We start from the raw sequence: 144,179 nt of genomic DNA, 5'->3' as shown, positions 1-144,179 counted from the left end.
AATACCACCTGTAGAAATGCCTCCAGAGGAGCCCCAAAACATCTGCCAGCTAATACCAGAGCTGGAACTTCTGCCAGAAAAAGAGAAGGAGAAGGAAAAGGAGAAGGAGGAAGAGGAAGAAGAGGAGGTAAGATCTGAGCTCTTTAAAAGCAAGCTATACAGAAAGGGTTTGTGTGTTTCCTGGCACTGTTTTGACTTGAATTTAGTAGATTCATAAGAACCAAATCTTTACTCCTTACTTGGGAAGTGATACACTTTGGAAATAGAGATTTTAAAGTTGCTGCATGACCATTTTACAAATTACATATGCATTCACCTTAGAACTAGGGGGTGCTTCATTTCTCAGGTATGGTCTGATTAAACCACCCATTATAGTTTTGATGCCTTACACAAGAAGTTTTGAACTCTTATGATTTCATCTTACTTAACTAGTTGATCCCACCTTAACTAGATATTGAAAAAAAAAAAAGTGAAGTTGTTCTTAGCCCCAATATTTAATATTTTGCGGATATTAAAACAAACTTTATTTATGTTTTTATTTACATCCAAAATAGTAAACTAGATTTTTAAAAAGTGATTTTACTGTTGGAAAAAGAATGTATCTGGACTTACGCAGTTTTCTTCTCTAATAGATCACTTATACAAAGAATTGTGAATGACTTTAGTCAAGATGGTTTTCTTAGCAATGCAAAAAAAAATGCTGTTGTTTGCAGAGAAATGTTAATTTCAGTAATACAATGAAGAAATAAATGCTGACTTAATTTTGAAGAACATAAAATTTGTCCAAACAGTGTTTTCTGTTCAGTTTGAAGTTCTTAAGACTGGAAACAAAACAGATATTGCTTGCATATGGTGATTTTTAAATTGCTGTTTTGAAACACAACTTTCATTTTTAAAGCCATATGCAACATATCTTCTATAAATAAGCACTCTTCTGTCTTAAGTGCTTCACTGGACATGGTCAGCAATAACAACTCAGCTCTCTTTTGCAGCTTTTAGCAACCTATTTTCCTTTTCACTGGTTCTATTTCCACAGTGAAATGAGAGCAGGTCTGTGTTTATTAACGTTTACAAAATAAAAGCATTGCTGATACTATGCTCAATACTAATGGTCCTAGAGTAGACTGTTTTCAGCCATCATGACTGAACAACTTTGTTTTACTACTTGTCAGCATAACATTTTGAGGTATAATCCTAGTGGCATGCAACCTTTACTAAGGTACATCAGATTATGCGTGTCTTCCTCTGTACCCCATTTCCTGCCTCTCCTAGCTGTATCCTGTGAATCAAGTTGTCTAAACCTGGCTAAATCACGTCTATCTAGATGAAAGAGCTGCAGTGATATTTAGAAATGCCTCTCTTATAACTCAGTAGATGAGATCTTCTGGTGTTTTAGTAAGTGTGTTGAGTTTTGGCTGCTTGCAGGAAGAAGATGGCACAGGCGGTGATCAGGATCAAGAGGAAAGGAGATGGAATAAGAGGACTCAACAAATGCTTCATGGGCTTCAGGTACGCATCATAATTTACTTTCTGTTAAGGTAGCTTTTGAGTGTGCCCACTGATGCTTTCAACTGGAGTTAAAAGTTTAAGTAAGAACTTTATTGTCAGAAGATGTTATAGATTTAAAATATCTGTTTTGTCTTAGGGAAGGAAAAAATGGCTTGTAATTGAATAAATTGTAATATAATTGCCACTCTTTCAAAGAATATTTGAAGCAAAACTTTTCGCTTAATTATTTTACAGACATGCTTTGTGTGCAAGTAAGATTCCCAGAAATACAAACTCTAAAATAATGGGGTTTGATTGTGTTTTTGTAATGAAACCTTCGGACCACTGACTTTGTGTTCTATAAGACTAAGGAAACATCATTGAGGTCTGGGGATAAAACTATTTTACAGGATGTTTGCTCCTGGATAGGCTGGTTTGAAAACTTCTGTGCTATGATAAGCTGAATCTGCAACAACTGTGGGAACATGTCCTTGGCTGAAGTGCTGCATTACTTTTCAGCATGTGGCCTCAGACTGCCAGTGTTCGTCTGCACAGATAATGTTCTGTAGAATGGATTCTTGCTTGCTAAAACTAAAGGGCTTTTTTCTGATAATAAATTTGAAAACCTGTAGTATATCCTTAAACTAAGTGCAAACTTGTCTCTACTTGCATGTAGAGGTCTCTCTCTGCTCTTCAGTCTGGTTTGCGGTTTTATCCCCATTTCCCCCCTTAATTGTCTTGGCAAATCTTGAGAAGGGTCAATCCAATCTCTCTAAGCTGGTTTTGTTTTCCAGATTTTCCAAAGTTGTCTTTTTTTGTCTGAAATTAGGCTCTTTCTCCTGGTAGAAACTTCTTGTCACTATTGTATATCTGAAGTTCCATTAGTTTGTTTTTTCTGGAGCTGCTGAGTTTTCAATAAAACGAGATTTAGGAATAATCTGTATTTTCTCAGAAATACATAATCAAGCAAAAGCTTTAAATTTTTGGAACACAGATGTGTTACATAGAAGACTAATGTGAATTAAGTCAGTTCTCTTGCATGTCTTCAAGAATTCTGCCAGTTTAAGGTTGTTTTAAACTGTTCAAGTGGGTTAACCCCAGTAGGCACCACATAGTCACTCCCTCCTTCCTCTCAGCAGGATGGGGGACAATATTGAAAAGTTAAAAGCAAGAAAACTCATGGGTTGATGTAAAAGCAGTGTAATAAATGGAGCATAGCTGTGCATGCTGGCAAAGCAGAATAAGGAACTCATTCACTACTTCCCATCAGCAAGCAGATGTTTAGCCATTTTCCAGGAAAGTAACACTAACTCTGAAGACATGTCCTACGCCCCCTCCCATTCCTATTATCCCCCAGCTTTTAGTGCTGAGCACATCATCATATGGCATGGAATATCCCTTGGATCAGTTGGGGTCAGCTGTTTTGTCTGGGTTCACTCCCAGCTTGTTCATTTCTCAGCCTACTCACTGGTGCGATAGCACGAGAAACAGAGATGGCCTTGGTGCTGTGCGAGCACTGCAACAGCTAAACTCAGCAACAGCTAAAACATTGGTGTGTTATCAACAGGGTTTGGATCACAAATTCAAAACATGACACCAGATGAGCTGCTAAGAAGAAAATTAATTCTGCCCCAGCTAAAACCAGTGCAACTGTCACTTAAAAAGTATTTTTAAATTGTACAGATGTTTAGTTGGTAATATTGCCTGATGTGTTCTTTTTCTGTTTCATCATGGATTTCTGAAAAGAGCTTCAGAATTCTAATTCTCTTCGGGCCATGTCTAGTTTTTCGTTTGATTCTTTCTTCCATGTGCCCAAAAAGGATCAGACTGGATAACAGAAACATTAAATCTGTAATGAGATTCAAAGTTAAGATCTGTTTAATATAAAGTAATTTGGTTTGGCCAGCCTAATATCTTTTCATCTCGTAGATATTCCAGAGCAGACGGTTCTGTTTTAAATTGAAGACGTCAGTAGTTGTTCTAGCCAGCAAACAGATGTATTTTCCTGATTTTTTTTTTCAATATTCTGGCCAAGACTTTGAAAAAAACATAAGCAACTTTTGGGTACTTAGTTTCAGACAAACAAGATTTTTAGAAATAAACAGGCTTTCACCTTTGGAAAACTATGCCTCATTAAAGAACCTTAGCTCCTGATTTTTTTTAAATAAATAATGATTATTTTTGGAGTTTCTGGAACATGTAACTAAGTTGGACAGACCTCAGGATTGATTTTTTTCATACATCCCTGGGAAACCTACTTGGTTTCATTTAGATAAGACCCATGCAGAATTTTTATGTACGTGTTATAATGTCCCCATCCAGCATTGAGTCCTTCCCAGTCTTTCACAGTGTCTTGGTTGTGACAAACAGAACCTTCCAGTTGATGTTCACGTGTGTATGTAATTTTTTAATTTGTGGTATTGATGTTTGTGTTTTTCAGAGAGCTCTTGCGAAGACTGGAGCAGAATCTATCAGTTTGCTTGAGCTGTGCAGGAATACAAATAGAAAACAAGCAGCTGCAAAATTCTACAGTTTCCTGGTACTTAAAAAACAGCAAGCTATAGAGCTGACACAGGAGGAGCCTTACAGTGACATCATCGCGACACCTGGTCCCAGATTTCACATTATTTGAATGGTTAGATACAGCAGACCTAGTGTTCGTTTCACTAGCGCGTACGTGTATTGCCCCATCTGTAGGGCCCACAAGACCAGTGCAGAAAATTTTAGATTTTATTGTCTGTATAAAGTCCTTGGTTTTCTTTTTGGGTTACTTTGGTTTTTGTATTTTAAATCTACCACTTAAAATTTTAGTGAAACTGCTGGGGTGGGTGTCGAGTTCCAGCTGCAGGAACCAGACAGCTCAAGGACCCAGGTGAAGATTGTTCTACCAGCGCAGAGCAGATGTGTGCAATATTGGTGCATGTAATGTTGAGTATCAATGAAAATGTCTTACTATAATTTGACTAGTTGATTCAATAGTGATATTTTAACCTATACAAGTAAACCTGAATGGCCAACCTATTGTCTGATTAAAAACTTTGCCAAACTTGTCCAAAATGTTCAGTCTGCTTCTCATAGTAGTGTTTTTTCCCCTTCCCTAGATCTTCGTGCATACCGTGGGTCTCTTACAGCTGCCAATATGAAAGGTAGTGCCTGATATGTCAGCTTGCTTTGTCACTGCATTTTTGCAGTCAGATTTTTGTAGCCCTTGATGCTAAGGGGAAACGGGTGTCTGTGGAAAGCACTTCCTGTGAGTGATACTATTACATACATGAAAGGACAGAACATGTGTTAAGCATTTTAGATGAAACATTCCTCTTCACTTATCACCTCATTACGGTCCACTACTGATAATGGCTAATTACTGTTAATAAGTATCGAATGAAAACTCTACTCATTTCATTTAAACCTTTTAAGATATCAAAATGCTTTAGGTTTGTTAGACCTGTATATAAACTCCAGACTTTTTAAAACAGACTTCTAGATTGTAAATTATCTGATTTTTATTAAGCAGGCATATGAAGATAAGAATAAAAGAAGTTGAGCAGATTGCCTTTGTAAAGATGCTAAATTCAGATACCACCTGTACTGAAAGGGCAACAAACTTGAATATACAGTACGAACGGGCACAGTTCCACTTAATTGTGTAGCGTATTAATGACTCTTTGGATATATTTATGGTTTTAGTATAAATTTTTCCAATAATGCACACTCCTGTGTTCGAAACATTTTATCAGTTTTGCAAGAAGTCCCATTTGATTTTATCTATCAAGAATGAAGCTTTACTGTTAGACCAGGTAGTACCAGAAATTATGTGAATATGTTGATTATGGAAACCTGTCTTAACTTTTTTTAGGGCAAAATTATTCACACTGAAGGTTCTGGTTTTAATGTTGGCACTTTTGTGATATAATTTTGGGACTGAAATTTCAGTGTATACTCAAGTGTAAAATTATGTGAATGTTTAAAAAAATCTGAGACAACATGATGACCATGTTTTAATAATCCTTGAAAAAGTTAATTGTATAAAGTTACTGCAGCTTTATTTTCAACATGATGTGCCTGTAAAACCATGATTTTTCCCCTTTGTAAAAAGAGACATTGTAGATAACTTGAATGTTTAATTATAGAAAAGGTCATTAGTTTCTTGTTACACATTTTTAGTCTGTTTTTGTTGCTTTTCAAGGTTAATATTCTTGAAAATAGTTGATGCTGTTATGTATAACTTTTCTAATAAAAGTTGTGTTATAAGCTGTTATGTATTAGCTCTGTATCTTCTTTGAACACCTTTCATTTATGTAATAGGGACCTCGTATTTACAGGTTGCTTATTTGAGTATTAGAAGTGAAAGTGTAATGATTTAGCTGTTTGAGAGATTTAAAGCTTGACTATGTAAATAGATTTCTTGCCATTAGGAAGGAAGATTTACTTTAGTGGCCGTACTGTGGTTTTGTTGAAGCGTTCTATGCTAGGAATGTCTGTGGGGAAAATTAGAGGAGACTGTCTATAAACAAATTCATCTCCATGCCAGTCCCTTCTGAATGCCAGAACATATCTAGCTTTAATTCTTTTAGCTCTGCTGTTTTCTTGCTTCTAGAATTGCCTCTTTGGATATGTCAGTGTTTTCTGCTCCTCGTAGATCCAAACACTTGGATCCAAGCGTGTAGAAGCAGTGGGTATCCTATGGAGTCACTTAGGTTACCTGCAGGGCTTATACAGAGCCCAGTGTAATGAATTCTGTTTGACACATGCTGTCTCTGGAAATTGAAGAACCAGCCTGGATCCAATAAGAGAACTTAATCTGGGCTCCACGCAGAAGTGACAGTGCTGCTTTGGAGTTTGAGCTACCTGTGGAAGCAGCTCGTTTGTTTTTGTGCTGCAAGACTTGGAGGCTGGCCTGTGCTGAGCTAGGTTGTGTGTGTGTATATGTGCGCAGCTCATCTGTGCTGGGCAACGAGGAGTTGGTTTTTCATTTCTTTGGTTAAAGCTCTCTGGAAGGAAAAAAGTACGGAATAGATTATAAACAGATCAGAGAATTGTAGAATGGCTCAGGTTGGAAGGGACCTTAAAGACCACTTAGTTCCAACCCCCTTGCCATAGGCAGGGATGCCACCCACTAGATCAGGTTGCTCAGGGACATTCAGACTAATGATAGATAACTTCTCTGGGTCTTCTTTTATATAGATAAATCTAGAACGCTTATCACCAATGTTGCTCTGTTACACTGCTGTGATCAGCACTCATGACAATTTGGTTTTACACAAATATGTACTCCTGATGACACTAAACATAATCTGGAGCAACCTATGCAAGCTCTGCTTTGTACATACAGGATCTGTTGTTAGTTTTGAACACGGCCTGTATGTAGTACTGAGAAATCTTTCTTAGAAAGCAGGCTTTGTGGTATTACACTATTAGCTATTGAATAAGGTCTAAGGAATGATGATAGACAACTTGCTCTCTGTATCTTTCATATATCTACAAGAAGTGTATTTCCCTGCCTCTGACAGATGATGAGGTGCAGAAGGGCTATCTGTTGCACAGCATTTATTTTGTTATCCTATGATTGCTGCACTTTACACAGATACTGGAGCATTTTTTTAAAATTGCATTTTATTATAGTTACTCCTCAAATAAATGTCTAAGTGACTTTGAAAGAATTAGCCATAAGCATTCCGTTTTTGCTAGTGAAGAAGCTGCCTTCCTAGCAATTTAGTGAGTAATGCAGCTACTTCTCAGAACCAATCTTGTGAGAGATTTAGACTTGACTGATACCTTTTCTTTAAGATGTTCCTTGCAGCTTTAATACTGAGGCTGGAATGTCTCCAGCTTGTTTGGCTATAGCATTATACTACACCAGTGAGGGGAAGAAACTGCTGTGAATCTGTTACTGCTCAATCATCAGCAGCAGCAGGTTTGTTCTGTCTTCAAATCTGAAGTATTTACATCACTGATTACCATCCATGCACTGCTTTCCAAATTGTTCGTCCTTGGTGGGTGAAAGGGAAAGCAGTAAATCTGAGGAAAGCATTCCTGTAAGCGGATTCAGCTGTGAAATTAATTCTCTCCCTGTGTGTCTGACTACCCTGAAGACATACTGCTCCAACTGCACCTTGGGGGAGCTCTGCTATCACTCTAGCTGGGGTGGAGGGAAGGAAGCCAGGCAGGGAATGTTATCTGTAGGGTTAAATAGCCCTTTCTTTCTGGGAAGGATATGTATAGAGGACTTCATAATTGGCAGGACATGAGGCAAGTTTTAACATCTTTTTTAAGTGCTCACTAGGTTGTCTTTTGAGTTAACATACTCCACCTGCAAATAAAGTCAAAATTCAGGAGGTTATTGTCCACTCCCTGTTGTCATCCCATTGCCACAGATGTGTCTGTGTGGCGGTACATGAAATGACCTGGGAGGGCGGGGAGAGGGAGCAGGGGTTTTGGTAAGTCTATTTGGAAACCTCTCAAGCGTTCACTCCTTGTGGTGCCTAATTCCTCAGGTTCATCTGATGTTCTTGCCTGTGCTTTTCAACAGTTCTTTTATTCAACATGGGAAAAAAATGGGTAGGTTATACACTGTGAATTTCTGTAGTGTATGTTGGAAAACTGAAGGACCAGGAAATTGATTGTCCCATCTCAAGGGGAAAAGGATCACAGAATCGTCTAGGTTGGAAGAGACCTCCAAGATCACCCAGTCCAACCTCTGACCTAACACTAACAAGTCCTACACTAAACCATATCACTAAGGGCTACATCTAAACGTCTTTTAAAGACCTCCAGGGATGGTGACTCAACCACTTCCCTGGGCAGCCCATTCCAATGCCTAACAACCCTTTCAGTAAAGTTTTTCCTAATATCCAACCTAAACCTCCCCTGGCACAACTTTAGCCCATTCCCCCTTATCCTGTCACCAGGCGCGTGGGAGAATAGACCAACCCCCACCTCGCTACAGCCTAAGGTACCTATAGAGAGCAAAAGATGGTTCTCTCCGTTTCTTACTAAACTTCGAAAGTCTAATGAAGCCACCAGAAAGGCAAGAACAGGAACTAGAGAAAAGGAAAGTTTTCCCTTGCTATTCTCACAGGAGCTGTTTTTACTTTTGTTTTAGTTCAAAACAGTTTATGCACACAGTCCAAAAAAGTCCAAAAACGCAACTAGGAGAAAATATTTGTATTAGCCAAATGCTAAAGTTAATGTGTTATAAGTGAAGTGCCAGAAACTTTCTGGGAGAACACACCCTCCAATTTCATTTGGCCCCAGCTATTTCCCAGCAGCCAGGAAGGATACAAGAAGTAGTTTGGCTGTCATGAGCTAGGTCTCTACATGTTCTTCCCCCCGCCCCATCCCCCCTTTTCTTGCTTGCCCAACTTTTGTTTTCAATAAAAATATTGAACATCATAATGTATCCTGAAACTTAGGCTGAATAATTGAGGACTATGTGGTTGACCTTTAATCATGGATGTTTATAAATGTTGTTTGACATTGATCAAGAATGCATGCAATGAGAAACACTGAATTTGCTCCTGACACTTAACATTCATCTTGAGCAGATGGGGGTTTGAAGCCAGTAGCGTTCTTTATGTAATGGACTCCTCTCTAAATTAAACTATTCTGCTTCCTTCTTGGAATGCTTTCCCCTTCCCTGTCTTGCAATGCCTAGGTACTGCTGGCAATTATTTGTACTAGTTATCTAAGTTTGGGGATGGTGGGAAACGATTCAGGGTAAAACCCACCAAATTTATTTATTTTTTCCAGCTGGATCAATTCCTACATCCTGTTCACTGGGCAGCCTTACAAAAACTTGTGCCAGCATAACACAAGAAGCACCAGGCAGGAGAATAGAGAAGGGAAGGGATGAGGACTGCTTTTTTAGATGAGTGTGCCAACTTTACATGTGTGTTGTATTAGTTTAAGAAAATTATTCATAATAATGCTGTTTGAATTCAGGAGTCCTAGCACTGGCCAAAACTGGTGTATTGGCATGTTTTTCATCAACTTGCGGACGACCATTAATATTCCGCATTTTCGAGGCAAAAGTTGAATGTTCTCCTTCAAATCAGATATTTCTATGACAGAGTTCAAGTCTGACCTGTGCCAGAGAATATGTCTGCACTAGCTTCCTATTCATTTCATAAAAGTTAATATATCCAGTCCTCATTAATTCAGAGTAAGCCAGAATTAGAGTCAACGTGCACTTTACAGGCAGTGTGGATTACACATCACAGTGGATTGCTGACTCTGAAACGAAGGGATAGGGATAGCACAAACCATTCCCTTGCTGAGCATTTTTACAGAAAAGTTCAGCTAAATCTGTTATTGTACAAATTAAACTGCTTCTCATGTTCCTTGACTAGAGGACTAATCTCCAAAACAAAAGAAATGCTGATGTTTAAGGAATGAGAAACCACAGTCAATGTTGTGAGAGAAAAAAAAAAAATAGAAGTAGCTTAGCATTTGGATACAAAAGCCAAATTCAATGCTTAGCATAGGAATGTTTCTTTGACTGGTCAAATAACCGATGAGAGATCCGGAAAATAAAATAAATACCTGATTTTGAGTTCTGTAATCGTGTGAATGCAAACTTGTAGATAGCCTTGATGAAGCTGAGGGAGGCAGCAATGAGCCAGAAAAGGCACGAGAAGATTTGTTATGGTGGCAGCTACTTAGCAACACAAGCTGCAGGTTTTCTCGATCATTTCTCAAGACTGAAATAAGTGCGGAAGACACCGGGTGCTTCCAGTGCTAAGTTTCATCTTCACATCTGTCAGAAGTGGTTCCAGTTGGTTAATTGTGGCAGTCAGCTCCCTGCGGTGTGAATTGGGGCTGGGATCTCTGTCGCCTTCGCCACCGACTCTGGAATTACACGGTGGCTATGGACAGAGCTGAAGCGGGAGCCCTGTTATTTAAAAAAAAGTTTAAGATCAGACCCAAGAACAGCAGCATACCTGCTGCATGTGAGAGGAATGTCTCGGGAATGCTTAACCCATTCCTGGTTACTCCATGCTGGAGCGACTGCCATCCCCCTGTCTCGTTTGTGTTGTCTCTTTGGCAGCAGAGATACGATCATCAGAGCTCTGCAGACGTTAGACAGTTCTTAATGATTACCGAAGAGCTTCCCTTGATGAGACGCAGCTGAGCAAGCAGCTCAACCTCTGGTGCACGACTGCGGAGGAAGTTTTGGTGCGGCTTGTCCCGGGAGCCAGCAGGCCCCGTCCTGGCTGCCAAGAGCTGTTCCCTCGCCGGGAGATGCAGATTGCTCCCAACACGCAGAGCCCGGGGGAAGGCGGCTGAGCCTGCCTCAGATGGGAGCTTTAGATCTGGCTAGATAGGTACACACATATCCCTACCCAAAGTTGTTTTGCCGTTACGGCAGGCTTTGTTGTTATGACTCATTCAGCATGGGTTCTGTCATGGAAAGGCCCTTCTGGGTCGGTGTGAGGTGCGGATCATTAACTCCTCAGGAAATACAGCAGGTACCACATCTAGCGTACATATAGATGAGCTGTAGGAATCTGAAGCCCTGGGGCTAGTCTGAAAGTGAGAGGACTGCGGGTTTTCATCACGAATTCAGCAGGAGGAAGGCCAGGGCCTGCAGTGTGGCTGCTTCTGTAGCCACAACACCTACCTGAACGTTATTCCCAGGGCCTGGGACAAGGATGTGACAAAGCTCCCCCTCTGTTCAAAAGACTCACAGGTGCAAACATGAATGTGTATTGTCTCTGTGTTCTTTCCTCAAAGCCTCCCTCTGTTGCTGTGGTCCCTGAGGCCCAGTTTTTCAGCTGTAACAGCAAGTTTCCTGCTTAATGTTAGGTCCAAGACTTTTTCTCTCAAAGGACCAGGTTTCTGGAACCAAGGCTCCATGTGCTCCCTCCCAGGAAAATCATTCTGCACTGGAAAGCAAAGCACACCTTTACCTCACGAGCAAATAAGGCTTCATCAGTGGAAAACCCCAATCAAAACATATTTACCATACTAGAAAGAAAAAGGAGGCAACTCTTTAGATCCTGGTGATTACATGCTCCTACCTACTACACATGGCGCTTCCATTTTTGTATTAATGTCTGGTTTTAGTTAACAACTAAACAACATTTTTTTAGTTTTTATTTTTAACCTAACACTTTTTCCTTATGGCAAGAAGGGTTTGGTTACGATATGCTTGGACACATGGCAGTGCGGTATGTGTCATTGCCATCTGTGAAGGAAATGGGCACATGGTATCGATGTCTGGCTGGATGAAGGAGACAATACTGTTACAGAAGTATATCACAGCTGTTAGATTCCTGTAGTGCAATGACCGGCTCACACACCATTTCTGAGTACACAGGGAAAAAGCTTGGCCTGGGTCTTCTTCTGCCAAAATGGAAGATGGCCTCAAGTTTGGTACTTACCAGTGAGCTGCTAAGAGCTCCCTTACAGCCGTGGACCAGTAGTTTGCCTGCTCCATAAGAACTGACATTTTTCTTGGTAAGCACTATGCAAGGACATGTGGAAATACTCCTCTGTGAACTGCACTTGGCAATTCACCAGGAACACAAAATGCCCACTTGTATTCCTCTCCCACAGAAGCATTTCCCAGCCTGTCCTGCTGGAAAGCCAGGTCATGGCTAACCAGGGGGAAGCTCATGTGAAGAACGCCATGAAGGTGATAAAGTTGTGTACCCTGCCATTTCACTGCTATGTCTCGTCAGCTCAAGCACCTCGCAGCTGCAGAGGGAAGCCAATACTCTCTTCCCCTTCACCTGCCAGAGGCAGAAGTGAGGAATGAGGTGCAAAGAGTGCTGTCTCACCGGGAGCCTCACAGGGAGGCTGGGGTCCTTGCACCCAGGTCAGTGGTGCTCAGTCAGGTCTTTGTCACTTGGTTAAGACTTAGAATGAAGCACCAGGACAAGGCCTGTGGAGAAGGGGGAAAAAAAAAATAAAAAAAAAATCTTTATGCTTTGTAGTAGGAACGTGAAAACAACACAACTTCCAAGCAGGATGCCAGTCAATTTCATCTGCACATCACACAGATGTCCTCCAGCTATTACAGTGAACAGGTATTAAGTCAGCACCAGGTTTTATATGCAAAGAGGTAGCTTAAAATGTCACAGTGAATTTGGTACTGATATTTAAAACAAAAAATAGGGTTTTAAGGTCATTGGACCATCCTGTCACAAAAAAAAATGACTATTGTTTGAAAACTTCAGCTTCCAATTAATGCTGTCCAAAATCATTCTGCTCTAAACAGGGTAGAGAAATCCAATTTAACCAAAAAGTACAGGTAGCAATGAGGCGTTACGTTTATGAAGTTTGCTTGCATAACTAATCGGCTCATAATTTGACAAGTCACCAGTACAATACATAGTCGGCATGTTGAAAATGCCCTCCTATAAGGAGCTTCTAGGTCTCAGTTAAATGTAGCAGAAGTAGCTAGTATTTAAACGAACCCCTTGCAAACTACAATTCCTATGGTGTTGTTTTTTTTTTGTTGTTTGTTTTTTTTGTTTTGCTTTGTTTTTTCCCAATCAGCTAAATTAGATGGTTTTTTTTTTCAGGCTTATGGTTTCGAAGCACAATATAGTCTGGCAGGTATGAGCGCTTGATGAAAGCCAAGCAATGGTGGGCAAAAGGCCAAGAAATGAAGATTTAAAGGAGTTAATTTCCTGCTGACTGAAGGTTGTGGATGAGGTCACGTATTTATCTTCCATCACAACTCTGTATTTCCTCCTGGAAGGAGAAGGGAACTTGTCTTCATGGCATTTCTGTGCTGCTGTTTTAATTTCAGAGGACCCCATTGTAAAAGAAGAACCAAGAGTCTAAGTGATCCATGGAAGGATCTTAACTTCTTGAAATATTTAAGGTAGTGTGAAACAGAGACTGTCCATAGAAAAAAGTGATCAGCTACCTGCTGTCAGCCCAAATATCAGCCCCCATTGCCACTGAGACACCTAACCTATTCCTTCTGTGCCTGGATTGGTCTCGCAGATCAGAAACCTTCCTCAGAAATTTTCTTTCTCAGAAATCACATTCCTAAATATTCTTTTCATGAGTCTGCAACTGTAGTCATTTGGCGCTCAGTTATTTTTCTCCAGCACTGGCAATTTGTTGTTTCTCTCAAATGTTCATCTGGCTCTGTTTTGTTTAATCGTGGTGTCTCCCAAAGGTCTGCGCTAATGAGTTTCTGCATTCATACCATATGCTTTCTTTGCCATGGAGAAGTTTAGCTGTATGGAAAACAGATTTTGAGACTCTTTCTATTCCCTTCGCCCTCTCCCCTCAAATCTGAGCGGTCTTCTAGGCAGAAAAGGCTTTGTGGGCCCATTCATCCTGCTGGTTAGAACCAGACCACATCTTAAGAGTGCTCCCACATAGCTTAGATACATGGCGGGGTTTTGAAAGGAATTGCCCGCTTCCTTCTTGACTCGGATTTAGGTTAACCAGCTTGTTTTGGAGCCTTCGTTTGAAATCCCAAAGGCCAAGGTCATCCGCATACTCCAAAAGTGTTTGAGCAGCCACTGGTGATGAAAGCAACCAGCTTGTTCCTGAAGGAGCTGTGGTTCTCAGGGTGGCATTTACAGCCAGGTGGGCCAGAGAAGGACTGCTCCTGAGCAAGGGGAGGTGTCAGGGGGGGTCAGGAGGTGGCTGAAGGTCGGCGCTGGGGCAGAACCTCCCAGGAAAGGCCAAAAAGCTGCCCTGGAGATAATCACAGCTAGCAAAGGGAGTCACCCAGACTCTTCAACTGCTAAAACAACCAATAAAAGCTAAATAACCTAGACAGAGAATTTAAAATCTCATTTAAAATTCTCCAGTTAGGAAACCGCCCAGCAGGGAATGTTCTTTACAAGAAAATCCTTGGAGGACTGTTTTTCCCACCCTTTCTGGCAGTCGCTCTCTCTCCACTACCATAAATTCCCGTCCCAGGGCACTTCTGGCACAGATCTGCTATCAACAGCAATGCTCAGCTTAGCAAAGCATCACAAATTCAGTTCCAATAGCACAGAAGAGTTCCCTCCTGCATTTTCCCCATATAAATCACTTTATTTCTAGTTTTCTCCTGTAGATGCAGTGGAAGCAGCATACAAATGACGTCCCACTTTTTCAGAATCTGCTCAGATTGTCCATCAAGTTGAAAGCGTACACGGGTGGTGCTTGCTTACCTGGGTGCATGCAGGGCCTGTTCCCTGATACAAGAAACCACCCAGTGGCTGGAGCTCCAGGACATATGGGAGAAGCTGGTGGGTGCCAAGGTCCTAAGAGAAGCGTCAGGAAGGAAGAGGGCTCACTGCAAGGCAGCTGCTGTGGGAGACCTCCCATGCAGGGAGCAGTTCATGCTGTCGGTGCATCAAGTGTGGGATGCACCTGAAGGGTGGAGGCAAGGGCGGTGTTCCTGACACACACCGGGGTTTGGCAGAATTGTACAGAGGAGTTCATATAGGTAGGCATTGGGAGCAAGTGGCAAAAAAGGGTTGTTCAGGAGAATTTTGGGGAGGAACAACAGGTTACCTATAGCCAAGGAGCTTCATAGGTTCTTCCTTTCCCTTTCCCTTTCCCTTTCCCTTTCCCTTTCCCTTTCCCTTTCCCTTTCCCTTTCCCTTTCCCTTTCCCTTTCCCTTTCCCTTTCCCTTTCCCTTTTTCCTGCTTTTTTTTTTTTTTTTTTTTTAAATTCTCTTTTCTCCTTTTTGTTTCCTTTATGGCACCAGGCTAACAACTTCCCCTATATCCTTCAGAAAGAAATGATTTTCTTTTCCTGGAAGCTGTCATTTCCCGACCTGTTACTGGAGGCTGGGGCAGGTCTGACAGGCTTTGTCACTACCCCAGGGCGGCCAGCCTGCCTAGCAGTGGTGCCAGTTACAGTCCACCACAGGGTTCTGCTGCATATCCACCTTTGTATCCCTTTGTGATGCTGAGACGGGAATCTCAGACTACTCTTGGTGGCAAGAGTCCCATCTAAGCATGTTCTGCCCTCTGCTCTACAAGCCTACTGCCAAGTAAGAAGAACATTAACACCAGTGGCTGACATTTTGGTCTGAGACATTAACCAACTTTCAGGCAGCGGTATCAAGTCCTAAATAACTATCGAGGTGTTGCCAGAAGAGCAGAAGACAAGACTGTGATTATGTATCCAAGACGCCAGCTCCACTCTGTCTGCTGACGTTACCGCTGCTACATTATTTTCCAGCGTTTGAGTGTTTGCCCAGATGTCTGTCATATGCATTTCTTTTTTTTTTTCAGTTACAAGGGATTTTCTAATTGTTTAGTTTTATTTTCTTTTGTCTGGTGTTACAGACACTTCCCAGGGTTCAGGATGCTTTAATGTAAATATTGAGCTTACCTGTAGGATGTCTCCTGATAAACCTGACTGTCAGTTATACAAGCTCAGATTTTTCACCAGCTGGCCAGACTTCTTCGAGCAGCCCAAAGAATGTTGCATTAGTGTATGGGAAGAGGCTTAATCTACTTTTATATCCATTTTCAATAAAACACAATTTTCTCCAAAAGATCTGCCTAAAACCTTTGTCTCCCAGCTTGAAATATATTTCTGAAAGTAATAAAATTTTCCATTACACCAGCAAAGTAGATATTAAATTTTATTTCTGTGAGTATCAGAACTTCCTATCCCTCGAGGGATATCTTCTGTGTATCATTGCAAACCTGATAAATGAAGTACAATGAATCCAACTGATGTCCCACCTTCACAGCAGGGTTATTATAAAGTGGGGAAAAATGTTCCTACAGCACAATGCTCCTGCAGAAAAAAAAAAAAAAGTCTCATTGCATTCTTAGGAAATTCAGAAAGTTCTTGCGAAAATTAGGACAAGGTATTTTACTCCTCTCCGTGCCTGTAACTGTAAGATGAGCTTGCCATATACTTCACTCATTTAGAGGAAACACCCTTGTGATGGATGACACAACTCTGTAAAAAAATAACAGACTGGTGATAAATTCATCATGCAGCTCTTACCTATTGTCTTCCTAATACCCCATCTCCATGGGAGTTTCTCATTTCAGATCTCCTAGCCTCCTCGGCTGTTGCTCTGTCTTCCTCTATTTCTTTTTATTTTTTATTTTGTATTTTATTTTTTATTTTTTATTTTCCTTTATTAAACTCAGACCATGGAACAAATGGAGAAGTGCGATGTCTTGTCACATGAAACAGAAATGCGTTGAAATGCCAGCCGCACTGAAGGGAGAGGAAATTTCCCTTTGGATCTCAGTGAAGCCAGTGCTTCACCCTGGGCTTTGACACCGCGGAGCTGGGCTCCCCAGGGGACACCCTGGGGGCCGTGTCCCCTGGGAGCTGGCTGCGTGCCACTGCTCTCTCTCACTCACCTCTGGTGCTGGAAGGAGCAGAAATGGTGGTGTGGCTGCCCACTCGCTCGGGGTTTCACGCGCTCCTTATTCCTCCCTGTGCCAGAGAAGGCTTGGTAATTTAACCCTGATATCCATCCAAGACAGCATCCAATGTTCCTCTTGAAAGGAAGTTTATAGACACAGTAGTTCGCAACAAGACCAGCAAGTGACACTGTGAGAAAATAAAAAGCTGTTTTGTCCGGATTAAGGGAACTGATGGACGCTTCTTATGCTGAGAAAATGCAGCTAGCATTCAGACATTATCACTACACAGCCACGTGCCAATTTGGTCAGCTAACTCACGTGCTGCCCTTTTGTCTTAGCTGGCAAGGGCTGGGGGAGTCCAAACCAGGGCCTCCTCCTGACCCATGACCCATGCCATGACTGCTCCTGGAAGCAGGAGCACGTAGAGGTTCCTCCTTCCCCTGAAACGGAACAAGAAACACAAATGATTGGAGCAACTGCAACAGCAGTCCAGAGAGGGAAGACAGATTCTTTATTTTTGGTAGATTGAACAAGATAGGTGGGAGACATGGGCAAAGATCTTGCTGAAAGGAAGGTGTGGGGAGCTGGGGGTCGGCCTCTTCTCACGGGTAACCGGTGATAGGACCAGAGGGAATGGCCTCAAGTTGTGTCGGGGGAGGTTCAGGTTGGACACGAGGAGACATTTCTTCTCAGAAAGAGCAGTCAGGCATTGGGACGGGTTGCCCAGGGAGGTGGTGGAGTCACCGTCCCTGGGGGTGTTCAAGGAAAGGTTGGACGTGGTGCTTAGGGACATGGTTTAGTGGGTGGCATTGGTGGTAGGGGGTGGTTGGACCAGATAATCTTGGAGGGCTTCTCCAACCCTAATGACTCTGTGATTCTATGGTTGAGGGGCGAGATTAGCTGCCAGGTGAGCATCACAGCTCAGTACTGACCACCAGTGTGTTACCGTGTTTCCTTAAGGGCTCTCTGCTATGTTGCTGTCCTCTTCTAGCTGTCTGCCAGCTGTTTCCATGCCCAGTTACAAGGTTCTCAGTCATTCTCCTCTCAAGATATTTGACGTGGTGAAGGAGGCAAGGAGGGCACCTACCAGAAGCCTGTCCTCGAATCCCGCACTCCAGATGTCTTCTGATCAGCCCTGGCTGTGCTTGGAAGCAGGGTATGGGGCCGAATGGGCTGGGGTTGGGTCTCCTGCTCTTAAATACCCTGCTTCCTTCTTGAAAGCCATCCCGCTCCCATCCTCCTGCTCAAGCTCCAGCCCACCCATCAGACCCTGCCTCCCAGCACCAAGCCGGGGCTGGTTCAGCACTCCCATCTGATGGAAACGTTTCGTTATTCCTGAAATGATTTGCTGAGCTTGGAAGTGGGGTGCTTAGCGCAGACAGATGCACGGCAGATAGCAGAGACCAAGCCAAGGAGTTTGGGGATGCCTCACACCTACTGAGAGGGAGCCAGGAAAAAGCTACCCCTTTCCCTCTAAAATGTCCGCAGGTAACAGGGACAGGCAGCCTGAATTGCGATAGTAGCTGGGAACGTTTTAAAATCCATTTGCGGGTCACATCTCGCAGGCAGGCAGCCTGCCGTCAGCTCTGGTCTTGCCATTTCATTTCCACTCGCTCTCATTCATGTGGATCCCGGAGCGCCTTGGGCTGTGATCTGCTCGGTTCTATTTTTGGCCGTCTCCTTGCTGAAAGAAGGTGATTTCGCACTTGTGGTTGTTTTCCAATTATCACTTGTTGAGACATACCCCCTGGCCGTATCACAAAGAGAATCAGGCAGCGAGTACGTATTTACAAGCCTTTATTCGGAGGCACAGGGATGCCTTATTGATCTGAGCTCTGAATCGAAGCCGCGGGGACTCTCTGGAATCACATTTTTCGTGGCTGAGTCGATCCAGCCTCCTCCTCTCTTATGGGAGACACGGGAGGTTAAGGATCGCCCAGTTTACTGGGTGTGTGACCAGAGGAAGGAAGGTCCATTGTATAAGACTTAAAATAAGCATCTCCTAGCAGACGCTGCAAAGATCCCATTGTATTTGACATTAAACAGGCTTTTTTCCAGTTGCCACTCACGCGCTGCACACCGAGCTGCGGCCCAGCTGCTTCCTTCTTTGCAAAAGCTTAATCTTTTGGGTGTATAATATTAGTTTGTAAAGCACTTTATCAGGAAAGCACAGATTTACAACGGGATGAGTGGGTGAGCTAGCAGAGCTGTGGCCTTTCTGTTTGCTCTGTCCCACTCACAAGATGCACGGGATTACCTCTGAGCTCTTTCAGCAGCGTAAGTTTGAAAACTGGGGAAAAGCGTGACGATAAATGAAATACTCCCGTTAGCAGAGAGCAGATGGACTTGTTCTGCATCAAAAGTTAGCTCAAATATTGACAGTATAACACGCCGAACACAGGAAAACAAAAGCCTGCCGCGCCAGCTTCTGGCAAACCAAGCCACGGGGGGAGCAAATCCAGCTCCCTTCCTGCCACCCCTTGTCCCAGCACGGTCCCAGTGCGGATCCCACCAGTTCCCAGCGCGTCCCAGCACCACCAGCAAGGCCCTGCAGTGAGCAGCCCTGCTGCTGGTGGAGGATCCCTTCTGCGTGGCCGTGCAGGATCAGCATGGGTAAACGCTCAGACACCAGCGTTTTTCGAGCTCCCAGCAGTGGCAAAATTCCCAGTGCGAGCTGCTGAGAGGAGAGGATCTGTTTTGCTGACGCCGTAGACGTTTCATGGCTCATAACCTTTGCCTTTTCTTGGCAGCCACCCTGTCCTTTGCACCAGTGTGGTCAGCAGCTGTCTTTTCTCCTTGAAACCTGAGCAAATTTGACATTTTTTTTTTCTGCAGTTTCTATTACTTTGGTGAGCAATTTATCCCAGGCTCTGGGATCTCTAGTATTTCTACCAGCTGTTTTCCTCTCCCAGCTGTTTACACCCATTTGAGGGAATGATTCCATTAGAGCAGCTTCAGGCTCCTTGCAGTCAATGACCCAGTTTCTTTTACAAGTTGTTGAGTTGCAGTTCGTTTTCTTGCTTGTAGTTTTGGAGACTGAAAGTGAGCTGCAGCAACATTCTGGTAATTTCTGGTGCTTTCTTACCCATCTTTTCCTTTACAGACAGCCTACTTTTTCTAGGCAGCCAAGACACTCGTTATCCCCCTTCTTTGTATGCATTGTTTAAATAAGAAAATAAAATTTGTGAACAATCTCACCGTGCTTTTAATCTGCAGATTCGCATATTCAGACTATGGTGACTTGTTTTGTCTCCGGTTCATCCAAGCAAGAAGACCAGACGTAAATATAATACCAGTAGGGCAAGGGAAATGGAAAAAGAACAGCATCTTTCTGGCAGTGCCAGGAGGCACACGGCAAGTGTAGGAGCTCTCTGTTTAAGATGTGGGGACAATAAGAACAGAGGTCCTGGACTGTGCAGCCTTGCTTTGCGCCACTGTGTTCGGTACTGGAGATTTCTGTGAACAACAGCTAATGTAAAGCTTGCTGGGAAAGATATAAAAGGGATGATCACACTGCAAAAAGCATGGGCAACTTGTTGAAAAGTTCAGTAATAGCACCAGATAGCCAGAATGGAAAATGCCCTAAAAATGTATGATTACTCTCCACACCAGAGGCTTGCAGCTGAAATTTCGGTACACTAAATGGGCTATTTCCTTATCAAAAATGACAGAAGGCAAAGCAGACTGTAAGGTACTGTAGAAGTATGAACTATGACCACTATTTTAAGCCACCCTACTGAATAGTCTGATACCTGGAAATCCATCTACCAGTAAGAACAGTTATTTTGTCCATGCCTAAATCATATTTCTGAACATTTTCAATCTGTAAGTAGTTAAGTTAGAAATAATTACATGATTCAACAGTGTGTTTCTGGAAAAAATAAGCAGTATGAGAAAACAGGTCTTTTTTTTTTTTTTTTTTCCCCTTCAGCTTTGTTTTCCATGCTCCCTTCTGTGCTGCTTTCACTCTCCAAGTATTATGTGAGGGATTCACACTAATCTGAGGGAAGAACCAAGAGGCCTGCAAATACCTTATTTTAAATTACATGTGCACTTGGGTTTCTGACCCGTGGTGCAGTCTGACAGAATAAATGGCTGTGGTGGATTTCACTTAAATGGATTTTATTGAAAACAATAAGCAAGGGAGTATACACTCTTCAGGCAGCAAGGGTTAACCTGCTACAATTCGGCTAATTTAATTAAAAATGGAACAACGCAGTGATTACATCAGGCTTCCAATTAGGGCTAAATCAATAAACCAATGGATTCAAACCATGGCATTGCTACATTAATGCAGCAGGTAATCAGACTGGAGCAGGAGGCTGGCAATGCGAGAAATCGCGTGGTGCTAGCCCTGTTTCAAGCTCTCTGGAGACAAGAGACAAAACTCAAGGAAACGCCAGCTTCCTTCCCATCTAGGGCTGCAGGCTGCAGTCTAACCAGCGCACGAAATCATTTAGCCAGTGAAGAATCATTTTGGTTTGAGGCCCATGCCAAGGAGACGTGGTAATCCCATCCTGTTTCATTTTAAGGAAATGCAATTTAGGAGGTTCTCAGCGGTTCCTCTTCATGCTTGGCTGCTGCTAGCAGTTACGGGTTAACTGCTCTCTCCGAGCAGCACAACGGCTAGAAACTTCTCGGAAAAGAATCAAGACTCCTTCCATGAGCTGGAGAAGAAGGGATACGAAGAGGAGCCTGCCTCCCCCGGACCAACAGCTCTTTCCACTCCCCGGGCACTTGTTCCCACCAGCAGAAGGCCAAGCGGTGCTCGTCCAACCCGCCTGCCCTGCGGGGAGGCTGCCCCAGCGCAGAGGTAAACAGATCCTGCACTAATTGCTCCACTTGGGTAGCTCTGCAATGGAAAAGTTACTTTGAGATTAAAGACGCTTTGCTTTTGAGTACATCCACAACTCAACATAAATTACTCGGAATTTGTTATGCCAGAATAAAACGTCCACCAGAGCGCTCCTGGCAGACAGAAAGCCCCTTGTGCGGATGGCGCGGCGCATCCTCCCTCCAGACCTTTTGGACCAAGTGCCACTGCTCCCTACCCGCTAATCAGCCAACTAAGCGAAAAGAATTCGGGAGAGATTGGAATAATTATTCTGTGTTGTTGCTTGTTTTACTTAAAGTCCCTTTAACTCCAAGCTGTCTTGTTTCTCAGAAGAGAGACCACAGCCTCCTCGGTGTGGCTGCGGCTTTCTTGCTGCACTGCCTTTATCCAGGCAATTTCGGGGGAGCATACCCTGCAAAACTAAATGCTGTGCTATTTTCCAAACACTCCTTTCAAGACAAAGTAGTACAAGGAAAACTGAGCTTTTATCTGTGGAAATTCAGATCAGGCTTCATCAGTGAAGTTTTGAGAACCAGATTTTTAAAGATGCTTTGATGCTTGAAGATACTGGCAGATGAATTGCAAGACATTTCCTACCCATTTATGGGTGATTTGTGAATTTTTTGAGTTTCTAACTCTCACTTAGATCAGTGCCTTAGGAAATCAGGTTTAATGCTTAATGAGTGGGTGCTATGAACAAGTGAAAAATTGTTCTATGGATTTCCCAATGCTCAAAAAATATTTCTGTTACTACACAGCTAGCTGCAAAGTGGCCAGGTGGGTATCTTTTCCTATGTTTATCCATTCTGATGTATTGTTTCAGTCTAGAGGGTGACCATCAGACAAATGTGGTCCTTAGGAATTCATTAGGACACTACGATAAGCACAGGATGCATTTTTTTTTTTTCCTCACACGGAAAAGATATTTCTGCCTTTATTTCCTTGTGCGTAATGCAGGGTAGGGAATCGGGGCCCTCCTTTGCTGCGGCCCATCATCCCCATCACACGGCGTGACAGGGGAGAGGGACAGACCTCTCCTGGTCGAGGTGGCCCCACACCTGATGCAGCACCACAGGTAATCAGTACAATCCCTGTCTCACTGCAGGGAAGCTCCGTGTGGTCACCAGGCCATGCAGAACACTCGGAATGGCCAAATGATTTATTCCAGCTGAAATATTTTTTACCGTGTAATGACTGGGAGCTAAGACCGCAGAGCATAAACGCATCCTATCTGGCAGAGCAGGCGGGGTTGTGCCACCACCCGGTAACTCCTGAGGGCTGGGCAGGCAGCGATCTCCCTGCCCTGGACTTCTACGGGACAAGTGAAAAATACGCAGGCAGACTGGTGTGCTTTACTGGATTCAACATATTTTTAATGAATTAAAAAAAAAAAATCCATGGTAAATTCATTAAGACTTTTCCATGGGGCCTCTAACCAATGTCCCACAGCCGGGATTTAAAGGTCCTGAGACAAGACGTAGAAATTTTCCCCTTGGATGAGGCCCAGAGAACGTACTGGTAAGATAAATGCATACTTCTCTCCGCATCTCCTTTCCCTCTCTGTAAAACATTTAGGCTTAGATCTTCCCTGGAGATAAATTGGCATAGTTTCACTCGTTGCAGTAGAGCTGCAATGATTTACAGAGGGCGTATGCATTTTAAATCATGTCAGTTATGGCAGAGACAGAGGGAATACTGCAAACCATGCTCCCTTCTGGACCATCCCTTTCCCTCCAGCTCCCGGTCCCCACCTGAACGTCCTCCCCGTCCTCATGTGAAAACCAGGCTCCTCTTACATTTTCCCATCCATCCACCGGCCCATCAGTCCTGGCTTGGGGACATGAAGTCCCCCGGGGAGCCGAGCTGCAACCCCACATTTGGGAAGCAGCTCGGTGCTTCAGACCAAGGCTCCCTGCAGGGCTTTGGGGTTTGCATGTAGCAGGCCTCTGAAGTAATTAATACAGAGGGCTGTATGCTGATTCTGCAGAGCCCATTAATCACTTTTGCGGAGACAGAGGGACTATTTGCACAGAGTTCTTGGAGATTATCGCCCTGGCTCCGGGATTTGTCATGCTGCATTACAAATGGCGTTTTAGTGAGCTCCTCAGGTCCCAGGGGGCCGTAACCTGTCTGAGGCAAAGTCAAATGCTGTTGAGCAGCAGAGGTTTCTCAAGAAGGAGCTTATCTGTTCCAGATTGCTTGATTATATAAATAGAACCTAGATATGAGATATAAATGCAATTAATTCCTCAAGGGTTACATTTGATAATGGCACTGAAATTAATCTTCCGTGGCCGAAGTAACGCTGGGCGTTTCATGGAGTTTAAGTAAAAGCCTGTAGAGATAGCCACTCTCCCACCAAAAACACTGAAGTATTTTCCCTTTTAAAAGCATATGTTTTTATTGTATTATTAGCCTTTTAACCTATTGATAGTTCTTAATTTAAGATGTTTTAACGGGGATTAATTTATTAGTGATTGTCCTGTACAAGCAGCAGGCTGAGCCAGGGTTCCCAGCTTCCAGATCCACTCTCCCAGTCCTAATTTGGCAGAAGGATGAACCAAGTTTGTGTTTTACAGGGTCCTTTACCATGCCTGAGTCCTGCAACGTGAGTTAGGTGCCCAGCACCCCTGGGAGCTCGTCCAAGGTAACATAACAGGTCATCTCCTGGGGTCACTGGGAAACTCCCAGGTGATCCTAAGAAATCTAAGATTCTAAGATTTCTAATAAAAAAGTGCTGATCACAAAGCTGATTCTGCAAAAGTTTACAGCTAGACAGATAAGGATAGTCATAAAGCCAAGGGCATAAGTGAACAGTAAATGTTTTCAGGCTACACATTTTTCAGCTGCTTGCTTTGCTCCCAGCTCCCCCACAGAAATTCCACCGTCTCAAGCTTTAACTTAAACTTAGCAACTAGATAAACTTAATTAAACTTAGGAACTGTTACAGTTATCAATTAATTTTTAGGTTAGATCTTATTTGCAGGGCCCAGTCTACCTGTACATGTAAATGCACCCAGTGCTCCCCCCCCCGACTTTCATCTCCACCTGGTAAGTGCCAGCTCTGCCCGGCCCACAGCCCGTTACACCCCATATGTCCATGCAGAAGACCTACGCACATAAATGCCACGGATTTCTCTCTGGCTTCCAGGCAGGAGAGAACCTGGTAGGGGAAGGAGGAGGGAGAGGGGAAGAGGGGAAAAGAGATGCAAAGGCCGGGGGGATCCAGCTTTGATATAGCGATGCTGGTGCAGGGGTCCAGGCAAAGAGGAGCAGTGTTCGTGTCTCTCAAAAATACCAAACAAGTGGTGGTCACCACTATGGAATTGAGTAGGATATTAAGAGAAATGTGACCAGGCGCTGGGACACATAATCTTGGCCCAAGCACAGCAAAAATGCTGAGAAATCCTTCCTGGAGGGAAATGTGGTGGTGTGTGTAACAGAAAAAAGAAAAGAAAAGAAAAGAAAAGAAAAGAAAAGAAAAGAAAAGAAAAGAAAAGAAAAGAAAAGAAAAGAAAAGAAAAGAAAAGAAAAGAGAAGAGAAGAGAAGAGAAGAGAAGAGAAGAGAAGAAAAGAAAAGAAAAGAAAAGAAAAGAAAAGAAAAGAAAAGAAAAGAAAAGAAAAAAGAAAAGAAAAGAAAAAGAAAAAAGGTGAAAGTAGGGCACTAGTCTTCTTTAGTACAGAAGTACCAGGTGTGTTTGTGGTGGAGGTAGGTTTGCATACAGCAGAAGGGTGGCTGAGAAAGCCTTAATCAAGTCGTGAATGTAGTTTTAAAAAGCAGACATGAAAGAAAAGTTTTGTTATTAAAAAGTTTGGAGATTATGTACTTTGAGCAATCCTACCACCTGCAGCTTGAGTCAGCTAGCTACTTCAGAGACTTTGGAAGGCACAAGTGAACAGATGGTATGTTTTTGACACCATCAGGTAGTGGGCAGTGAATATTAGTAAACTGGCAAGTATCCACTAAAAATTATTCCAAAGCAGATAATTAAATAAGTTATAAATAACAAAAAGAAATCTCAACAGTTGAAAAGGAAGGAATGAGGGGAGGAAAAAGGATTTTTTTCAGATGAATTTTACAGCCTCATTTCTTACCTTTTTTTCTAGCCCATTACACACAGAGACCAATTAAAAATCTAATAAATTAAACATCCCTCAGATATTCTACATAACTGAAACTAATTATCTACCATTTTGATATGGTCAAGCATATGTAATAACAATGTTCTAGCTCACATTAGCATTAAGAGCATAAATACAGACATGAAATCAAGTTCTCCAAGTATCACAAAGAGGTGATTTTTATGAACGTCGTATCCCCATCTTAGTTTTACTGTCTTCAGTGCAGAAGCTTGGCTGGCCTGCCTGGGTTCTCGTAGCACCCTGGTCACCGATTTTGGATTACTTGTGCAAGTTTCTCCCTGGCTCAAGCTTGACACTGATGGTATTGTTCTTGTTTAGGACAGCACAGCTACAGATCCGACTTCTTTTCTGCATGATGCAAAAGGAAATACAATTCTGCAAGCATTCTACTGATGATGCAGAAACTTTACGTCATTAAGTTATCAACGGTTAATTTATAAAAAGTATCCCAAGTAAACAAAAAGCTCTAATTCTGAAAACTGCATTGTGGATAAGTGGGATAGGAATACAGTCACAAGACCTGGGGGAAGAATTCTGTTCAAACTATCATTTAAATAATAATTTTAGGATAGAGGGGTACAGGTGGTAAGTGTGCAGCTGAGTTTTATCAAAGATTTATCAATTGTTGGATGAAGACTGGTCTCTTACAATAGTGTTAGTCAGTTGGCTTGTGTATGCTAGTGTTCACAACCTCTGCAGAGCCTGGGAGCTCAGGGAAATGTTTACACCATCATTGCACAGGTGAGGAGCCAAGACACGTCCAGAGGCAATGCACATCCAGGGGCATACAGCTCAGGCACCCGGGTGGCTCGTGGCAAGCGAAGGAATGAATGCAGAGCTCCTGTCCTGAGCCTCTTCTCACCAGACTCTTCTTGTCTATGCTCTCACGCAGAGGATATCCAGCAGAAAGCAGACGTGCTGGTCTTTGGGTGGGCTTGAAAAAGATTAAACTTGTCATGTTAGGTGCTGCTGTTTGGTGGCAAGAAGAGGAAGATGCTCTGCCTTCAACCTGGAAAAGAGATGAAAGAGGGGAAAAATCACAGAGCTCTGTGCAGTCATGAGTAGCATGGGAAGGATGACTAAGGAATGCCTGTGTAATGTTTCATCCATTACAGAGGCTAACTAGTAAGTAGCACACTCAAAGCAGACAAAAGAAGGTATTTTTAACAAAATATGCTCAAGTTGTGCAGCTCCTTACCACGGAAAATAATAGAGGTTAAACCCTGACATGGTCTCAAGGAAAGACTGGACAAATCAGTGAAACAGAAAGTTTTTGTGTGCTGTTAAAAACAACATTTTTTTTTCTGGGTCAGGAATTCCCTAACAAATTGTCAGAAATTTGGAAACTAATCTGGGGAAGTACCAAGAAACATTTTATCTGTTTTCATCCCATTCCCGGGGAACAGCTTTTGGCCACTATTGGAGGCGTGATGCTGGGCTCAACAGATTTTTGGACTGTCCCCGAGCAGGCATGCCTGTATTCCTAGGAGCTGCCGGAGAGGTCAGAGGTGGAACGAGGGAGCCAGGAAATCTAGAAAACTGCTCTATTCTTTACTTTTTCTGCAAAACCTGCCTGTCAAAACAGGTGCCAATTCACACAGTGAAATATATCCCCAGCATTTCTCCATGACATCCCAAAAGAGAAACCAGCCCAAAGAGTCAGACCAGTAGCATCTTTGGTCCCCACGGGTCGAACATGGCCAAAAGATCATTCTGCATCAGCGAGAAGTCAGGACTGCAACGAAAATCTTCAAAGTCCCCCGTGGAGTTTCTGGAAGATCAGACTTTAAGAATACGTACCATGCTCTGGGCCATGATTTCCACGGCCAGAGAAGCCTGTATCTCGCTGCGAGTACCCTCGGGAGCAGTTAACTGCATCGCTTCACCCCATCAGTGGTGGCACGGACAAGGTTGCTCCTGGACGTCGTATCTGCCTGCCGGGCGGCCAGCCACACGCAGCGTCAGGCTAGCTCTACAGAAGAAGGATTTGGCTGCAAACCTGCCGGTGCTGCAAAGTGTAACACTGAAAAACCATAAAGCCGAGGCGCCTTTGGCACGGGGAGAGGCTTGTTCTGCTGGAAATCCAAGGCCACGAATGCAGGATCGGCGGCAGGGCCGGTCACTCCAGCTCCCTGTTTTAAGGATGCAGGAACTGGGTCAGAAAAGGCAATGCCTTTCTCCTGAGGGAATCAGGAAGATTTTTTTATTTTCATTTACTTACGGTTTATCATTTTGTTCCCTACTCTCAACTACAGCTAAGCCATTTCTGGTTCACTTTTCCCTCCCGACCAATCCTCTCCTCAGCTTAACGCCCGGAAAGCTTCATATATACATTTTCCTCTCTTCCTCGGTTTCTTTGAAATCCCAGTGCCTAATTCACCGTCTCTCCTCCTCCTCCCACAGCCTGGCTCTGGGTTGTTTGTGCCTGGGCCCTCGTTAGCTGCCTCGTTGTTCCCCCGCTCGTGCACTCAGCTGCAGACGGAGCAAGCAGGCAGCGCAGTCCCCTGAGAGCCCAGCCTCTCTCCTTAACAAGCTGAAGCAACTTTTTGAGAAATGTCAGCCTCCCCGGGCAGGCGGCTGAGTTCTCCGAGATAAATCTGGGACTCGGAGTGCACAGACACAGTAATTACCCGAAATGCATCCGTTAGTCCCCCCTCAGCCATCAGGTGCCGTCTCCCTGCTGCTGCCGCCGACGCTCTGGGTGCAAAAACCTTGCTTTCTGTCATCCTCCCTCCCTCCGCTGCAATCTTTCTCCCCGAAATTGTAAATGATAACACCTGTGGGGCTCTTATTTGTTCGTTCCCCGTATCTCTGGCTGCTCCCTGGGTGAGGCATTACGCCCACGCGGAGGCATGAAATACGCTGCAGCGCGCCGGGGAACTTCTGCACGAAAGGCGCAGGGAGCGTAAGCGATGGCGGAGCTCTGACATTGCTCATCTCGCCTCCGGCAGGACACGTTCGGGAAGCTACGGGAGCACACTAAAGATGATCAAGAAGTCATTCGCGCTGTATCAGCGTAGCCGAAAACAGATGAGCGGGACTGCTCTGGACATCCTATTTTCCTTTCGGCGCGTGTTTATTCTTCGAGTCATGCTATATTCATATTTACTTTAATGATTCATAAACAGCCCAGGTTCCAGAAGCTTCTAATTAACTCATCTATTTAGTGCTGTTAACAGATGCTCAGGGAGTGATTTATTGTACAATACCAACGTATAAATCCAGCCAATTGAATTGGCAGGCAGGCTGGGTAAATATCTTGGGCTGCTGGTGGATGAGGCTCCGTCCTAAATGCAGTATTAATGCTCTGCGGGCTGCGGCTGAAGCATTATTTTCTTCTTCTATTGCTGTGCACACGGAGCTGCGCTCTGCAACGCTGGTTATTTCTCTCTTTTAGAAGAAAAGATTTAGTGAGGTTCTGCAGAGGATGGGGGGTACGTATTTATCTTGTCTAAGAAGAAATCGATAGCCCCGAAGAAGTTTTCGCTCAAGCTCCTTTTCATTTACCTCTAGCTTTCTGTAGGCTCGAAAACAAAAGCAGTCTGTCCAACATGCTGCGGCAAAACAATCCTAATCTTTATCAGAAAAGTCACGCTGGGGACCCTGTCTGCAGGGGAGATGTGGCCAGACCTCCAGACCATTTAAATAACTAGGGGAATGGGACCGGCCACCGTGGGTGTGGGCAGAGCAGGGAGCTGAGGTGCATACACCGACAGCCAGATGTGAGCAGCCCAACAGATCCTTCCACAGGGGTGTTGTACGCTGCACCTAGGGCCAGTCCCAGTGCTTTGCATGGCTAAATCAGTAGGGGATCCTGGCACCGCTTCCAGCCTGGACCAGCCCCAGCCCCACCAGACCACGCAGCCGCACCAGTTCGGGCTGCGAACACCCAGTACGGGCCGGTCCCTGCCAGCAGGGCTGCCTTACAGACTGCTTGGAGCACTCCTGATTTAAGAATATAAATACATCCCTTCAGTTTTGGCCTGGTACACTTGTTTTACTTGGAAATTATTATTTTTTTTCAATTTTCAAAATGGTAACAACACACGGTCTGATTGCCTCTGCTCGTTGCCTGGGCAGGAGCTCTCCCCCAGAACTGGAAGGCGCGTTATTTACCTTGCTGGTCGGGAGCTGCTGCTATGCTGCAGACGAATTTTTACAGCTTTTCTCCTAAGAGCTCACTCCCTTTTCATCCCATTTCTTCCCAATGGCATCATGACTCAGTCTGTGTTAACAAAATACTAAGGAAACAGAGATAAATATTTGTTTAAACTTCTTAAGGTAGGAGTCATTTGAGGACTGTTAAAATATTCTTTTCGCAGTAATTATGTTAATCTTTTTTTTTCTGTCTGCCTCGTCTTCACAAAGGTGAATTTAAGTTTTGTGGCCCAACTGCACTGAAATGGACTGTTGTAAATGATAAGGGTTTATTTTTCTGCCTTTTTTTTAAAAAAAATAAAATTTATAGCAAAGCCATTGTTTTTTAATATACTTTTTACTCAGAAGGAGATTTTAAAGATGAGCCACCTCTGATGTCTACTTCAAACTTTACTCAAAGCAGCGCTTTCTGGAGCTGGGTTTGGGGAGGGGGGAAGAAATACAAACAACTCTCAGGGGGGAACACGAAGCAAACTACATTAGCGTGGCACTGTGCCCAAATAAATGAGGAAGGGAATAGACAGCTTGCAAAAGGTGATACACATTAAATAAATATGCTGCACTAAGGAATTTCTAGGAATTATTAGATTTCTCTTCAGCACTCGCTATTAGCAATCAGTGGAGGAACAATACCATGATGAGTGTGACTGTTTTAATTAAAGCTTTCATCTCAAGTACATTAACCTTCCTTGCTGTTTTGATCTCTGGCAGCCAGTTCCCAAGGTGCACGTACTCTCTCATACGGAAAAATAAAAGGGGCAAAGCAGTCCTAATGGGAACGCGCTGTGCTGTAAGCAGAGCACACTGATAAACCTCTCTTGCATGGCCTTGAGGGAAATCTGCAGACTCTAGGGACTGACCTTGCAGTTTCCACTAAGACCAGCCAACTCCCATCACTCGGGCTGGTTTCTTAAACTCCACGAAGTAACTGCCCTTCTATTCTGAAAAGCCAATAGAAGGCATCGTATGCTACAGCTGTGTACAGACCCTATATATGTAGGAATCTGTGCAGATAATGCACAGGTGAGAAATATTTTGCAAGCATATGATGCACACGTTGAGGGATTGTTTACAAACGTGCCTTAAACTCATATAGGGGAAGAAACTTTTCATTGTAAGAATTACATTTCTGTTAAGCAGAAATGCATGGAGAAAAGTTTAACGACTGATAAGGGATGGCTGGCAACAACATAGCATTGTACCCGTGCCACAGTATGTATTATACAGCTGATCCCTGCACTATGTCATCTCAGTTACTCACTTCTGCCTCCTAACGTTACCAGACATGCAAGGTACAGGAAACAGCTACTCAGGTAAGTCAGATACTCAGAACATTCTTGGCAGTTCCCTCCTCCAACGCAGTTCTGTTCTGGTCGTAACCTTCCAGAACAGTGAAACAAGGGCAACAGCACACGAGACCCATCAGGGCCAGCTGGCTGTCTTCGGGCTCCTCCACAGCCACGCTATGCTGTGATGGCTCTAGTTATAAGTCAGTGCTTTGTTTCAGCATTTTAAATTTGCATTCTTCCCATTTAAAAAGGTAGGATAAACTAGATGCTATTATAATATGTCAGGTATACCAATGCAATCACATGCACTCCAGGATCCCCTCAATAAAGATGATGAACAGACATACCAGTTCACATGGAGTAATTCATGCCTGAAGTGACTTGTTAAGGTCACCTAGTCATTTTGCAAAAGTGTTAGCTTTTGTAAAAGCAGATCTGCATTCAAACAATACTGATAAATAAAGAAAGGTTGGACTTGGTGCTTAGGGACATGGTTTAGTGGGTGACGTTGGTAGTAGGGTGATGGTTGGACCAGATGATCTTGAAGGTCGTTTCCAACCCTAATGATTCTACGAAAATACTACGCTCTTCTAGGTCCATTTCACATTCTGTAACTGAACAACTGCCAAAACTAGTTTTAGTAAGAATAGCAACTTCGATTTAGAAAGAAGTCTAGTATCCTACCAAAAACCCAGATGAAGTCAAAGAAATATTTCTAAAAATTGTTAATGATCATGTGAATGCTCCAGCAGGAATCATGAAGCTGGAGAGAACAATGAAACTCAAGGCTTCCTAAATATCTTGCTGCACACCCGATTTCTAAACAACAGAATAAATTATTAGGACAATAACCTCAACATGTTTAAAATGCAATAATAAGCAGTACCATCTCATAAAAATAAAGTTTTAATGTTAACAACTTAATTGCAATTATTACAGATTAATCTCGCTTTTTGCAAAGTTCAAACAATGCTCTAGTCCTGTGCTGTTGCACAAACATGGACCTATTCCTCCTCATTCTTCTGCACTGATTGCACAGCTTTTGTTTTAACCCTATTTCGCTTTCTTCTTCTTTTCTTCTTTTCAGCTGAAGGCTCCTTGCTCTCCTGTGTTTTCTTCTTCTTTTTCAGACAGCTGAGAGGATTGGGGCCACCTGCCCTTTTACGTTTTCTTCTCTTTTCACCTTCTTGCTTTGCTAGTCCTTCTTTTTCTTTAAGTTGCACAATGCTTTGCTTTTGGTGCTCTGGAACAAGCTGACTTGTCTGCAACGTTTGAACAAATGCCAAAGACTTAGGAGAAGGTTTGTCTAGCACCATAGTGTTCTGAATAATAAAGAGGAGAGGAACGCCAGCCTTCTTTTTCACTTTGTTTGCTAAATCCTGGTCCTGTAAAATTAAATACTTTAGTCAATATTTTGGGATTAAACAAAATTTGCAATTCAAATGCACCTACTTTTAATACAAAACTATAAAGATAAATTACATTACAAAAAAGATAAGAAACCTAATCTAGTAGATATAACTGGCAGAGTCTTTCAGAGCAATTTAAATTTATTTTTTTTGCCTTCTGATTAGCTGTACTTCTGACGGAAAATTTATTGTTTCCTTTTTTCTTGGATGTGTAAGCACATATGGATTTTTGAGAAAAAGTCCCTGTTTATTGGTATTTAGTCCATGATTTTACAAAGAACTGACATAGTTCATTCTATACCAAGTCATTTAAAACTCTCTGTATCTTACATAGGGATAAAGAATTTTACTGTAAACCATTTAATATCTTGCATAAGTGTTACATCTACAGTCCCAATACCAGATCTAAGAAAAAAAAAAAACAAAAAAAACTTGCCTTTCTTAAAAAATCCTTAAAATTGCAGTTATATGGTGTTTTAACACAATATCATTTCACTTTTCAGACTACTGTGCACAGCAGTTCAGGGTTGTGGATACACATACAAGCAATAGGCAAACTGACATTCAGCTTTTTTCTTACATATCTGTAGGTAGTCAGTGCATTTTCTCCACTTCCTGCTAAAGTAAGTAATATGCTTCCCTGGGTAAAGCAAACAAGTTGTTCAAGTAATATCAAGTAATACAGAATATTCTCTATTTCATAATTAGCAATTACATTTAAGAGTGAAGAAGGCTTTACAAGATTAATTTCCACAAGCTATTTAAAAATCTCATAATCGAGGTTTCCGTAGATTTCATTATCCTTAGGTATCAAAGGACGACTTCAATTGAAATGGTGTTACATTTCCCATGAGCATTTACCTGGGTAGCAACAAAGAAGTGATGAGGGTTGCCTTCTTCAACCATGGAAAGTAAACAGGCCGAGCCGCTCACAGGATCCTTACGGTGAGAACAGTTTTGAACTTCACATCTTTGGGCAATTAATTTTGCTCCATACAGCGGTTTCCCCAATGATTCCAATTCTTTCAGAACACATCTAAAAAACAAAAGCAACGATGATTTCTAAACAAGGAAATAACTTTTTTTTTTTTTTTTACATTAAAAGGTTGACATTACGAATTGTTGCATGTGAGTTAATATGGCATGAGCAATGCCCACTTATTCGGGCTCTGTGATCTGTAAATGGCACCCAGTAATCTGAAAGGATTAACCACCCCACATGCTTCAGTGACACTTCCTTGGTTCCAAAGTTCACCAGTTACAACACTAAGTTACATTAAATGGATTTTAAGATATTTTGTATCAAAGACAATGCTAAATCCTAACATTTATACACCTGAACTACTACGTAACAAATAACATTATTTGAATCAGCACAAATTGATTAAACATTACATGCAAGTTAAACTCTGCATTGGTATCCATCACCTCGCTTCAAACTTGCATCAGAATCCAACTGATTCACGCAAAAGAAGATAAAAGATTCTCCACATAATTAAAAATCTAGAAGCTTACGGCGTCACAGCATTCCAATAAGACAATAAAATGCAAAGCTGAAGTCCTCCTCTTGGCTCTGCTTAGAGCTAACGTGGGCACAGGACAGCGTAGTAGTCTATAAGGATGCTAGCTTGGATCCTACCTGCATGAAATTCAGAAACGAGCAGGGGATGAAACCTAACCTACCTAACTTACTTTGGCTACTGAGTCTTACTATTACATGCGGAAAGAGGTAGGAATGTATGTACGGCTTTGAAATACAGCTTTAAGAATGCGGTACCATGGCAATTCATCACAAGCGGGCATACCAAAATACTCTTCAAATCTTTTATTTATTTCACAGTTATCTGAGAAATAACTCCAAGATATTAAATAAAAGCATTCTTCTCTCCTGAGAAGAAATTTTAGCTACTGGGGAAAAGTATGGAGATTTCAGACTGTTCTTTTTGTAAAGAATCCCCAAGTGAGCAAGAACATTTCCTTAGGGAAGCCCTGGTTATGCAACAGATGTGCTTCCTCACCTACTACAGTGTGCTTACAGAAGAAAATTAGTCTGTTCAGCTGTCCTAAGTAAGAACAGGTCAAAAATACCCATATATATTGCTTAAAGAAGGATGAAGTGATATTTAAACAATTGGAATTTTCAAATTTTCAAATTCCAATTTGAAGTTTCAAAGTGATTTGCAAACCTTTAAAAGCTAGAGGTGTGACTTGATACTTTCAACTGCTTAGAAGCATGGGGCAGTTCTAAATGTGCTACAGGGTGAAAGAGTGGTTAATTTTTTATCCAAGGGTATACAACTTACTGATATTTGCAGTACGTGCCTCTGTGATGGGCAGTGGGCTATTCCATCCACAGGTGATGGTGACTTTATAACATACAATACTCAAAGTCAAATAAAAACAATGGCAACTTCAAGGCAACTTGGGTATTTATTTTACAGGCTCTGCTTCCACATCTCTGTCAAGCACACCCTTTAGAGCAGCCACTCTGAGGAACGGGCTGCCCAGGGAGGTGGTGGAGTCACCATCCCTGGGGGTGTTCAAGGAAAGGTTGGACGTGGTGCTTAGGGACATGGGACATAGGGACCCGACACAACGGGTTACCCCCTGCCCTCCCCTCCCTTTCGCATATTTATCATCTGGGGAAAAGAAACACCTGCTTCTAAAGGAAGCTCCCTTCCCTCCACACCCTAACTGACCGCACCCCTCCACCCCCATCCCCACCGCCCTCCCAAAATGGCGCCGGTGCCTGAGGAGGAGCCGAGCGCGGGCGGGCACCTCCCACCCCGCGCATGCGCCGCGGTCCCCGGGCGTACGGACCGTGTGGTGCAGAGCTGCGTGGGGCCGCCCAGGTAGCCGGGCAGCTGCTCCCGGATCTGGATCTTGTTCTGGAGCGCGGCGTGGCAGAAGGTGCCGTCCAGCAGCACCTGGAAGGGCTCGCGGAACTGGAAGTTGTGCTTGTAGAAGCCCATGTTCTTCTTGGCGTGCTTCTGCCGCCGCAGCTTCATGGCGCCGCCGGCGGAAGCCGCGCTGAGCCCGCCCCGCTTCCCCCGCCCCGCCGGGTGCCGCCCGCCTCCGTGTCCGTTGTTACCGGTTCTCCTTCTCCCTTGTCACGGTCACAGAATGGCCGAGGTTGGAGGGGACCTGCGGAGATCATTGAGTCCAGCCTGCTTGCCGAGCAGGGTCACCTAGAGCACATCGCTCAGGATGGCATCCAGGCGGGGTTTGGGTATCTCCAGAGAAGGAGAGTCCACAACCTCTCAGTGCAACCTGTTCCCGTGCTCTGTCACCCTCACAATAAAAAGTGCCACCTTTTATTGAGACAGAATCTCTTGTGCCTCAGTTTGTGCCCATAGCCTGTCACTGGGCACAACTGAAAAGAGACCGGCTCCATCCTCTCGACACCCTCCCCTCAGATATTTATACGCATTGATGAGGTCTCCCCTCAGTCTTCTCTTTTGCAGGATAAACAGGCCCAGCTCTTTCAGCGTCACTTTTTTGCTCCCATGTGTTCCTCCACATCTGGGAATATCCTGTGCCGGGTGCGTAGCTGAGGAGAGCCAGCTGGGTGTCCTGCCCCTGGTACGGGATGGCTGTATGAGGCGAGCAAGTAGCTTCAGGCACATAGCTACCTCTTCACGCAGATTACCTGTAAATTAGTTTGTTATTCTGTGTTTTGGGATGCTGTTCTAGCATCTACCATTTGTTAAGAGCGGAAATACACATTTTTTTTTTTATCTAAATCAGTATAATGGTTAAATCATAATTACAGTCCCAGAGAATTCAGCGTCAGTGTGGTTCAGTCATGCATCGGCGTACTTTTATGCAGGATTATTCAATTCCTACTTATAGTGTTTGGCTGTAGTAGATATGTTTATCTATATCAAGTTCTACGTGCACAAAATTCAAGTTGAAAAGCATGTATTCTGCATTTTAATACTTTTTTTTTTTTTCACGACACATAAACAATGTCATTTCACTGTAGCATGGGGAAACAGCTGTCATTCAGAAAGCTAGATGGCACAAACCTCTCCCTGTTCATCTGAAAACCTGAGCGCACTAGACATTTGGCAGTTAACAAACTGAACTTAATGCCAGTATTTTAGGCATGCAAAGAGGATGTGATATCTTAACACCATCGAAATGATAATTAGAGACATCTGGCTCTGTGCAGGTACAACAGGAGACATCTTAATGCCAGGGACAACTGTATTACAAACAAGATACTGCAGGTACCTGCCAATTTGCTCATTGTAATCAGTCAGTCTGCTCTAAGGTCATTTAGGCAAATACCGAGCTGTCATACTGTGTTGTTGTTGTTCCTGTGTTAACAAATAGGTGTTGGGAACGTCTGCTTCCAAAAAAGTTACTTACTGTTAAAAGAAGCAGAAAAGCAATGCAATTAGTTACTGTTCTAGAAATTAAAATGTTTAAATGGGGAAAAAATTTAAAGTGCTTGCAAGATGAAAAGTGCAAAGAACAGGTTATTGAAAGTATTTTCCATGGGATATGACTGTGCTGTTGGCAGTACTTTGCTGTTAAGTCCTTTCCAGCAGTATTCAGGGAGCAGCTCCATGTGTTCATGAGTGTCATGGGCATACATGGTTACTTGCCCTGTTCTGTGAGCTAAGTGATGTGCTGAATTTGTTGTTCTTTATTACATTTCATTCGTGTTGCTGACCTATTCTCATACTGGTGTGGTATCCCAGTTCCTCTAATTTCTTAGTTTCATTATATAAAAAAATCAGACAAAACCACTCAGCAAGACTCCAAAGCAAAACCTTAGCAGATGAACTCTATTTTTCTTGAAGTAATCTCCTCCTCCTCCTCCTTCTTCCACAAAATTAACTGCCAAAGACAGGCAGTTATTCCTCATTAAGAACACTTTGCCAGCACATCACACACTAGAGGTGTCGGCTAGAATACAGAACTGCAATGATAACAGCTGCTAATACACAATGAGATAAAAAGGAAAAGCAAGTAAATGAGAGCTTGAACTAGTCATAATTTTGAACTAAATGCAAAGGGAGATAAAATCCGGAGTTGGCTGTTAAATACCAATGCAGTGAGATATTTCCCACAGCTCAATTGGTAAATAGTATCATCACAGACAAGTTGTAATGCAATTGGTATGGTAAAATATGTTCAGAAGGATGGCAGGCAAACCAACAGCACAGATTTCTCCTTCATTGTGTGGAAGATAGCATTAACTGCGTGATAGACTACTTGCAATACCATTCAGTGAATTGTATTTCACTTCAGTGCAATTATTCTAAAATTTCCTTTTTGATACATTTTAGATGTTAAAAGTAGTGTCTGTAAGAACACTGTACCAGTTGAGTACTACATTTTTTTCTTCGACATCTTGATAGTATTTTATGTATAATAAAATTATATGTATAATAAAACTATATGTATAATAAAACTATATGTATAATAAAATTCACCATTTTCCTTTTACATTCACTTACTTTATTATTCCTGTGAGGCTTCTATAGAGTGGATGTTTTAACAAGAAACTTAAGGATCTCTTGGGAACTGCTGAATCCTGTGGTCACCAGGACCTGGGGATTGTTTCTTCCTGGCTGCTGTAGTAGAGCCATGTACATTTTGTAGGAGACGACCAGGTGCTGGACAAGTATATACACTTGCATACACACCAAGGGGACACTGACACAGCCAGCCATACATACAACACTACCAGAAATCGTATATAACATAAGTACAGACAGCAAAGTCCTGTTCTCCCTGTCTGGCTGCTCAGGACTGGAATTCCCAATTCACACCGCATTGCAGATCCCTCACACAGTGGCACAGTCCCCCAGCCCATCCTATATCCTTACCTAGGAGAGTGAGTTTATACAGAAGAAACAGTTAAGAAAGGGTTTTAATAAGAAGACCCTTCCTCCTCCCCCTTTTCCCACACTTCCTCCTGGATCCACCCCAATCCTTCCTTTCCCTGCCTTTTGGCCATTTCTGTGAACACCCCACTGTAAATTTTACATCATCTCACAAGCCCCTGCTGATACCTCATAAAACGTTTTGCACAGTCCCATATGCCCCCTCAAATACTTTTTAATTCTTGAGATAATGATGTTTTCCCCTTTTTATCAATGACAAAGGCTGATGCTCTTCAATGTGGCTTTTTTGGGGTGTTCCTTTACTGGCCATCAGTTTGTCCTTAAAGAGTGCTGTTCTTCACTCTTGTCTTTGTTACCACCTGCTCAGTTGGTAATTTCTGTGCATCTCTGTGTGTGTAACATGCCACTTAAATTGTTATTTGTTATTTCTTTTGTACTGAATTGTCCTTAACCACATTGTTTAGTGAACCAAATGCTCACATTCATATTCCACATACTCTTACAGAGGCTGTCTGTAGCACAACAAAACTTGTCATAAAGCTTAGAGGAAGATACCTCTTTGAAATTACTTGCTATTGTAGTTGTATAGTTGAGAAGTTCCATCAAATATCTGTCTGCACCACTATAAGACTAAGAGATTTATTTGTTTATTTATTTACTTACTTACTTACATATTTATTTTAAAGTGAGCATTTTATGGAAGAACTGGCATTAACAGTGGACTGCCTTCCAGGAGTATCATTGTGGAAAAGAAGGTGAAGAGAGTGGAAAGTGCTGAAGCACTTTGTAGCCTTTGTAAGCTTTGTTAACTCACAGGAACTGTTTTTGAAAGACAGAAAACAGAATTTGAAGTGTGGAACTTCTTTGTCTGAAACGCGGGTCCCTGACTGCTGCCAGAATACTTGCAATAATATTAATACCCTATGGGTAAGTATTTATGAAAATAAGTATTTATGAATATACAGCATTTATGAAAATGAGCTGTCACACTAGAGAAGGAGACATTTATATCGAAAGCGTGAGCAGAGCTTCATACTGAACTTCCCAAACCTGAGCAAGGATAAGTCGTCCTTCAGAGGAAATTGGGCTTCTCTGCTTGCACACAAAAAGACTTGCACCAGAAGAGCATTAGCTCTTTGCAGAGAGGACCGTCTCTTGGCATAGAGTTCAGCTCTTGTTTTGAGATACGAGGTAAGGCAAGAGTAGAATTAAGTAACAGAAAATTGCTGTGACGTGTGGATTACTTGAAGCTATAGCTGTTCTTTAGCTGTTCTTTATCAAAAAAGCTTTGATGTAGGCCTAATAACAAAGATTTGCCTTAATAGCTGGCACTTGGCAAATGCTTGTAGCTTGGCAAGAAAAAAGATCTCAACTCCTGATTCTCCCAAACGTGTCCTGTGTCAGACCTTTTTAATCTGAATGTGTTGCCTTTGGGCACATGTTGTGCTCTGTGGTTATCTGCAATAAGTCCTAGCACCAGACATACTTAAATATGAAAAATGAACTGATTTACAAAAATGAAAGGGGTAGGGTTTTCCTTTACAACATTTGGAATCAAAACTATCATAAATAAACACACGACAGTAAAGCCTGGTTGGAATATGTCTGAAAATACTTTCCTAGGGGTATTTTAGATTTTTTTCTGAGGTATAAATAGGCCACAGAAGAAGATTCAGCAGCATTTAATATACTAAATTATTATTTGTCAGAATGTTTATTATTCATTGCTGGCCGCTCCTTTCATCACCTTGGGGCTGGTTTTGAGCTTTTGAATTTTACCCTTCATCATGTACATTCATCTTTTACAGTACCTATTTTTCTATTATCTCTTGGGAATGCAGCATCTGGATTTATAATAAACATGGCTGTGACAATCCCTGCGTTTTCTTTATGGATTGGTATGAACTCAGCAGATGAGAATTTTCCATGTGATAAAGCTTTCAGAACCCTTCTGGTCCTACTGTTACTGTACTCCTCAATTGGAAATTACTTCTGGCTTAAATACCCTAACTACCCATCACAGTACATCCCACATTAACGATCTTGTAAATTGTATGTCATAAAAAGGACACATTTAATGTGGAGGTTAGGATATTCAGTTTCACTACATACTGGTGGCTTCCATGAGTAAGAAAAAGAGTACAGCGGACATCTATGTGGGCTTTTAAGTGGCTGCTTATAGCAAATATGTGGAGAATGCTCTGGAGAACAACGATTTCACAGGAAACTTTAGCTTTCCTACTGGAGCAGAAAGAAATTAGAGGACTGAAAATAATCAGTGGAATTCTTGACAGTTTCTCAAATGTCATCCCAACCTTTTTATCTCTCTCTCTCTCTCTCTTTTTGACCGTGAGCTAAATTTCTATGGGTGCTAAACAAAATGGGTTACATCAGCTAACTAAATCTTTTATCTTTCAGAATAGATACACTAATACACATCACTTAGGTTATGCAGCATTTTTGGTTGACGGAGCTTGTTAAGATGTACATGTACGTACAAACAGAAGTTTTCATGCTCCTACAAGTACACACAGGGGCATCCACTGAGAGCAGCCTTTCCTCCTGCAGTGTTCATCAAGACGTGCACTCGTTAGTTGCCATTCTGCTCCATGCATGACATTGCAGCACCACTCCCTCTGCACTTGCAGAGCTTGTAGATGAACTTGAGCTAAAGTTTGATATCAAAGTGCCATAATTTAGAAAAACAGGAAGTCTGTGGAGCACACAAGACTGGCATTTAACACTGTGTGGCAGCTGATGTGAAAGGTAGATGGAGGGGAAGAACGTCTTTATGCTGCTTTACGTTTTGTCTCCTGTTGTGCCTATGAAAGTACCCATTGTTTCATTTTGAGCAGAGCATCCCTCTCCCTCTTTCAGTTTTTGTGATAGAAAACAAATATATCTGGTCCACTTTAGTTCTTTTGGACGACTGCACCGTTGTACTTTGGAGACTGGAGGAAGTTGGAAGACATAAAACATTTAATATTTTTTATATGCTTACTTCCATTTGTTTCCTGATTTCCTGTTCTTCTTGAAGTTTGTTATCTTCTGCATGTGATAGCATGCGTGTCATCAACAATCAGAAGGTACATTAGTTGATTACAAAGATAAGGCTAAACAAATTGACATCAAAAGTAAAATTACGTGGTTAATTTCTTTAATTTCTTGCTTGAGATGAGAAAATAATTTTATGGCCAACATTCTGATTTGTCTGAGAGAACTCAATTCTGCTGCATGAGATATTGAACATATCTTTTCACCCTTTCATTGATTTCAGGTAGAAATAGAAACAGAGAAATGGAATCTTTAAATGTGGAGATAAATGATACATATTATTCATACTTAAATAATCTTCTAACTTGAACCTTCTACTACACTAAGAGTTTGTATCTGCTTAGAAACTTCCAATAATTTTGTGCAAATAACTATTTTCTTTGCTTTGCAGGCCCAAAATTATCAGTTAAAATGTCTTAGTCTTTTTCATCAGCTAGATTTTCAATTAGGTAATTTTATTGTTAGTTTCTGTGTCATTTTTTGTTTCTGTTAGTTGTATGGTAAAGGTTTTGAGGCGCTATAGTGATGGTCCGTTAGTAATAATACAAAGTAGCTATAAACACCTTGAATGTGAAAAGAGTGGATAAGAATAGAAGGTAACTGAAAAGAGTTATTGGAAAACAGTTATTGAAAAAAAGCAGAGAAAAAGTTGAGCAGTGAAAAAAAGTGTTCCAAAAGAAGAGCTCATATTTTTAAAATGTTTCCTTCATGGGCAGAAATATCTTATTATGCTACTGCCCAGAATAGCTGCTCCATTATTATTTTTATTTAACTGTAATGCTTTTACATTTATTCAAAAAAAGGCTAAAAGGTTATCTGTTTAAGAGCATGGCTGAAACCACGTATGACCTCTGAAACCTCCATTCTTCTTGAAAAGAAATTGAATTTTCAAAGCTCACATTCTGGCCCTGGAGTTCCTTTATTGCATTTGATGTTTGTCTCCAGGGGTTTCCATGTGGCTGTAGCTCCCACCTTCACCATTGTTCTATCACTGCTGAACCTTATTACTTTCCATTTCTTATTTCAAATAAAAAATCCAATAAAACCAATTTCTTCACTTTGTTTCTCTCGGAGAAACTTAGAAAAAAAGTATGGAATGGATTTCAGTATTGGCACCAATAATATCTAAAATCACAATCAGCCCCATGACAAGTCCTAGTATTTAGAAATATTATTCTTTGGGACAAAATGCCCATGCAGTTATATACCGTGACGTTAAATTTTCACATTGAGCTCCTCTGTGGGCAGCAGTAAGCGCTGGATGAATACCTGACCCTTCAGAAGATTATTATTTATCAGTGGAACAGGCCGTTGTAGATGCTGCAGACGTAAGTATGCAAAGGGCCTGACTTCGGTGAAGGGATTTATATCTGAACAAAGGGGGTGGAGAGCGCTACCTGATTTATCAGCGAGAGCCTTTGTCACCCTGGAGTTGGTGTGCCAGGGAACATTTCCTTAGAACGGAAATGCTGAGGTCGGCAGAACACAAGTGGCTGAAAACCGTGAATTACGGAGGGTTTATACACGGCTCAGCTTCCAGGAGCCGTGGGTGTTTGAAACTGCCTGCACGTGGCGCTCCGTGCTTCTGAGCACAGCTGCGGTTAATGGACGGGCAGTGCGTGCGCTTGGCAAAGCCGCGACCACTGGAGAGCCCAGGCCACCGCCCTGTCTTCTTCTGACCCCTTTTGTCTGTAAATAAAGGAAGAAACGTGCCTGCCCCGTTTCAGTCACAGCTCCTGAAACTCGATTCAGAAGTCTTCTTGCTGCTGTCCGTCCATTTTCTCCCAACCCGTGGCAGAGGGGAGCAAGAGGCTGGGTGGGTATCCTACGGGATATGAGAGTGGTGTGTGACTGAGAGGGTAGTATCAAAAGGCAGGCTGTGAATACAAAAGGGATTTCAAAAGGAACGAAGAGACCGTGCCGTTTAGCACGGGCAGAGTTACGCAGATTAAGCCGTGCCCTTGTACATAGCCATTAAGGAAGGGCAGCCTTACGTTCGCTGCAGCGCTCCCAGATACAAACCCCGCTCCACAAAGGGAAGATGTTAGGTGCTGACTTCTCTTTCAGGCGATGTATGCGCGACCTAAGGCAGAGTCGGTGTTACATGTAACGGCACATTGAAAAGGGGCAGCAGTCTGCGCGGATGTGCCAGGTGCCTGCATTCCACCGCGCTTAAAAGAAGAGGCCCGAATACCTCATCTCCTCCAGATAACTGAACTGGAAACTTCTGTGGGGGTACAAGACATTACCAGGCAATTTTAACTCGGTGTTAGGAGAATCTGTTGCCACCGAGCTGTGGAGATTACTTTAATGCACACAGTTTCTGTTTGTAGATAATTAATGTTGTTTTAGGCAATTGGAGCTATTAATGCCGCTTTGTATTTGGGGTGCTGTTGTGTCTCAATGCAAGTACAGACTGCTATCTGCGTATCCTAAGTGATTCTTTTGTATTCCTGTACACTTTGTGATAATGAAATTAAGGCATTCATTATGCTCAGAAATATTTGGAATTGCTGAGGGTAGGGAGGAAAAAAACAACACAGAATTCAGACACAACTCATTAACCAACTGGTAACAAGTCATTGCAGGTTAGCCGATCTCTGGTAACTATTCATGTGGATGGTCTTAGCCTGCAGCATGTACAAAAGTAATTCAAGTTGCTTTAGCCCTTAAGGTAAAGTCAGTCTGACGATTTGGAAGGGATTACATCTTTGAAGCCTTAATCAGATAATTTCCATTTAGCAGCGCTCCTTCTGCTCGTTGCACTGATACGGTGCAGCGAGGCCGTGGAGGGAGATGACACATCTGACTTATATCAAGGGTCTTACTTAGGCAGGAGTGAGGAATAAAAGGGCTTTGTTTGGTTCCATCTGCCTTCTGACTTAAGACTATCATTTAAAAACGACTAATGGAGTTTGGGCACCGCTTGAGTTTTCTAAACTATTTTGTGATGGAAGTCTTATGTTTGTGGTTTTCCTGAGTAGCTTGGGCGATGCTACTCATTTTTTTTTTCAGTTTGACATCCTTTTTATGTCCTCTTTTTCAAAAAATGAGTATTTTAAATGGTGAAATTTTCTATGACCTCTTGCCTCCAGTGACGTGATGAGTTCTATATAGTAGGAAGTTGATATTTTTGTTTCATTTTTCATGTTAATCATAATTAACCAAATTGACTGAACTGTTCTGGCAGTGCACTAAATAATGAGAGCCCTGTGCAAGTCCATGGAATACGGCTATTTTATGTGCCCACAGCAACGGCTTTGAACATGCTGATGTTCTGTGCTGTAGATACTATTTTTTTTAATTATGTGGACTTTTTGTTTAAAAACTGATAGGCATGAATAATGAGTCACATTTATGTTATACAAGGGGTTTTCATTTCCTTTTCAGATCCCTAGGAATTTGCCGGTGGTAAAGCACTGTGTGTTTACCGATATACCGATAAAAAGCATTTGCGTGTTTTTTCTTTGTAAATACCTTTCACCAACATCTTTGAAGTAGCCCACAGATCTCCAGGAGTCCAAAGGCTGGAGCTGAGAACCACTACATTACCGTAATATTGTTTCTTAATCTTAGTTTTCTTTAATTAAAGCTATTTGATCATATTTGTAAATTAAATCTGGATATGCATGCATATATAACAGCACCGTGAAGTATTAATATTGAATCAAGCGACTTTGTTCTCTAGAAAAACTTCAAAAGGCAATGCCAGTGGGTGTGCAACAGTCATGGAAAGCTGCTAAGGGTAGGACTCCAATTTGCAACACCTACACGATGGTTGAGCTCATTGGCCACGGAACACCACTGTGAAACTCCGTGTTGGTATTGCATCAGCCCTTGTGAGAAGGATTTTTTTTTCAGAACAGCACCCTAATCCTGCTGCACTTGCACACTTCAGTCTCTTTGGGGCACATTTGACCTCCTTGATGCTGCAAATTCTAAACTTCACGCTCAAACTCCACTTAATGGATATCCCCCAATGGGAAGTCTGAAGTGGGTTTCATCTCACCAGTCTTCAGCCATCTATTGTGAGGTGTTCATGGCTAAGCCAGGCATCTACATCTGTTGTTATAGTCAATACAGATCTTGTCAGTGATATCGGTGGCATTTAAGTTTTGATTTCCCCGATGGGTATGTTTATTAGACAAGATTCTTTGCTTGAATCTGTTCTAGCCCTCATGCAGGCAGCTGGTAGGGAGCATTCTCTGTGATGCTAAGTCCATTTTATTGGAACAGACAAGTGCTGGGCCTGTCTGCCGGAAAATACAGATAATTTTGGTATTGGCGTTGGTATGTTCCCCTTCCCCAGTTAGAAGTTAGTGTCAATCACACTATTGAAATGGTTCACGGTGGGTTTTTATGAGGTTACGTACTTGGCAGAGCATCTGGAGAGCGTTGGGGTGCTTGGTACACCTACCTTTCTCAGACAATTTAATTTTTCAACTGAATGCGGGGCTTGGAGTAGTTAAAAGGGGGGGGGGGGGAGGGGAAGCAAATCGAAAGCAGCATTTGACTTCTAATGTATCACTTAAACCCCCTCTTGAGACTAACGTGAGACATTGATATTCCAGGGCTTTGTATCTAATGTCATGTTTTTGTATCCTGCCTCAGAACATGGGTTGTTATTCAGCCTCAAGATAGCTATTCAAGTACCTTCACAGTACTCTACTGCTTTTAAAGCTAAAATCCTACACTACCAAACCCCTTTTCTCCTGGAGGTGCTTCCCCCCCGTACCAAGCGAGCTCGTTAGCTGCACACTTTCCCCCTCAGCGCAGCCCCTGCCCAGCCAGGACCACAGGGATGCCTCCACGCCGCCCCTAGCCCCCGAGCTGCCCACGGGGGTGCGCTGCGAGCCCCCCGGGTGCCCACAGAGGATCCCCGGAGCCTGGCGGGTGCCCAGAGCCGAGGGGCGGCACCGCCCCCCCCCCCCGCATCAGCCCCCCGCCGCCCGGGGGACACAAAATGGCGGCGGGGCAACCCTGAAGCCCGGCGCCCTCCCACACCGCGCATGCGCGCCCCGCTCCCCCGCCCCAGAGGTGTTTCCGCCCGGAGCCTTTTCGCGGCGCACCGCCGCGGCTTAAAGCCCCGCTTCCGGCGTTTCGCTTTTCTCTTTCCGGCCGGGGCTGGGCGAAGATGGCGGCACGCAAGGAAGGCTCCGGCGCGGCCGGCGGCGGCTTCGGCGCCGCCAAGGGCAAAGGCAAGGCCGCCGCTGCCGGGGACGCGGCCGTGAAGCAAGTGCAGATCGACGGGCTGGTGAGTGCCCGCTCCGGGGGCCCTGGGGGCAGCGGCGGCGGCAGCTTCGCGGGCCGGGCTCGTTCCTGGAGGGCAGCGGCGCCTTCACGGCTGTCACCTTTTGCCTTTCTCCCTTCCCCTCCTCTGCGCCAGAGCCCTCGTTTTGTGCTTCCTCCTTTCGTACCCAGCGCTGCGGGAAGGTGTGGGAGGTGGTGAGCATGTGGGGGGTTTCTTCACCCGTTGTGCCTTTAATCTTCTTTGTCAGGCTGGCCATAGCTTACCGTGTTTTGTTAGTACGACGTAAAATGTCAGAGTGAAGTTATTCTGGTGAAACTGCTTAGTAGAGTTGACCACACCGGTCTTAAGCAGAAATGTCTGCTAAAGTTGGTTCTCAGTTTTGCTGCTGGCACTCTGTGTCGGTTCCTATCTCTGCAGTTGGCAGTACTCTGAAATATCACGGAGTGGGGAGAAAAAATAATTACTGGAACATTTAAGAGCATAAATGTTTGTTTCTTCGTTATTTTTGCCAGATGTCACTGGGGCGGTGTGTAGGCGAAGCACAAATGAGGGTTGGTATAACAGTAATGAGAGCAGCGCATCATTTTGGGGCAAGCATTGAAAAGCCTGCTGGGCATTAATTAGGGATAGACCCCCTTGTTATCCCAGAGTTACAGTTTAATAAGCGTTTGGGAAGATGAATAATAATTTATTTCTCTGTACAGGTCCTTATGATTGAAAGATGCCATTTGAAGTAATGGCTGAAAGTATTTCTGCAGTACAGTGTCCAGTTTTTTACAGCATTGGTGCACGTGGCTTATCCAAAGAGGTAGCCAGTACTGACCAGCTGTTATGTTTAGTCCTAAAATCAGCAACTGACAGTGGGCTGCTGCTGTTCTTAGCAGGCTAGGACCAGACGGACTTCAGTGTGTGTGTGTAGCTTTTTGATAACACGTCTGAGGGAACATTAGAGGGGAAAAAAAAGCAGAACACAGGTTGGCACCTTTAATTCCATTTCTGTGAGTGTATAAACTTTTTAAAAATCAATTTTGGGTTTAATAATAACTGTTAAAGTTGACTTCTTTTGACTCTATCTCAACTAAAGAGAACAGATGTTTCAAAACTGTTCTCTCTCACGTGTGTAATCTGCTTCGTGAACTACTATTTGCTCAAATGAGCTGTGAGTGGCCCTGGTGGTCAACTTCTGACTGTCCAGCACATGTTCATGAACGCTTTTTGCTTTCTTTTTTAATCTTGTCCTCGTTTGTTACTCAGATACACTGTGGTGGTGTCTCCTGTCTAGAGGTGAAGGTGGCTTACTGGGAGCACTGGAAAGCTTTCACCCTTACACCTGCAGATGATCTCAATGGATCTTACACAGAGCTCTCGGGATGGTAACAGTGAGATTCACAACCTGCTGTGATGCCTGGGGTGAAGGGAAGCATAAATTTGCTTGCCTTGTAACTGAAGTGGCTCCCTTTGCAAGTCCTCAGATTGTTCTACTCAAATTCTGCTAAAACTTTGCTAGCCTCCTACTGATTTAAATGTCTCAACTGTACTCTCACAAACTAATGGAGCTAAATTAGCCTTGACCAGAGTAATTACGTGCCAAAACTGGGGATGAATTGGTGGGAGTCAGGCAGTCAGCGATCTATTTCCCTCCGCTGGTGCCGCATCTCCTGGCAATGACACCAGTAATGCTATCAGATGGAGCTGCTTTGAAAGCAAAGGCACACCACGCAGGTTGGTTTGGATTTGCTAATATAAAATGGAAGACACTTCAGTCTCTTGTATGTGTGAGAATACAAAAGTACTTTCAGAAAGTAGGATTTCAGGGGAACAGTGAAGTAAAAGAAAAGAGTATTAGTACTGGAGAAGTTCTAAATGTCAGCGTGTTACCTTAAAACATAATACATAAAAAACATAATACATAATCACACAGCAAAACCACTTTTCTGGCTTCCTCTTAAATTAGGCGCAAGTAGAGCATTTTGTCGTTAACTTCTTTCTCATTTTAATCTGATTATTTCCTTATTCTATTATGCAGTGGTGCCATTTGGATTTAGATCAAGTGCAATTTTGTTCCAGGTAGTGCAAGAGTAAATTAAAAACCACTGTCACGGCGGAAGTAAAAGCTAACAATGAAATTCTGACTTTTAAGATGGGCTAAGTCCATGTAACTTTAAAAAATGTTAGCACTTTATTAGCGTGCTCCACAAAATAATAGTGCAAAAGTTTAGGAAGATTCAGGTAGGTGTCACGTTATAGACACTTGATAACTTGAATGAAGCACCTGAGTGCTTTTTTTATAAAGTGCTTCTGAAATGAAATGTGAACGTAATTTTCCAGCCTTCACAACTTGACAGGAAGGAGAAGAGCATAAGTCTGTACTCTTTTTTGCTAGTAGAGCTGAGAACTCAATTGTCAAATGATACTTACATATGACTAGCTACTCTCCTGCAAGATGAGTTCTAAAGTATTTTATTCTGTTTTATTACCTTGAGCAGACTTGGTTTAGTTTTTCTTTGTGACAGAGTTAAGGTCACCTCATTATCACCTTTTGCCACTTGAGAACGGGATGTTAAACGGAACTCAGACCTGTGAAGACTAAAAATTGCCTAGATTTATGATTAGCTCTGGCACTTGTGCAGTCACCTGCCTGGTGGTTGCTCAGGCAGCCACTTCTAGCTGTCCAGCTGCTTTCACAGCTGGTTGTAACCCCCTTTAACGGCAGGGGCATTGCTTAGAGATGGAAAGAGGTGCGGTTGTGACCAGACACCTAGGATGTCTCGCCCCTTGTAGATAATTCAGTGTTGTCTCTGCTCGCCAGTTCATGGAAAGCAGGGATTATAACGTGCTTTTTCTAAGCTTCGTGCGTGGAGGAGGAAGGGAAGCACAGACCTGGGGAGTGCATGAGGGAGGGAGGGAGGGATGCGTGGAAGAAAAGGACAAAGGCTTTCTTCCCAATTGCTTGTGTTCAACAGATTGTCCACCCCTTTTTTCCCTGCTGGATGGGGAAGCAGAAACAAATCCAACTGATGTGTTGTGTAGCTTAATACATTTGCTGGAGGCCTCTGAATTTTTGTGTAGATAATGGCATCCAGGTACATGAGCACCATATTTGAGCTTGAACCCTTGAGTATTTCTGACAGAATTTATGGGTGTAGTGTAGAGAAGGTTGTGACTCACCTTGGGAACTTGTATTTCTCCCATGCTTATAAGCTTGCTAGCTTTTCAGTTCCATGGGTGGATGGCTCTTTGTAGCAAAGACCTCAGGTGTCACTCATGATTTGACCCCAGAGGTGTAGTCATTATTACATGCTATCTGAAATAAATGTAAAGCAATGCCATAATTTGCTTTTTTTTTCCCTGAAGAGGTGTTGTTGGACTTCTGTTTATTGCAGTCGTTAAAATTCTTTGAGGGTACTGATCTGAGTTTTTGGAGTTCAGCTGCTGTAATTAATCTGATTTGGCTCACTGACCTGATATTCTTGGTTTCCATGAGGTGCAGTAAACTTCAAGCTGTAAGCTGATGAATTTTGGAATATTGGTAATACTGATTCCTTTACTGAAAGAGGTTTTGGGACTAGCTGAATAGAGCTGGCAGTTTTATGATTACTCACCTGTGCAATTAAGTGACCTGCATAAGAGATGTGTGGATGTGGTGCTTAGGTGTGTGGTTTAGTGGTGGACTTGTAGTGTTATGTGATGGTTGGACTTGATGGTCCTGAAGGTCATTTCCAACCTAAATGATTCTGATTTTTTCCAAATCTTCACGTTTGTTTCCTTAATGCTAACAAACGTCATCTTTCCTCTTCTTCCTTTGTTAAGTCCTGTGCTCATTTGGGATCTGACTTTTTGGTAAATTATCTCCGTGGCGCAATTCTGTTCGTGTTCAGTGTTAGGGCCATACCATGAAACACTCCTGTGTTGTGCAGGGTTTCAGGCGTATAAGAACACTTACGGGATGTTGGTTTCTTTGGAATGCTGTTACTGTCTTCAGGTGAAAATTTGAAATGAGAGAGGTTGACAAGGAAATGCTGTGTTACTGTTGTGCCCGCTGGGTTAATGATCAAGGTAGTACTTTGGTTTTTCTTGATATTTAAATAAGAGCCATCATAACAAATATTGTGAAGAACTGCATTTGCTGGATTCGTTATCTCTTAAACTCCACGTCTTTCTCGGAATGAGTGTTTTGCTCTTGTGGTTTTTATTTGGGGTCTTTTACATGTGCACTAGAATATAGCCTTTAACTGTGCAAGTGCCAGCTGTTTGCTCTGTAGGGTCTTTGCATCCTTTATCTCACACAGCAAAGTGAGTAAATGAGGCGAAGAGGACAAACTCTGGCACTAAAACAACTGCACTGTGACCGTGAGAGCAACTGGAGCAAGTCTGTTTGTCGTTACAAAGCCCTGTGTTCCACTTGGGCACATCACTGCGGTGGAGGGAGGGCATATCACTGCAGGGGAACCTCGTTTCAAGTTTGTGGTAACTCTTCAGCATTTGCTTTTGCAATATTCCTGTTTTTTGTTTTGTTTTCAACAAAGTTGTCATATGCATGTTAATATTATTCAGGCTCAGCATAACATTGCTTTCCTGCTGGTAGCAGGCTGTTGGGTGACCCTGTGTTTCTTCGTTTGCGTGCTGGTTTCCCATTGCTTCATAGCCTCATCTTGTGAACTTGCACTCTTGGGTAAGCTTACACAAAATGAAACTTTCAGGCATTCCGTGAAAAAAGCTTACAGATTGTCCAGTTTTTAAATTTTTCATGAAGTGCCGTAGCTTTAATAAGAGATCCCGAACTTCCACCGAGGTTTGGAGACTTTTCTAGAATGCTTTTTTTAGTGAAACTTCTAATCCTGTTCAACTAAGATTGCACCAAGGGCCTCCTCTGTGCATTTTTGCACATCTCACAATTCCAGTGGTAGTGTCAGGCAAGGTGTAAAGCTGTAAAAACAGGGACGAGCTGCTGTGTCACTTGGAGACGTGAGATCAGGTAGGATGAATAACATTTTTGCTAGATAAGCACGAAAGCTGATGTCATGTAGAAATCGAACTAATATTAAACAACGTAGTTGCTCTGTGGTGGGCTGTGGGCCATGTCTGACCACTAGTATGGGGATAATGGGCACGTGGAAGCCGCCTTCTGCAAAAATAACAGTTGTGGGTTGGGCAATGGGCATCTTCCAGTAAGGCAAGTGTCCTGGCTGCCAGACCAGCTAAGTGCTTTTTATTTATCACGTTTACCTTCAGAGTGGTCACACAGAAATATGTTGTTATTGGGAAGCTGTTTCATTTTTTGCGTATCCTGCGTTATGCGAGGATATTCCAGGAATAAACAAAATGAAAAACAGCAGAGATCGTTTTTGCAGAAAAACAGCTTCTCAACCAACTAAATCCTTAAACACCAATATATGACTTTTAAATCTATTTCTAACTTCTATTGAATGTACATATTCATTCAAAAACTATTCTGAAATACTTTCGGAGGATATTGTTGACTGGACAATAAGGCTTTCTCGTTTATTGCTCTTGTGTAGCAATGTAATTACAACCATAACACCACGATAATGCATTAAAATGCTAGTTGCTCTTATTACTTCATTAAAGGGAATGATATTTCCTTTTTTATTAAACCATTGTGTAGGAGTCATTTTCACATTTATGGCCATTGTACATAAATTTTACATGTTGTAGGAAGTAGTAAAACTTATATAGACTTCTCGAAACTACTGTAGGATTCTGTTCCTTTATCTTCATAGCTGTTAATGCGGAAAACCTTAATACTAGTAACAAATCGCTAGTCTGGAGTTAGTGAGTATTGCCAGAGCTTTCGGCAGAAGCCTTTGTGGATAGCAGCAGGTGAGGCATGCCTGAATCTTTAGGCCATCAAACTCGGAGATGAAGTGTAGAGGCACTAGTAATACTCCAGATGATGTTCCTGTGTCAGGTAATACTCCATCTACTTAGTTCTCTGAGTATGTATTGAGGCACTTTTTTAAAATTTGCATAGAACTCAAGCTAAACCTTAAGATACCCTTGTCTAGTTAAATAAAATACAAACACACATTGGCCAAAACATAACTTCTAACCATTGTCTAGACATACTTGTAGGCTTTGTATTTGCACTAGTGTGGCTATAGTGTAGATGCAAGATTTGAGTGATTTACTCCAGGATTGTTACTTTAAGCTTCATTACATTATCCCTGATTTGGTGATGTAGTGTGCTTAATGGTTAGTATTGTCTGTGGTATGAAGAGCTTTGTTTGTTGTTTTTATCTTCTAATCTACATAAAAGCTTGCGAGTCTGCCGTAAAGAAAATAAAACTAAAATTATTGAGCTCTTTTTCCATAGTTACTTTACTCGCAGTCATGGTATTTAAGCTGCTTGTACATTGTTTTCTTATTAGCAGCCATTTTTGTCCAGAAAGTATATGATAAACAGGATCACGTTCCCAGCTGCTGATAAGGAAGGCCTAGATAGCTTCTGGGGTAAGGGCCTCTTGAAGATGATTTGTCTGATCACGGTAACTGAAAACACAAGATCACGTATTCACTGGAAATTAGTTTTTGAGACTTATCTTCAAGCACTTTTTAAATGAGAGCTTTTGAGATGCTCAGAAGGAAAGCAAGACACTTCCATAGCATTTGAGTATGTTTCATTTAAAATTGATAATAAATGAAGCCAGTATTGAATTGCCTTAAAAATCTTTGACGTTTTCTTAAGTTTTGAAGACTGTGCTTTTCCAGTTTCCCTTCTGGTTTCTTCCTTTCTCCTTATCCTACTTAAAGACTTTGTAAAAATGCCCAGGCTGTGTGCTCTGCTTGCTGCTCTCTGTACAGCTCCTTGACGTTGCACAGCTATAGAATGGAATTTTAGGACCACGTGTCCTTCAGGCTGCATTTCCTTTTCTATGTCCTTCCAAAGATGTCCAAATGGTATTTTAAATTGAAGCTTGGTCTCTTGGATTTTCCCTTGACCTGTTTACCTTAAAATGTAGATCAGATAGAGACAGAGTTAATGTGTGAACTGAACGCTAGCTGGATGTCTTCCTGGAAACATGAATGGTGGAGAACATGCAGACATTTGGTATTGCTTGGGTGATTTTACATATCTCCATATTATATATACACATACTTTGTATTTTTGTAATATTTAGGTGTGATGAATTGCATGAATATAGCCCAGAGGGGAACTGCTGACATATAAGCAGTGCTTCCATTCAGAAGGGAAAGTACTGATGTGTGCTACCAAGTTAGAAAGAACCTCATTGGAATATACCTTCAATTTTTTCAGGCTTAGTGGAAGTGCCAGTGAAATTTGGAGGCTTATTTCCTCACCCTTTTGTTCTCCAGCTGGCTGAGTTTGTTGGTGACACTTCGGTAGCACTCCGTGGAAAACATTCCACAGTGTCTGACCTGTTGGCCTTAAGAGCCAATATGCTGGGTTTACACGGCAAGGTAGCAGAGGGCGGCAGGGGTGGGCTCTGTGATTGGAGCCCAGCAGCTGCCCCATGTCAGAGCAGAGCCAGCTGCAACAGGACCTGCTGCTGGCCAGAGCCAAGACAGTAAGTGATGTTGTTTGTGCCTCTGGGACAGCAGATTGAAGTAAGGGAAAAAACTGCTGTGGCTGCACAGCTGGGAGAGCAAGGAGTGAGAAGCAGCCCTGCAGCCCCCAAGGTGAGTGCAGCAGGAGGGCAGGAGGTGCTGCAGGCACGCAGCAGCAGTTCCCCTGCGGCCTGTGGAGAGGCCCCTGGTGGAGCAGGCTGTCCCCCTGCAGCCCACGGGTCCCACACGGAGCAGATCTCCACGCTGCAGCCCGTGGAGGAGCCCCCGGTGGAGCAGGTGGATGTGGCCTGGAGGAGGCTGCGGCCTGTGGAGAGCCCCCGCAGGAGCAGGCCCCGGGCCGGAGCTGCAGCCCGTGGAGAGGAGCCCCCGCAGGAGCAGGGGGTCTGGGGGGAGCTGCCGCCCGTGGGGGACCCGTGCTGGAGCAGTTTGCTCCTGGGGGATGGACCCCGTGGGACGGAGCCGTGTGGGAGCAGATGTTGAAGAGCTGCTGCCTGTGGGCAGCCCCCCAGGCTCAGTTCGGGCAGGACGGCATCCCGTGGGAGGGACCCCACGGGGAGCAGGGGCAGAGAGGGACTGTGAGGGAGCGGAGGAGACGAAGTGTCAGGGACTGACCGCAGCCCCCATTCCCTTGCACCACTGAGGGGGAGGTAGAAGATGATGAATGGGGGGCAAGGGGGAAGGTGTTTTTAGTCTGCTTTTAATTTTCCCTGCTCTAGTCTGTTATTAATTGGCAATAAATCAAATTAATCTCCCTTACGCTGAGTCTGTTTCAGCCATGATGGTAATTGGTGAGTGATCTCCTGTCCCAGCCCATGAGTTTTTTGTTGTATTTTCTCGCTGTCCTTCTGAGGAGGGGGAGTGAGAGAGCGGCTGCGTGGTGCTTGGCTGCCTACCAGTGTGAAACCACAATAGCTAGCTTTGTCTGTTACCACAGTAACAGCCGTATAAATCAAAGTGGTAGAGAGTTGAATGAAGTGTGCCAAGAGTATTATCTGTGTTCTTTATTCCCCTTTTTATGTTGGCACGTTTCTATTTAAAACAAACAATCTTTTTTTGTTGTTGTTGTTTAGCTAACCTAGTGTTCCTCCAGTCCTTGGTCTGAGTGGTTTCTTCTAGCGTGGAAGAGACTCTTTTTCTATTTATTCTAAACTGTTGCTCTTGCTGTCAATTTCACTCCTAAATATCGACTTTATCCTCTTTGAGATTTCTTAATTAAAAATGGCTAAAGCACCTACATTGAGGTGGTTTGAGGATTAAAATTTCAGTGTCTCTTCTCAATGGCTAACAGGTATACTTGCTAACAAAGCACAAACTTTAAATGATTTGTAAGAACGCATTGGAGCACTCAGCATCTCCTAAATGTCATGGTAAGTATACTCTAGTGAGGCATTTAGAACTAAAACATCTGGTATCACTTCATGCTGTGAAACTGGTGTGCTGACAAAAGGAGTTAATCTAAACGTGGAGGTGGTTTAAATGTGTTGAGCAGTGCTAGGCTTCAGACTTGAAGGGGAAAATATAATTTCAAAACAGCCTTTTTTTTTCCTGCGTACAAGGAGAAATAATATGTTGCCCTCTGTGCTACTGTCATTTACAGTCAAACTCCTTGTTATTTGCTGCTCCTGCTATGTGCATATCAGTCTCCTCTCTTGCCTTGTACTTGTGTATGCATAGCTCTTGAAAACAGTGTAATGTGCTCTTTTGGTACCTAGTGGGCTGTTTTAATATTAAGGAGAATATTGCCACCAAATATCTTTCAAATAATTCACTGTGTTTTAATGATGGGAATGTTACAGCAGAAAACATCAGAAACAAAAGAGCTAGTAAGCGTTACCTTTGTGTCTTATTTTAGGTGTTAGTTTTGACTGAGACGCCTAAGACTGGAGAGGAGACAGTAGCTGGGTTTGTTGCTGAGGCAGTACGTTGCCCTCTTGCACACTGAAATATTGTTAAACATGTTCCTTTGGTTTTCATTTTATTGTCATAAAATTAGATCTTTGCAGTTGTCATGCAGTGTCGTATAGTTCAGGGTAACGTCTAAGATCCAGCAGGCCATTGGCAGCAGATAGAGATGCTGAAAGGCCTTTTGTGGTATGTATAAAATGAACGCCTTTTATGCCTTATTATGTAATAGGATTCTTTCTTCTACACTTTAAACAAATCTTACAGACTTTCTGAGAGATCTTGGAAGGAGAGGAAAAAGTCATTTTGTTTTTCTGGTCTTTGAAAAAAGATAATGTATTTTCAGTTTATTGTTGCTGGCTTCTTTCCTATTAATCTTTCTTTGCCACAGATGTTTTTTAGATATGATTCCTGTGCATATTATTTTTCCTTGTTTACATGCATGCTCAAAATGTATTCTCAATGATGGCACAGTTTGAGCATGCTGTTTTTTTAAATCTTCAGGAAGTGTTAAGATTACAGATGTCATATCTGCTTTAACAACAGTGCTTAGCAGTTCAATTGTTACTGCGTGTTACATGGTATCGTTTTAATGGAAAGTAAATATATTTATGTGTAATTGGAAAACTTCATGCTTGTGTAGTTGTCTTGTTAGTATCTTGTAGGATTATTCAATAATCCAAAATCAAGAATGCAAAACAAAAACAATAGAAGTTATTTAACCTTGATAATGTCTTGTGTAACATGCATGCACAAGATTATTTAGGAATAAGCGTAGGAAAACTCTCGAATTACTTGTGTGTGTGTGTGTATGCTTGTTTCAGATAAGCATTTTATTCATTTTTATGGCTAAATCTAATTTTAAAGTTAATAAAGAAAGACTTGTTGTTCACTGGAGATTGAAGATGCACCTGAATTTTGCCATGTATATGCAACAATAGGCTAATTTTGTTATAAATTTTTGGTCCTTTACTGGAAAAGGAGGGTTGGGATGCTGCTTTGAGCAGATAAAGCTTGTCAATTTCTGCTCTTGTTCTGCTTAAACATTATAGCCTGCTTTGCTGTCTGCTGTCTTTCCTGTTCCAGGGAGCCCTGTATCTGTGTGGTATGTAATAGACACGTATGTATATATTTTTTTGTGTTAAGCACGTGCCTGTTTGGTGTTCAGGATCTTTGTTGGAGGTATAAGTTGCTTTTTGTCAATGTTCTTTATATGTGCAGATCTGAGGACAATAAGCAACCTCCTTTGTTAACATAGGGCTGAGTTCTGAGCACTTAGCACTCAATTATTTTTTTGTTACATTATTGATGCTGAAAATCAGCAGTCTTAAAGCTTTTAAAATTATTTTAAGGTGGCATACAGAGTGTTTACTTCAGCTATCATATCACAGTTTGGGGATAATACAAAAGGCCATACTACCTTATCCGTATTTTCTCCTGGTGAGAAAATGAGAATGGTGCTTAATCTCACTGCTAATATTAATAATATTAGCTATTATTAGAAATGAGCTCCTTCGGAAGTGGTTTTCACACATCCTTATTCAGACAGAGGTACAAAAGCAAGTCTCTCTGAATGATGGGGAAGCTGAAGGTTACCAACAATAGCTCACTCTTGGTGGCTTTTTTCTTCCTGCACTTCTGTGTTTTAAGTCCACAGGAAAGCTGAGACCCAGTCCAGTCTCTGTTCTCAGGATTGTGCTACCTGTTACTAGGACAAACTTTTTCTATCTCAGTCCTTTAGTACATAACCAAGCATTTGCCCAAAAGGGTAAGTGCTTGGATTTGGAAAATATGTCGCACAAAAGGTTATAAATGATTAAATTGTCATACAAGTCATGTCCAGTAGGGATTTTACTGGCTACTTGAAAGCATCTGTTGAATGCACGTGGAGGTCATGTGTTTTAAGACACTACCAAACAGTACGTGTATTCCAGTTGTGTTGAGCCCGTTATGAAGGACTTTGTAAAGGATCATTTGGTGGTGAAAACCAGCATGCTCGCCCCCAGTCAAGCTCTGCCCTATTCCACTAGTTCTTGAAGGCCAAATAGATAAGGGTGACTTTCTCGCAGTTTCTCTTCAGCTTCAAAATCATAATAGTTTTGCACAGTTTGATTGAAAATACTGATTAATAAAATTGGCTGCTGCTGCTTGTGGCTGTCATCTTTAAATCTTGTAATGGGAAACTGCTGGAAGTTGATGCTCAAGAGTAAACCTGCTTGCAAATGCACTGCTAGTTCAATAAACACTCTAATAATTCAACAATGGCAGTTTACTAATACACAGAATATATATGTATTGCTTGTATGGTGAAATATAAGCGTAAGGCTCTGGTGTATCCAGCAGAAAGCCTTGAAACTGTGCCTGCCTTTACTATTTCTGTGTGTGCTCTACAGGAGCGTGTTCATCAACTCTCACCCTAAAAATGAGGGTTGTGTATTGAATTCATTAAAAATAATGAGTCTAAACTGTGGTGGCAGTTTAGAAAAGTTACCTAAAATGCTAAATTTTCAGCTTTCGAAAGATTAGAGTCCTGCGAATCTTGTGAAATGGGAGAAATAATGCACTAAGTAGTGCTGGTGAAGCGCTCTGTCCCACTTGTAACTAGTAGGATTTGGGCCGTTTATCTTATTACAGCCCTCTCGCTGCCTCCTAACAGCGTGGTAATAACATCTAATGCCCTGCTGCTCGCACGATTGAAATCCTGGGGCTGTGTTAGAGAAATGTTTCTACAAGAAAGTTATTCTGCAGTGCCCATGGCCCCGGTGGTTTCCATGGAAATGAGGCTGGATCCATGTACTGTGAAATTTGTTATGAAACTTTGCATTGCAGAGAAATGCCTTACACTAGCGTGTGAACAGGGCGGTGGAGAGTTTGAGTGCACAGATGTAATGGTGCATTTTTACTGATGCTGAGGCAATAATTAAAGTATACTAATGGGCTGTGCATAACCACGGGGATGGTCGTTAAGCCGCACCATTGTGCAGTCAAAAAAGATAAATGAAAATGTGGCAGGACAAAAAAGTCAGGAAGAGGCAGGTCTATTAATTAAAAGATGCCTTGATTTACATTTGGTATTTTTGTTTCTATTATAGTAGATAATACTATACCATTATTTTCTCCACTGTCTAATGACTGTCTCATTTGGTGTGTTGCAGTTTAACTTCCTCCCCTTGCAGGAACAAGCAGCTCACTTGAACGTAAGTGAATGACTTAAACAGCTCTTTCGTGGTGCCTACAAGACATTAGCTGATTAACTCAAGTTCCTGAGAGAGCTGAAAAAAGCCACATCATATGACAAACCGACAAGCTTCTACCCAGTGATCTCCCCTTCTCATGTTGTATTTGTACAGAAGCAGACTTCGTGTCTGTACTATTTCAGTTCTTCAAGCCAAATTCCACCTACCTGTTTATGTCAGTAGCAATTTTTTTCATTTTACATTTTAGATATTTACCAGATTTACTTCTAGATGCTAACTAATGTTTTGTTTCATGTTATACGTCTGGTTTTGAATAGAATCGCTTATTTTTATAATTTGAAGCAGCTTTTTTTATAGGCTTTTTAGTCTTAAGTCCCTACAGTTCCTGAAGAGTGAGTAACTGAATGAGAAGCTAATGTGTGAGCAGCAGGTGGGTGTGCTGCCAGTAAGTGGGTGTCAGTTCACCTGGCAGTGCCTGCAGTGAGCCCGACTTGCTCTGTGTGAATGGCCACCACCTTCGGGAGGCTGGAGGTGGGAAGGTGCAGGCAGGCTGTACTTGCTGTAGAGGAAGACCTGGTTTTGTCGGGGTGGGTTTCCCCTCTTGCTTGCAGGGAAATTCCCGAGCTGCTGTACTGCAGCAGTTTGGAATTAGTTCCTGCTAAATGGCGAAATAAAACAACTAGAAGAGGGGATGCTTATTAAGTGTTTTATTTGGGGCATTGCCTGGCAGTAGTTGAACCTTGTGGTCTTCAGTGAATGTGTGTGCTGGTTTTACCCAGCTGGGCAGCTGAACTCCACCACAGCTGCCCTCTCACTGCCCCTCCTCAGACAAAGAAGAGGAGAAGAAAGTATGCTGGAAAGAAAAAAAGTCTCATGGGTTGAGATAAGGATAATTTATTTAAATGGAAAAGGAAGAGGGAGAAAACAAGCAAAGGGTCATGTGGAAACACAGAAAAAAATAATTCTCTACTTCCTATCAACGAGTGATGTTTGTCCCTGAAGCAGGGCCTTAATACACACAGCAGTTGTTTGGGAGGACAGACGGTTTCATAACGAGAGCCTCCTCTCTCTTTCCCGGTTCCCACCTTCTATTGCTGAGTGTGACACCACATGGCATGGAATATCCCTTCGGTTGGGTTAGGTCAGCTGCCCTGGCGATGTCCCCTCCCCACCTCTTGCCCACCCCCAGCCTGCTGGCTCTGGGGGGGCTGGAGGGAGTCCTGATGCGGTGCCAGCACTGCTCAGCAGCAGACACAACCCTGGTGTGATACCAGTGCTGTTCTAGCTGCAAGTGCAGAGCACAGCACCGAGCACCGTAGGGGCTGCTGCTGGGAAAGTTAACGTCCCAGCCAGACCTGGTGCAATGTGTTGCTGTGAGGTATTTAATCTGTGGCTGTGGCGGTTTTACTCGGGTGGGCGGCTGAGCTCCACCACAGCTGCTCTCTCACTCCCCCTCCTCAAAGAGGAATGGGGACAAAATACGATGAAAAAGGCTCAAGGGTTGAGATAAGGACGAGATCGCACAGTAATTATTGTGATGGGCAAAACAGACTCAGCATAGGGAGATAGTAAGATTTATTGCCTATTACTAACAAGCTAGAGAAGTGAGAAACAAAGGAAAGAAACCAAAAGCACCTTCCCCCCATCCACCCTCTTCCACCTCCTCCCCCCCAAGCAGCATGGGGACATGGGGGTTATGGTCAGTCTATAGCGCTGCTTCTCCACTGATCCTTCTTGGTCACTCTCGTCCCCTGTGCTGTGGGGTCCCTCCCACGGGATGCAGTCCTTGCCGAACTGATCCAGCGTGGGCTTTCCACAGGCAGCAGCTCTTCAAGAACTGCTCCAGATATGGCTCCGTCCCATGGGGTCCATCCCTCAGGAGCAAACTGCTCCAACCTGGATCCCCCACAGGCAGCAGCTCCTGCCAGGTCACCTGCTGCTGCGTGGTCTCCTCTCCACAGGCTGCAGGTCTGGCCCGGAATCTGCTCCGGCAGGGGTCTTCCACAGGCCGCAGCCTCCGTCGGTGCAGGTCCACCTGCTCCACCGTGGTGTCCTCCACGGGCTGCAGAGCGGAACCCTGCTCCACCGCGGTACTCCGTGGGCTGCAGGGGGACAGCCTGCTTCACCATGGTCCTCACCACAGGCCGCAGGGGACTTCTGCTCCGGCACCTGGAGCACCTCTCCCCCTCCTTCTTCACTGACCTTGGCGCCTGCAAGGCTGTTCCTCACTCGTCTCACTCTCCCAGCTGCTGTGTGGCGCAGCGTTTTTTTTTCCCTGTCTTAAATGTGCTCTCACAGAGGCTCAAAACAACATCACTTACTGGCTTGGCTCTGGTCAGCAGTGGGGCCCTTACCAAACATGGGGCAGCTTCTAGATCCTTCTCACAGAAACCACCCCTATGGCCCCCTGCTACCAAAACCTTGCCACGTAAACCCACTACAGTGGCACAAACTCCTTACAGCATGTACAGAAAGTGAAGAAAAAAACAAAAACAAACACAGAATGCCTACTTTTTCTAGAGTGAGCTTCAGGGTAAATAAGATACAATTTTCCATCTATGCCCCAAGAAGTTCACATAACCAGTTAATGCAGAGGAAGGAGTGATAATGTCCTTGAACTGCCACTGCCTCTGAGTTGTGCTTTGATTCAGCCACTTACTGAGAAAGGGGCAAGGTATGTTTTTCTCACTTAATGCTGTGTATGGATGTAATCGCCTTTTCTGTCCTGTTGAGGGAGAAATAAAAGAAAAACAAACAAGTGAAAACAAACCCCACAGCAAACAAACCCACAGGAAAGTGTTGTTAGATGCTTTAAGCACTATATGAGGCAGGAGATGATAAGGAAAGTCATCTAGATTCCTCGCGTGCTCTATAATTCCCCGGTGCTATGGTTCATAAATGAAGCAGAAGTGACTCAAAATAACTGATGTCAAATCAATAATCCATTATGATTGAGGTAGTTTTCTTCGGCCCAATGTGTGGATTATTCCGAAGGTGTACTCCTTTTTGAAGACTACTGATGCCCTTCTGTAGTTAAATCTTCTGAGATCTTGAGGTTTATAAACTAAGCAGGTGATGTGGTACCAACTGATGTAATAATGCGCCCAGGGAATAAAAAGTTTCGGATGCTCTTCATACATTTCCTAGTACCCAGGAGTATTCAAACAGTACAGGAACATTTAAGGTATTTTTTCAAAACCTACAGTTCAAGATCCAGTATTTTTCCATCCGGTTTCCCATCAGATGACTTGGCGCTGAGGACCTGTGTGAGGCAAAACCTACAGAGTTCTGTGATTCATAATTTTAGTATGAAAACACACGCGGTATCCCCTGCTTGAGGGCCACCTCTGATCAACGCGCATTGTTCGTAGCAGCGGAATTCAGGCTCAGCTCCAGGAAACTTCCAGTCTCACATCAAAAAGGAGATTTTGATATTTGCACCTGACTGCGATGGTTTGAAATGGCACGCATGGCTTTGCTCTGCCTCCTGTGGAATTACTGGTTTCAAGCACCAAGTTTCTGTCAAGTTCAGAAATGAGGCTTTAACATCTGGTATTTATTAGCTGCTGAGTGACAGAAAATGCAAGCTTACGATTCCAAGAATTGCATTTTCAAAGGCTTTGTAAATGTTGGTATTAAGGCTTTAGTCAGTTAAGATAAGGGTAAAATGTGGTCTTTTTGAGTCCTTCGATCCAAAGGACAGCTATTATGCTTCACTGTACAGAACAGCAAGGGTTGATCTCATTATATCTGAACTTGTTGCTGAACAGCAATTCAGAAATAATTTTGTTTTAAAGCTGCCTTGGTTTTCAGGTCTGCTAAGTCTTGTCCTTTTGGTCTTAGATTTTGTACAGTCTATTCACATAATTTTTATTTTATTTTTTGCTTCTTCTGAGTTAAAATTGTGGTCTAACTGTTGTAGGAGCTTTTTATTCCAACATTAAGATGGCAGAGTAGGTGGTTTCCAATGTTTCATGTTGGAAATGCTGAAAAAATCTGCACTACAGAATAAGATAATTAAAAAAATTAATCAAAAACTCTACAAATGGTCTAGAATATGCACTTAAGTGAATTCAAGGTTTGATTGTCAATACAAATTAACATATTTTTCAACATTATTGTGTGGAAAATTTAGTTTCATCTCACGTTGAGTTCACCTGATGGCAGTACTTTGTAGTAGCAATCTCATGTTGCGAAGATTCATGTACAGCAACTAAAAGGTCAGGACATCAACCTGTTGAGCCGTGCTTTTGACATGGTGTGTCCATGCCTTCTAGGAAAAGTTTATGTGGACTGCACAAATTAAGTTAGTTTTTGGTGTATGCACGTAAAGATCCGTCACCTTAACCATCCAGGAGGGTAGTATGTGTGTTAGACATGTATTTTTTTTTTTTAACTCTTAGCCATTGCAGTGGTATCCTTAATTTCTTCAGAATTTTTCTCCTGGCAGGAAAGTTGTGAGAGTTTGTTACTGTCTTATCAAGCAGTGCTACAGCCAGGAGACTAATCAGCTCAAGGCAAGTTTCAGCTTGGTCACCTTCCAGAACTTGTACTTTTTAAGTGTAGGATAAGCACTCACATAACATAGCCTGGGTAAAAGCCTCATGGAGCTCTTCAAAACTGATAATGCTGCTCGTGTTTCACTGTATCTTCCTCTAGTTTTCTCTTTATACCCACCCCCTGAACCCTCCAGGTCTTTGTTAAAGACAATGCCATTCCATGCTTACCTGAGGATTTTCAAAACTGCTTAATTAAACTTCATTTCTGAGTAGCTAATTGGTTTCAGCAAAACCCGGATTGTGGATTTGCTTTTGGTGTGGCGTGTACAGAAAAAGCAGGCAGGGCCACGAAGCTAGGGGTACGTACAGCTTGGTATGTCTCCATTTGGACATTATTTAACACATCAATTAACTCTTTTCCAGAGGTGTTATAAATTCATATAACAGGTGTTAGGTAGGTGTCTAAATTTTAGCCTCACAGCATCACAAACATCTTTGAGTTTAGGACAGTTGAAACTCAACTGCATGAGTTGTTAGTTTTGTTAGTTCAGACCTATCCATTTACAAAAATACCTTGATATTTTTGCTCTCTTGAATTTTTCCAGACTAGGAGTTTAAGTCAAATTGCCATTCCTGTTTTGTACTGTTTAAGTGTAAAGGTCTGTGGTTTGAGGTTTAAGAATTACCATGGGGAAGGCTGCAGGACTGTGATAGAATGCATTCACAGTAACTCAGCCACTATTAGCAATAAAACCTTGCACGGCTTTTTTTGCCAGGCTAAATGCTGATTGCAGTTTCCCTAGTGTTAAATGTTGAGAGGATGGACATGTTGTGGGACCGTCTGTACTTGATGACCCCCTCAGTTATGGCTGATTTGAAAACAGCTAAGTAATAAATTGTTATTTACACTCTCTTGCCATCCCCTTCCCAGATACTCGCAACTGGTGCTAGTGGTTGTGCTGATAAAGCTTTCTTGGGTGGGAAACACTGTTAAGCACTCAAGAAGGTTTAAATACTTGATTTAAGAATGTAAATCAGCTTGTTTCATCATGTGTCCAGAAGCTCTATTTTGTTTGATTTCATAAAATGGTGCTTAGGGACGTGGTTTAGTGGGTGACATTGGTAGTAGGATAATGGTTGGACCAGATGATCTTGGAGGTCTTTTCCAACCCTAATGATTCTATGATCACCAAGTCCAACTGTTAATCTAGCACTGCCAGGTCTACCACTAAACCACGTCCTTCAGCACCGCATCCACATGTCTTTTGAAGATCTCCAAGGATGGTAACTCAGCTAATTCCCTGGGCAGCCTGTTCCAGTGCCTCACAACCCTTTCAGTGAAGAAATTTTTCCTAATATCCAGCCTAACCCTCCCCTGGTGCAACTCGAGGCCATTTCCTGTAGTCCTATCTCTTGTTGTGTATTTGTAAGGCAAAGCACAGCAAAGGTATTGGGAATCTGACAGTTGCCACATCGAATCCATGTATCGACATTCAGCACTTTGATTTGGTGTTTTCTCTTTTTGGAGAAATACAAAGATGGGCATCTTAGCATATTTGTCATTACAACTGAAGGTTCCTAGGATCTCCACAAGAGTTTAAGATGTTTTGGTTGACAGTTTGTGTTATAGTAATTTCTGCACTAAGATACAAACTTCTGAAATTAACAGCTGTGTTATCGGATTATATCCAAAGTCAAAATTTGGCATCATACAGCTAAAATATGCGTCTTTAAGTGTTTTAATAGTTTCAGATTTTTTTTTTCTGTTGTATGACTTCATTTTTAATGGTTGAGCAGTGCTTTGAAGATTAGAAGCGCTGCTGAATTGCAAGCATGTTTCTCTTTGGTTAATTAAGGATTAATGACTTAAAATCTGTCAAGTTGGCTGCTCCAAGTGATTGAGTTGCTTTGGTATTTTTGAAGACTAACTTTATAAGGCAGGGAGGACTTTGGAATATTATTTAGTAGTTATTTGTATAACCTCTTCTAAAGAGCCAGTGTGTGCCTAAATATTTCTTACATGCTAATCACATTTGCTAAGTTGTGCACGTGATTGACTTGTATGTTCAGAGGTATCAGTTGAATTTTTTAAAATATATGTATTTTCATAATAAGTCAAATTAATTGATATGTTTTTTACGTGAGTACTTCGCCGTTCCTGGTTGGCCCTGCACGTACTGTAGCTGTGATGCAAAGACAGTAAGAGATGTGGCTTGGTTGCCGTTCGTTTCATGTGGCCGTGGCAAAGCAGTGGTGGGTCTAAGGGTATTTAAAACAGATTGTACAAAGAGGCAGCATGTCTTACTGGATGAATATATATAAATAGTATTTGGAAGGTGAATCAGCATTGGATGAGTGATGGCTGATACTGGTGTTCACTTGGATTTCTTTGGGATATTTGTGTCATTTGGAAGAACTGATTTGTAGTTCAGTGTGTTGTATTACTTAGTGCACTTCTTTTCAGACTAGTCAAACCATTCTGTTTCTGTTCTGATGCTTTATAAGCATAACATCTTTTTGGGAAATATCTAGGTACGAGTTAGCATTCTTTGAGGTTGACTCAGTTTGAGGCATTTGTTTGTGCATTCAGATCGTGGCATTGCTGCTTGTACAGTGATCAGCTCTGGGTTAGCAAACTTTGCGTTTGGAGGGCTGTTCTTAGGACTGAAACATTTCAGTGCATGTTTCCACATCGGTCATATGGTAGTATTTTAATGGCAGGTTTTTCAATCCAAGTTTAAGAGCATGCTCTACTAAAGGCTTGTGTGTTATGTGCTAACTGAAACTCTCCAGAACAAAGAGCAAAATGAAAACAAGGATGATGTGTCATCGGGTGCATTTCTCAGACTTCACGATCATTTATCGTTTCATAAATGATTTCAGTAGCTAATGTATTTTCCAGGCCAGCCATAAACCGTAACTTCTGCAGCTTGTTAACGGGTGTGAAATCCAGAGAAGTGAGCTCATGAGCTACTTTTTTGCTACCTTTCGTAGACTCCTTTAGAAAACAACCCTGTAAGTGAGCCTAATTTGGGGTCTGTATCTGCCTGGATGAGCCTAAATTGGGGTCTGTATCTCTGCTGTGGTCTTCAGGTTGAAGATGGAAAACTGCTGACTTAGGTAACAGCTTTATTGTGTATGGGAGCACTTGGCTAGCGTTTGAATGCCTGGTTTTATCTTCCTGAAAAATCATTGATACTCGGTGACAGCCCACGCGCTTTTAATTTGCTGCTGCTTTCTGTGAGCAATTATTATCAGAAATGCTGTGATAAAATTGACATCATGTAATGCTTCTGGAGCAGAATCAGTGGGAAAACAGGAATTATAGTAATGGGGCCAGTCAATGCGCATAGAAAACTCGAGAACGAATGAAGAGAAAATCAGTGGAAAACATGAAGCTTACAGGGTTATAAGGATATTGAAAATAGTTATTCAGTAAATAGAGAGCATCATGCTATGTTGTAATTAATTAATAGTCTAGTTATGGATTATATTTTGTTATGGATTCCTTGACTGTGGAAGACCGAGCTTGTGGCAAATATAAGGTATCTGGTTAGCTAAGGTTTCTTAGCTAATCTATGCTAAATACAAGTTGAGTATTTTTTATATGTCAGCTCAGTGATACAAGGCATTTGGTAGGTTGAGATAATTTAGCTCTTGTTTGCTGCTCTTTTTTCCAGCGTTTTTAAATTCTATTTCACTTCCAATTTTGCCCCAAGAAGGAAATCTATTTGTAAAGGATTTTTTCTAATCACTTTTGATCTTCCATTTAACCCATACCGTGGTGCTCTAAGTTCATTAAGGGTGTTTTTAAAATTGTGATCTAGTTATGCTAAACAACTAAGTAAAAAGCTAGAGAAAAATATATAGGGACAAATATATATTCCTGGTAAGTAAATATGAGCTCTCCCCATAGGTAAATACCACTATTTGCATGAAATCTGTTCTCAAATTGATTGAGCTGAAGCCCATTATATGAGGGGGTTTACCAATGGACATTATAGCAGTAGTATAACAACAATGTGGTCATCAGACATTTTCTGGTGTGTTTTGCTTGGATGGATTAGGATATAGTGAAATAAAATCCACTTGTGCTGGACCAAGTATAAGTTTATGTTTTTCAAGTCTGTTTTTTGTGGTTAGTGTATCTTATCTTGTTCTAGTTCTTGTTAAACAAAATTTTACTCGTGTAAAGCATTTCTAGCAAATGACTATTTTGGAGTGATGATTGTTCATACTGTTCCAATTTACAGTATCGTCTCCTGGGAATCATTCATCATAGAGTTCAAATTTAGGGAAGGAAGTGAGAAATACATTATTAAAAATATAAGTAATTTGTGTTCCTATTTTCTTTTATCATTCATTATTAAATATCCTGTAAAATGCACAGTTTACCAAATACAAATTACTTGAGCATCTGAAGTAAAATTGTAATAAGATGTAATTTGAAAACTTGCGTTTTCTGCCTTTCAAAAATTTCCTACCAGTTTCTACATAATTAATATCAAGGTGTTTTGATGGTGTTTCTTGTGCCGTGTTTCCCTCAGGAGGGAGCTTATTGCCCCTGCAAGCAGCTTTTAACAGATACAGCAAGAAAGTAAAGTTCAACCCCCCCAAAAATCAATATTTCATTTTAGAAGGTGTTTCAGAAAATTGGTTTAGAACTGCATTTTGACTGTTCATTTAATGGTCTTTTAAATTCCTCTGTAATTTTAGAATGGCTGTTCTTTAACCTGTATTGAAGTTGCTGCTATTTTAGCCAGTAGCTTACTTGGTGTGCAGCTCCAATTTACGCAACACTTAAGACTTTCTATTTGGAATTTAAAAATTGTTGGTGGAAAAAATGGTTACGTATGATGATTTTCTTGTCTTTGTGTTTTTAGGTTGTGTTAAAGATCATTAAACATTACCAGGAAGAAGGACAGGGGAACGAAGTGGTCCAGGGAGTGCTGCTGGGTCTTGTGGTGGATGACAGACTTGAAATCACAAATTGCTTCCCTTTTCCTCAGCATACAGAAGATGATGCAGACTTTGATGAAGGTAATGGTTACAGTTTTGCAAAACTTGAGGTAAAAAAAAATTCACGTGTGCAAAATAACAATTTCTTTTTCTTCAGCAACTAGAAGCTTGTATGTGATCAGTGTTTTTGTCTGACTTGAGGTATACATTTCAAATCCCATCCTACGTGTCCAGCTGCAGTATAAGGAAATTGATAGTGCTACTGTATTATATATACACACACAAATTTTAGGGTAAGACTGTCACACAGGAAATCACATTAGTTTCCAGTATAGAATTTATACAGGCTTTACATCTTTTCATGGAAATATCTGCGTGTTTGTGTTTATACACACATACATGCATGTATGAATGTAGATTTCCTGCCTATGGATTTATTTGTATGTATTAAGTACTCACTGAAAGCCTGGAGAGCAGGGTTTGGTAAGTTTAAGAAACACTGGTTAAAATCTGTGTGAATTTTGCTTCTCCAAGTGACCTAGAAGTAACATCAGTGGTTTACATCTGGCTCAGTGTTTCCCTGCTGGCCCAGCAATGTTTTCTTATTGTCAAAGTACGTTGATATAGTTGACTTGACAGAGAATGATATAAAATTTATAAAGTAAATTTCAGAGGCTTAAAATTCTAATCTTTGTGTGTGCATATCTAATGATACTATGTAGAAATGCTTCTTTGTTAGAGCTTAGTTTGACTTCAAGAGTAACTAAAGTGGCAATATAATCAAAAGTAGTTGTGGTTGGAAGCTTGATTCTATCTAATTTTGGTAATTCAGTTTGAGCAAGATTACTTAAAGTATAAACTGCTTTTTCTTGCTTGTAATAAGATTAGATATTATTAAATTAATATCTTATTTCAAAAGAATCTGAGACTCTACCTTTAAAACAGAGATTGTTTTAAAACCTGCAGCTTGGTAAGGTTTGTTAGCTGTATATTGCTTTTGTTGTGAGATTGTACAACTCACAACTTCAAGAATAACAAAACAAGGAAATATTAATTGTTCTAGAGTAATACGTTGCGAGACTCAGAACTATATTAAAGCCTAAAAGATGTTTTAAAGATTATTTCTCTCTTCTCCAAGCCTTTGAAGAGCTATAGTAAGCTAAATTTTTAATTGCAGACTGTGCTTCAGTTTTTTTCCTGAAGAAAAAAAAAAGGCTGAATTGTTTCCGTGTAGCTGATAGATGAGCAAGGAGTGAAATAATTAGTTTCTGAGATGGATTAATCTCACTGTAAGATGACTGCCATACTGGAAACTGCCTGTGATCTTGCCTGCAAGGTTCAGCTGTTCCTGCTTGGGAAAAAAAGAAAGTGACTCTCATTACGAGTCTTTCTCTTCTCAACAAGTATGACTTGATGATCTTGGAGGTCTTTTCCAACCTAAGTGATTCTATGATCATGTAAGTAGGCAATGATCGTGGCATAAAGTAAAGTGCAAAAGGCAGTGCTTGTGGAGCTTCCCTCACCTGGATGCCTTCGCTTGGCAGACTTCTGTTCCCATGCTACAGGCACAGGGAAGAAAAGCAGACTCGAGCCAGCATAGGAAATGCAGCTATCACAGTAATGCTGATACATGTGTCTGACAGCAGTAGGGAATTTGCAGCCACATCCGTGGGACTTGCCTGTGCTGAACCCTATAAGGGTACAGAGAAGTTCTCTGCCTACTTGGTAAAATACTTAAACAGACCTTACCATTCACACATCACTGTTGTTCAATCTGCATTCCCTTTACTTAGGGCCTGTTCAGCCCTTTGGCCCATGTAGTAGAGGCTGGGGAAGATGAAAACCAAAAGAAAATGGCTCTTGAGGTAACCAGTTGAGCATTTGGTTCCTTTTTAGCCTCAACATAGTTGTCTTCTGTCTTGCCAATGTGGAAAAACAGCGATGTTTTGTAAATATGCCTTGTTTGTTTTCCCTGAAGTTATGTTTTCTTATTCAAGCATCCTGCCAGATCAAAAGATTATTTTTTTCAGGTGCAAATTTCCTAGCAGGAAAATCTCTTGTTATCTGCCAGAACCTTGAAATTCAGGATGTTCAAATCCAAACCAAACAAGCACCTCCCTCCCCTCAAGACTTGTAAGTTAAATCAGTGCCGCGACAGGCTTTATATGTCTGCACAAATTTAGGGCCAGAGATACCAAGGGAAAGAAGAAGAATCCTTGCACTTTAGTGCCCCATCACACAGGAAGGTGCTCAACTTTTTATTCTCTTCAGTCTGAATAATGTTATATTGCCCTTCCCTCTTGCTTAGCATATCTTTTGAATTTTCTCTTTTCCTTTATTTAAGATACTGGAATAGAAACAATCCTATTGAGAGTATGTTTCTGGGCCTGAGAAACACATATCTTGGCAGTCTTCAGCCGTACTTGATCTTGTATTAATGCAGGGACTGTAGCATAGGTTGAAGGGCCGTGTTACCCTAGCTGACCTCCTGCAGGAGGAGCAATGAGGGTGCAGGTATGTGTTGGCAAACTCCTAGTCTTCAGTGGTGAGAACTGAATTAATGCACCAAAATTTTTCTTCTGTGTCATTCTGCAGGAGCTCTAGGAATGTGTCACCTGAAAAATACTCGTTTACCTTTTGGTCTTGAGATGATTGTTAGAAAACCTAATATAAAGCACATTTATGAGGATGCTAAGAAAATGCCCTTAACTTAAACTTGAAGGAGGTACTTAAATATATAATATTTAAGAGTCAGTTAGAAGAAGATGGCTGTTACTAACAACAGTTAGAAATCTATTTCTTCAAATATGTTTTTCAAAAATGGTGCCATTTTGTCTTTTATGGCTAATACCTGAGCTGATACTAAGTTTTGATTATTTGCCTCAACAAATTTCCTTCAAAAATGAAATTTTGGATTTAAAAAAACAACAAAACAACCACTTTTGGTGTAAGAAGATTCTGCAGAGCAGCTTGGTCTGATTCTGGAAACTGCAGAAAACAGGAGAGGGTTTTTTTTTTTTGGCTTTATTTCTTATTATAAATATGGAATGGTTGTCTAACACTTATGAATCCACAGGTATTTCTCATTGTAGAAAGTTTCACTTGTAGTGTCATCTTCCTGAGATACTTTTTTACAAAGTATAATTTTTTTTTGCTAGATTTTTCTGTCAGGGAAGTCTTAAACACTTACAATGGCCTGCTGTAGCATAATATTTTTCGGTGAGAATTTCAGCCCAACAACCTGTGTTAGAAAGCTGTATGTGAAGTTCAGTTGATGATGTGTGAACTAATGGAGGAAAATTGCAGAACTGGTCTACGTTGTTGAGTCCTCAGCAAAATATGCTTCAGCACAAGGTTTTTCATATTTTGGGGCTGTACTCTAGACTCCTGTTCAGCCATTTACTTACAAGTAAGTTTTTCCTGATTCCTAACGTGCTTAAATGCTCACAGGTATTGAAATGATTTCTCAAAACAGAGATCTCTTAGGCTTGAAAAGATACATACAGTTTGTGTGATTTCCCCCTCGCTGATTCAACTGTTTAGAGAAACATCAGATTTCTGCTCTAATTTTTGGTGAAAGCACTTCAGTGAAATGATGCAGTACCCAAGCACGTCTTTGTGATTCTTTAGTTTTCTGAGAACTACTTTCACTTTAGGGCACTTGAAAGCTTTTGTCTGAGTGAAGTTCTGCTTTTCTTTCAGTTAAGGTCTACACAAAAGGTGTAATGCATGAGAGATTTATTTCTTAGGAAGAAAATACATACTGTTCTTGACTACAAATTGTGTCTCTAAGGGGCATGTTATGTTCAGTCAGTGTTATTAACTCTTGCTTTTCATGCAAGGAGTATAAATTTTCTTTGAACAGGAAGAAGAGCTACTTAATGAGTAGCATTGAACAAGAAAATGATGTAGCATACATCTTGTAATTCACTATAAATTTTTAGACATTATTTTGATAAGGTAGTTTGAAACAGATTTTATTTCAACCTGATACATTTTACTACCTTAATTTATCTTAACTTTTAAAGGAAGTGCTATGGTAATTGTGCCAGTAGCAACTTCAAGACAGTTGTATAATTATAAATCAAAAAAAGTTCTAGAAGGTTATAAATTCATCTCATTTTATAACTATACAAGGTTTTCATCATAGTCCTTGTGAAATGCCATAGATGAAAAGGTAATGCCTTCTCCACTCCCATGATTACATCCTTACCTGAGAAGGCTAATTTTGTTTGTCAGTTTTCGTAGTAGAAGTATGTAAAGATTCTAATACTTGTATTTATCTAGTCTGTGCTGTAGGTTGTATTTAGTTGTATCATCACTCTGTAACAACTAAAAATAATATAGTGAGTGTTTTGTGGAAATGTTGCACTATTTCCTTTTTATGGCTTTTATTTAGCCTCAAATGAATACAGTTGCATATAGAGAAACGTGTATCTCCCATACAGAGTTTTTTTCAGGGTTTTTAATCAGACAATGGTATCAGCAGTTTATACTGCTGAGCCTTATCTCCAGTGTTGCCAGCGCAGTGACCTGCAATAACGTGATCCTTGTGGAAGCAGAGGACTTTACATAGCTAAAAGAAACACGGCTTTAGAAAAGCTAATTTAAGATAAAATGATGGACTGAATGGGTGCTTCTGAATTGTTGCCTACTATGGTGAGACTGAAGTAAGTGTTCTCTGTATTAAGGTCCTTCCTGCCTTGTTGCAGGACTTGTGCTTGATGTTTTATTTCTTGAAGTTAAGCCTGTGGTTTGATACTATAGGGACTTCAAGATGAAAGCTGTGAGAGTTCTTACACTTTCCAGAGTACTCTGTCAGTGTGCAGATATGGTGGTGTTCGGTGGACTGGCACAGGTTTTTAAAAACTGTCTTAACAAAAAAAAGGCTACCATTTTCTAAGGTTGTATTTTTTACTAAGTTAATAGTGTAGCTCCACAAACAGTTTTGTGGGTACAATTGGAGAGGTAGTATGAACCGCTAAGCTGCTTGAAACCTCCATATTGTCAAGCCAGAATCTCCCAAACAGTACGTATATACCTATAGGGACCTGATGGGTGATGTGAAGGATGATTTCTTTTGCAACTAATGCTGTAAAACTCATGTCATTAAGTCATAGCCAGCTAGCTGTGTTGATCCTTTCTGTAAAGGCTTCAGTCAAGGCTAGATTTTGTCAGTTTTATTTGTGAAAACAACTTCTGGTTATTCCCATTTTAAATCTAATAGTATTACTCAAAGAAAATATCGTTGTGGACTGACTTTTTGTCTTGTGTCTGTCCTTATTGGCAGGACCGAACTTGAACATGCCATAGCTGTTCAAGATAGGCAGGTATAACTTATCAGACAAAATTTCTGCAACTAGGTATAACAGTTGGCCAAAATAGAAAGGGTCATTCATATTTTTCCTTTTATTATAAGAAAAGAGAACGATTATAAAAAACAGAAATCTATGACTGAACATATGAAATTTAAATGTTATTTTACTAGGGTCAGGACAGATGACCCCAAAGCTCCTAAATCACAACATTTGTTCTGGTTCTGTTTGTCTGTTTACCTCAATTCTTCAGCCATGTTTTTCTGTAAGTACCAATAGTATTTTGTGAAGAAAGCTACACCAGGTAAACATTGAATTTTCAGTTGCTAAGTGCTGGCAAGGGCACATCAGGTTTGCGCGTGCATTTATGAACGTTCAGTTTGTGCTCTATGTAAAAAGGGTATTGAACTGCAAGTTAGAATCTTTTTTCTTTATTATTTGGATGTTCAGAACCATGAAGTGGTTTGTGGGCTTGGTGAGGATTAGTGAGGAGCTGAGGCGGTTATGACAGAAGGTGGAGGGGCCGCTTGACGGACGAGGGGCCGGTGTTGCTGCGCGCTCCCTGCCTGAGGGGAGCCGCCGCCAGGGGGCGCTGCGAGCCCGCCTCGTGTCGGGGCCGCGGCCGAAGGGGCTGCAGCGGGGCGGCCGCCCCTTCACTTCCCTTCTCTTCCCTTCCCTTCCCCTCCTTTCTCTCCCTCTTCCTTCCCCTCCTTTCCCTTCCCCCCCCTTCCCTTCCTTTCCCTTTCTCGTGCGCCCCCGCGGAGGTGCCCGCAGAGGAGAGCAGCGGCCCCGCGGGGCCTCCGCCGCCTTCTCCGCTGCTGGGGCTGTGTCCCCTGAGACGGGGCCGTTCTTGGGCTTGCTCCCCGAAACGCTGTGTTTGTCGCCCTTCTGGGGCTGCAAATTGATTTTTTAAAACTGTTTTATACTTCAGCAGCACATAAATCCTTCTGTTCAACATCTAACTTTGTATCAAAACACAGAAATCATTTCGCTCTTTAAAGCGACAGATGTTAAAATTATATTTCAATCCGCTTCCATTAAGATCTCCCTGCAAAAGGAGGCAGTGCAATTTTGCCTTTAAACACAGACGTGCCGTGCTATCCTTTATCTGATTTTACACAAACGTACTGCGTGACACTTTTTCTTGAGTGAGTTTAAACATGCAAACCTTACGGCTGCCGACGTCCTGACAGCTTCAGTCAGTTTGTTTGATTTCTGCAAGCCACATACGCGGTGGATATTACTACCACCCCTAAAAAACTTCTAGCTGCTTGTAGTTACGCTGAAACTTACTGAAAATTATGCTTTCGAATGCTCATTTGGTAGTCCTAAAAAGGAGGTTAGAGAAGCATCTCTTTTAAGCGAATAATTTGTTAGTAGCTTGCTGCAGGCAGCTGTCTTTTAGCAGCACTAAAATGAGCTGGAAGATTTGTATCCACCTAAATTCTGCGTTCAAGTATTTCTCTACATGCAAGTTTTGAACTTGAAGTCAAAAGATTTTTCTTCATGCTTTGTTTACTCTTAACTGTGTTCTTTATTTATAGTCACGATATACAATTGTTTAGTTTGCTAGACGGATATTTCATATAGCTTCAACACTTGCAGGAATACAGTAATTTTGATGTAGTCAGCAATATGAAAGCCCAATTTCTCTTTCTTATTCTCTTCAATTTAGGTAAAATACTGCAAATGACTTATTCTGAATTTGATTTTTCTTGCTAATGCAATAGGCTCAACTCTGACTAAAGAAATCAAATTGTACAGAAGAGGATAAGCAAATAGGAAAAGTATATTTAGATTTTTAATATTTTTTTTTAATTTCAGGTATTAGTTTATGAATTTTATGTTAGTCATATGAAAATATTCAGCCTTATGCTCCTTGTTTGTTAGGAGAGAAAAAACATACAGGTTATTTTCCCTGAGTATTCAGAAGGTTTTTTCAACTCCTTTTTGGTGAGTTACAAAGAGTGTGAAGGTTATTTGATTTTTACAAATTCATTTGATGTATTAGTTGTTCAGTTTTGGGTATATACAAACTTAATATGAAAACATCATATATTCTTCCACACCTCATATCACCCAGATACAAATGACCTCATGTTTATATTTTATCATTAATTTGTTGAAATACTGTGGTAAAGAATACCTACTGTGTTAGTTTCTACTGAAACCAGAGTCCCGGCTAATTCTTGTAGCTGCTTTAGTACAGATCCATTTATGAAACAATATTACTCCGAACATATGGCAAAGGTGAAACTTACTAGTTTTTTTTTTTTTTTCTTACCAAGCATTTGAATTTTGCTGTACCATGAAAAAGAAGTCTGGCTATAGCCATTTGTTTTTTAGGAGAAGATTTTTTTCAGGCAGTTGCTAGAACGTATAGACATCCTGGTAGCCCGGCTTGTATTCAACTATCAAACAGGGGTAGGCGCCTTCCTGGGTGCCGAAAAGTTAGGAAAGCAGCAGTTTTAGGCTACCTGTGTGTTTGGTGGAAACAGAGCTTCATCTGGAAGGACACCCAGACTATGTGAAGACAGCGGTGTCCGTTGTGGTAAAACTTTCTGCTTCATCTGTGATTATGAATCTTTGGTCTTAGACAACGCGCTCCAGGAGTGGAAATTTCCATTCAGTTTGACTGCCTGGATTGCGCTATATCTACTTTGTGCACAGTTTGTTTTGGTCTCCAGCAGGTCCTTTCTTAAGAGATTGATTTTTTTCACGGTCCCTGTGTTCCCATGTGCCTTTGGCTGGTTATTTTGACTCTCAGCTCATTTGTTCTTTTGGTAACACTTCTCCCAGTGTGTCTGGACCAAAAGGAAGAGAATGATCTTTTAACACCTTCTTGCCTCTTTCCATTCCCCCCTCCCCTTTCCTTTTCTGCTAATGCAAGTATTTAGCCGTTTCCTTCCCCAAAGAATGCTGTAATAAACCTGAGGGAGCTGAAGAAAAGCACAGCAAATGGCACAAACCCCACGTGCCAGGTTCTTATTCCAAGAGTCAAAATAAAGGAAATGCAGGTAGTTCTATTGAGCAACCATTCAAAGCAAGAAATCTTGGTTAAAAAATAATGAAAATGGGTTGAAATAATTATTAGTAGTAAATATAAAACAAAAGATCTTTTTTTTTTTTTTTTTTAAGGTATCTTCACTATCAGATGCATTTTCTGTTTTGTGGCCAGGCACTAGTGCTGGTGTTCTTAAGTTACTACCTGAAATAGATGCTTTCTCCTGAAAACAAGAGTGTTGTTTGGGACATAATTTGCATAATACAAAAAATTGGAAAAGCACATTGAACAGCGAATTTCTTGCAAAAATTGCATGAAACTCTTTTTTTTTTTATGATCTGACAGTTGCTTCTTGCAACAGCTTAAACTGGCAGCGGTCCCTCCAGGCAGGTAGGAGTGCACGCAGCGGTGCTTCCCTCTCCTGCTCTCAGGGGCTGGCGGGTGATGGTGGGTGGCTGTGCTTGAACCCCGCGGGTGCTGAGAGGTTGCCAAATGGTGAGGCTAGGAACAGCACTCAGGTGTGAACAGAAACAATGTGAATCCCTCCAGTTCGGGGGCTGTTAGAATAGTAGCTTTTTATATGAATTTCATTATTCTGTAACTTTTTTTTCCCTGAGGAATGTACTTTTTATCTTGCATTGCAACAGAATTATCATAATTTTTTAAAGATCAGCAAGGATGTTTTAGTGAGCAGGAAATGGCATCAGAAGAGTTGTTCTTTCTTGGTTAATAATGTTTTATGGATTTTCCACAACTGCATAATCTAGAAAAATTAAGTAGTGTTATTCTTTTCTAGAAAAAAAAACAACAATCATATGTTGTCAAGGTATAAACTGCATTAAACCCAAGTCATGCCTTTTTTTTTTTGTGTATAGTGTTAGTATTTATTTTATTAATAGACTAAGACGTGTTACTGGCCCAAGGTTCAGTACCAAATCTTGAATTGAATCCTTGAGCAATAGACTTGGTTGAAATCTGTCTTCCTAACAGGAAACCTGCTGACGCACTGGACTTGAAAAGAAATCGATTCAAAGATTACTAAACGTAAATGATTTTCTAGAGAAATATCAGCCTTTGATAGAAAGGAGAAAAATCCTCAGAGCATAGATCTATATTTTATCATTATTTGTGATTAATAAATTCTATTAAATCCAGTGGTGCAATCAAAAATATGTGGAGGAAACTGGAAGAGCTCAAATGAGCAAATCTTTTTGCTGTAGTCTGGTGAGTCAATATGCAGAGTCTTTATAATGGCAAAATTAGGGACGTAAAAACTTTAAAAATTGTACTGAGAATGACCTGGGGGTGCATAGCTGCAGATGTAATAGTTAATGTTAAATGTATATAACTTCTCATCAGCTGTACGTACAAAATTATCCTTATTGGAGATAAGATTGTTCCTGCCCATCAAACATAAAGACATTTGCTTTATTTTGGTTTGTGGTGTATTGGTTGAGAAGTTTCTATAGTATGCAGCTTGTCTTTTGTTTCACTGTTTGCTGAATACACAGTTTGATTTCTTTTATTGGATTACATGCCTGAGTTCAGCATAAATTCATGCAGTAGAAAAATCCACATTAAAATAGATTGTTTACTCTTCAGTAAAATACTCGTACGTTTTTGTAGGTCTGGTATGATATCCTCAATGCAGATATTTATAGCCGACATGCAGCATTGTGGAGCTTTATTCAATAATAGAAATGGAAAGATTTCTTAAAACTTTTTTTTAGGGAAAAAAAAGGCATGTTCTTTGTGTGATATATTTAGGTCATAAGGGACATCTGCTAAGGATAATTTTTTAACACTTGCTAACAATCCTAATATAATATGGCCTATTCATCAGTCATATTGTTCCTGACTTGGCTGGTGTGGATTTTAGTGATTCCCGATGTGCATTCAGACTCTCTTAATTGCTAGTTTCTTGCTGTTCTATCTTATTGTTTTGGAGGACAATGCATAAACGGGCGCAGAATAATCAAAATGGTTTCCCTGGCCATATTAGGCACCTAACAGAGAGATATTTACTCTGTGTGTGTGTGTGTGTTTGGTTTGCAAGTGGAAGTCTTACAGAAACAAAGTAAATCTTAATGTGGAAATAAAGCCACAGATTTGAATGCTCTCTTCTTTCAGTCTGTGTGTGTATATATATAAATAAGTAACTCCTGATATATCTTGGAGCTTTTATAGCCTGCGTTTATGCAGGAGAGAAATTAGAGGGGTAAGGTAGGGAAACAGAACAGACACTGAACTTCGGGACTTTAGGGTTCTTGATAACCTGTTATATTGTGCCAATTCAGTGCCTTTGATTTAGAAGGGAAAGCTGGTTCGGAGATCTTTGTGCTGTAACTGAGATCTAATCTTACATTTGCATGAAGCCAGAATTGCACTCAGCTGCAAGGCATTTGACTTCTGAAGAGGTGCATGTAATATTCCTCCAACTTGCACGCGCAAGACAAATAGTGAGATGGGCAACGCAAAGCTGAGTTGTTTGGGGGGGAGGTTATGGAAGGCTTCTGTGTTTTAGGTTTTAATATCAGCGAAACAGGAGAAGTGACCAGCTGAAAGACTGGCAAAATTCCTGAAAGGTACTTGCAATTTGAATTCCCCGTGTAAATGGAAATAGATCTTCCCACCATGTTTTTTCATGCAGAAATCTTGATTTTTAGTGGTTTACATTGCTCTGTACTTTGGATTTATCTACTGATAAATTAATGTCTGATGCTTTAGGATAATCATTCTAATCATTGAGTGTTTTATCTTAATCCAGTTTTTGTAACTCTCAACTGTTTGTGATAGTGCAGGAACAAAAGTAGAAATCAGGGCTTTTACAGCAAGCTGGGGGAAGCTTTCTTTACAGCTTGCTTCAGGTGTTGAATCTCTTTTTAAGTCTTATCCCTCTGATTTTGGGAGGAAACAAAAGGACTTCATTTGCTGGATTTGTCACACTCATTTTTAATCGGTTGTCTTAGCCAAGCACAACAGGTCATCTTTTAAAATCCCACATAGCTGCAAAACATGAAAGTACTTTTTTATAGTTCCTTAGGTGATTTTTAGTTCTGCTTTAACAAGACATGTTTAATAAAATTGGTTTGGGCTATTAAAGTAGTAACAGCGATCGGGAATAAATCAGCTTGTGACTGTTCAGTCACTTGCTGAGTATACTTGAAAGACCATGGTGTAGGCAAATGTTGATTTTATTCCGAGTCGAAATCTGTAGCTACATAGCTTAATTAAATAATTTTACCAGACTTGATAGTTATTCTCTGTATGAAATAGTTTAAAATTTGATTCATCTATGCGCTGTTGATTAAAAACAGTTTGATAAAAGCTTCGTGTAAACTGCTTTAGTTAAAGTACGCTTTATGCTTAAGCCGTGCGTTTCACAGAGCTGCTGATTTTCTGTGGCTGCAGTCGGGGAGAAAGGAGTGAGGGAAGACGGTTTGAAAAGGAAATTGAAGACGCTGTTGTAAGAATGCAGTTTGGACACTGGGTGCCACTCCTGGTACACACAGAGGCTCGAAAGCCTTCCTCGTACAGTGAAACAACGAGCGCTCTTAAAAATGGAGGTCTTTTTTGCTCATAAAATTCTGAAGGTCTCCGTCCTCTGAGCCAAGTGGTTCATCTGGTTGGAAAAACATATTCTTCAGTCCTACGAGGAGTAACTAAAGCTTACAAGGGCAAGGCTTTTTTAATTTCTTCTGTCATCATGCTGGGGATGATTTTCTGGACTTGATGTCTTGCTATCTAGTTACATAGCTTCCATCATGTGCAAGAAAGACAAGATTACAGCACCAAGCGTTCAGGAACAGGGGAACTAGACCAAATACAACAATTCTCAGAAATAGGAAGAGTAATTTGGAAGTGAAGTAGGAACGAAACGCCTCCCTCAAATTTTATCATCTTTGTGTTATTTTTTTCATAGGCTTATTGCTGTTAAAAGAGTACAGTGTTAAAAACAATCACGAGGTGGTACGCTGCTGGTGGAAAACTGCATTGAAGGAGACCGTTAAGGATGGGTTAGGGGTTGATCAGCCTTACAGAACCTAGAATTGGGCATATAAAGATCGTTTTCAGTAAGCACCAAGTGCTAAAGGTAAGGGGAGTGCTGAGGAGTGGGAGCGAGGAGAAGCGTGCAGATGTAAACTGGAAGAAGGTTACAGCTCCCGTCCTGAAAGCTGTGGAGCTCAAGCTGGGAAGTGCAGCGTGATTAATGCCTTAGTGTGCTCGTGCCCGGAGGCATCTGCTGGCTCCGGGTGTCCTGAGCGTTGTACAAACACATACGTGCTCAAACTGTTTAGAAATGACACGGGAGTGGAGGTGGCCAGGTCTCCTGGTGGAATACTGGCCTGTCTGTAACTGGCTTGTTCGGAAACAGAAATTTCAGTAGTATTGACAGGTAAATGGGGGGTTTAGAAGGCTAAATGGCACAGCATTTTAAAAAATGTTAGACTTCTAAACCCGATTTCCATGCTAAAATTTTACCCGCTGTCTTGTTTGAAAAGGAATAGAAATAGTGGGTCAGAAATTAAAATGTGCGTGGAAGGGGGGGGGGAGGAAAGCAAGACACTACTTGAAATAATGAATTGCAGGGTGAGGGATGAGGGAGTTCTTTGTAAAATTTTACTTTGATACAATTATGCAGAATTAAAAGCAAAAAGTCCCTCCATCCTCAAATGTAGAAATTTGATCTTTTGGTTTCGCTTTTCAAAATGACATTTGAAAACGGGCTCGTGTTACTTAGTGCTTCAGTCTGTGCTGTTTGAACCTTCCAAGCCACTTTTCTTGTAATGACGTTCCAAATGAAAAGTTAATCAATGTATTTGGATGCATAAAGCACAGAGCTAAAAATGAATAAATTTCAGATTGTCCCATTTCTTTTGTGTGCTTGCTGTCAGAGGTTATACGCCTCCTGTTAAAAACCTTAAAAAAAAAAAAAAGTTAGAAAAAATACCAAGTGTTTTAAATGAAACTTACAAGTTAAGTCTCACAGTTCCCATTATTTTTTTGGGACTTCCCAGGACAAGCACAGTGGCTCGTCAAAAACTATGGCAAACGTGAGTCATTTGGTACGTCTTTTGGAATTAGCTTAATGTAGATAGTGAATAATACAAAACCACATCGGTTTCTGTCATTTTGCCAACTGTGGCAAAAAGCCTGACTTTTAAAATAAGTCTTTTTTTGAGACCTTCTTATCAAAAGACACCAGATACATAATCAGAGCCAGAAATGAAGGAATTGGCAGCAAACCTCGTGTTGACACCTGGAAATCTACTAAATGGACCAACTGAAATTAGGAATACGGTGGGTGATAAGTTGGAGCCACCTGGGTTTTACGGCCTACTTGATGCTTTGCTCACAACTTTATTTGGAGTTGTCCATTTATATTGTCAATGTTCCTTGTTGATGCTGTGATTTCGATTTTAATCTCACACAAAAGGAAGAAGGATCAGAAAAAGCGAGACACTACTCAGGTCAGAAATTGGTGTGGAAAGATGCTAGTTCAATGTGCCCACCTCAGAACAAAGGCACCTGTTGGGCGAAACTTGGGATCGGAAAGTGGAGCGGCAGATGACTTTCAGACGGGCCACATCTGCATCGTGCCACGAAGAGCATCCTAACAAGCCCTCAGAGCTCGCGTGGGCTGCGAGCAGACGGGAGTTCGCATCTCCTGGGTGGTTGTGCTGCCACCTGTGTGGAGGGCTTAGCCTGGCCAGCCGTAGCGGTGTTTCTGTGTTGGCATGCTGCAGGGTGCATTCCTTAGGGGCTGGGGTGACCAACAAGTGTCGCTGCAGGGCTTCAGCTCGAGGCAGCCGTTGTGCAGCTCCCCGTCATGCCAAGGGTCCTGGTCCAGCTTTTGGTTCCCAGGTCTGCGCTCCCTGTGATGCAGGCATGATCCTTGTGCTTTCCCTTTGTTTATTTGTATGTCTAACATGAAGGAAAGGATCCTTAAATCCATTTGGTAACAAATTCATAAAAACCGATCCGGTTTCCCAACTTGAATATGGGAAATACCTGTCTTTATCCTTTCTCTTAAAATGTTTTTTTTTTTGATGTAGTTTTAGGGAGGTAAAATAAAACCTTCACTATGCACTAAACACCTAGATGGCTGTAACTTTCTGAGGCTTTGCTGACTGGCAGAGCTCTGAGAACCACCTTGTCTGATAGCATCTGTGTGTTTGGTAATGGGTACTGAAGCATATTATTCAGACTCAAACTCAGCAAGAAAAGTAGCATTGTTAATCAGGTACTCAGCACTGTTACTGCTAATGCTGTTACTGCTAAAAAAAAAAAAAAGGCTAAGAGGATGATAGCTGATGTTTAATGCTAAGGATGACGATAATTCTCAACTGGGATTTGGTTCGTTTCTCTTGGGTCTTTAGGATCTTTGCAGCAGACAGTGAAAGGACACTTGATTGGCTCCAGTAAGGAAAAGGTTTCTACAAAAGGAAAAAAAATAAGTTTTTGCATGTCCAAGATGGCAACAAAAAAAAAGCAGTGGGTTTAATTTTTGTCAAGGGAGGGGTAGGGGAGTCACCAGGAGGAATGCTGTACGGATGGTGCAACACGACGGCGGGGTTGAAGGAGGTGGGTAGGGGTGAGTTAGCCAAACCCTCACCAGAAATAACAGTTAGTGGTACCAAAATGGGACGAAACAGGTATCAAACGACTTGTAGCTCTGTCCCTATGGTTTCGCTATTCTATTCGATTTATCCTGAAATTGACAGATCTTAAATTACTTTCAAACTACTCAAATCTATGCATTTTAACATCTGTAACGTGATCAGCTTGTGTGGTAATCTTTTCCATACCCTCCCACCCCCGTGTGCTCCTCTTCCTTTGTACAGCAAGTGATGGGAATGTAGCTCGATTTCACTGAAAATATTTGGTGTCGTGAAATGGAAAACTGTACTTAGTGTGAAAGTTTCTCAAGCTATATTTCAAGTTATCTCTGAATAATACAAAGAAATAATGCTTCACTTTTTATTTGGCGTTTTACTCAATTGTACGTATTGCAGGGTTTTCCCTTTTGACACAGAGGAATGCAGTTGATGCAGACATGGTAAATAGAGTATAATGTCCTAATGACTTCGAGATACAGTACATGAGAAAATAATGGGTCATTTGGGGAGGATTATTTTAGAGTGAGTGGGGGAAATATGGTAAATTCTCCCCCCCTTACTAAAAAAAAAAAAAAAAGATTCTGTATTGTTTTTCTGTTGCCTGTTTGCATAGAAAAGTTAAATCTTTATGTATTTTTCCTGTAAAATATTTCTTCATTATCATGTTTAGTAATTTGAATGTAAAACTCAAGTTCATTAAATATATGCAACTGTTTCACTAATCCATGTTTTTTCTTTCAGAGCAAGTTTAGTTTTGAGGCTAATTTTTAAATTATTTTGAGTGTCTTTTTTTGCATTCAATGCTGCAGTCCCAGCATTTTCAGCTTATATACGTGCAGTGTGTACCTACATCCAGCTTGTTTATTTCCTTTCTCCTTTCTTTAGAAATTCATGTCTTTACTATAGTTTGACTTGCTTGCAAGGCTTCAGCAAATCTCTTTCAACACGTGTCCCCGGAAGGCGCTGGGCTGGCTCGGATGGCCCTAGATCCTCTTGCCTACGCTTCGCAAGTGCTGCAGGCGGCGCGGGCGGCAGATCCCAGGTAAACCTGGGGAGGTCCACGACCGACTGTGGGACCTGCACCTAGCTGCGCATTTGAGAGGCTTCCGAGTACCTTGTGCAATGCCTGTGCTTCTCTCTGAGTGCTTAAACATGACACAGTGCTTAACGCTATGTACATAAATAAATTGAGCAAATAAAAATTGGCCGCTGTTTGCTTTCATCTTCGTGTCAAAGCCAAGTATGAATATACACCCCCGTCCTCTTTTACTGTCCTAAGTCAGCTACATAAGAGGCACAGACTTGTGCTGTATTCAAAGCCTTTCTGCCATGCGTGTATTTAGCTATGGAAACCAGCTGATTAAAAGATTTGTTTCTTGTAAACCTGGACAGGTTATCTACTGGATAGTGGTAGTATCAGCACACTTTTGTATAAGCTGTTAGTAGGAAGCATGCTGCCAAATTTTGGGCTTTCGACTCAGGTAGACTTTTTCTTTCTTTCCTTTCCTAGTAAAGTCTTGCAGGTCTTTGGCTCAGATAAAAGCCCTTCCCCATTTCTTGAAAACGACAGGAAACCGTTAAGTGAATGAAATATCTTGCACTCTCGTGAAGGGTAATGATCATATGATAAAACACAATCATCTTTCCTGGTTTTGTCAAGAAACAGCTAAAATATTTAAAGAATTGTAGGCATGGTTGAATAACTGAAGCTTTCATTAAATTTATTTACTCATGTTAATTGTATTTTGTCTATAAATCAATTCAAAGCCTTCCAAATTAACAAACGGTCATTTTTGTTAGGTAGGAATAGAATTAATGTATTGTGACATGAGCAACATAATAGATCAGGTGTTTTTAAATACTTCAGCAGTCCTTTAATTAAAAATGTATTAAATACTCAGAACTGCAGTTGGTATTTTTCTTGCAGAATACTTTTCTTCTGCAGTAAGGGCTTCTGTAAATGTATATGCGTGTTCCTTTTTGTTTCTGCATGGCAGAAAGGTGTATAGCGCACTGAACATCTATAAAACGCTGTTGCTGTTGGCTCCGTGGAAAGGGAAAAATATTCAAAAGAGATTTGGAAGAAGAGAATGGAAATGGACTTCTGCTTCAGGCCTGGGGAATGGCAAAGCGTTTCTGAGCTGTTGGAAGAAAAAAAAAAAAGTCTTTGTTTATACAACTAAATCAGAAGTCAAAGCTCTAGTGCATGCAGAACTAAAGTGTATTTAGCTGGTGTCGTGGAACTTTGATCATCACCATGGTTTGTTTTGCACTTCCTTGGTAGTGCCCAATCGGGCTGTCTTTGAGTCGGCTTCCTTGTCATCGTGTCATCCACACATGCAGGCTCCGAAACTGTGGCTCTTCCATCATATCTGGAACCTTACAAAATGCTGCATTTTCTTTAACTTCCTGAAGTGAGTTGCTTTTTCTTCTGTCTTTTCTACAGAATACCACTTTGTGCTAAATTCATTTTTACTGGCACCTCTTTCCTGAAGTCTCTCCCATCTCCCATCCGAATGATGGCACGAGGGTAATAGCTGATTAACGACTATTTTCTGCTCTCTCCTTGATCTTTCTCTTTCCTTCCCCCTGCTTGTCCTCTTTAACGCAGAACAGATCTGCCCTCGCTTGCACTGCTGCTCTTTTTTTTCCCTGCACTTCCTCCTTTGAAACCGTTTTCTCTGTCTGATACTCTGACCTGTTGGCCAGGCTGATAAAAGCTCCCTTTGCTGCACTGTCCCTTTGGCCGCCTCTGCTGGATCCGTATCACTGGTGAATCTCGACTGCGAGTTTTCCAGTGTTTATCTTCTTGCCTGCTCCTACCTTCAGATCGTTTCATTAATTTAGAAGGAAGTCTTCATCGAACATATTATTTAAAAAGCATTACGATGAACGAAGTGCAAGTGTTAAAACTGGTTCTAGACCCAACGTGCAGCTCGAAAGGTACGCAATTAAAAGCTAAACTTACAAAGATGGCCAGTGATCCTTGTGCTCCCCCTACGCTACAGCTTTTATGCGAGCTGGATGGTACCTGGCAGCATCTCCCTTACATGCAGCTGACAGAAGTTTCATGGGTCTCCTCGCCTTGCAGCCGAAAACCTGATGTCTGTGTGCGGCTTGCAGGCTGCGTGTTTGGGCATTCAACCCGAAGCTGCAGATCTCTTGAACCAAATGCCCTCTTTTATGCAGCAAAGGGTAGGTAGCCGAACCACAAAAGTGCACTGTGTCTAAGATGTCTGCTGCGGGGCACCTCGCCAGCCGGTGTAGTAGAGAGTTTAAATGGTTGTAAAGCTGCCAACACGAGGTATAAGGTGGGATAAGAGAATGATTTGTACCTAGAGTGTGAGATTAATACCCTGCACTTGCATAGCACCTTTCATTTGAGGATCTTGGCACGCTTTATGATCAGTTAATTGCCTCATAACCTCTCTGTGAGGTAAACTATCACTAGTTTACAGTCAAAGAAAACTGATGCATAGAAGAATTGAAGTAACTTCTTTGGGATGCCTGGGTAGTTGGGGGAGAAACGTGTGAAGTTTTTCTCTCGCTAATTCTGGAATGCCGAACATCACAGCGTTTAATTTCCCTAAACAAAAGGCAATAACTTACCCTCGCTTTCTTATTCCTCCAGCGCTTCGGCTGTGTGGGCTCCTTTTCTGTGCTTTTTTCCCCTCTGTGCTCCTTTGAACTGTGGTCTTCCAGGTGGCAACTAAGGGAGCTGCTGGAAAGGGAAACCAAGCGCGCTTTTAGCCCTGAGTTACAAGCACTGCAGCTCACTAAAAAAGTCTTTCTGAGACCCTGAAGAGCGGAGCTTTGCCATGAAACGACTTTGAATCTTTTTGCTTTCTTCCCGTTCTCAGCATACAGGTGGCTCAGAGCCTCCCTGTTTGTTTCCCCTTGTTCTTGCCACTTTGAGAGACGACAAAACAGAAAACAGCAGTGCCTGATTTACCCTGCTCCTTCGCCAGGCTGCGGGCGAGGGTCTGGCGGCTGATGCTGAGGCAGGGCTTTGTCTCTGCTAGACCTTACAGGCATCAAGTCGTGGCAGCGCAATTCATATGAACGCAGCTCTCCGTGCTCCAAAGAAAACAACTTTTGCAGTTAGTTTATTCCTAATTGGCCTTTTCCACCTTAGGAATAAAACAATCGGAGCTATCTTTTTAATTGTTTTAGCCACACTTGTATAAAATTCCTCTTCTTTACTGGTTATAAAGACGGGAGTAAGGAGAAGTTACTACGTGCCAGGAAATAATATATGGGGTATTTAGTTGAAGAGGTGTTGGAATATGAAAATTAAATTTGTCTTGTAGGGAAACTGTGCTACAGGCTTCATCCTTTGTAATACGTACGGAGTGCTATCTTTAGAAACGTGACTGAGTATAGTAATGCTTAAGATAGAAGAGCGCCTAAAAATGTTTGGAGCGGTGACAGTTTTTATTTTGGTTCGAAGCACACGTGGATAAAAACTGAGCACTCGCCCCGCTCCCCCCGTGGAACGTGATTTCCTTATTCCGTGTACCAGTTCTTGTTAGTAGTGATTTTCTTCTATTTTTAAGACACGGAGTGAGAGGTGGTGAAAGAAAGCTGGTATGAGCCATGCGCTCAATAAGCAAAACACATATTTTTGACCTTGGCATTGGAGACGAAAAAACAGGACTTTCCCTTAAGATACTGTGGACTTGACAAGACTGATAATTGGTTTTAATCATTCATTTCAGATGCTGTTGCCTCACAAGAGAGAACATTTCTTTTTTGACTACTTAATAAGTAGTAAAGCAGCTCATGTTGCAAGGCAGAATCAGAAGGTCAAGTATTCAATATGGACAAAGTTTTTTTGTGTGACTTATTTGTATTTTTATCCCAAACCTACTGTTTAATTGTTCTGCTTTTCTCATCTGCATCTTGGTTAAGTTATACAGTAACTCCTCCTTGAAATAAGAGCAACTGGAGCTGAACATAATTTAACTATTTTTAGAGATCTTTTCAAAAAGAAAAAATGAGATTTACAGAGCTTGTCTCTGTTACTAGAGACAATTTTAGGAGCTTTTTAGGTGGTACAAGGATGGCTATTGTGATTGGGAAGGTAATACATTGTTTTTGGGGAGTAAACAAAAGCTTTAGAGTTCAAAAAATTAGCTGAGTGGTTTTGTGCTAGATGCATCTGCTGACAAAATTTTTGAAAATGATGCTTTGATACCTGTGATGTACTGCAAACACGTAATATTAACCTCCTCATTCCAGCTTATCGTCCTACCTCCAAGAAGGCTAATTAGGGTCGCATTAGGTGTGTTACACATTTTAGAGGTTTGTACGGGTACGTGTTCAAATTTGCATGAGTGATAACTGAGCAGAATTAATCCCTTGTCTTGTAATTATACCTGCAGACCTTTTGATCATAGCTGTTTTCTTCTAGTGCTTAATAGTGGTATTTCTGCATTCAGGATGTAATTAAAGAGCAAGCGTTATTGGAGTGCCTGTTGGTGTGAAGTTATGGTCTTCATCTGAAGAATAACACCTTTGTTTGTTTGCTTTCTTCTGTGTAGTACAAAATATATGGTATTGTGGGACTTTTATTCATTTATGTGCTCCTTCTGCTTGGGGTTTTTCTCCCCTGTTCATGCATTTTTCACTGCTAAAGTGGTACTGATGCATCACCCATTTTCAGTGCTCAGTTAATTTGTCACACAGAAGATAACTGACTCTACTGGCCATAAAATTTGTTTTATTGCCAATACATTTAAACACTTCTGATTAACTTTTATTGGGGTCATTTTATTAAATTTGATGCCTGTGAGTATCATGCTGAGTTAAAGATTGCTACTTCAGATGCCACAAATTTTATTAAATTGTTATCTGAGAGCATGGTGGTTCTTTGTTCCTGGCCTGGACATCGAGTTTATTTGGAATCTGACAAAAGAATATGCTGTTTCCTACTTTTAAATTGGTATCATGCTAAGTAGTAGGACCTCCCAAATGCTTTACACAATTATTTTCAAAAGATACAGGAAAAAAAAAAATAAATGAAGAGCTCACTTGAAAGCTTGGAGGGCTCATTTGAAAAACAGTTTTATTCGCTTTGCCCCTTTTATGAAAGTGTTTACAAAATAATAATGCCCATTAAAACGTAGCTTTTTGTAGGTAGTTTTACTGTTTTTTGCAGAGAAAATCCATCTGACCTAGTTGAAATGCACGTTTGCTGTTTCTCTTCGCAGTGGGCTGGAAATGAAGTTTTCTGTAGTTAATGATTCAGCCCTGGAGGAGCGTGTGCGTGTGGGGGGTGGCTTTTTTCAAACACCGAACCGGCTACTTCTAGTGCAAGTTAATTAGATTTTACCCCTAAGAAGAGTAAAATAGTAGTATGCTCACAGTGGCTCGATATCGATTTGAAGATTATACGCTATTAATTTAGACTTTAAAAATGCATCAATACATTTTCATTCTTTAAGAAGCATCTCTGCTAGAAATAGATGTGCGTATTTTTATCGATAACAATTCATTTTGATGCCAGGTAATGGAAGTTATATCACGAAGACTTTAAAGTATGTAGGAATTAATTGGTACCGTAGCATTCAATGGGTATTACGAAGCCCGTCCTGCTGAGGAATGGATGTGTTCCAAGCTGTTGGAACAGGCCAGATAGGATATTAATTTGAAATAGTAAATGGGCTACTAGGCAGTGTTTACCTACAGTTTATAGAAGGAAAAAGAATGTCGTCAGCTGGCTTTTGGAGAAAATCTTAAGTGGATTAGCCCAGGTACCTAGCAGGAAATAGAAAGACAAAGGAGGACTGGCAGAACATACCAAGAAGCAGCACTTGAGGAAATGCAGATGATGGTTTACTGCTTCTATGTTTACTCAGTCAGAGTTGCCCAAGAAAGTAGACAGGCAAAGCTGAAGCAGCAGGGACAATGGAAAGAAATATAGGAATTTAATTGGCAAAGAGAGATCACAGCAATGAGTAGAGGAGAATTTATACGTGGAGAAATAATGTGTTTACTGTGGTGCGAGCTGTAATTTGGGGTTACTGGGAGGGAAATGATTACGGGAAGTGGAATTTATCAGGCAAAGTATTAGGCTTTTGGAGCATGGTCCTTCTGAGCATAGTCTCTCTCTTTGTAAAGATAAAGGCTAAAAATAGGTAAGTTGATTTCCTAGATTGTAAAAAATTGAGGGATTTAATTTGGTGCATAAAAACAACGTTTGAGAAATTTGATGAACTGCATGGGAAGTGATTATTTTACCTCCGCGAGGGACCCTGTGGGCCCTCAAGTTTTTGACGCTGAGGTAAATGTGTAATTCTTTAAAATAACTCCTGCTGCTAACCTAAGTAAAGAGAGAACTTTCGTATAGAAACCTAATACACGTGTTCCTTTAGTCATGCCAACAGCACAGCCGTGATGTTTCATAGAGGCTTGTCTGCGGCTCCCAGTAACACAATTGCCGACCATCTGAGAGCAATGAACGCGTTTCACCATAAACCTGCAATAATCTGCTCTTCGGGAGAGAAGAGGGTAGTAATCCTTTGCCTTGTGTCACCTAATCTGATTTTTAATTCTTCAGTTACATAAACACTACAAAATCAAAATGTGGGCATCTGCTCTGGAACATTTGGTGACTTCTTTTTTTAATAACTTATTTCTATTTTTGGCGTGCATCTTCTGTTAAAGATTTTTTTCAGGTTTTCATAGACTAATCTCCCTTCACATTAAACCATATCTTTCTTTTCGTGTATTACTTTTATAAAAGGGAAGATAATAGCTGTGAAACGCCTCATTTCTTGAGCATTAAGTAGTTTTTCACGTGAAGAACTACATTCCCCCCTCCGTTCTTTCAGAGGAACATGCTTTGCATGATTTTTTTAATTAAAAACATTTTATCATTGTGTGATCCATCATAGAAGACAGTGTGCTTGTACCTTAGGTGTGTTTATCATGAAATACAAAGGGTTTTGTACTCCGTATAGATGGTAGTGAAGGTGACTTGTCTATGTACTAGGAAAGATGTTTGCCTCTACTCAAGAAAACCAGATTATTTTCTTGAGCAAGAGAGCTGTTTATACAAAATATTGTCACTTCAGGATACATACGAATTTAATGATTAGATGAATCTGTCTGAGGTGCCATCAGATGGTGGTATGTGTTTTTGGCACACCATACTTAGTAGTAGTCTGATGCCTCGGGCCAGATTTTTATTTTAAACAGATAATTTATCTGGAGACTGGGCATGTAAATACTGCTGCCCTTCCCCCAAATCAACTTGATTTTTAGAAATTTTGTCTGAGATGTTTAACTATGTCACTGTAAAACCCACTGGAGAATGAGACCCGAACACAGGAGGGGACAGCATTGAGTTTTGGTCTGCCCGCTGTTTTTGGTAGGAATATTTGACTTGATATGAAAGTTTACAAGTAAGAAGAAAACAAATTGCTGTATATTACTATACCTGGATGGCCTTCAAGGAAGTTGGAAAAAGAAAGAAAAACAGCTGACCAGCTAATAGGTTGTATAATTTGTTATTGGAAAAAAATGAGGCTTAATAGCTGTTAGAAGACAGTAGGCAATCTTACAAGCGGCTAAAGGATAATGGTTTGTAAGTCAATCCAAAATAAATAAAGCTGGTGGTTCTTACTGTGTGAAACTGAAGGGGGACAAAGTGAAATCTTAAATTTTTTAACGTGTTGTTTTTCTAGGTGCAGTTAATTAATGACTCCTAAGTTTGTTTATTTTTTATATAATTTATGTAATTACGACTAATGGGAGGGGAAAAAAAGGATTTTAAGTTATTTTATATAAAATTTCACAAAAGATGAATTAAGTCTGGTAACAGCACTGGTCCTTGCAGTGAGCAGATTGAAGTAGTTTTTTGGGGGGCAGGGAGGGGGGGAGAGGAGTGGGCTTTGGGTGCTTCTTTTTAGAATATGGCCCATGCAGTTTTGGAAACTTTACCAGCCTCATATAATTAAGGGACGGGACACTGACAAATTGATTTGACCCTCATCTAGTCACACTAAACATTTATGCTGTGAACTGAAGGATTCCTACATAACATAGGCTGCTTTGTGAGTTCTTTAAATTTACATTAAAGTAATGTGTAGGTTTCCTGGTACCTGTAGTCTTTTGGACATGTGGTAGTTACAGCTGCCATGGAAGTGATGAGCAATTGCAGATAAAGGGAGAAGTTTCCAAAAGAGTAGAAAGGATGGGGTAGTAGCTTGTGAATGTTCTTCCACAATATATTAGAGGCCAAATTTAATCTGTGGAGACAGATCTTCCTAGGCTTGCCCCTCACGTATGAGAGGGTAGCTCAGAGTAGTTCATTGGGTGGCAGGGAAGGTCTCAGCTCTAACTTGGTCCCACACTGAGAACGTGAGCATCTGATCTGACCCTAATAAAGGCATAACGCTGAATGCAATCGAGCAACAAATAGTAAAAATAAATATTTAATGCAGTGCATAACTAGCCAGTTCAATGTTCGCAGCATTGCTGAAGGAAGCGATCGTTTTTCATTCCAAACTTGTAAGGCATTGCACCTTCACAGAAACTTGCAGGCGACGAGAAGGTGAGGTGAGATATCCCTGTATTTCGCTAGACGCAGGAATTATTTCTCAAAGTATAACAAACTTTCAGTGTAACACTTGTGTTAAAATAAGGTACTAGCTTTTAACCACGTTCTTCCTGTGTTTTAGCTGACACAGTTTGATCATTTTGCAAAAGACCTGGTGAGATCCTTCTTCAAGCACCTTTTAAACTGTAACTACACTTACTGTTCTGGTGAAATGCAGGAGACTGTATCTGTGATTAGGCTTTTCATTACACACTGAAACATACTTTATGTATCAATAAAGGCAGATGTATTCCAAGGTGAGGGGTTTTCATGCAAAGTAGAGCTTGCTTGGATTGCAAAGAAAAGCAGTAGGGCAGATCAGATTGAGGAGGAAGGCCAACTGGGAAGAAAAAGAAAATATGCTTGCTAATTTTTATCAGCTATGCTATTTTGTGAGGGGATTGAGAGGCTTTGAGAAAAGGAGAAAAACTAATTCAGCCTGTTGGTATAAGGCCTGAGCTGGTGAAGTAGTGTTTGTTCAGTGGGAAGATGCTTGAAGATGTCATATCTCTAGGAAGGCACGGAGCGTTAACCAGTGCTCTGGGAAATCTCATGCTGTTACGATCGTATCTGAAACCATCAAACTCAATTTGGCTACTTGATCCTGCATTTGCTGCAAAATTATATATATGCTTCGATCCTTTTAATTTTTTTGCTATTTTACCAGTCTCCCAAGGATAGAAATCTGTAATAACACAAGAAATGCAATTCAGCTGCAGTTTAAGTAGTCATCTTTGTGATTCATCTTGTCTATGTCGGCTTCTGCAGAAGGGGAGGATGTTTTCTTTGATTCCTGTCCTGACTTATTTCATGCAGTTCTTGATTGGTCATAGGGTGAAATACAATGTGCACCATTATTTTCTCTGCCCGATTTGATCCTACTTGGCCTGCCGACAGCACCACAAAACTGTGTTTGGGGGGGAGTGGTTGGATGCACTGGGGGATCAGGAGAAGAGGCAGAATGGCTTAAAGGAAGGTACGTCAATGTTTTGAAGCCCTGAAATTCTCCTTAGCTGCCTAAGTTTTCAGAGCAACTATTTCCTCTTAATTTATATAAAAACACCCAAATCAGAAATGCTACTTCCAAGCTGTAGACCTGGAGAACTAACAAAGTCTTTTAGTGCATGGGTTTCTATTTCAAGTGGTATTGGAGCTGTCCTTTTTCATTAGAGCGCTTTCTGTATTAATACACACTACCCCCGGAATACCTGTTTTAGTTGACAAAGCAATTGCTTACTCTTTACACAGAAGACTTTTCTTTTTATAGAAAAGATTTATTCCTTCAGAATTCTGACACTCCTTTTTAATAATTCGCCGCATAAATCCTGTATCCGTATGTAGGGCACTGAATACAGAATTGTCTTTACATTTTAAACTGTAGTGAATTACAGTTTTAAGTTAACGTCACAGGGCTTTTGTTTTGAGTTTTAGAATCCTTTTTTCAATTTCTCATGTGCAAAACAAATTAAGGCTGTATGTATATATTATCTGATTAATTCTGTAAGTTTTGGATTACTTTAAATAATTATGCTATTTTTTTTGTTGCGACTTCCCCAAATTGGTTATAGTTCTTGTTAAGCTTCATATTACCAGACAAGCAGGTCACTTTATTGCGCTGCCATTTCTGAAGCAAATGACCGTTGTTACAGGGAGACTTTTGTAGGTAATGTTTAATTTCGATGTGTTCTTACAGCAGTCTCTCGGCTGTTAGATTTTGTAATTCAAGCATCTGTCATTCAGAGCTCACTCCCTGGCAAAGCAAATCTTAGGTAACAGAGGCGTTTATATTGCGGCCTGGAAGCAGTGGTGTATTGATTAAGTTGGATGGTTTGGAGAATGGTAAATTAACCGTAACATGTAATTTACCCCTTCTTTGTTATTTTAGTAGGACAAGGGGTTTTGTCTGATGTATACCAAAAAAATAAAATCGGGTTGTTTCTGGTTCCAGTGCTTCTTATTCTGGAAGGAGTGATTTGTTGTCTGCAGGTGAACTTCCGCAGGACGTGCAATCTAATCTCCCAGCCGAGGGTGGGAACCCCGCCGTTCCTCTGCGCACTTGGCTGCCTGCTCCTGCCTCCTCCCTTGCGTAGGATCGAGCGATTGCGTGACCACAGACTGACTCAGATGAGTTTGTTGATCCGCTGGAGAAGGAATCCAACAAGTTGATGCAGCTCATGTAGCTGGAGGAAGAGGCGGAATGAGTAGGGACCACCCATTTCAGCAGTAGTTGGTGGTAAATAGGATTGAGCGTAACGTGCAACAATATCAGTTTTGTTCCTGGCTTATTTATTTGTTGTCTGTTAACACAGTGGGGAGTTTATCATAAAATGATTGAGAGATCTGAACGTTACTGGGGTGACTTGTTTTTCTCTTAGCTAAATATCTAGATAATGCATTAACCACTATTGTTCAGAAATAAGCTTGAGCAAAATATCATATCACAGCCAGAGACACATCTGTCAGACCATGCAGAAAACCTGAGCAGTTGTTATGTTTGTCGTTAAGGAGAGAACTAAATTTGAACTCGCTGACAGGTTAGCCAAGTATGGATCTTTAAATGATACTTACCATGAGATTCCTCCAAACTGCTCTACATGGACAAGGCGCTGTAAGCAGATAATGATTTATAGACCCTAGCGTACCAATTTCATAGGGGTGCCTTTGTCAGAATAACATTTTTCTCATTTGTACTGTTTTTTTAACAGCTGATCTTAGTTACAAAAAGCTTTTGCATCACTCTTGTCTTCAAAGTGTTTCAAAGATACATTGCAAGGTAGACTATTTGCAACAGTTATTTGGAACAGAAGTTGAATCTTGCTTTTCTTTTTTTTTAAAACCAAATAAACTCAAGCTGCCCTCCTCCTGCCCCCCGGCTTGCTTTGTCAGAGGTGGTCCCTTTCTTTATCCATTCTTCTCCTGGAACCTTTCAGCACATTTCTGCAGGGTGTCAAGGAGCAGGACACGAGCCTAATATCAACACCTAATAATTTGGTGTGCTTGGTATCACAGCTCTATTTCTGCATGATAGATTCTTGGTATCGTGCGTGATTTATGTCATGACACTACTGGCTTATCCACATATCTTCCATGGCCAGTTCTTAATCTCTGTTTTCCCTAGTTGATCACGTTACATTCATCTGTTCCTTGTTTTTGTCTCCTGTCTTGCATTAAGTACATGTAAAATTTCTCGATTAGTATAATGCAGGCTGTTATGCAAAGGTAAGTAGGAGAGGAGGGCCTTGTATGGAGAGAGCTCACTGCAACAATTTGTGTTAACGTGTGGTCTGTTCAGTGGAAAAGTTTTGGTGTTCCTGTGATGGCATTAAACATTTTAATCACGTTCATTTCTACTATGAAACTTTTATCCAGGAAAAATAAGTTTGGGTCTGGATACTGTTTCTTCATCGTCTAAGTTGGACTAACAAAATGCCCACTAGAGTATTTATTCTTCTGATTTTTGTCCCAGGCTTGATGTTAGAATTGTTTAGTGACCAAGCTCTGTTTCCACTGTCAGTAATGTTCCTACCATTTATAACACTGTGTAAAATCCAGTCTCTCTTTCATCAGTACTAATGGAAGTGAATGATAGTATGAGGTGATGGAAACATTTTATTTCCTAAACACTTCTCAGTTTGCCGTTGATTTCGGTTACTCCGGAGGACTGATCTTTCACAGCTGTTGCAAAATGTAAGTGGTTTTTTTCCCTGCTGTGCAGATATCTGCCTTTTTCTAAACTCTCCGTGGCACAAAAGGGTCTTTTTAAAATGTCACAAATACAAAGCAATTTATGTTGGCATTAAATGTAAACATTTTGCTGTGGTTGTTTATGGAAGAAATTGAAAGTTTAGGAGTGAATGGGTAAAAAAAGATAAATATTGAGCAACCTTCTTATAGAAACAAGAATGCGAGTTACACATAGTTTATTTCTTAGGAAATATCTTACATTCAGTTTTATCAGATACTGTTTGAAAATCCTTGGGGCTTTGGTTTTATATAATTACAGTAGTGCCTTTTATTGTGTACTCCTGCTTTTTGAAAGTAAATTTTGTCAAATGTAGTGGCGTATGGAAGAACTATCTGTTGAATGCTTGCTTGTGGTCTAAGGCTAGTGAAAAGCAGAGAAAACGACATTTGCACCTAGATAAAATTACATATATAAATAAATATAAATACGCTTAGATAGCCGCATACGAGTAAAAACTGGCTAAAACTGCCTGTGATATCAAGTGTTGGGGTAGGTTTTAAGTGAGAACTTTACTTGTAGGAATTATTTTCCGCTGAGGGTTAGCGCTGGACATTAATGCATACATATGGAAGCACAATGTTGATTCAGATGGAAGAGGAAATATCAATTTAGATTGAGGAATGTGTTCCTTATAATCCTCCCTGTTCTCAGTTATTCTTATAGAGCTTTGCATAGAGCTTGTAGCTATGGTGCGGGAATACTAACTTCAGTAGCAGATGTGAGCCTGAAGCTTATTACATGTTTCACCAGATGTTTCATTTATCTTTAGGGCAACCTTCTGGTTTGTTTTTTATAACAAACACTGTGAGAAATCAAAATTCTGAATGTATTTTAAACATGTTATGGGCATTGGAGATAAAGGAACCCTTTTATAACCTACAGAAGCATTATGATGTTTCATATTTAATATATTTTTCTTTTAAACCATATTTCAATAAGGTACTTTATAAGTTCATGTATTGATCCAATTTTCTTTACACTAAGCTTGCTTGTAAAGAAAATGTAGTCGTAAACTGAGCGGGTTTTGTTTGTGAATGCTTATTGTCTACTTTTATATTTCTATATTAATAGCTCGTTCTAATATTTCAAATATTTGTTGTTAAAATTTGTCTACAGTTTAAAATCTTCAGGTTGAAGAAAGCTCAGCGTTTTCAGTAATAACTTTGAATTTCAAGAAGAGGCACCATAGAGAAGGGCGATTCAGTTGGTGGTTGTGGAGGGAAACTTGTCTTTGGGACATTTCTGTGTCTTTGCACAATGGCCACAGTCTCAGTGCAGAATAAGAGGTCAGAAATTCAGCTTCAGTGTTCCTGTGCCTGCTCACGTACTTAAACCACGTGCCATCCTTGCCCTGAGTTACAAGGTTGTCCTAAAGCTGCCGTCTGTTTGGTGTCTCTTAATGAAACACTTGAACCGCAAGGCAGGAGTAGTAGGGTAGAACAAAAGCAAATTTTGGAAAGTCTTACTGGTGAAAATTGTAGGGGACAGCGAGCCTATAAAAATCAAGCACATTTAGGAGCTTTGCTCATCAGGCACTTTCTCTGCCTTCTCTCTTTACTTTCATCGCTGTTTTAGATCCCTGTAAAAGAAATATCCCACTTACAAACTTAATGAAAAAGCAGAATGAATTATTAGTCAACTTCAACTGAAAAGTAAGTAGGAACCAAGTAAATAATCTGAATTTCTGAATATTATACATGATCTGGAGAAAAATAGTAATAAAATGTTGTCAGTTTGCAAAATCAAACATAAGTGTAATTCTTCTCTTGAAATGCACCACTGGAAAACAGCAGATCGTTTTTGCTCTCGTCCTTGAAATGAGAAGTACAAGACAGTCATTTCTATAACACTTTGGATCAAGAGTTTGTGAACTCCAGTGTAACGTGGAGCAGATCTTAACAAAGACTGCTCCATGCCTGTGATCCCTTGTTTGTGGGTCCCTCGTTTGTGACCGTGCAAATGTCTCTCTCCTTTGGGACTTAATTACAAAACCTCTCCGTAACCACTGCAATTGCTCACCTAGAAAAGTAATATTGGGAGAGTAATTAATGTATTTATAGCTGTCTTTTAAAACAACAGCTGGCAATCGGAGGCAGTGCGGTGCGATCAGCAGTTGATCCCAACATAGAATTTGGATGTCTGCTGGAAAAGCTTCTTGGTGTATATTGAAATCTGGGGTGGTTCCTCTGTTCCTCCTCACGCTTCCAAAGTAACCCCTAGGGACGTGAGCCAGGAGGATAGACTTCTGTTGCTGTGTGAACGTGTGGAGCTAAGGAGAACCGAAGTGAACAGACTTGGCTTGGCTCCTGGTTTAAAAGATGGTGGTGGAACAGGTAAATGTTTGGTTTGAAAATCTCACTGAAGGGTTGTCCATGGAGGAAACGAAACCATTTACTGTTGCTGAGAGACTCACAGAAGCCTGAATTTGTGAAGCTGCTGTGGATTCAGCTCTCCCACACCTGAGTTTCTGATGTTTTTCTGTCAGTTGGCTGAGTGTTTCTAACCCGCAAGGCCCTGGTGGCATCTTCACGTGGGGCCTTCTCATCCACCCGCCGAAAGGGTGGGATGTGGTTTCCCCGACCCCTCCACCCTACATGTGAAAGCTCAAGGAGGATTATTTGTCAGAAGAGTGTCTTAGACTCTTAAACCAAACAGTAACTGGAAAATATGACTTATCAGGCAGGAAAAAAAATCCCTCTTCCTCATGCCAGCGACCGGTGTGATGTAGACGGTGTTTTATGGCGAGTGACTCTGTGTCTCTGTGTATGCACCAGTGCTCTCAACAAGCAGAGCTGTGGCTCACTGTCTTCCTACAGAAAGAAGGACTCTTTTTGGCAGTCCCCTTGGGTATATTCTTATGATAAAATACGGAGGAGGTGTTAGAAACACAAATTGCAGTTTTTGAGTAGGTGTTTGGAGACTGAGAGCGATATAAACATCGCCTTCCTCTGAGGCAAAGAAAACTTCTGATGAAGTTTGCATATTTCCTGCTAGCACTGGGTATTATGATTGTGATACATAAAAATAAACCAAATCGGGAATTTTAAAATAATTATTTCAATTAAACAGAAGTTGAGCTTATTTTTACTGAGTTATCACCTTTCCAGATCCTTCAGTTAGCACTGTTCCCCTCATAAAACTTCTTTATTCTGAGCTGCTTTCTGATATGTGTATATATCTGTGACTCATGTAAATGTTCATTTTTCAGTGAATTACTTCAGAATATAGCTTTCTTTGTAATATTTTGCAGAGAAAGGGTATTCAGCAGTTTAGATTTTAGACTGACTATAATATTTTTCAAGGGGATTTACTGACTTTGCTGTTGATGGCTGCAACAGTCTTCCTCAAGTTTCTTGATTTAAATGCAATTTTAGCCAGTGGAGCTCACAGTCAGTGTATTGAGATGCTTTTTAATTTGTTATAGCATATTTCTTTCTGCCGTTTTTCCCTGTCTGTTGAACAAAATGAATTCTCTAGGCCTTTCTTTTCAAGTTCACTTGGCATTGCAGTTCACTGTTATTCAGTCCTTGGCTTTGTTTCCCTTCTGTCCTCTGACAGTTCTGTATTTTTGTGTTTGCCTACCATATTGAACTGCAGTTGCAAATCTAAGCACAGTTTGTGAAAAAAATATTTTTAGACTGTCTTAGCCATGTTAATTTTTTGAAACCATTTCTGTTGCATTTTTGACATTCATTGAGAGTGAATAAAATAAATATAGTATGTGGCTGTTAACCAAAGATTTTGTACCTATTGTAACAAGTGTCTTGTTTGCATTTGAAAAAGTATTTAGGCTGAATCCTTTGAGAATTATATAGTGCTCTGCATAATTGCTTTTAACGTTTTCAATAACTAACAAAAAGATGAATGCAGAATGAAAATAACTGCTTTTGAAACAGAAAAAGTCTCCTTTGATGAAATTTCACACTACGGTTGTTTGTTTCTAAAAGCCTGTATTTTACTCAAACACAACTTGGATCACCATAATTTTTCTCTAGTGCGTAGCAGAACTTTTGTGAACTTGGTCCCTTTTAAAAACATCAAACAATGATATTTTGTGACTTGGATTAGTGTTTGGTGTTTTTCATGTTTTCCTTCTCCCTCTTAACAAGGTTCTAACTTACTAAGCCATCTTTCCAGTCACAGATCCACTGAACAGCTGGGGTTGGAAGGGATGTCCAGAGGTCTTTGGTCCCATCGCCCTGCTCAAAATATGGTCAGCTAGGGCAGGCTGCTCAGGGTTTTGTCCACTCAGGTTTTGATTATCTGTGAGAATGGAGATTCCACATCTTCTTGGAGCAGTCTGTTCCACAATTCACTCATCCTAACAATAGGAAGAGTGACTTTTGTTTAAGTTGAATTTCCTGTGCCCTTTACCGCTGATCCTAATGGTGGGCACCACTGAGAAGTCTTTTTTTTTCCCCTTCTTTATCTCCTCACCCCTTTCCTGCTTAAGTACTTAGACTGATAAGATCCCCCTGGGACTTTTCCAGGCCGAACAGTCCCAGCTCTCTCAGCCTTTCCTCCAGTCCATTAATCATCTTCATGCCCTTTTGTTGGACTCTCTCCAATATGTCCATCTCTCTCTTGCACTGAGGAGCCCAGCACTAGGCACAGCACTCCAGGGGTGGCCTCACCAAGCTGAGCAGAGGGGAAGGATCACCTCTCTTGCCCTGCTTGTGATGCCCGATGCAGCCTAGGAGACTGTTGGCCGTCTTTGCTGCAGGGGCACGCTGCTGGCCCAGGTCCCACAGGGACTTTTCTGCAGAGCTGCTGTCTAGCTGGTCAACCCCAACACGTGTTGGTGCCTGGGATTATTCCTCCCCACGTGCACGTCTGGTGCTGCTTGTTACAGCCCCTCTGCCTTTTACCTTGGGTCTGTTTGGGCTGTATTAATCTTGATGAACTTTTAAAAAATCCAGGTATTCTCTAGTTATGAAGGCATTTTGGCAGCCTGTGAAAGCAGAGGAACCACCAGGTGATGCAGTGATTCATTTTTTCCTCTAACTGGGGTGTTGCGCTCTTTGGCTGCTGTCAGAGTAAATGGTGAATGCTGTCTCAAGAGCTTAAAGTCTTCAGAGGAGAAGCACAAATGGAAGGTATTGATTTGTCCAGTGTCTGTCAGCTGAGCAAGTAATGGAACAGCAGCCTCTTGCCTCCAGCTCCAAAGTTTCACCATGCTTTCTTTTACTCATTAGAGAACTGATAGTTGTGGATCCATCCTTGTACTTCCCAACTTGTTTCCCATGTACAAAACCTACTTCAAGTTTATAACTTCCTCCTTGGCACAGAGTACGTCTTCTGCCTGTTTAAACAGGGTGTGAGTTTAGTTCTTGGCTACTTTAAAAGAACAAGCCACACTTAGATATAAAAGTTGCAAGTGTTATGTTGCTGAAATATTAGCTTTGGCTTGCAGAATTGTGCTGTATGATGTTACATACCCTAGAAAGGGGAGAAATTCACCCTAGCTTTGTCTTACAGCTCAGTCTAAAAGCCAAGAGCTTTATTTTCTAAATTTAAGATTCTTAAGCTTTTGAGGGTCTGAGTTTTGTTTAAATTATTTGGTAATCTTTGCATTTGATTGTAGTGTGTGATCTCAAGTTGTCAGATGCCAAAGGCTGCTTGTGAGAAGACGTGACTGTCTCTCACCTCAAATATCTAGGCACTCCTGTTTTTATTGTTCCTCTTGCTGTGCTATGGAAAAGGCTTTTTGAAGCTTGTCTGCGTTGTCTGTAACATCGTGAATTCATTGTTTGAGGACACACTGAAGAATTTGCACTAAAAATAGGGTATTACTGGTGGTAGCCTGGGCTTTAGGACTAAGGAAGGCCAATATTAGTGCCTCTCAGTAGGTACCTTGCAGTGTTAAAGCTTCTCAATACAGCAATACCATGCAGTGACGTGGAGTTTTCTTGTAGTATTGAGTTGCCTTGGTCTAAATGTCCTAGCTGTCCGTTTATGATCCGAGCAATGCTGTGAAATTGTAAGTTTTTCTGTTTTTGTTCTTGTTTGCTTTTGGTAGAGACAAACATTGTAATGCTGCAAATGATCACTTGCAGTGGGGTCTCTGTCTTGTTTGTTACTGGACAGTGCCCTTTTTATTACTTACTGTTGAACTTAAGTGTAGTAGTAATAGACATATTCTTACGGTTTACTTCAAGGTATAAGGTATTTGCTGAATTACTTGCTTTACAACACCATTTTTCCGCACTTACAAAAATATGACCATGTGCATTAACATTTGCTATGGTATTCATCTTGTTTCTTGGTTTAATGTTTGTCAAAACAGTATTTTGGTATATTTGCTCTCTCCTTCCTTCCTTCATCATCTCTTGTGTGTGTCCACGTGTATATGCACACACAAGTGAAAACAAGGAAGCAGTAAGTGATAAGAAATCTGATTTCCTTGGGAAGAAAACTTGACCTGTAACAGTTAACAACTCGGATTGTCCAAGACAAGATTGGAAGTCTGGTACAGAAATAGTTCAGGGATTTGGAGAGTGTTAATGCATCGACACAGTTGGGCTGGATCTGTCGTGGCTGGTTGAAATATCATTTAGTTATACCAGGTTTTACTTTCTCCACATCTGTGTGGAAAGCCTCTGAAGACTCAACAATGCTTATTTAAGTACTTCAGTGATTTTTGCATGTTAAAACGAGGACTGGCTCTTCCTTTTTTTTTTTCCCTCCCAAGTGTGGCATTCTAAAATGTGTTTCTCTGCCCCAATTAAGGAGAGAGCATTCTCGTCGAAAGGCAGCAGGGGCTGGAAAAAATTGGTTTCCACGGTTCTCGTGTCGTAATGGTGTAGTTCTCCAGTGCTGCCAAGCCTTTCAAAACTTTACCTGCTGGCTTTCCTTGGCATCCACGTTGTAAGTAGAAATCTGTACTGTTATGCCTCAAAGCTTACACTTTAAAAATGTTAAGTAACTTAATGACGATTCACTAATTAAATGTTGCACGATGTTGTGGCAGCAGTGATGTAAGGAAACAGTACAGTGACGTAGCAGTGGTGTTCTCCTTGAACATCCCTGCGTCGGAATTGGCATAAGGTCAAGGTTTCACCTAATGAAGCAGAAAACATTTCTTCAGTTGATCAGCTCCAAAATTCTGTAACACGTTGTTTTTCTTTATCCCATCAGTGCTAAACAATGATGTTAGAAGTGTGTTAAAAATAAATAAATGTGGATGCCATCATTCTGTATGACAGCTTTCTGGTAAGAATATCCTATTTTCTCATCACCGTAGGCTCTTGCTTCCTGCTAGCATCCATGGTCACTAAATGGCATTTTGCATCTCCAGTTCACTGCTGATGCTTTTGCCCATCATGTCAACATTTGCGTAATATTATTTGGCTTTGGGAATTGGAGGAGGTTGGTTTCCACAGGCAGGAAGGGATTGCCTCTATTGGAGCTTGATTTCACCTGCTGTTCCTTGGTGCAGCCAGCAGCTTCCAAAATGATTGTGCCATGGCCATTGGCAGGCAGGACTTGATTAAAAAAAAAAGAAAAAGCACAGGTTTTCATGAGATGTGAAAGTGTCTTCTTGTCCAGCTGCAATTATGTAGAAGACTTCCAGGCAAATTCCTTCATAATTTTGGGACCACTGTCCACTACCTACTTGTCCTCCAAAGTATTTTATTTTTTAGCCTCCCTAGATGTTAATCAGGGTCTTCCACTGTTCAGCCCACCTACAAACAGTTCCCTTGGTAGTGTTTCACAAACTAAAATCTTATCTTAAGAGAATTGCAAAGAGCTCATGATAACCAACATGCTACAATAAAGTACCAACGTAATGTATATTCCCTGCGAATATTTTATTTTATATATTTAAAAAAAAAAGGCAATTATTTCTTATTCTCAGTTCTGTCTCTCATTAGGCATCAGCTAAGTACGGATCCACAGCCTCCACATGTGCAATGCAAGTCTTTCATTTCATCTGTAGAAATAGTTAGCTGGAGGGGTTGGTTAGTTATCCTTTCAGAAACCTACATGTTAAGATATTTTTGTGTTAGCATTATGATAGTAAAAGTCAGCATTTTTTTCCCCTTTGATTTAAAGAGTTGTCCAGCGATAATAAGTGATGTAGGTGAATGTATCCATCTCCTGGGTAGTTGTTGGGTCTGTAGTCTGAGAGCTGAACCAGCCCCTCTCAGACCTTTCTGTGTACAAAGTAAATAATAATAAAGGTTCTTATTGTGGCAGGAATGGCAGGCAAGAGGACTTGATTCATTTTTATCTGAAAGTCACTGCTTGACAAAGTGAGGGGCTGACCACACGTCTCATAGTGGAGAGGTGGTTGTGCATCTTTTTTGGATTCAGGACGACTTGTACCTTCTGTAGATGGTAGTTGTGTTGTGTGTGGTTTGAGGGCTTGGCTGGTAGATCCAAACTAAGGTACCCTTGGCTGGTGCTTTTGTGGCTCTTAATCATCTGAATGGGGTGTCTTGGTCTTTCTATGCATGGTGGACAGCTGAATGGCTACATGCTGTATGGGATGTGTTACCAGGGTGTCAGGTGTTTTAAGAGGTATGTTGGAATGTCCTTGTGACTCTGTTCATCGAGGTATTGTACAGGGCTCCTACCTATTGATTTAAAAGAAAGAAACACTGTATTATCAGCAAGTAACAGCAAGTGGACCATATAAAACTAGGAGGCTTTGTAAAACTATTGTGAATTTTGCCGGGAATTTGTGTGGGGACCCTCCATCCCTCCTGATAGGAGCAGTACCTGGTTATTATTTCTGGTCTTCTGGCACGTGGTGGGATCCTGCTCTGTGCGAATGGGCCCCAGTGGAAGATGCTCTAAGCCTGAGGCTGAAGACGTGCTTGTCTCTTTTTTTTTTTTCCTCCCAAATGCACTTAACACATTTGAAAGCTAGATACTTGTGTAATTTTGATTCAAAAGGCATGCTTAAGGGGGTATCAACCACATTCTTCCTATGCTTTGCCAAAAATTAGAACTTTTCTTGACTGATTCTGCTGCCAAATGTTTCAACAGTGTTATCCCTGCATTATGGGCTGATGGAGGTCACAGAAAACAAATAGCTTGTGTAATTTCCAACTGAAGAAATAGTCTGTAGCAATGTTTTTCTTTTTAATAAATCCTGTTTTACGGTAAGAACGACCCATGAAAATTGTTGTGTGAGTGGGGTGTCTGCCCAGTGCCTGGACCACATTTTGTGAGCTTGAAACGTGAGAACAGTGCAAGAGATTCTTCAAAACTAGATGTGCGGATGCTTAATACCCAGCCGGCCGAAAACCCCTTGCTTCACTGTATCGGGTAAGATGAGATGGGTGATCTGGCTGTTGAAGATGCCCCTATTTCCCGCATCCCCCAGCTTTTTGCAATGCGAGCACATAATGGTACAATTTTCACAAAGTAGCAAGTTTTACAAAAACAGAAAATCTTTCTGTTTTTCAAGGGGAGGTGGGGAGGTTTAAAAGGCTGAAAACCTCTCATGTGAAGTCACCTTCAATTTTCTTCACTTACTGAGAAGGTACTAACGAAATGAGACAGTCCTTCTTGTGATGTATACTGCATGACACCACAGATTTTTAAAATGCAGCGGATTGCTGAGTAGTTTCCATTACACTGTCTGTCCTGATTTTGCTTTCAAACTGTCAAATGTGAAAATCTGTGTTAAATTAAAAAAAAAAAAAAGTTAAAGTTATCGTGTAATTCATTAGTCTTAAAACATTTCATTTTTTTTCCCAGATAATTTAATAAGATCTTAGAACAGTTTTGTGATAGAAAATTTCATAAAAATACATTGGATTGTATCCGTTAATCTTTTTGGTATTTGGAAAAGGGGTTAGATTCTCACCACACTTTCTTGTTTTATTGTGTGCGTAATTGCTTTGTAACTTGTAGCACTGAGGTAGGTATGTTGATAATATTTTGTAAAGAGCGAGCTCTTTTGACTGTTAACGTAGCCTTGCGTGAGTAAACAAGCAAAAATCAATGGCCAGTAGAGAAACTAAAGAAGTTTCTTTGGAATTTGGCCTCTCAACCACGCTGTTCTTAAAATTTATTTTGTAAAGGAGGTGCTCAGTCAAATAAGTTACTGTACCAAACAGTTGAGCTTGGGTTTTGACCATACTGGCTCCCTTTCGTGCCTTTAATCTTACTTTGAATTTTAGCACCTAGAATCATATTCACTAGACTGAAATTGTATAAGTAAAGGCTTCAAGGTGCTGAAGTTGATGGGAATGCTTTCCTAATAGAAAACATTTGATGCTTTCCCTAGGAATTTGATTTTTATTAGGAAATCAGATTGCATCTTCTTGCTCTTTTACAAGGAAAGCAACAATTAGGTTGGCCAGATGGCAGTTTTTAGTAGTATAATTTACTGCTATTGTGACAATGTAGTGCTGATTGAAACTTTTTTTTATTGATTTCAATATTGGACTAGATGCATCTCCAGCCAACAGCCAAAAATAGTAGTGTAGTAAGCCAAATGGAAATTTTAGATACCAAAAATGTTTACCTGCCTTATAGGAGGAGATTGAGGATTAAGTGATGAGTGTTTGTACAGTATGTGAAGATGTAGCTCTCTATATAAATGTCAAGAAAACTACTCCAGATATATGGTGGAAAACATTCACAATGTGTTCCATTTGTCTCATGACAATTCCTTCTTAAAGATCATTGTTAACAAAGTAGTGACGTTTGTATTGCTTGACTTCAACTTTAACTTCAAAATGTTAGTTTAGAATGGATTTCTGCATTAAAAAATGTTTTTTAGAAGACTCAAGTGTTTTAGTATTTCTGGAAGTTATTCTTATGCTTTTATCCTTTGGAATACTGTTGCAAACTTCAAAAGACAATTTTGGAAGTCATCTTGATGGTCCTGCCCATCTCTTCTAGGCTCTTCTTGAGGTTCAGGTGTGTTTGTTTAGAAACAGCACAGGTTTCCTTTACCTTGAGTTGTGTAGGGAGTTGTGCAGTCAGTAAGATTTAGTTAGCTTTTCCAACGGCTTATCTGAGCATTCACTTACGTTTTAATAAAATTACACGATAGCTTGATTGGTTTGATTGCCTCCTTACTCGGTGGTTATGCGCTTAGAGTGAAGCCCCGAGCTCGCTGTCAGTGAGCACTGGGCGAGTGCCAGCACATGTGCAGGAAGTGGTGTGCTTCCATTTGCTGCTTTACGTTGTCCTGTCACGCACATCCCCATGTTCCCCATTCCCTTGTTTTACTCCTTTCCTCTGGAAACTTGTCCGTATCCTTCTTCATTCCCACCACTGGCAGCTGCCCCTTCCTGCCTTGCTTCCTCTGGTAGGAAGCGCAACCTTGTGCTGGGCCACGTCTCGGAGCAGCCTCTGTCGAGCACCGAGCTAGTGGTTGGGCGATCACTGCCTCTCTTGGTGTGGTCCCGAGCTCCAGGACAGCCGCCCCTGCACGTGCAGTTACTGCCAAGCCTCCCATCATCAATTCTGGTGGAGAGTGTGTGTGGGCAACTGCTGTCTGCATCGGTAATAAACAGCGGTCCAGAAGCAGGTGCTTACATCGGGGGGACTGTCTCCCCTTAGAAGCACTCCAGACACGTTTTATTTTCATGCTCCTGTTCCTTGTTGCCATTCACCTACAGGTTAAGATACCTCCTTTAGCTGTCATACACTTTTTCTGCACAGCTCTCATTTGACATCGCTCAGTGCTGTGGTAAAACTAAGGTTGAATTGTGATCGGCATTAAAAATGAATGAGCTTGCTGAGCCTGCACAATTAATAGTTAATTTAGTTTTCCCTCTTTTGTTCCTCTCCCTTTCTTTCTCGTAAAATGAAGGTCTTCGGGCTTAAAAAGTGTTGAGAAACTAGCAAATGATCATGTACTCATAGAAGACAGCTGGGATTGCTCTTCATACAGCAGCAGCGTCAATGTCATAAATGGAGGTGATTGCTCCAGATTTGTTTCAATTTATCCCATAGTCTCTATTAAAATAGAAGAAAAAAAGAAACTAAAACATTTGTGCTTTTCCAAGGGCATGCAGTTTTTTCACCAGAATTCCTAACTTATTAAAATGTAACAATTCCTTAAGAAAAATTTAATTCACTTTGGACAAATTTATTCTGCCCTTCTTTCTTTAATCCCTGAATGTAGCAAATGAAGTGGAGTTGAATCAAGTCTTTTGACTCACTTTTGTTTTTGTGGTCTTGTGATTGACTATGACTCTTGGACTTTTGCCTATTTTCAGGTGATTTTTTTCCCATCCAGCTATTCACAGGCCCTGGTCTGCTTAGCTTCCAAGTCTAGAGGAGATCAGGTGCTTTCAGCCTGCTATAGCAAAAATGCATAAAATAGAGTACTGTTTTGTAACCGACTTGATATTTCAGAGGAGGAAATGAATATTATAGAGGAAGGCAATATTTACTTTTAATTTTTTTTTCTCCCTGAATAGGTGAATTGTTGAGTTACTAAGCTTGTGCATTTGTCTTGGGAGAAAGTTGGGGGTTGGATATAGATAAAAATCTGCAAATACATGCATACATGTGTGTTGTAGTCTTAAGCTTAAGAAATATGTTTCAGTGGTATCTAAAGGCTTTTTCAGGTGAAATATTGCCATCGCTGGAATTAACCGTTTTCTTGTTTTCTTATTTCTCTTTGCCAACCCCTCCTATTTTTTATTTTTTCACCAGAATAAGTTGGCTGTTGTGATGCTTATATTCGTATTTTCACAATTTGAGTTGCTATCGATAGAGGCAGTCCATGTGATTCTTAGTTTTTTAGACAATTAATTGAGATTGTATGTGTGGAGGGAAATGAATTAATCTGTTGTCTCCATAATTCTCTGCGCTTAATTAAATTAAATAAATCAATTTTCCTTCTTTTCAAATGCATACGCTAGTTCCTTGAACTAGCATCTGCTAACTTGTTTTAGTCATTGAAGATACTGTCTGAAGCATACATGTGGTTTGGCAGAGCTTAATATGCATAGAAAAAACAGAATTTTTTGTGCTGCTAAAAAGTACCATGGAGTGTATAGCACTTGTTTAGAATGCTCGCTACCACATGGTAGCACTTCAAAAGAGACAAATTATTGCCTGAAAAATACTCGCCATGTTAGAAGCGGTGCTACAAAAGGGATATTTTGGCTGGTTGTCAGTATAGCTTGACCAGAATAACCAAAATTGGCCATGCCCGTGTTGGTTAAATTCAGAGAAGTGTTGGTGCAGAAGCTGGTTACTGTGTCTTTTGAGAGACTTCAGTGTATCTGTCTTTTGAGTGCCCAAGGTTCTGCGAGGAAATAGTATTCATCCTCAGGTAGTCAGGGCAGTCTTTGAGGGGGCCCTTGGGGGTGAAAGGTGTGGGAAAGGTCTCAAAATTGTTCTTGAAATCACTTGAAATCACTTGACGTGCCCTCGTGAAGACACATGTAACTTTTGCTGCTTGAATTTCTAGCTGAAGCACCAATTTGCTGAATATGAGTCAAGACAGACACCAAAAGTGTGAAATCCAGCCTGGAAGTTATGGTAACAGTAGAGGTTTTTAGTTTCTTTCGTAATGCCACGGGTGTTCAGTGGGTGCTGCAGAGAGCTGGATGAGCAGCAATGCCAAAGCAGTCCGCAGCCCATGGTACTGGTACGAAGTTCTCTTCTGGGGAGACATCTTGGTTGCCACCTTTCAAACCAGACTTCTTAAGATGTAACAACTTAAAATAGGTTTTGGAAATTGAGGTCCTACACGTCTAAGGTGCCGTCAGATGCATTGGTCAGATCTGCACATCTAGTTTTTACCAGTAGTCTGAAGATGGGCAGCTGGAAATGCATCTCGTTGATAGTAACAATACCTATTTCAGAACTGAATTTTGGCAACCTGTACATCGCTATGTGACTTCCTAAGATATGGATTTTAATAATTCGTTTATAAAGACATTAAAATAATACAATTTTAGAGTGTTGAATAAACTTGCATCATGTGTCAGGCTGCTACAAGAACGCTTGTTTTGGAAGAGTTTTAGAAATAAGCTGTTACTTCAAGCAGGATGTGAATTTGCCAATTGTTTGTGAACTCCAATGCCTTAATTTGTTTGTATTTTAAAATCACCACATCGACTGTTTTTTTTTTTCAGTATCTCAGTTGATTTGGCCTATTCTGAACTTAGGTTTTCAGACAGTGAAATTATTGACTGAGGATGTTTTAAGGTGTTTAAGCAATATGGCTGAGTTGTCCCCAGTGTTAAATGGGTCACCACATCACTGATGAACACATCAGTGTTCAGTTCTTGGCCTCGTCTCTGTTCTATTATATAAATTTGGGTATGTTATTTTCTTATTGTTAACATAGGGGATATACCTCTTCTGTGTTAAAACCTAGGTAGTTTCTAATGTTGCCAGAATTTTTTGGAAAAGGAGAAAGTGTTGATGTTATTTTAATATTTTCTTTAATCTTGTACAACAGGTTTGTTAAAACTTAGTATAAATCAGGGAAAAAAAATACCCACTAAACTACTTCAATAGTCTCTTCTGTTTCTGTGTTCAGTTAAGGGATTTCGTTAGTACAAATTCACACAAGTAGCAGTCAGATTCAAGTAAAGCACCTATTCTGTACAGTTTTGTGCTTTCTTTTCCAGCTGTAGATAAATTATAATAATGCTTACTAGCTGCATTGATTTTTCTCCTTCCCTTCTGCCTACCTGTTAAATTTGTTTGCAAATATGCAAAAAAAAAAGAAGGCAATTTTAGAGGAAGAATACTTTTTTGTTATCATTAAAAAAAAACAAAACAAAACAAAACAATTCTGTTGAAAAAAACCCACCCTTGCAGGTGCTCAGGAGATGAACGTGGGGTCCTGTATTACGGTATTCCTGTTCTCAATGTGGGAAGCACAGAAAAGTGCAAACGTGCCTGATAGCTTGCCTCATCAGAACAGATAGTTTCCTTAAAATACAGGTTTCACTGTTTAAACGAAAACAGTCTTCTAGTCTGATTGACTATTCCCCAGCCCTTTTCCGTGCTCACGTAAGTTCTGGGTGTTCTCAGTCTTGGCGGCACCTTTGCAGCGTGGCTAAGGAAGGAGGAGCGTACCCACGTTTCCAAATCCTGGGCTTTGAACCAGTGAACTCCTTGGTGAAGTGCCTGACTTTCTCCAGTTCTAGCAGAATGGGGACCACATAGGAAAAAAGCTCTTGCCTAAGCTGGGCTTAACTTGTAGGTAGAAAGATGATGTTTTGTAGATTGGGCAAAAAATGTAAAGAAAAGGTGGCGATGATAACAACAAAAGCAACTTGGGGGCTGTTACCCATTTGTGCAAGTTGGCAGCTTGTTGGAGCTATCTAGCAGCTAATACGTGTTATAAAATATATATGTTTGGTTAAAAGAGTTTCCATTTCTCTCTGGTGGGGACTGCATCATGTTTTAATTTCTGCAGTTGTTTTCCCAAGGCAGAGATGTTAGCTATTGATGCTTTATTGGTTCTTTGAGATTTTTCCGCTATTGCCTTCATTATCATCTAACTGCTAACAGTCTTCGGAGGAGAAATTGCTGACTTGAATCTGGATGGTTTTCAGCGAGTCCTTTTTCTTCTACGTGATATCTCAAACTTGTGTTCAGTCACACGCTGCTGGTTATACTGCGTTTAGAAAAGAAGTTGCCCTGGAAGTTAATTACAGGTTACCTCTCAGTGAATGCTTTTAAGAGTATGATATGCCTCATTCAGGTTTTTAAAGTTTTGGATGTTTTCTTAGGGTGTTCCCTGTCTTCAGCATCTCCTTAAGATCTCTTAAGGGAGAAATTATCTGAATGGGTCGACCATATGATTTCACAGGAATCTGTAGGTAAAATATCTTTTTTCCATCACCGTGTGGCTACCTGTACTTAGTGTCCTCAATTGCAAGAGAATCTCCACTGCCAGGAGCAGTATAACTCAGCTGTCTAAAAATCCACACTTAATTTAATTCTCAAAAAAGGTTTTCTCTCTCCCAACTGCTTTTGAAAATCCATACCTATTTTTTTTTTCCTTTTCATGATTTCATCTAGCTGGAAAGCATTTAACCATAATTTCATGTCTTAGCATGTCCTAGCAAGTAATGTCAAAAGCAAGTCTTACTTGCTTTTTACACAGATGAAACTTTAAAAAACATTTTTTAACCAAAGAAGCCTATTCTATCTGAATTTTCCACATTTATTAAATATATCATGCTTTTTCTATTCAAAGTCATGGTTCCTGCAGTAATCTTATAGTTCTGGGCAAAGTTTGTGTTTAATAAGTTTTATTTTTAAAAGGGAGAGACTTAATACCCCCACCCCTGATGCACACGCAAAAGAGGAAACAATAAAACGTAAATTTAAGGACTGGGATGCTCTGACAAGCTGGATCTTGGTTTTGCTTTTGTGAGAAAAGTGGGAAATGTCTTGAGGTACTACCTGCTGAAGCAGCACAGGCTGCTGAGTAAGGAGGATTCGTGGAAGTGGCTAGTATTTCTGGAAGCTGTGCGATGAAAGGGGGATTAAAATGTATTTTATTTCAGTCTGGCAAGGGGGAAGGTTTTCATACTGACATCAGAATAGCTGTTTTCATCAGTTCAGACTACTTAGCTGTCTGTCCAGAGGAGTGTAGTGGCATCCTTACATCTGCCTTGGTTTGGTGACAGCCAAGAGGTGCAGGCCTTTTCCCTGCATGCAGCACGCGGGGTTTCAGACTGTAGCCTGGATGGGTTTGTGTGTTAGTTTGGGATGCTAGATTATCGTTGGTGTCCTGGGTGAAACACAAATTGTAAGTCATGTATGCTAAAAGATTATGAAATAGAATGCAAGCACCAACATATGCTGATGGAAAAAGTCTGGAAGTGATCATGTAAATGTATGTAGATTACTTTAAAAATACAATTAACAAGATATGGAGATGTGAAAGGGCTAGCAGGCTGCAGAATTTAGTTTGTATTTTCTATGATAGTTTGGAAAATGTTTGTCCATTCTTGAAAAATCTCTTTATATCTTTAAAGAATATAATTGTTTTTTCTGCTGGTTATGATATGAAGTGGGGTCTGAACACTTAGCACGTTCTGTCCTCTAATTAAGTTGTTGCTCTCTTTTATAATGAATATCATATTTTCATCTGTGCAAGGAGAAGCCATGGGAAAAAAATAACAAAAATAAATGCACGGGATCGAGTTGGTTTTATATTTGTGAATTTGCAGCAGGATTGTGTAGTATTGCATCTGATTTCGTAGGAGTTGGCTGTGAGCATGGGCACACTGAAATCTGCTCCCTTATGTATAGTCAGCAGGCACAGTGTCTGTCTGAAAGGTCTGGTAAGTGATAAGGTGTGTGGATCTGCTTGTTAGGATCATCTTAAGCGTTGCTTCGTAGAATGCTCTTCCATCAAGGCAATCTGTTTTAACGAGGCATGTGATAGAAACAGAATTTTATTCATCGGTACAATAAAATATTACAGCTATTGGTGTAAAAATCAACAAATTTTCTCTACTGTTTAAAATGTGTATGGTTTGTATACTGTGTGTGTGTATAAAAAGAAGAAACAGTGTTAAGAACTTAAGAACAAATGGAATCAAAACTCTCTGACAACTATAGCTGGTGCCCCAAACTACAATACTGAAAATGTAGTTCTCAGTTATGGTGAAGACTCAAGTGAGTTCTCTCTTATTTCTTATATACATTAAACAATTTTCCTTTTGATTCTAAAAATTATCTAATTCCTGACAGTATTATAACTTAACTCATGTTTTTTTTTTTTTTTTTTTTTTTTTACAAAATGGTAGATTGCTACTGCTTAGTGAAACCCAGTATCTGAATTTTTTTTATGAATGAGCAAGGTAATAGACACTGTAAATGACACGTAACAGTTTGTTGATCATGTTAGCAATTAAGTCCAGCTGAAAAAAGAAAAAGTCTGCTTACTTAGGCTAGTCTTACTCTCTGAGGAAGCTCTGGATTCTCCTGCAGATAGTCCAGTAGTGAATAAACAAACTTCTATGCAGTTGCAACAATGAAAAAGAAAAAAATACGGTTCAGTCATTTAATATTAAACTCTCTCTAGAAATAGTACGGGTTGTGTAAGTTTACTTTTCAAACATGCTTTCTGTTTAATCTAGTTCAATACCAGATGGAAATGATGCGAAGCCTTCGCCACGTAAACATTGATCATCTTCACGTCGGCTGGTACCAGTCCACGTACTATGGCTCTTTTGTCACCCGTGCCCTCCTGGACTCCCAGTTCAGTTACCAGCACGCAATTGAGGAGTCTGTAGTTCTCATTTACGGTTAGTATGAGGTTTCCTTTATTATTCTTTTCCCCTCTTAATATTATTACTACTATTTTTGTATTCTGTCTTTTGCCTGTAAGAGTAGCCTGGCAGGCCTTTTCAAGTAAATACCAACCCTGTGTCTACGGCAGCCTCAGCAGCAGCTAAGTCTAGACAGGGTTTCCTTCTTTCTGTTTATTTTTCTTGCTATCAGAGCCCTGATGTGTACGTTTTGGAATGCTGGAGTAGCTGCTTCATTTTTATTCCTTCATCTCCCCTCCCTCGTCGGAGGGGCTGGTGGAACTCGACCAGATGTCTAACAAACCCCGATTGCTAGCGTGTCTGGCTCTGTACGTGACTGACCAATCATGACACGAATTGCCAAGTTTTTTTATACCTCTGACAGAAGCATACAAAACCTGGACTGTTTCTTAGCACAAAGATTTTTTTCTTTTCTGCCTATTTAATGGTGTTTCCTCAAGCTCTCCAGACCAGATGTTCTGTGCTGTATCAGAACCGTAGGCAATTTAACAGCTTTATAGCCTTCCCCCTCCCCAAACACTCACAGTTTGCCATATCTGGCAGACTTGCATATAGTTTCCAGCTGAGAAGTAAATGTAACGTCCTGAGTATCTGTCAGAAAAAATACTAATGAATACGATCAATCTTATGAGCTGCCCCAAAATTGTTTCAGTATGTTAACAATTGGATTACAGTAAAGAACAAGTTGTTAAAGTATACTTATATTGGCTGGAAACATTGCATCATCAGACCTTGATGAATTTTCCACTTGTTTCAGTCTATTTTGGTTTTCATTTTATCACCGATTGCTAAAAGTTTTACTGTGTTAAGTTTCAGACAACATGAATGTTAACACAGCTTTTATTCTAATGTTGGCATGCTTCAGCCATTATCATGCAGCAAGTGTTAAGCTTCTTTGTCCTAGGAATGTAACAGTTTGTTTAGAAAATTTCCCCCTAAGTTCCGTATAGTGTGTCAAGGCAAAATTAATCGTTTTATATACCGGTTACATTGTTGTGCGTGAAGCACCGGGGCAACTTGATCTGAATCGGCTTATTGCAAATCTAAAATATTTTTTTTATAAAATGTTGCTTAACGAATATTTTGATTTACTGCATAATAATAACTAGAGGGAAAAATATTTATTTAAATGAGGTAGCTCTTTCATGAGTTATGTAGATAGTTCACATGAAGGAAAAAGAAAATGTGAATTAGACCATTAATGGGGGAATAATGTCACGAGTAGAATGGGTCTATATCCCTCTGTGTTCACCAAGTTATGTTTATTAATTAGCCTCATTTTATATAGTTCAGCTGTATTTTACATTTCAGTACAATACACTTACTTTGGCTATGGTCTCCATTGTGTTGTCTGAATTTTAAAATAAGATTTAGATTTTTTTGCCTCCTGTTTGTCATTCATATACTGAAATAAAAAGCAGTCTGGGGTTTATAATAATCTTCCTCCATTTTTGATTACAGATCCTATTAAGACTGCCCAAGGGTCTTTGTCACTAAAGGCGTATAGGCTGACTCCCAAGCTGATGGAAGTTTGCAAGGAAAAAGACTTCTCTCCAGAAGCGTAAGTAATTGAAAAGAATGTTTTCTCATAGTTTTACCTGGATTATTTGGTAGGCAGGAAGGTACGTGGGGTGATAAAATACTGTATTTTAAAAATCTCGTGTAATAGCGTGTGCTGGGGAAACCGGATAGATTATGTGTAGTGATACAGTGTGCCAAGAAGGAACAAGGTCTATCTTTGGGCGTTTAAATAAAGGCAGAAGTGGGGGAACTTGGACTGATTTTGGAGATGGCCAGTGGGCCAGCTGTAAGGAACACGGTGAAGGTAGCTGTGTATGGGAACAGAGTCAAAAAAATATTGGGGAGGGGGGAAGAATAAGGGAAATAAAGTAGCTAGTCTGTCTTTGAGCTCTTTTTTTCCAGAACGAAAATTGAACAGGTATTCCAGAATAGCTGGTCTTCTATATTTATTCCAAATTAACTCCCCCACGTGGACACAATCTTCTGGAATAAAAGTAGGATAATTATTCTGTTTCAAAAGAGTAGTTGCTTGTAGTAGAGGTAGCACTGAGTTGCCTTCTTTTTCCCCAAACAGCTTGGTGTTCAACAGCAAAAGCCCAAGCACTTGTTAAACTGTATTTGTTGAGGAGAAACTAAATCATTTCATTGTTCTATGTCTAAAGATAACATTTGCATAATGAACAAACAAATCTGGTGCTTAGTCAAGAAAAAAAGGGGGCAAATGTTTTTGTTTCAAAATTCCCTATGCATACACGGAAGTTAAGGATATATTTGCTTAGAAACTTATATATCATGCCTTTATTTCCAGATTGTATGGAAGGTTGTCAGTATCTACTTTATTGTAAAAGAATCAAAATATTTTATGTGTATTTAAAAAAAAAATACTCTGCAAAGTTATGTTTTAATATCCATCATAGAATTTAATTGTTCCAAAACATACTATTCTGTCAATCTGATTTTGATCAGTAAAATTCTTAATTATTTAGGTATTGGGGAGAATGTTTTACATCGTAGTAGTTACAACTTTAAAGCTATTTCAGTGTCATGTGGTAACTAACTGTTCACTTCTGTTTAAGAAACCCTGATGGTAGGGAAATCAAAAAAGCATTTTGGAAGGGGCAGAGTTAATCCTGTCAGTGCAGTCTTTTGCTGGAGGCTTTTTCATGTAAGTAATGTATTAGCGAGCAAAGCAGCTGCTTGACTTCTGAGAATTTTTGCTAGAGCAGCTTTTCCTAGTCTTTGTAAACGTGAGGTTTTGCCATGCAAATCTTCTCTTACCAAAAGACTAGACTCTTGCTTGATTATGGAACCCTGAAAATTGGGAGTTTTAACAAAATTGCCTATTTAATGTAGCTGGAGCAACAGTTCAACAAAATGAGCAAGGCAGTTACTGGTTATTTTAATAAATATTTTTAACTTGTTTCACAGCTTGAAAAAAGCAAATATTGCTTATGAAAACATGTTTGAAGAAGTGCCCATTGTAATTAAGAATTCATACCTGATCAATGTGATGTTGTGGGAACTGGAAAAGAAATCCGCAGTAGCCGATAGACATGAATTGCTCAGTCTGGCTAGCAGGTAAGTACTTGTTACAATAATGGATGTATTTTTATTCGCTTTCCCAAACCACAGTTTAACACCTTGGGTGAAATCCCAGTCTCATTACAGTCCATGGAAGCTTTGCATTGACTTTAATGGGGTTAAGACTTTACCCTTCGTATGTTTTTGCTGAAGGAAAAGCTGCGTGGTAAAACTATAGCATTAAATTCAAGGACTAAAATCAGTCTGCAATCTGTATTTACCTGTACTGCTTGAATTGTGTATTTCTCTCAGTAGTATATATTTCTTCACTTCAAGAAAATACCAGCATTCAGAAAATTAAGGCAAATAAATCTGTTAAATATTCTTTAATTTATGAAGTATTTCTTAGGTAATCCTGTATATGATTTTAATAAAAAAAAATATCACATTTGTCCTACTTTAGTTTGCAGGATGCACTTAAAAAAAATCATCTGTCTGAAAAACTGGCAAACATGCTCAGATTGATTTTTATGACGACCAGCATTCATAGTGTCAGAAATTAAGGGTTTTTAGAATGGTCTTCTTATAACTTTATCTAAGAATAACCCTGTTCCTGTAACACTTTGTTCTGAAAGTCTATTTGTGGTAACAAGGTAGGCGTGGCCTCTAGCAGTACGATCAGAAATTTGGTGGTACTTAAATCTTACGTGATGCAGTATTGTTAATTTGGTTATTATTGGGCTGATAAAAATAACGCGATGCACAAAATGATGCAGTATCTTGTTGCATAGAAACTGGGTTTATTCACTAGTATGTTTTCGGAGCATAACACTTTTTACCTTGAGATATTATCTGTCAAGGTTCTGATCTCCTCTCTTGACTCTGCCAACCAGATTAGCTGAACACGAGCAACCTCACCACGTGAGGCTGTTGTTAATGGTTTGGTATCACTAGCAGCCTATATACTGCTAACTCAGGCAGCAGCCTTCCGCTCTCTTTCCTTTTCCAGAGCTTACGTGCACGTGTTGAGGTGTCTGATTCTCAGAGAACTTGGGCAAGAGAACAGATCTAAGGTTGAACTCTGCCTGGGAATTTACTAATGTCACAAAGGATATTTAATTAAAAATTCTGTTCAGTACAGTTATTGTGTCTTTGCACCTTGGAATTAATTGATTGGAAAAGTATTTTTGCTGAGATATCCAAGCTGCCCAACTTCCAGACTTTATCAGGCTCTTTGCTTTGTCAAAGATCACAAAGCTTTTGCCATTTGAGGAGAGGGTGGGTGCTAGATGTGGGAGACGAGTAGGGTCTATCTACCACTTTACTGTCAAAAGGAGGACGATGCTGAGCATGCACCAGGTGTCCAGACGATAAGACAGTGTTGGACGTGTTTGCTTCTGGGGGTTTGTTCCTGTTGGGAACAGGAAAGGAAATGGAAAAGGGTTGGGATTCCCAGCGACCTGGGTCCTAACACAGGCTGCTACTAGTCACATAGCACAATTCTGGAAATGGAAACGAGTTTGAACAGATCACAAACCACAGGTGAAGTTTTTCATCGGCTTATCTTTTGTAGAGCTGTGCTGTACTGCTACCCTGACTCAAGTCAGAAGATAGTAACCGTACAGATTACTTTTCTTTCTGGAATGACAGTGTTGGAGTTGTAGCCAGGTAGAAGACAGGCTTTTGTGTTGATCCTCTCAGCAGAGATGAGAGAGAGAAAAACATGAGCCCAAGAGAAAAAGGGAGCTCTCCATCATTTGTGCTTAGGAATCCTTCTCAACACGGAAAAAAGGAGAGCTTTTTCTTACTGAATCGAAGTTTCTTTTCAATAGGTGTTTTCTTAGACCAGCGCAACACTGTTGTTGACAGTGACACACGTGGAAATGGATTATTGATAAACCTGGTTGAAAGTGCCTTTTCAGTTCATTGTGCTTCTCTGAATTTACACAGTTACTATCCCGTATACTGACAGTAATTTCTTCAGCTTGCTGAAGTCTAGAACTTCCTAATAACGGGGAGCTCAACAAATTCGTCGGTTTTCAGAATTACGTCTCTTGAACTGACTCTCCTGGCAGCATTCCTTTCTTGCTCACCTGGTCTATTGGAGGAGCTTAAGGTGCTTAGTTTGATTTGAAGCAGGCTAAAGCTTTGGGAATTACACCAGTGGGTTTGTTTGGAGGCTATTGTATGTGCTTTTTTTTTTTTTTTAAATTCCTTATAGCTGGTTTTAGTTACCACGCAGGTTACCTTCAGTGATATCTTAAATTGGTATGACTCAACTGGCAAATTAGAAACATTTTAATGCTCATTTACTCTTGTTAGGGTGATTTACACTGCCTGCCTAAATATTTAACTCGTTTTTACTTGAATTCAATTACCAAGATTTCTCTATCAAAGAATATATTGCCTGAAGTAGGGGAGTTCAAACCGCTGCTGTTCTGGAGTTCTTATTTTCATTTTGTATTTCCTTATTTTTGTCTTTAGATAGCTGTGGCTGAAACATCTCAGATATCAACTTTTTTTTTTTAATGTTGGTACGGGTCTTCCCCACTGAACTTTGCTGCCGCTGTAGATTTAGTTGGCAATAACTTTAAGGCTACTTTATTTTAGGGTTTGCGGTGGGTTTTTTTGGTCCTTTGGGAGCATCCTTGAACCTTTTTTTAATCTTCTGAAGCAATGGTTTTGGCAATGAAATTATTTACCCATGGTTATTCTCCTCTGGAGTGTTTGTTTCATCAAGATTCTCACGTGTTCAGCCACCCACCTTGTCTGAGTTTGAAGCTGTACCTATTTGAGGTACTTTGACTGCACCTTAATATCTTTTTCCTTTTGAAGTACATTTGTGATAATTGTGTAGTAGTAGTTTACTTTTTAAGCATAAATCTGTGTTTCTCGTCTGAAATGTGAATTGACTGGAATATTCTAGGGAGAGAAGTTAAAGGCAGAATAGCATACAGCTAGCAAGTAATAGCAAGTAAAGGCCTTTTGCTCAAACTGTTATCCTCCTGCTACCCTTAAGGACCAAAATGTCTTGAAGACCTTGGAGTACTGCCAGTCTTTTGATAGAGACTCAAGAATTAAAATCCTGTCAGATAATGTTCCAGATCTTCAGAGAAATAATTACAACCAACTTTCCCATTCTCATCCATCTCTTCCCTATTCTATTGATGATCTAGTTTAAATTAAAAAAAGCTTTTTTGTGGTCTAGCTTCATAATAGGGTTGTTCTATAATATCTCAATTTGTCTCAAGCAATTTTTCTAATAGTGTGCGTCAGTAGAAGCAAACATGTGCTGAACATTTACTGCAGTAACATCTCCTTGGCAGATAGATTTCTCAAACATCAGATGCAGTATTTTTGCAAAAGTGAAATAAGGAGGGTTACTTTGGCTTTCAAAAGCGATATTAACCTTTATACATTGTACTGCTTATTCAGAAATCTCAGTGTGCTTAACGGATTATTAAGATAATTATGAAAATCTCTAATTTGCAGATGGGGGAAGCTGACACAGAGAGGGTAAATGTGTTGCCCAAAGGCACACATCAAAGTCGGAGTAGAAAAGGGAATGGAGCTCGAGACTCCTGACTTACATATCTCATTCAAACAAAATCCTCTTAAAAAGAGCGCAGGTTGCGTTCAGGCTGAAGCGCCGAGATGTAAACAAGTTCTTCTGCTAAGCGGTGGGAACGTTCCTTAGAAACATTTAATCAAAAAGATGTGCTTTGCCCCAGCAGTACCTCTCTAATCCACACAAAGCAGCTCTTCCCAGGAGGAGAAACGCTGTGCAGGGTGGCACCTCTCCCAAAAAGCAGCGACTGAGAGGAGCCTCAGCACGACTGCTGGAAAGAGGAAAACGAGAGCAGCAGACACAGCATGTTCTTGGTGCTCCCTGTTCTCGTCTTCTTTAGCCAGGGTGCAAGCAAAATAAATGGACCCTCTCACCTACTTTATTTTAGGGTGACTGTGGGTGGTTTTGCAGGGTCATCTTTATTTGGATACCTCCAGCTTCAGTATTTCCGTAGTCCAAAATTAGGCCCATGGACCAGCATGGTTACTGATACCAGAGGCCGTGTGCCTCTTCTCCCTCCTGGGCCAGTGCAGGTAGGTGGGCTTCTCCAAAAGTGCAAACTATGAGGCCCGCAGGCCCTGCGTAGAGAAAGCTAAAACTGATGAGCAGGACATGGGAAGCTGAAAACGATGGGAATTGCTGCCTATTTTTTAAGCTTTGGTGTTTGACTTGAGGGCTGCGTTCTGGATGTTTCAGACCTTCAGCAAGTACATCTGAAGTCCTTTCTCGATTAAAGATGCTGAGGGAAATGTGGGCTTCATGTGTAGCTCCACGCTATGAATCCTACAGAAGCGGAGCCAGTTGAGGTTCCAGCCCCCAGCTGCTTGCATCATTCCTCCCCACTACCCCCATTTCATCTCTACATCCCTCCCACCCTCAAAGATTTTTATTCCCTCATCTGTTTTGGAGTTTGGCTGCACAAATAGCTTTGTGGAATAGTCTGGTGGAAAAAGTCAGGCTCCCACTCTTCTTCCCTTCCAGCCTTTCCCTCGGTCTCTCTCACTCTCTCTCTTTTTTTGAAGCCCCAACAGAGGGTGTTTTTGCATTTACAGTAGACTACTTCACTGAAACAGTTTAAAGTGTGCCCACGCAAACAGCTGAATCCATACAGCTGAGAGTGCTGTAATCCTTGGGCAAAGGGAGAGGGAGAGGCAGGAAGATGCTGATGCTGGAACCTCTTAAACTGGCTTTGCTGGCAAGAGCAAACCGCACCTTTGCTCTCTTTAAAATGCATCCATAAAGGGAGGCTCTGGTGGTATGAGCATTCCCGCACGCAGAGGGAAGCTTACAGTCAGGTCTTTTTGCCAGATCTGTATCCTAACAGGATGCACTCATGCAGTGAGTGATACGCGAGTTTAGTTAATATGTAGGTGATGTTTTCTTCTTCCGTGGGAGCTGGACCATAACACTGCCAAATGCAGTGCGCATCAGCCAGAATAACGAGAACTGTGACTGTTACATAGGGATTAGGGTAGTACATTGACAGGTTTCTACTTCCCACCCTCAGAATTATATGACCTTCGATAATCCTTCAATAAGGAATTGGAAATAATTCATGTGTCAAGGCCCTTTTTGGTGAGGGGTAATACCCTGTGAAGTATAAGGCTGTTACAGAAGTGCACAGCACCAACAATTACTTTGCAGGCCATGTTTTCTAGCCTGTTTTGCCTACAAGAGCAAGACTTCCCTTTGACAATTTGTATCTGTGCGTGCCTTTTTCTCATTTTTGATGTCGTCCAAACCACACAGATAAGTATCAAATGATAATTTCTGGAAGTTTGATAGGTGGCCAAGGGTAGGTGATCCCACCTGAAACACATATAGCACGGACATCGTTTTCTCAGCACCTGCTGTTTAGCTTTACAGGTCTGTTATTGGTCACTTCTTGCTAATCTAAATTTAAATTTGATGGAATAGGCTCACTAAATCAGCTGACTGAATTGCACCGATTGAAAATGCAGTTTCTGTATGACCAGTGCTGTCAGAACAACTTGTCACATGCACGTGCAGACCTGTTGTCTACCTTTCACTATCACAGAGCCCTGTAGGAAAGTTGAGTCTTTATGGTTATGCAAGCAGCAGTTATGTGCGCTTTTGTTTTTATTGCATTAAAGTGTAGGAGACATTTAGGTACTGAGTAGTGTGATTTTTTTTGAGATTTTCTATAGGGGTGCGGAAGGTAAGGAGATGCCTAAAAGAGCTTTTGGGCTCTGTGTGTATGGTGAGTTTTTTATGGGCTGGAGCAATGCAATTTAACCTTCTAAATCTCACCAGAATAAACTTCTGCTAAATAAAACTTACCTAAACATTGTACGTAGAGATTTTTACAAATTACTTTCTATTTCCTTTTATATATTCTTTAAGAGATGGAATGAAAAAGGGTATCGTATCAAGCACATGAGAACTGAGGAAAAAGCTTGTCCTGTATTTGGAGCATACTTATCACTTCATGTCTCAGTTCACATCTGTTTAAGTTATCTGTTTTTAGCTTTTTGTTTCCCTGGCAATGAGAGCAAACACTATATTACTGCAATGTCTAACAATAACTCCCTGTTTCAGTATTCTGCTGTACTAAGCTGGTCCCAGAGAGATTCACATAAAATCATTCTTTGTAACCAGCTATATTTCATACGGACACTATCTGTAAAATAATTATGTATTCCTGATGTCCGCATACCCTACAAGGCCATTCGTGTGTACCTGCATAGGCATTTCTGATAATATCCAGTTCTTACGCTAACTCGCTATAATATAAACTCTATAAAAACCTGAAAATATGCACACCCATGGCCATGGCAATATTCCACAGTTCTAAATATCATAATACTTGAAATGTTGAACTGAAAGGAAAAAGTACTCTAAGAAGTTTAAAAATAATTATTATAGTGGCGCCTTTCTGCTGTGTGTTGCTGAAGTCCTCGTCACCATCTGCCCCTGTAGTCAAGTGGAGGTTTAAAACTCTGGCTTGTAAATAAATTGTACTCGGAAATTACTGATACAGCCTTTCGTTGGATGAGCAGGCAGCTCAGCTAGTGAAATAGCTCTTCCAGTACTTGTAATGATGATAAGTTTCCTCAGCTATATTCTCAGCAGGTATCCTCTAGTGCCTCAGTACATTACCAGTGTCTGTCTACAGCTGTGAATTTTGTGGACTTGGTGAGTAATTTGCACTTGAAAAGGGATGCGTGTAGTATCGCACGTGTGGTTCCCTTTTCACATTATGCCTTTATTTCCTACTGGCTCTTCCAGTTAGAGTTTCCCCAGTCCGTAGGCTATAGGATGGTGGGAATGCATTGTAAAAGGCTGTAGAAGTCTCAGATAATGTGGAAAAGCAACAACTGAATGATAGGATTCTGACATAGAAGTGCACCAAACAGTTTTTATTTGAAAGAAACTCCACGAATACTAGCGGATTGCAGTTGAGGAGGAGAAGAATGGAGTTTAGCTGTTTGAGTCCTTGGTCTTCAGCCAAGTAGGACTGGGTAAGGCTTAGATTGGAGCCAACAAGCTAGCTGCTGGTCAGAGGGATCAATACAGCGCAGCGAGTATCCTTCTTTTTACTGCACTACCCTGTAAACACAATTTAGGATGAATACTGTCTCCATGGGCACCAACCTTAGAAGTTCCAAAACTTAAGACTTGGAAGCTATACCTTTAAGTTCCTGCAAAATACCGAATCAATTGCTAAAAATGGTTACAATAAAAGTTGTTTAACAGACTGCATTTGTCTGGCCAAGGCTGTAGATCGCATAACTGGAACTGGACGCGCCCAGCCTAGCTGCTTCCATGTTGCCTATGGTATGGAATGTGGAGTTGGCTGGGCTGGATGCATCGCTCCCTCTCAACAGCGAAAATCAAGTGTCTGCTGAACTTCCAGGCGTAGTTTGATAGTCTAGTTAATGAGATAGAGCTCAGAAGAATATTTAACTATCCCTGCTGCGGGTCGGAAATATTGGGAAAAGAAAAACAAAAACTAACAAGAACTTGAAACAAAACATCTCCTGGAACATCGTTCAGTGTTGCATGTCACCACAAAAGCGTCAGATGTTTTCTTTTAAACATTTAACCTGGATCTGTAATATCAGTGAATTCATGCAAGGCTTTTCATAACTATGAGTTTCATTGCAAAGACCAAAACATTTAAATGTGATAATTGCGATGTGGCAAAGACACTAGAGGAGGAGATGCCAGGTAAGATATCATCATATATATATATATATATGTATGTATATGTATATATGAACAAATATAACAAGAAACTGAAAAAATTTTTAAAAAAGTGCAAACTTTGCCATTAGTGCAGAAAAGCTTGTCAAGTGACTTGAAATGAATTTTCAATTTCAATATTTTGTGTTTTTTAATGAATTCAGTTTTTCACAAATGTTTTTTGTATTTCAGTAATCACCTAGGGAAGAGTCTGCAGCTGCTGATGGACAGAGTGGATGAGATGAGCCAGGACATTGTTAAATACAATACCTACCTGAGGAATGTAAGCAAGCAGCAGCAACAGAAGCACCAGGTTGGTAACAGGGAAAACCTGAATGAAAGGACTTTTTCCATGAAAGATCATTTTGAGGGGTATTATCCAAGACAGATGGGTTTGGATCTGGATCTAAGCAAGATAAAATTCTTTAAGAAACGTGTCCATTAAATACAGTTATAAAATGTTAGAGCCAGTGGGGAATCATGAAATGGATTCAGTTCTGCTGACACATGGTGTGGACTGGCTTGTCTTTGCTATTTTACGTTTTTGTTAGTGATGTACGATAAACAAAATCATTGATAAATGTGCTGTGGACATGAGGATTAGTGGATTAGTAAGTGTACTTCCTGCTCTTTCATCTCAAGTGAAGTGTTCTAAAGCAAACTCTGTGTTTTAATACCATCACATACAGTCATGCATCTAGGAGTAAAGAAACAGTCCAGACTGAAAAGACAGCGGACTGTCCTCTTACCAGCAGTGACATTTCAGTTGTGTTTGTATCAGTAGACAGTGATACTGATTAGGTGATGTTGGCTTTTAATTCCTAATGCCAAAAGAGTTGTTTAAAATCCAAAAGAATCTGATTAGGGAATACTGAGTGTGGAGACCTGCTGTAGGTGGCCCTGCTTGAACAGCAGGGTTGGACCAGATAACCTCCTGAGGTCTCTTCCAGCTTTCAACCATACTGTGATTTTGAGACTCTATTACTTTATTTGCTGTTGCTGCATTTGATAAAGCAATACTGTGCCTAATTATAGAAGAATGCTGGTAAATTGGAAAAAAGCTCTATGGGAATGATTTAAAAGCCTTGAAAGCAGATCTTAATGAATGCAATTTGCTTCATGTGATAAGTGAAGTTACGAAGTGACCTGCTTATTCAAGAAGTACCTACGTGAAAAATAAATTTGAACTCTTTAATCTAACAGACAGAGATATGACAAGATTCAATATTGGCCAACTGAAAGTGGGGCAGGCCAGTTTGCAGATAAAATATTGCAGGTATTGCTGTAGAAAGTAGCTAATTATTAAAGAGAGTACCTATGGCTCATGTGAAATGCTTCATCACTGACTACTAAATCAAAATTGGCTTTTCTCACTTAGATATAGCTTGAATAGGGAGTATTTTAAGGAAGCAGTGCTTAATCAGTGGTCTGTCCTGGCTTTGTGATTCCTGAGGACATAGAAGCTTCCTGCATGTTATCTTCAGAAAATTTATTTTCCTTTGCTGCCTAATTTGAGTAGAAAGATGGCATACACTTCAAAGGCTTTGTGAATAACAAGAGGTTCTATTTATTTGGAAAAGCAGACCCAAGTAGGTTCCATGGTGTCCCATTTCGTTTCTTTACTAACTATAACTGCTTTAGTAGTGGCTCATTGCAGCATAGTTAGTGGTCTTAACTTCATTTTTAAAATGGAGCAATTGTGATTAAGAGCAAGCCATTTCAATAGAGAATAATAGGCAGACTGCTGAGAAGTGAATGGGGTAATGCAAAGAAAGAAGAAGCTGCATGAAATTCACATACAAATATGGGCATTTAAGATTTTATTTTTAACAATGTCCAAAAACATGTATTTGTCACTACTACTGGAAAAAAAATTACTTCATTTCAGTATGCCACCAAGTATGAACTGTTCTCAAAACTCTTGTGCACAGATACATTTAAGTAAGTGAGAGAAAACACCCTGTACAATTTGGTTTGTTTATTTTAAAGAATTTTTTTTGTGTTGAGTATGAGGACTCTGGTGGACAAAGCTTACAACTTTAATTCCTGGCTCTGACATCCAGTACAAAATCTCACATACGTGTTTTTGAACGTATGTTCTTCTGCAAGAATAAATGTTTATCTAATAGCTTAAAAAATGATCAGCTGCCATAAAAACTGTTTGAATAATCTACATGGAAAAGGGAAGTGCTGAAAACAACTCTCAGTATTTTTTAATAGCAGGTTAATTTCTAAAAACTGCTCCTTTAGTATATCCTGTGGTAACCTACAAAGATGTGACATGGAAGTGGCAGAATATCTAAATAACTCAAATGGAAGAATGAACCATTTTACTTTGTTTCAGCCACGACTTTGTTCTCAGTTTAGAATTAATATTTTTTGGCTTTAAATACCTTGTTTAATCAAGTTCTCTTCCCCTTTCACATTAATATTGTTTTGACCTTTAACTTGCATTAAATTGGGAATTTCTATCTTTATATAACTATTTGAGATAATGGCTTCTTATACCTTCATATTCTAACCTTGTTTTCCTTTTTTTTATTTGCTTGGGGAGGTTTTATCTAGTATGCTGAAATCTTTCCATAAGATACAGTATTTACATCTACGAAAAACATTAAAAAACAATCCATACCACTTCAACACTGCATAATTTTCTAGTGCCTTATTTCTTTAAGGTGCTGACTTGAGAGTGGTGGGAGGGGGAAAAAAAAAACAAACAACAAAACAAAACAAACCAAAATTTTGATATCGGTGAATTGAAATAAACTGAATTGCATTTGGGGTTACCTTTTAGAGCTTGGGCTACTTTTTCATTTGGTCATTTTGTTTCTTAAATAAGGGGGTATTTGAATTTCATATGACTCTTTATCCTGTATGGATAAGTGCAATTTTGAAAACATACTTGCTAGTTGGGCAAAAAACATCTGAAAATAAATACTTATCAGTGCTTTGGAAGTCCTGTTGCATTGGAAGTCCTGTTGCATTCTGTTTCTGTTGCTTTATTTTCAGTACCAGCAGAGACGTCAGCAAGAAAATATACAGCGTCAAAGCCGAGGGGAAGCCCCTCTTCCTGAAGAGGACATCAATAAACTTTTTAAACCACCACAGCCCCCTGCAAGAATGGAATCACTCCTTATTGCAGGTAATGTCCCAGCAGTCTCTTTGACTCATCTTTTCATATATGAATGTTACCTTGGGGAAAAATGCAGTTATTACCCTAGAAGGCATCTTAATTGTTCATTACATTACGGTGTGATAATTTGGCGTTGATAGCATTCCAAATACTGTCCTTCATTTGGTCAAAGGCAGTGGTTTCAATAAACTGATCCACAGTCCTGGTGTCTGAAGTATTCAAAAAAAAAAAAAAAAAGTAGCTAAGAAAAACAACTTTATTGCTAACTTTATTTAGGCAGTCCTTGCCTCTGTTAGAAAGTGAGCTTCCACACACAGAACAATTTAAAACTGTCTAGGGAAGTAACTGAGGCGTGTTACAGGTACTGATAAGAACATACATGTTTTTATAAAAGTGGGCCACCGTGTTTAAACAGAATGGCTGTGTAAAGCTGTAAACTTGATGTATGGAGACTTGCTCCTTTTATTTCTTACTCAGCTATTGTAGCTAGCTCCTGCTTGACCATCTGTGCTTCACGGGTTGCTGGGAAAGGGCAGGAGCAACAGCAAGAGCCTCTTCCTGGCTCCGTTCTGAGAAGGTGAAGTGGGATTTGAAAGGAGAGCTAGAGAAATGCCCTACGGAGCTTGGCTTTCTGCGCAAATGGGTGTAGTGACTGCTGCAGTCAAGCTGCTCTCTGCGCTCAGCCCAGCTCCTCCCTCGACTCCAGAAGTTATGGGGCTGTACAGATGAGAGGCAGGAGTAAGCTGTTTGGGCTGGAACTATTGAGTCAGAGCAGAGCATTTCTCTGCCTCATTTTCTGCAGCCCTAAGTTACTGCGGACATCCCTAGGTGTTGAACTGGCTGTTGCAAAAGCTGAGAATTTTTAATTTCCCATAGAATTGAGCTCATTTCTTTGATCTTTATGGACAGAGTTCTAGGGAAACTATCCCCCATCTCTACACACCTTACGGTGAAGGAAAATGTAAATGAGAACAAAGCAGCGATATTTTTGGTTGTCTCACCCCCCAATTCCTTCAGTTTTCTGGTGTGCTGCGTTGTGTAGCCACAGTTCGTTACAAAACTTTGTGCCTGCCCCTTACCTCCTGGAAAAGCAAAAATAGCTGGGACCTCACAATGGCAACAGAGCAGAAAACCTAGATGTCCTGCTAAGTAATCTAAGTTTGGAAAATGTCATGAGAAATCAATTTTCTTTCTCTAAACTACAGGAGGCATTTTAGATCAGATAGTTATCACCATTGTTTTGCACTGAGAGAAAATTAAATAGAAGTCCTGGTAGTTTAGAGTACTGAAAGAGTAAGTAATTTGACATTAAAAAAATAATAATTAGATTAGTATTTTTTCACACTGCTAATAAGTGCTGCTTTTAAAAGAAATAATGTTCTTGATTTATTATTCTATCCAGAGTCTTTCAAAAAACTATTGTCTTGATAGTTTTTAACAGTAAATGAATCCTAGCAGCAGTAATGTATTTACACACTTGGCTGTAGCATAGCTTAGAATATGCAAAAAAAGTTTGTGTGCACACGTGTGTTATGGTAGTGTTGATATGCTTAAGATGAATCATCTCCTATAAGAAAAGGAATTAAAAACTATTATACTTCAAGGAAAAAAAAAGAAAAAACAGTTTTCAGCCAAAGCTTCATTTGTTCTTTTACTGTAGTCAGGGGAAGAATTGAAAGGATCCACTTCAATTCAGATGAAGTAAAGTTTGTGGATAAAGAATAAAACTTAGCTCTTTTGTCTCTGAGGCATTAAAAAACTTTTTAAATAGAGCATTAGATTGAGAGTTTATTGGCCTTCTAAAGAGTTTTAATTTTGATTAAACTGGCTTCATGTTTTGCTATTCCTAGCTAACAAGGGAAATAACTTGTAGCAGTTCTTGTATAAAAATGTTTTGATGGGCACATTTGATTTGTATAGCACTGACAAGTCTCCATACCCTGATGATTTTTTAAATAGCTAATAAAGGGAAATATTAGGTGAAAAAAAAAGACTAACAAAATGCCAAACAGGAGTACTACAGCTTTCAATCTGCTAGTGGAAAATATTTGTTATAGTATTTTAATAGGGCAGCAGATGCATAGGAAAAAAAAAAACTGAAAATCAGCTTTATTGTACTTTTAGAGCAACTAAGTTGAACAGTTGGTTAATGTGATTAAGCTTCTAATACAGCCGCAAAAATTGTTTGTTCATTTTATTGTCATATGTCTTTTCTGAAATTGTAAATAACAAAATTGTAGGAAAATTGGGGGGTGGGGGTATACCAGTTTACCTAGTCTGCTAATTTAGTTTATTATTTTTCCCAAACCTATTTGGGAATTTTGAAAATGTGAATTCCTACATGTAGAGTAGTTGAGCTTTTTTTGGTTGTTTCTCTTTGTAAATCCTATATGATTCATTGGTTTTCTTTCGGGGGGGGGGGGGGGGAGGGCGTGCATTTTAAAAATTGTGTTCCAGGATGTCCTTTCTGAATTTCAAGACTGATAAAGGTTTATTCTTCTTTCCTCTTGACAGGTCAAATTAATACCTACTGTCAGAATATTAAGGAGTTCAATGCACAGAACTTGGGCAAGCTTTTCATGGCTCAGGCTCTCCAAGATTACAACAACTGAAGAAAAGTTGCTATGACTCTCAACAGAAAGAAGTTATTTACAGTTTTATGCTGTTAATGATCCTTTTGAAAATTTGGTATATTGGGGAAAAAAGTCTTGTAAAACAGTCACGTTGGTTTGTGCAGAACTCTCCTGTAAGAAAAATAAAAGGCAAATTTTAATGATATTTTAGTATTTCCTTATTTGTTGGCCATATTGGACTGGAATGTTCTGTGGTCACTCAGGTTTGCTAAGTGCTTGGCGGTTATTCATGTTTAGTCATAGCAAATAATACAGGTTTAACTTGGAATCTTAAATAAAAACAAGTTATTACAAACGTTCAGTATAGCTGACTTCACAGAAGAAATCTAAATTTTCCCAGTTTTGATTGAGAACTTACAGCCATAATAAGCCAGTCACTTGGAACAGTTGCTTGTTTTTATTTTAATCTGTTTGGACAGTCTGGCGCATTGGATCTTCCATGTTGCAAGTATTTCATAGGCTTCACATTGAAGCACAGAAAATTAGTATTCTGTGGAGATTGATCCCCACCATATCATGCTAGGCTGTGTTCCCATTTCCATTGACACCACCAACTGGACTGAAATCCAGTGATATGCTACTGATGTCTTCATGAAAGAAATTGTAGAACTAGGTAACCTGGAGTAGGACACAAGACCTACTCTGCATTAACTTGATCCTCTGCACATGCATTTATTCCTGAACTCAAGCTACTTTACTTTTTAAGAAGAACATTGATTAAAGGGTTTAATGTGTGGCAAATTGCTCATGTTACTGTCATTTTGAAAAAAATAAGTTCTTGCATGTTACGATGTGATGAGTTCTGAGAGCCGAAAATGGCTGAAGGATTTTTTTTGTAAATAACATCCTCTAAATACAAACCTAGTATGGAAAATTTCAGCCTCCAAGGTGAGTGTTTTGGAAAGTCAGAAATGTGTGAAAACTGGGGGTTAGAGTAGGACCTTGTTTTTGTCAGTCTTAACTATAGCGATTGTGGTATTTATGTAAATATGTATGCAAATTTTTTTCAGCCCTCAAATATCTGGCAAATTTCCAGTCTCTTTTTTTTTTTTGCCTTGGAAACTTTGGGCACCCTTGTGTTGACTTTCACACAGTAAACTTACCTGAAAACAAAGATCTGTTAAGCATCCTGCTGCAATGCCACATGATTGTTTTGTTTCCTATACAAATAATATTCAAACAGCGTTAATTTTCTAGTTTTCTGAAGGACCAAAAAATACTAGGGAAGAGAAGTAGGAGCAAGTAATAAGAATAAAATGGGACATCTGAGATAGAAATAAACTATCTTCTGGATAACTGGGAATAAAGGACTGGCTCTGTAGTGGCTGTCTGTAGAAGGAAGCAGCAGTAACATACATACTAAAAAGGTCTGCAAAAAAGGCTTTAGCAAAATAAGTACCTGGTATAGGTTAAAAACAAAGTGTGTGTTTGAGTCAGGTCTTTGATTGTGGATGAAAGTGTGAGAGAGTGCAGTAATTTGCTGTGTTGGGGGGCTAACAAGATGAGTGAATTTAATATAGCTAAACTGAGTGTGCTTGATGTCAGTTAAAGCCTATGAAGAAATATGGAAGACTTAAGTAGAGACTTGTGGCTTCTCAAGGTAGGGATTTGAGTCAGATAGGGAAATGAGATACAAAAGCAAGTAAAGCATAAGTAGTTTTTTGGAGATGGTTTGACTTCCGAATCATACTTTGGTCATTTGTCATGGTGAAAAAAAAAAAATTAGGGGAAGTCTACCTGAGCCAGGGAGGTGGAGTCAATTGAAGCTGTCAGTCTATAAATGTTGTGGGTGTTAAGAATTAAACAGGGCTGTGTCGCCATGCTGGTTTCAGTGTCAGATTTCCCCACAATCTCTGGATTCTTGGAACTTGGCTCTTACACACTCTCTACCTAAAGTAAGTGAGCTTGACAGCTCATTCTCTGTAAGACATGTCCTTCCCATTTCTAATTATCACAGCACTATTTTTCCACATCCTTGGCTGTGGAAGGCTTTTCTTTATACTAATAAATATGCAGTGACATTAAAATCTTTAAAATTCATTTTTAAAGAAGTTAAAACTTCTTTTTCTTTACCAGTCATACAGAGTTTAGGCTTTAAAAAAAAAAAAAGGAAAACAACACAAAACCACCTGCTTTCTTTTCCCAGAGTACCTGCTCTGCTCTCTTTTCCTATATTTCGCAACATTAATAATGAAAAGATGGTGAATTCTGATATCTGTAGTGAGCTGCAGTACGAAATCTTTTTGTGTTGCATAAAGTAGCTCACATATTCATAGGTTTCGATGCATATAGAGTCACATAGAGAGGAACTGTATGGGAGAGCTTCCCCGTGTTGCACGTGGTAGTTCCACAGAGACAGTAACAGTTGTTTACTGTCAGCACTGACTTTTTTTCCCATCAGTGAACCTATCATTGTTCTGGCCAGCAAGGCCTCTGCCCAGAGGTCCCATCTCCATCACCTGTCCTCAGGTACTGCATATGCACGTGGGAAACAAAACGTGCCATCTTTCTTCTGGTTGGCTGATATTTGGGATCTTTACGTGTGTATCTCCCATCTTACTGTGACATTCACTGCCTGAGTCCCACTGCTGCTGTTACGATGCACTAATTGTGCGTAATTGAGCCTATGTGGGAAGTGCCTTCAGCCTTAGTGGCAGCACTAGCTCGGTCACATCACTGCTTATGGGGTGTGCTCCTCGGCCCCAAGGTTTTGCTGGTGGGTGCAGCTTGGTGTTGCATAAATAGCAAGTTCCTGTTCCTGTAGTTAGAGGTAACACCATCCCTGAGGACTCACGTAATGGACTGTGTGCTTCTGCTCTTACACAAGCACAGAATGGAACAGGATAATCACTGAGTCTTTCTAACGCTCTGAAATGTGTCTGATTATACTGACAGCTCTGAAATTATCTTCAGGACAGGCAGTAGGAAAGGATGTTGCACTTTGGACCATCCTTTGGTAAACTAAGAAAATACATGCAATTCCTTAGTTAATTCCACAGTTGTTATCAGTGACTAATCCCTAACATTAATATTTAAGGAAAATGAAACCAAATGGGGAAGAACTTTTCTGTAATCCAAACATAGTTGGCATGCTGTTATCTCTACATCAAGTTATGAAGCAGTATTCCACACTCCATCGAGTTATTCCACACTCCTTTTGGAGCAACTTCCATCTGAGTTGTAAGTATTCTGCAGCAGACTGCTCCCACGGAGGAAACCACAGCTTCCCCAGTTATTCTATATACATTATCGTGTCCATTTTCTTCTTACCTTCACCCGATATTCCCCTAAATTGTTAAACTTTTTAGAACCTGAATTTCTACTTCTCTGCGTCTTGTTGAAATTAGGACTTCTGTGCAGAGTTGAACAGTGTGACTATAAGGTACTGCCAGGTAAGAAGAGGTAGTGTTTGTGGGATGTTTGCATCTGCATGGAGTGCGCAGTGGAGGGGGACTGGATGATGCAGATGTCCCATTTTGTACAAGCAAAGATGTTGGATGGGGTTGGCAGCGGCGACCAATACACATATAAACAACATCTGATATCTTTCTGTTTACGCTCCTTTTGCTGTGTGAATTCCTGAGCCTGGAGTCATTCATTAATCTCGGTGATTCTTGCCTGGTTTGTTTTTTTTTTTTTTGCCTTCTGATGACTTTGCTATGACAAATCACCAAGGACGAGCCGACACATCTTTAAGTAGCAAGAGGCTATATAATGGTTCTCACTTGATAGTCAAAGGACTGAGAAAACTCTTGGTGCTCTGTTAAGAAGTCATTAGGAGCTGGTGATGCATATAATATCACCAGCGTAAATATGTGCAATGTGTGCAGTGAGAGAAATTGAATTGCTCTCTGCAGAACTGCTTCTCAGCCAGTTTGCCAGCCCTGGGGTGAAAGATATACTGTCCCTTGTGATTTTCCATGCCTGTGCATTTTCTTCCCTTAGCTTTTATACTTGCTTTTAATTTTCTTTAGATTTTGCCCACAGCTTGTTGATTTTTAAGTAAAAAGAGCATGCTGCTCTAAATCCACTGATGGCTGTCATTATGTGCTTTACTTTTGCCCGAATTCTTCTGGAAAGCTTTGTCTGCAATTGGAAAGATACTTTTTAAAAAATTTAATTATTTTTTTTTTGAGCAGCATATCAAATTCACAGTGGAAGTTTTCATGCTCAGGTGTCAGATATGCTCCTGAGTTCAGCTTTCTTATGACTGAGAAAGTCTTCAGGTGTCTAACTAAGGTAAGACTAACACCTAGTCTTCAGGTGTTAGGGGGCTAAAGGTATTGGCACTGCTCAGAAGATGGTGGTGCTGCCACCTGGGACTTGTCCAGAGTGAGTGATTCAAAGCTCTTCATACCAACTTTACAACTGGAAGGCAGTTTATACAAAGTTGGGCCTTTTTTTTTTTTTTTTTTTTTTTTTGGATCTTTTAATAATTGACAGAACAGATTGCTGTTGACACAACTCATCATATGCTGAGCAGTAGCAAATTGTGCAGAGCTGTAGAAGATGTCTTTAAAAACAGCTTTGGCAAAAGGCTCCTTAGTGAGAGAAAACTTAATGTCTTATTTCAATTAAAGAGAACATTTATATGTGGGAAAAATAGCCAGATCCATTTTACAATGATATTAAAAGGCATTAGAGTGTCAGTAAAATAAACAAGGAAGGGTAGTAATGTATTTATCCAGCAGAAACAGCTAAAGACCTCAAAAGCTTTATAAGATGAAAAGACCGCGTGCAATGAGGATCTCCATTCTGTTTTAAATGATCAATTTATTAATCTGTTACCGTTACTGAGGGTGGTGTTCCTTAAATACAGAATAGATTCATCAAGCTTCCGATCTCTTTTTATCCAGATTTGAGCAATGCAATGTATGATTTCAATTTTAATGTCTCAGTAAAACCGATGGAGTGAGAGTCGTACCCAACAGGTCAGAAAGCTGATGGAAAAAAAGCTGATGGGGGTCTCATACCACAGCCGGTGTTTGCGTGCTTGCCTATCCTGACATGTGAAAGCAAGTTGCTGAAGGATGTCTGTCACATTTTTTTTGTTGTTTTTCCCAAATCTTTCACTTGGCTTTTAATGTTAGTCAATTTTGTTTTTAGCTTGCAGATTGCAGATAAGGCAGGAAAATATGTAACTGGAATGTAGCAGTGGCAATAGTCTTGCCTGTTTCAAGCTGTGGTAAAAAATATGCCCCGAAATAGTCTAAATAATAATGACCAATTTATATATTTTAGGACAAGAAGTAAACAATATGAGGATCAAAGCTAGCCTGTACTACACCAGATTGTAACACTTGAGCACTTTCTGCTTTTGACCAACTGTGTCACTTCCATATGGATTATTTTAGTTTACCTTAGGCAAAAAGCACAGTCCTATTAATCGCTATGACATTTAACACTGTAGTCAGGCACATCCAGTGTTACTAGCTGTGAAAAATCTCGTTTCCAAAAGGATTAGCAATTACGAGGTCCGCAAATGTTAACAACTTGTTGATATGGACCACGAGGTCTTATTTGATTTGATCATTTTTAACGTGACTCCTGGTGCCATGTTCTAAGACGATCTAGGTTTCTAGTGCTATTAGGCTTTCAATCAGTGGAAAAAAATAAGAGCTTACTGTTTATAGAAGAGCACTTTCTGCAGTTATATATATGAGCACAAGCATTCATGGACTTGGTTTCTTGTGGCTTTTTGGTCTTCCTAGTCCAACCACAAAAAGCTGTTCACAATGACTCCCACACACGACCGCCACATTATCTGCAGCTCGCTCCAGGAGCTGCTGCTTCTCCCTCTCTGGAGCGTGTGTGAGTCCAGATTTAGCCGAATTTGGCCAATGAGTTCACAAGTTGTCGGAGCGGAGTTCAGACAGAATAACTGTATGTGCACTATTTCTTTGGAAAAGCTCGGCGTAAGCCTTTACTTGCGCTGATATCAGCAGCTACACGTATCGTGGTGGACGTGTGAGGTGGACAAAGCAGAGGAAGCCGTACGGACCTGGGGTCACGCAGGCCACCAGCATCCATCAGGGGCTGCATAACAGACTGCAGTGCAAGCAGCTGCTTGCAAGGGAAAGGCTCTCTCGGTCACTAATTGGTTTCCGTAAGCCTTTAATGAATCCTCACTCTGAAAGGTAAAATTTCTTTGTGGGAAGGGCCCTTAGACATTTTAACTTTATATGTCTGTGCAAGGGAAGTAAGGGGATCAACGAGGAGAAAAGGGGCTTCTGGATCAGGCACTAAACCAGTAACACACTCAGGAAGTGACTGGGTTGTGGCCATCTACAAACTATATGTACATCCTATAGCGTTTCTTAATCACAACATTATTAGAAGAAACCTCTTTTGTACATTTATGTTATTTTAAAAATAAATTACTAAAGTGGTAGTAGTTGGGAATATATCTGAAATTTCTCATCCACTCCATGTGCAGCTGCTGCTGTCTGTGTTTGGACAACTGAATCTGCTTTTCTCTGACCCAAAGTAGGAGGGCTTCCCTTGTCGCAGGGGGCAAAAGAGGACTTGGGCCGTGGGCTGAGCAGTCCCACAGGAGGAAACCACCACGCCTGGAGAGAAGCTTGTCCCTGTCTTGTGGCCTAGTAGCCACAAGCCTTCCTCGTCACCATCTCTGCCTACCTCCCAGACAGTGGCTGTGACCTTGTCGCTAATTACTGGAGCGTCATAAGTCATGGTGTTGGTAGAAGTAGGTGAATAATTTATGTAAACAGCACCTCTTCCCGATGCAAAACATACGGGCTGCTTCGTAACTTGCACCTGCCTGACAATGGAGGCATGAGCCTAGCGGGGAACCCTGTGTCTGAGCCGGGATCCGGCAGATCTGGGTAAATGTCCCGAGCGGGCCCTTCAGGCCCTGTGCTTCTTCAGGCCTGCAGCGCACTGAGAACCGATTCTGGCTCTTCTGTATTTTGAGAGTGTAAGCTCCTTAAGATTGATGCCATGCCTGTCATATTCACTTGAAGTGCTTAATGTGCTCGATCCAGTCCGTGCTCAGCATGTCCTTGATATCATTTGGTGAATTTAAGTGTAATTGCCTGATTGTCACATCCTATGGAGAAAATAATACATGATTATGCCATTAAAAGGTTGTGTGCTGAGTAACTGGATGAAGATTGTACTGACAACTCAAATTTTTCCCACCTCTTGAGGGCTCAAATTTCCCAAGTTTAGCAAAGCACGTTTTGTTGTACAAAGCCACGTAGCCTGCCATGCTGGCTCTGTTTTGAGGCTGTCCTGGGCACGCAGTTATCCTCTCTTAGAGCTAAAGAACCTAAAGCAGCAGCACAATGCTGTATGGACCTGCCAGCGAGGAGGTGTTAAAGGTTTCTTTGCTACTTGCTGAGCAGCAAAGTGGTGCTGAGGCCAACACGTGTAGGTGTGGACACCCCTAGCCTTGCAACCCTACTGGCCATGCAAGGTCATGCTGCCTAATCTCTTCCTAGCACCTGCTTTTAATTTCTTATGTCTCTTCTTTCTCCAATTAGCACATCACTTTATTTTCAGCCATGCCCTGTGCTTTTTCAGCCTTACACCTCAGTCATTGCTTGAATTTTCAGCAGCGTGATTGCCCAAACTCTTGTTGCACTTCATGGAAGCACCAGAGCTTTTCATGTGAAACTGGAGTTTGTTTTCTCCATTTTTTTTCTTTTTTTTTTTTTCTGTAACCTCAGTCTTGGAAATAGCTGAATCCCTTGAGCAAAAGCTTCCCAAAAAAGATCCCATTAGTCAGACAGCTAACATCAGGAATGCTTAGCCTGAATTGTTCAAAGTTATCCTGAAGCAGAGTATTACAATGGAAAATGTTAAGTAGCCTCCGCATAAATGCGGCTACTTGTGCTGCCATTAATAACCTTGGCCTTGTAGAGAATGTTCTTGTGCTGGCTAAATTAGATTAACCAGTAAATTTTCTCCATCTTTAATGTCTATCAGATTTAAGACTTCTGGGCTTAAGCCTACTGCCACTAAAGCTGATGGTAAAACTCTGCTGGATTCTGTGTGAACGCCGACTTTTCAGGAATGATGTCAGAATTTCGCACTGCTGAAATTTGTGAGTGTGAACAATATAAGAATACGAACATTACAGGGCAAAATTAAAGTGAACAACTTTCAAACTAATTCTAAGTGAGAATGAGGATGTATATGGCACTTCAGTTGGTATTAACATTAGCTTGTAAAAATCTTTAAGTATATTAAGAACACAGGAGTCCCCATGGCTTGTGGTAAAATTACATTTTTAATATCGTAGGAAAAAAAACCTGTGTGATGAAGGGTTCAATTCCGTTTTTCTGAATGCTTCATATATCTGAAAAATTACAACTCTCGGGAGAGCATAATATCATATCTAAAGTCATATTAGTATTTAATGTTTTATCATTGTAGTTCTGCTTGCGGCCTCTGCACCTTATTCCATCACTCTCATATATGCCGTAGTGTTATTCAGATTTAAACAGCTTTTACCATTCCCTGGCAAGAAAGCCATTTCAGGGATATTGTCTGCACTGCTTGCTAAAAAACATGATAATGTAAGCTGCTGCCCTTTTCAACTGGTGATCGTTGCCTGGTGAAATAGAGGGTAAGCAAGTTGCATCCCAGGGTCTCAGCCAGCATAATGCCACCCTGGCATAGTAATATATGCGGTACCCCTAAGTGGAGGGGAGACATTTATGGATTTAAAATACTGAGATGCATTGTTTTGTATTTTGTACCTACTAGACATTTGTTTGTCCCCATCTATGCCTAGAGACTGAGTTCAAGAGTTTTGCTAACCGTGGAGAGCTGGAGCACAGTCCCAGCAGAGGAGAGCCGACGTTGCGGCAAATGGGGAGGGACAGGGGTAACAACTGATCCAAATCAGACAGGGTGTCCACACGCTTGTGTCCGTCACGCAGAAAATTCACAGCCCAGAAATGACCACCGTGCAAAGCAGTCAGACCCGCTACAAACGAGCCTCTCCGTTCTGGAGCGCTCTGCCGAGCTAAATGGGAGAACCTCTCTGGAGCTTGCTCATCGCTGATTTTAATAGCAGCATTCTCATCTTGTTGTGGGGGGCTTTAATTGTGCACATCCCATTAGTGCTAATGGAGTTCTGCACCTGAAATCCTGTGTATGGAGATGAGACCGTAAATCTAGGGTTACAACCTCATTAAAGTTGTTTATTTCACGTGTAATAGCCCCTTTGCCACCAGGATACCTTAATTCATGACTTTATTTGTCCCTTTAAATAAAGCCTCCGCGTCTCAAGACTATAACTGCCTCTTTTGTGCTGTGCCCTGAGATGACCGCTCATACTTTTCTCCACCTCTATTGTGCAGCACGTCAAAACAGCCAGGACCCATCTCCAGAGAGTTATTGGGAGCATGATGCAGAGAGATTATGAGTGCTGGAGGTTGCTGCCAGGCTATGCTGTTTCTCAGCAGTATTTACCACTGCTCTTGGGGACGTAGCTGTACTCGGTGCTTCCCCACGGGCGGTGGCGCTGGGTGCAGCAGTAGCTGGGCTGGAGCTGGAGAAGGCGCAGGGGTGCACCAAGGAGTGAGCTGCCGTGGCACATAGCGGAGTGGGAAAAGGCTCTGCAGTAACAGCAGGGGGAGAGTGAGGGTGGGAAAGCCAGGAGAGGGCTGGGGCTGGCAGAACTGAAGAGGGAAGATGTTTCTCGAGTGTCAAAACTAGGCTTAAGACTCGTGAAGATGGACCCCTTGGTCATCTTCTTGTGGTCTTCTCTGCCCTGAATCCCATTGGTGTTATATACAAGAACAGCAGGGTCTTTTTAAATTATCACAAACAAAGGATTAAAAAAAAAAAGAGGTGTTTTGTTCTAACAACTTTTGTTTTGACCTTTTTTTTTTTTTTCAGCAGAGTTGATTTTGTTCAGAGTGTTCACAGGAAGATTTCCCATCCCCAAGCCAAGACTTTGTACAGGTGTTAGTAAGCTTTGTGCCCGTTACAATTTGTCTCAAAAAGCCTGGCTTGCCAAAGAAATTAAGTGAAGTCTGAACACTGTAAGTAGGGGGGGGGGGGATGTATCAAGGTTAATGGTCATTTGAGAGCATTGGTCTTTTCTGACATGGAAGTGTTAAAGGAAAAATAAAAAATCTGCTTTAGGCAGTTGGATTTTCATGACTGTCGTGCTCTCAGCAGCGAGTGCTGAGGCTGCAGGGAGGACGGGGAAGCGAGTGCCTGTGCTTCGGCCAGAGCAGTGTGTCTGGGGCAGCAGAGGCGGGGGTGAAGAAGCCAGCCTGCAGGCAGGCTGTTTCAAACACACGGGTGGGAAGATGCTAGCTAAAAGGATAAGCAAAGGGTGGGTTGTTTAAGAAACCCTCAAGTAGATGAGAGGAAATGGGAGGATGAGAGGTGCAGAGCTTAATTCCCGCCCTGGCAAATTATTGCTGGCTTCAAGAAATGCCCGTATACGAGAAAGACATGAAAGGTAGATGCAAGTGTGGACTTTCTTATTATTGTGCGGGGAAGAGTGCTGCATGAAGGAAGCTGAAATTGGGTAGAAAATCACAAATGTGAGCAGACTGGAGGCAGTGATGAGCAGTCTGCTGCAAGCAGTTGGCCAGTGTTTGTGAGCTGGGAAGAGAGTAGAGATCTGAGCAGAGGTAATGCTAAATGGAGATAAAATTGGTGGAATAGGAAACTTTTCCCCAGGTTGTAGTGAATTTGTTCACAGACACCTTCTTCTGGAGAATCAATGTGTGTCCCTGCAAGTCAGGTCTGCAAACCAGAGCCCAACCCCTCCACCAAGGCCCCATTTATCATTGCATCCCCCTGCACCATCCTCTGCTGTCCGGTGACTGCCTCTTCTGTTTGCACGTCCAAGTCTCTTGATAAACTTTAATAGCATTGCACAGTTTCCACTTCACTTTCACATTCGATTTTCAATATGTAACTCGTGGAGTTAATTCACAAAGGTATTTAGCACAGTTTGAAACACCTCATTTGGAGATGGATCCAGATGAGATGGCAGCAGCTATTGAGCTCCGTGTTGTGCACTGAAATTATAACCAAACTGGAACTTCTTCCCCCTGTTCCTTCCACTTCCATTTTGTTTTCTTGATCACTTAAGTGGATAATTAAGATTCAGGTTGCCTGCAAGTACCTGTTTTACCTGCGGGTGCATGGTACCCTGGGCAGCTGAACCCATCGCAGTGACCTTAGATGTGTTTTTAATTGTTTTCCAGGCTTGGTTATTTGAGACAGCCTTGAGATTTTGGGTGTACCAAATGTATTTGTCTGCCTTGCTCTGGTAAAGGTATGCCTACCGCTGGCACTTGCTCAAGCTCCAGCATCACAAACACAGGCAGCATCCAAGCACAGCGCTCCCTCTTCCCGTCCCTAATTGAGACCATCATTTCTCAGCCATCCCTCGGTGCCCTGCTGGCATGGCGAGCAGAGGAGCCGTCCTTGCAGTCATTCAATTTGTGCAAGCCTAGGGAGAGAGTGAGGGCCCTTCAGCTGAGGACCCTTCAGTGAAACTGCTGGCTCTACCCCTTCTGCGATAATCACAGACATTTATCTATTAAAAGAAACAAATTCAGACACTGTGGTTTGTACCAACTTTCTGTTCTTCCGCACTCATCTGGTTTGTTGTTCCAGAGCTGTGCAGTTTTTATGTCGTTTGCAAGGGCTTTTTATTTTTGACCAAATCAGCACAAAGTTGTAGTGGTGGTAAAAATCAGGCTTTTTTTTTTTTTTTTTTTTAAATATTTGGCTTTGAGCCATGTTTCACATTGGCAGGGAATAAATATAGGCATTCTATTGTTTCTCTGTGCAATTAAATTCTTTTTCCAGGTTTTTAGGTATGTACTGTGCTCCATGGAGAGTGTATCCCATAGCTTCTCGTGAAGCTTTGCTAAACATTGATCCTACCTGTCCCACTGTTAGGAACTGACCTGGTGGGGAAGCACTGCCAGGAGCCGCCACCTGATCCTGGACCAGATCCTGCAAAGCTGGTACCACCGAGGTTGTGGCTGCCGTGCCACCCGGCTTGCTGGTTGGTGACTGCAGAGAGCCTGTTGATGGGGCTACACAGGCTTCCTGGAAGTTCCTCACCTGCAAAGGGCTCTGGTGGATCGCTGGCCCACGGTGACATTCATCTCAACTGGCTCCTGCTGCCTGTGCTGGACACGATCATCTGGGCAGCGCA

At 40.9% G+C, this 144,179-nt stretch overlaps 3 protein-coding genes and 2 long non-coding RNA genes across 7 annotated transcripts in view; 2 read left to right on the top strand and 3 right to left on the bottom strand.

Moving 5' to 3' along the window:
- Nucleotides 1-5,746, top strand: part of RAD21 (RAD21 cohesin complex component) — a 24,528-nt gene extending 18,782 nt beyond the window's left edge. For all 3 annotated transcript variants that reach the window (XM_080581288.1, XM_080581290.1, XM_080581289.1), the window contains 3 exons: nt 1-127; nt 1,426-1,509; nt 3,929-5,746. The exon at nt 1-127 is cut by the window's left edge and continues 23 nt beyond it. In XM_080581288.1, the coding sequence (XP_080437414.1) occupies nt 1-127; nt 1,426-1,509; nt 3,929-4,120 (403 nt within the window). In that variant the 3' untranslated portion in view covers nt 4,121-5,746. The remainder of the gene's footprint in view (nt 128-1,425; nt 1,510-3,928) is intronic.
- Nucleotides 5,747-8,876: 3,130 nt separating this feature from the next.
- Nucleotides 8,877-13,007, bottom strand: LOC308190234. The gene is made up of 2 exons (XR_013947019.1): nt 11,871-13,007; nt 8,877-11,372 (listed from the first exon to the last, which is right to left on the bottom strand). It is a non-coding gene; the product is annotated as an uncharacterized lncRNA (long non-coding RNA).
- A 19,105-nt stretch (nt 13,008-32,112) lies between these two features.
- UTP23 (UTP23 small subunit processome component) lies at nt 32,113-35,690 on the bottom strand. The gene is made up of 3 exons (XM_080582037.1): nt 35,451-35,690; nt 33,492-33,666; nt 32,113-32,606 (listed from the first exon to the last, which is right to left on the bottom strand). The coding sequence occupies exons 1-3, from the start codon at nt 35,636-35,638 to the stop codon at nt 32,226-32,228; spliced, it is 744 nt and encodes a 247-aa protein (XP_080438163.1). The 5' UTR covers nt 35,639-35,690; the 3' UTR covers nt 32,113-32,225.
- A 10,951-nt stretch (nt 35,691-46,641) lies between these two features.
- Nucleotides 46,642-132,155, top strand: EIF3H (eukaryotic translation initiation factor 3 subunit H). The gene is made up of 8 exons (XM_080582036.1): nt 46,642-46,799; nt 68,826-68,982; nt 115,237-115,404; nt 116,890-116,989; nt 118,378-118,527; nt 126,437-126,557; nt 129,254-129,386; nt 131,892-132,155. Exons 1-8 carry the CDS (start codon nt 46,680-46,682, stop codon nt 131,987-131,989), a joined length of 1,047 nt encoding a protein of 348 aa, XP_080438162.1. The 5' UTR covers nt 46,642-46,679; the 3' UTR covers nt 131,990-132,155.
- Nucleotides 132,156-135,632: 3,477 nt separating this feature from the next.
- On the bottom strand, nt 135,633-138,962 carry LOC308190509. The gene is made up of 2 exons (XR_013947282.1): nt 136,261-138,962; nt 135,633-136,220 (listed from the first exon to the last, which is right to left on the bottom strand). It is a non-coding gene; the product is annotated as an uncharacterized lncRNA (long non-coding RNA).
- Between the last annotated feature and the right edge of the window lie 5,217 nt (nt 138,963-144,179).

This window comes from Anser brachyrhynchus (genome assembly GCF_964034855.1).
Source record: "Anser brachyrhynchus genome assembly, chromosome: 2".
In the NCBI taxonomy this organism is placed as follows: Eukaryota; Metazoa; Chordata; class Aves; order Anseriformes; family Anatidae; genus Anser; species Anser brachyrhynchus.
This window is presented reverse-complemented; position numbering and strand designations above follow the sequence as displayed.

Bases quoted from the DNA above. Each gene is read 5' to 3' on its own strand.
- UTP23 (XM_080582037.1), bottom strand. From the start codon at position 35,638: ATGAAGCTGCGGCGGCAGAAGCACGCCAAGAAGAACATGGGCTTCTAC. The intron at 33,667-35,450 runs GTCCGTACGCCC...TTTGTTTTTTAG, and splicing joins ACGCAGCTCTGCACCACACG to ATGTGTTCTGAAAGAATTGG. The intron at 32,607-33,491 runs GTAAATGCTCAT...TTAATTTTACAG, and splicing joins ACTTCTTTGTTGCTACCCAG to GACCAGGATTTAGCAAACAA.
- EIF3H (XM_080582036.1), top strand. From the start codon at position 46,680: ATGGCGGCACGCAAGGAAGGCTCCGGCGCGGCCGGCGGCGGCTTCGGC. The intron at 46,800-68,825 runs GTGAGTGCCCGC...TTGTGTTTTTAG, and splicing joins AAGTGCAGATCGACGGGCTG to GTTGTGTTAAAGATCATTAA. The intron at 68,983-115,236 runs GTAATGGTTACA...TGTTTAATCTAG, and splicing joins TGATGCAGACTTTGATGAAG to TTCAATACCAGATGGAAATG.